The sequence below is a fragment of the Lonchura striata genome, chromosome 4, assembly GCF_046129695.1.
Source record: "Lonchura striata isolate bLonStr1 chromosome 4, bLonStr1.mat, whole genome shotgun sequence".
Lineage (NCBI taxonomy): Eukaryota > Metazoa > Chordata > Aves > Passeriformes > Estrildidae > Lonchura > Lonchura striata.
In genome coordinates, this window is record NC_134606.1 from 63,646,297 (window position 1) to 63,790,475 (window position 144,179).

At 38.2% G+C, this 144,179-nt stretch overlaps 2 protein-coding genes across 6 annotated transcripts in view; one reads left to right on the top strand and one right to left on the bottom strand.

Annotated features, from left to right (window-relative positions):
• The first annotated feature begins 23,614 nt into the window (after window positions 1–23,614).
• Window positions 23,615–103,130, top strand: DCLK2 (doublecortin like kinase 2). Of its 4 annotated transcripts, none has more exons than XR_002466417.2 (18): window positions 23,615–24,137; window positions 37,175–37,509; window positions 69,223–69,325; window positions 71,627–71,725; window positions 73,005–73,052; window positions 75,440–75,534; window positions 81,178–81,250; window positions 82,211–82,319; window positions 85,828–85,885; window positions 89,013–89,132; window positions 90,810–90,956; window positions 93,274–93,407; window positions 94,650–94,727; window positions 95,770–95,866; window positions 97,343–97,423; window positions 98,202–98,318; window positions 99,087–99,169; window positions 101,747–101,860. XR_002466417.2 is itself a non-coding variant. In XM_021541481.2 (18 exons), the coding sequence occupies exons 1-18, from the start codon at window positions 23,723–23,725 to the stop codon at window positions 101,761–101,763; spliced, it is 2,139 nt and encodes a 712-aa protein (XP_021397156.1). In that variant the 5' UTR covers window positions 23,615–23,722; the 3' UTR covers window positions 101,764–101,882. The 4 variants fall into 4 exon arrangements, 3 of the variants coding, with proteins under 3 accessions (XP_021397156.1, XP_021397155.1, XP_021397157.1); XM_021541481.2 differs by lacking the exon at window positions 99,087–99,169 and adding an exon at window positions 99,955–99,967 and having other exon boundaries at window positions 101,747–101,882; XM_021541480.3 differs by lacking the exon at window positions 99,087–99,169 and having other exon boundaries at window positions 101,747–103,130.
• Window positions 103,131–111,265: 8,135 nt separating this feature from the next.
• The window catches only part of LRBA (LPS responsive beige-like anchor protein), a 363,130-nt gene continuing 330,216 nt past the window's right edge, over window positions 111,266–144,179 (bottom strand). For both annotated transcript variants that reach the window (XM_021541470.3, XM_077783018.1), the window contains 6 exons: window positions 140,709–140,864; window positions 137,149–137,316; window positions 122,869–122,970; window positions 121,467–121,681; window positions 114,755–114,906; window positions 111,266–112,792 (listed from right to left, as the gene is read on the bottom strand). In XM_021541470.3, coding sequence (XP_021397145.2) covers window positions 112,702–112,792; window positions 114,755–114,906; window positions 121,467–121,681; window positions 122,869–122,970; window positions 137,149–137,316; window positions 140,709–140,864 — 884 coding nt within the window. In that variant the 3' untranslated portion in view covers window positions 111,266–112,701. The remainder of the gene's footprint in view (window positions 112,793–114,754; window positions 114,907–121,466; window positions 121,682–122,868; window positions 122,971–137,148; window positions 137,317–140,708; window positions 140,865–144,179) is intronic.

The window sequence follows — 144,179 nt, forward strand, 5'->3', positions numbered from 1 at the left end:
ATAACATATTTGTGATACAAAAATCAGGTTGGCCATTAGTGCAAAAATCCCCAGAGACACTCTCTTTGCAGATAGTTCTGCTGTTATATCTGCAAGCCTTTCAGACTGTTCAATGGGACCAAAATTCGCCCTTTTCCATATGTAACTTAGAATCATTAATTTGCCAAACCAACAAGTCTCCTAAATCAGCATTGTTAGGAGAGTTATAACAAGAGATATGTAGCTTAGCAGCAGGGGGAAAGCTCCCTTTGCAATTTAAAAGAAGTGGAGCTTCTCATTCTGCTTCTGCACTTTTTCTTGTATATGTATATTGCTGCCAGCTCACGGAGAAACTGGCTGTGAGATTTGAACCCCCCAGGAGATACAGATGGCTCCTTGATTTACTTATTGATGAAATAAAAAGGAATCTGCCTGTGGACAGAAAAGTGGGTTTTGGTTTTTGTTTTCCATTTACTGAGAATGAAATCTCTCGTATGAGAAGTACAGCAATCCCTGCTGCATTTCTTACTTGTGTAGCCACCAATGAGCTAGCATGAACACAATTGTGCAAACCTAGATTAAACATTGTAAATGACCACAGTATTTTCTTCCTGGAGCAAAAGCTATGATGTGATCTACAGCCATTTTCTCCTTATTTGGAAGCTGCAGGGTTCATACTGCAGGCACAGCAAAAACAACACAGAGCTATCAAGCAAAAGTAATCCTCTTTATTTCAAAACAGATGACTAGCTATTTGCATGGTTAAAAATACCAGAGTTTTCCCTGGGTAATCCGCTAGCCAGTCTGATCTACTTTTTCCCCCCATAATGCTAGGTCATTCTGGATTAAAAACAATAAGCTCCACCCATAGAGAAATTTTCTTTAATACCTTCACAACACAAAACAAATTAAGAAAAATAAAAACCAATCACCTAGGCCTTCACAACTCATTAGCTTTCTTCCAGTTGTATTTTTATATTGCAAACATTCTATCCTGTAAACCTCTTTTGCAGGTAGTTCAACTTTTGCAATTATTAGGTTTTTAGGCTTTCTATAAAAACAATTGAGATTTCTGCAAGCATAAAAATTGTTTAAAACTCCTGTCTACCAAAGCAAGCAATCTCCTGAGGAGGTGGTGGTAGGCACAGCTTGCCTCCTTTGTTGCATACAAAGTGAGCATTTTGCAAAGGAGTCCCAATTTCAGCGGTAATGAGTGAGATCTAGTGAATATAACTAAATATCTCAAAGTTCTGGGTGTAACAGTGTTAGATATTCATTGTAGGAATAGATGGATGGCAGGTGAAATAGCTCTCCCTGGCAATTTTACAAGTTTTGAAGTTGTATGCTACAGTTGCATGAAGCAGGAAGAAATTAAAGTGCTTGCTTAGAAGTCAGTATAATGACCCAAGCCATCAGATAGATGGTTTGAGATAAGAATTAATTCTTGGGTAAATGGCAAGTGTTGACAGCAATATTTTTTTTCCCCATCACTTATATGCATAAACACTGATTTAATTTTTTTAATAAAATGATGATATGAAAAAATAGTTGACCTAGAAAGAGAAAAAGTTGCCTGAATCGACATATATCTGAAGCAAAACTAAATAAAAAAAAAAATCAAGGGCTCACAGCTTAGATTTCTGAGAAATTTCATGCTTACTAGCAATATCATCTTTTTTTAAAGAAAATAAGTACATACAACCATCAAGCCCATTTAAAGACATATCCCACATGAGAAATTACTGGCAAGGTATCTTTTATAATACTGCACTAATATAGATCTCTGGTAACAGCCTTACACAGGCTGTCCCTGCTATTCTCTGATGTAGGAGGGAGACAAGTATGTGAGGCAGCACAGACTGGCAGAGCAGGCTCCACACATTACACTTGCCAAGACTCCTGAGGGATGGAGCAAAACCACCATTCAGCCAAACTCTGAATGCCTGTGGAGCCTCTGCAAGGGATAAACAGTGACATCTAAGGGAAGGAGTGAATATTTCCCAGGGGAAACAAACATTCATGCCGGGAAAGAGAAGACAGCTCTCCAAGTCCTCTCAAAGTTACGTTTATGATTCCCAGGGTATAAATAAAGTGGCAGGGGGAAAGGCACTTTCAATAGGGCGAGTTGTCTATTACATTACCTACCCAGAACAGGAAAACTGACAGAACAAAACACTTCACTCAAAGCAGCTGCTTCTATTACCATCCAGGACAGGTTCAGCCAGCTTTGTCCTATGTATAGAGTTTAAAAAAGCCCTGCTATCCAAGACAATTTTCACACTCAAGACATTAAGAGCACTATAGTGCAATGTTGTCAATAGTATGACTAATACCATATCAATTCCACAGCAAAACAATCTTTTCAAAAACTTCAAAAACTTCAAACTGCTATCCTCTCTGTAGAAGAATTTGTTTCCACATCTGGAAGAACATGTTTGCAGGTTTGTATCACACAGAAACATCAAAGCCTGTACATCCTCTAGATAATCTAGGTGTTTGCAGGGGATAGATGTAGTTTCTGTTCCATTGTGCTATGAGCTGCAATACAGGAGCAGGTTTCTTACTAATTTTCTGATCCCCAGCTCTGATTACCAGCAGGTCCCATGTGTCCCATTCAGAAAACCATAATGCTTAAAGATGCCATCACCTAGATTAGAAAAATGTACTGGCAACACAATTACGTAGCTTTACCAGAGGGCAGGAGACAAAAATTTCCCTTTCTCTCTGGTGTTAACACTTTTGAACTTAATTTTAGCTCAAGCAATTCCCTGATGATAGAAGTGAGATGCTTTAACTGAGAACAAGGTCTCATTGAACAGTAATGAATTCAAGACCCAGCCTCACCATTCTGACACATCTTCTGTACATTATTGTGTCATGTTCTTGTTTGTCCATGTCCCACAATATAGCATCTGTGTGTTTCTCCCTCTTAATGTCACCAAATGCTAGTTTACACAGAAGGGCTTGCTTAGGTTCTAGCTAGTTATATACTGTACAAATACAAATTAACAGCTTACAAAAATTATTCTGCAATGTTCAATATCTCAGAATGTAAAAATAGTCCATTTAGTCTCTCTAGAAACAGTAGCCCACTCGAGGCTTAGGGAAGAGTGCACAAGAGCAGCACAAACATGCTGTGATGTATCCCAGTACTCCCCCATCTTCCAACCGTCTGTGATTTGGGGAGCTAACTTCTTCTGCTAGAAGTCTAACAATTGTGTTTAACAAACTTAGACTAAATATTTCATAATTTTGAACCTGCACAAACCTTTTGTTATGGACAATATCCTTTGGCAGAAAACTCCATAGTTCAGAGGTATACTACGTGAACACTCTGGATTCTGTTTCTTTGTTTTAAACATCCTGAGAGTTCATTTTGGTGCTTTTCTTCTACAGTCCAGAAAAGACAATAATAGCCTTGGACCCTATCTCTTGTCTCACTGTTTCTCATCATTTAATAAATCCTATTTAAATCCCCATCAGCAGATTCCCAGAGACTTTAGAATCATTAGTTCTGTAGTCACTTCTCATATGGAAGTCATCTGGTGACTTCAATCTTCCTTGTTCCTCATTCTGCTATAAGCTCATGAGATCAGAAAAAGCATGATATTTGTTTTGTTCTCCATATTTATCATCCCCAACACCTAACGGCTTTTCTTTTTTTTCTTTTAATAATCATCACAGAGCACTGCACTTACATTACATTGTCATTAAAATACTCATAATTGCATTCGCTTTCCTGCCTGGTAACAGCCAATTCAAAACTCTTCATCACATATATAAAGCTAAGAATCATTTTCTTCATCTCTGTTGCTGTACTTTTCTCTGCAGCTAATTTATTCTGCCATTTTATCACTCTATGTCACAAGACCTTTCTTCCCTTAAGAAAGTTTTCTCTTTTACTGCTCTGCACAACTTAATGCCATCAGTATGCCACCTCCCTCTCTACTCTGTTTCCTAGACTGATTACACTGAATAGCATGGGTCTTCATGCATATCTCAATGGAATTTGCCAGGTGAAAATCCTACACTGAGAAAACTGAATATTTGCTCCTACTTTCTGTTTCCTGACTTTTCAACTGTTACTAATATATGTGAAGACCTTGCCTTTTATCCTATGGCAGTTTGGCTTCTCTAAGTATTTTGGAGGGATTTGGAAGACATTCTAAAGCCAACTACAATTAGATCACCTTTGTCAAACACACAATAGTGATTCCTTCAAGGAACTACAGCAGAATTAGGAGACATGGCTGCTTCCTGCAGAAGCTGTAGGAGCTCTTCCCAAGTACATTTTATTTATCTGTGGCTTCCTTCTCCCTCTAGAGACATCAGACTCACCAGTCAGAAATTTTCCACATCTTATCCAAAGTCCTTCTAAAAACTGGTAATGCATCTGCACTGTCTCTGATACAGAGGCATTTCTCAGTGATAGTTTATAGTACACAAGTTAGGTTCAACACTACCTAAAAATTATCAACTTTTTCAGACTTTCAAAGCCAACCTTTGTTTCAATCCCCTAAGAAATACTTAGAATCTGCATTAGCAACAATTTATTTTCAGGGACTTTTTATTTTGTTTGCCTCACTCTTTTAACTCTTATATGAAGGAGCCCTTCTCCTATACCAAGAGGGCACGATTAACAAAGTTTTTATCCTGTACACAGCAGGCACATTACAAACAAAAAAATAAACCTTTTAGATGTTCATTGGAATTTTGACCACAGCTAAATTGGTCTGGTTGAATTGAGTTAAATTTTGGTGAAATGGGCAGTTAAAGGCAATTTTAGAAGCACATCTAAGGTGATGTCTTCCACTCATGGAGCAAAACTACTAATGGAAGAACATTGATTTACATAATACATAAATTAGGAACTGGATTAAATTAAACTAGTTTGAGAATATAAAAACTGCATGAATGTACTTTAAATTACAGTATTGTTCACAGAAATTCAAATAGCAGTTGTATTAACCCAGTCTATTTATATAATATTACAGTTTAAAGAAATTTCCTTTAGGGATTTTAATGAGTAACTGTAAAAAGGATTATTGAAAATTATATCTTAGTTATTAACAGCCACATAAAGTCTGTTCCAATAAATGGTATAGGAAATAGAATTAATTGTGTTATGGCATTGCTTTCACCTTGATTCAAATCAATTGACATTTTTTATAGCACAGATATTCAATATTCAGTATTTTTTGTGATTAATGGATGATAATGAAGGTAAGTCACCACAGGGCACGACACAATCCAGACCAATCACACTTTGACGCCTAATTTAGGGGTTTAGCATTTGACAGGTAATTTCCTAATTAACCACACCTTCAAAATTCAAGACCCAATAAAAAAAGAGCAAACTGACTTTTCACAGGGCAGAGATGCTGGTCTACCTTCCTTTCAAATAGTAAATTGGTCCTGACAGTGTCCCATTTAACTGGGAGTTTTGTGAAATGGACCAAAAGAAAGCTTGGTTTTAAACACATTTATTTGGCTAGAGTCAAAAGATAAGTATTTTTTATCTACTGCTAATTTTTATACAATTCATTTCATTCCTTCAAACACGCAATTAATTCATTTCTTGGGGGAAAATAATTATCACACCTTTCATGCTGCCATTTGTTGTCAGTTTCCTAAACTCTCTATCCAAGAGTTTTTTTCCTTTTCCATTGAACGCAATCTTCTCAGGAAGCAAAAAGGAAGACAGATGTCAAAACAGATCTTGCAGAATGGTTCACAATGCTATCCAAGTGTAAAAATCAATGCTATGTAGGAGACCTCCACAATGATCTCAATGTTTTCTGTATTTTCACAAATTACTGCATTAGAGGTGCCCGTTCTGCTAGCCACTCCCCCAAGCATTACAGATTTCTAGGAGGGGATTTCCTGAGTTGCCAGTCCATGTCTTTTGGATAGCCCCTCGCTTTGCAGTTTTGCAATAATTTAACCCCTTCCACCACATTTCACATAATCCTAGCGCTGATGACGAATTTAAAATTTTAATATATAATATTTATTACACTTCCACTATCATCACCCAGTCCTGATTTGTCTTACCTTGACACTGGCTGATACAATGTTAATGTCTGATCTGCTCAGTTTGAAAACGAAATTGAACAGCATAAACAAACCAAGATCTTCCAGCCAGTGATTACACTTTGCCTACAGAAAAAGTAATACACAATCTTTGCTTCCTTGATCACAGCACTATGGATGAAAACCACTATAAACTAGCAGAGGCAAATGCAACAGGTTTCTGTTGATAGAGGCTGAGCAATGGGCACCTGATGATAAGTGGCTCCTCTGTAAATTCAGCAGGAATCAGCCCATGACTCCTGCTAATTTTGTTATGATCACCTAGGGACAAGTTGTTCCCAGCTCCAGTGGTCAGCACAGTATTGACAACCCATCCAAAAGAAAATTAATTCTCCCCACAGGCAGGAGGTCTTGGTCTGAAGAGCTTTTATTGAACTCCAGGTGGAGTTTAAACAGCTCTCCTAAGTTACAAAGCACATGGAAGGACTGCCGTAAATTCTTGACCTTTTGTTTTCAGCTGGAAGGAGCACTTGCAGGAGAGTAGCTGTCCATCTGCTCTGGTAACACCCTCCACATTCCAGAATTAAAATATTAAAGCTACTCAGTATCAGGCAGTGTAGAACTCACCTAATTTAACACCTGGTATAAAAAGAAGCATCAAGCTGTCATTAGAAATGGCAAATACACTGGAAAGCATTTCAAGGAAAAAAAGAATACAGAGCCATGACTAATAGACCAGCAACATCACAACTAGACAGTCAATTGCCATTATCTTTCTGTTGCATTGAAGTTTTAACACAAACCAGAGTCTGTAGTAACCCCCATTTAGACTGACCAGAGTAACCTATACTAGACTGCTAAATATTCAGACTTCCATTTACCTGTTTAAAAATTGTAATTTCTGTAATTTCTCATTCAAATTCAACAAAAATGGAATGAAACCTTTTGTGAAAACTGCTTTTGAAGCAGGGATGTAATCAGCTGTACAGAAAAAAAATCTGTAAAAGAATACAAGAAATAGGAAGTAAACAGGGAGTAACAGTGCATCTAAAACTAAAAGCAAAATGTGTAATGCAGGCAACAGAATACAAATACACTGAGTGTGCTATTGCAGCAAAGAGAAGGGCAGCCAAAATGCAGAATGAATTAGAGCAGTCAAATCAGTTAAGAGAAAATTGGATGGGTTATAACAAATCATGGAAAGAATAAAACTGGAGACAACGAAGGGCTTTTAATAAATGAGGAGGCTGCAGAAATTAATGAGGCACATCAAATGTTTGAGGTATTGCATTGCTTTATAAAAATGTGCCTTCAGTGAGGCAAGTAGAGCAGAGAACTGGCAAGTCATCAAGTGACAGAGGCATGTAATGCATTGCTCTGACTGAAGGTAAGAGAGGACTTTCAAACTAAAAACTTCTGGACTCAGAGAGAGGTATTACTTTTCCAAGGCATGCATGCTTTAAGAGATATGAAGTTATGGGTGAAAAGAAAGGGAAATCTGGTACCATTTTAACAAACTCAAAAGAATTCTTGTGATTATTGTCCACAAATTCAGCTCCAATTATAGGCCAAATAATGAAATCTTCTGCAGGAGATGTTTCGCCTTTTAAAAGTCAATAAATGAAAAAAAAAAAATATTTTAAAAGCTTGTGTTTATAGAGGTGAGGAGGTGTATCTGCAAATGCAAGCATTACATCTACACTTAAATATTTTCCTAGTTAAAGGAAACCTGACATTCCTAAAAAATGTGACATATTCTACATGTCTTGCCATTAATGACTTGGCAGAGAAGTAAAACAGCATCGCAATTAAAACTGCCAGAAAAAAATAAATTAGGAAACATTGCAAATACCAGAAAGAATAAAATAAAAATGCAGAAGACAAAGAGCTCAGAGGGAGGAGGAAAAAACTGAAAAATCCTAAAAGAAAATTTAATTATTTTTGAGAATTCGAATTTTTCATGGCCAAATTATGGTAAAAGTGTTGCTAAGGAAACTAAAGAAGCAAGTAGCAGATATTAAGATGTTTCTTCATCAATCCTTCTGTATCCCTTGCCCTAACTCTGCTATTCAAAATCCCACCCATCTGCCAGGATCCCTGTATTTCATACCTAGCCCCCATATTCTGTGCCACTTGATCTGCCTGCCCTGGCCTTGCTCTGGCACTCTCTACTACAAGGCTGAAATAAAAGCTAGAAGGCAGAGGGTATAACAATACTTCCCTCTTCTTTTCATTGACTGACATGACCTTAGTCAAATTACATCCTGCAGATTTCTTCACCTTTGCAACAGGCCTGAAGGCTAGTAAAACAAGAAGGCTTTCAGAGAGGGTTTTGAGAATTAATTGCTACGTGTAGAAGACGTAAACCTAGTGTTAGAAGTAAAAAAGCCAGAGAACTGTAACTTTTTGCCCACTCAGTACATGCAATCGTGCTGTCAGCATGGGGATTCTTGTTTGGACTTAGCTCAATCATTGTCACTAACACTCACAGTTCAAGTCTCCTGATTTATTCATCAGCATTCAGGGAGAAGACTAAAGCCAACACAGACAGAGTATGACTGTATTGTTTCAGCTCATATAAATAATGTTATAGGGTCGTATTTCTATCCTACCTGATGTGAATAGTTGCATGAACTGGTCAAAAATAGAAGCTTTCAGAACTTTTGCAGCCACAAATACAGCACCTCCCCTAAGTGGCTGAACAGCAAAATGGGCAATTCAAACACTAAATAGCAAGAAAATATGAATCTGACCTATTTACTCAATGGAAAGGATATTATTAGTACTTGTAATCCTCATTGATACTGACAGGAAATGCAACATTTCTTTTATACTTCCTCCACATCTTCAAGAAAAGGAGAAAAAAAATCACTTTACCCTAGTACTGAAGGGAACCGCTCCTGTCTCAAGCTCTTATTTTACCCAGACAGATCAAAATACTTTGGGGGTATTTATGCAAGAATTATCTCTGCTTCACAGATGGAGTATGTGAAACAGATTCTGGTGGCTTGTTTAACAGCTTTACATCAAAGAAATGTCGGAACTATAATTCTGTCTGTATAATTCTCTGCTGCATGATCTTGACAAAGTTGGATCTAACTTTGAAGCTGGTCCTACTTTGAATGGGAGGTTGGACCAAATGACCTCCAGACATTTCTTCCAATCTAGTGGTTTCTCTATGATTCTTGCTTCCTTTCTATCTTTCATCTTTGCAGCCTGAACATACAAATCACTATGTAGACTTCAAACTCCAGATACAACATATTGGTAGGCGCTGCACAGAGCCTGTGCTTAATCAGGAACTTAGCAGGACACAGAGTTTTAAATAGCAAAATCCACTTCTTGACATTCAAGCATCATAGTATCTGTAGAATGACAATTGAGTAGCATTACAAGTTTTAATTGAGTGCTAGCACATAGCCCATCATCTTTCTCTGCAGCACAGAACACCTAGCTGTTCTCAATTAGTATTAAGCCCCCAAATGTAAATAAGGGTATTTTATTTGTAAAGAACAAGGTATGTGCGGCAATAAAGATCACAAATCTAGTTTTAAAACACATTAAAGAACTCCAAGTTTCTCTACTAGCACTGAAAGGGTGAGATCTCTCTCATGCTGCAATTTTGTTTGGAGGTCTATCAGCATTCTGTCAAAACGTTTTGCTTTCTCTACTCTGGGAAAACTGTTTGAGAGCATAGAAAATATTAGCTAGAGAAGCAGGATAGAATGTCTATATTTTAAAGCAAAGAGGCAGATGACCTTGTAGTAGGGATCTGAACCAAAAGAGCTGAAAAAAGAGCTTAATGTCTTGTAAGATGACCAGAAGCATTATATAAATTCAAAAATGAAGTTACTTTTAATTCAACTAATATTTTGCAAATCAGTACACCAGGTGGCTGGTACCAGTAACTTTTCTGATATCACATTGCTCTGAGTAAGTGAGTTTTACTCCAGCTCTGCAGAATTATGACTTTTTTTTCTTTACAATTACTCTGAGCAGTTACTTTGCAAATCCTCTGGTTTTTGTTGATGTAGCTATGTTTTCATAATTATCTCATTTGCCTTTCAGCAAGGACAACATGTCTTCTGATTTGTCTGATGCCTGGGGTTTTGCTGACCATGTGCAAGCTTCAACATTCTTGTCTTGTTCCTGCTTTCACTGCAATGTTTGTAAGAGATTCTTAAAATTTTGCCGCTACAACCTTTTAAAATTTATTCCAGTTATTTTAACTTTCCTCCAAAATAATTTTAGAAAAATTAATGTAAATTGTCATTTTTGCATGTCAATTACAGTAGTTACCAAAGAAGTAGAGAGCAATTTCTTTAGCTCTTTTAGTTCTTTATTTTTAACCTTCTATTTGACTAATTCTTGTTTCTTCCAGTTTTGTTTTCTCTTAGAAGTCCAACAAAATATTTACCAACGGCAAACAACAAAACCCACTTTTGATGAGATTAATAAGTAGTCTGGGATCTGTGAAGTATTTCCCCATTTACAGCTAAAAATCAATTACAGGTCTTTTAATGTACAACCTTTTGAAGTTGGGTTCACTTGATTAAACAGGTATCATCACTTACAGTCTTCCCTTCTACAAAAAGCTTTTCCTCATAAAAATCAAGAAAAGAAAACCTATAAAACTACTCCAGTGATGCAGTTCAGAGTCTGCTGTAGTTGATTAATTCACCAGCAAATACAATACCACAGACAGTACCTCAGGTAGGGAACAGAGGGAGCTGAGGAGCTGACAGGAAAATTAACTTTTTTCAGAGACAAAGACACATGGGGAAGGGTCAGCTTGAGGCAGCAGAGATAAAACTGACAGAACCTATCAGAACCTCTGTATTTTCTAATAATAATAAGCTCTGTTTCCTTTGAGAAGAGGAACAAAGCACACAGGGATGCTTCTCCAGCAAATAGCTCTGGCTCCTTAGAAGAGGCAGCTATCTTGTGTCACAGCCTTTAGGGCCTCCTTCAAAAGAAACTATGAACATCCTTTGTGCAGCTTTTTTTTTTTTTTTTTTAATACTTATTCTCCCTCTGTTTTCCATCAGAGATAAAGCATCCTAAGGAGCAGTAGCCTGTAAGGGTGAGTCTGCTTGTTTGCTAGCTTCAGAGAAGGGTAGAAAGATTTGGGATTTTTTTCTTTAAACTAGACTTTAGAGCTGCTTTTTTACCCTTCACTTGTATTATTTTCCTGTTGATCTGCTGCCATTGTAAGTAATTCACAATATGTAAAAGTGTAAAGATGAAAGTGGTCTGGGGAAAAGGAAATACAAATTCAAGGTCTAGCAGTTTCACCACAATATTGCTGTACTAATTCCCTGTTTAAAAATTAAGATTAAATGTTCTTTGCTCTTCCTGACTTGTTTTAAAGGTAAATTCTTTGGGTACTAGAAATTTTTTCATATATGTATGTATGTATGTATATACATGCACACACATTCAGTCTAGTTGAAGATGTCCCTGCTTATTGCAGAGGGGGTTGGATTGGGTGACTGGATGACCTTTAAAAGCCCCTTCAAATCCAAACTGCTCTATGATTTTATGATATGTTTGGATATCACTTCTTACAATTCATTACTCTTAGCTAGGGCCTGCACACTTCTGCAATACCAATAAGGCAACAAGAATTCACCCAGTGCCTTCCAAATGTTATTTTTCTGAATTTCACAAAGAGCTGGGTCTAAATGCATGAAGTTTAATGTGCTATGTTGATGTCTGCAACATCAAGTAGCTTTTCCCCATACCTTTATTTTTTTTTACCATCAGAAATGTGCACAACAGAAATCACCTATTTATTTTCAGTAGATAACAGTACATAGATGTAGATACGGCCAGATAGACCCAATTTGTGAGCTACAAAATTCTATGGTTATGCATAAGCTCTTTTTGCAGCCCTTCCTAGCTCTCAGCAGAGAAATGTCCAATAAATTGCTGAGAAACAGCTCAGCACACCAGAGGACTGGAGAAGAGCAGGACAGCAATAGGTCACACAGTACTCACAACAGAGATACCAAGACACAGCAGCCAAGCACTCTGCTCTAAAAGGAGTATTGAAGACCAAAAAGCCAGAGTTTGTTTGTTTGTTTGTTTTATTTCCCTGAGGAGGTGTTTGTTGATTGTTTTCCTAATAGACAAAGAAATGTACTCCAGAAAATATGATTTATATTTGCCTTTTTATTGCTGTTAAATGTCATAGGTAGCAAATGCATTCCTTAATTTAAGAAAAGAGATAAAAAAGGGTGAAATAACTAAGCTGTATAATAGGATACAAACATGCAATTAGCTAAAAGAACCTGATACATTTGGAAATTATGTTCTTTTCACGTTTAATCCTCTCATAACAATACCAAAAAGGTTCTTCCTGCAAATATTAACCTACAGAGATATAAAACTTGTATTTCTAAAGTAAATAAGAAAAAGTTCTCCACATCCCCGAATCACCCACAAGATGGCAGAATAATCTGACCAAACCCGATACCGGTACAACCCTGACTGCAAACACGGCTCCCAGAAGATGTTTTTTTTCTCAGATCCTGACAAAACCACCACCATCCAGGAGCTGGCTGAGTAGTATGTAACCCATGTGTCATCTATAAAGACACATGTTGTAAAGTCGGTGCCACTTTTTCTCCCCACATTTAAAAATCTTCCAGTAGGGAGAAAGGATTAAAAAAAAAAAAAAAAAAAAAAAAAAACAACAACAACAAAAAAACCCACTATCAAACCAAGTAAGAAAAAAAATAACAAAATTATGATCTTCTATCTGCTAAGGTTTTCACGTAAGGAATATTTCACAGACTAAATATTAATCCTCTCTCTATTCTCCTTGTTTAATCCACATTTCTACAACATATAATAGATGTTCTCAGGTCAAAGAATACTGACCTACAATTTCAGAGGTCACTAAGTCTCTGAGAGTTACCTGCCCTAGAGTAAATGAGCAGAAGGGTAGCAGAAGTTCCACCCTGCTCACAGCAAAGTTGTTTTCTTGCCATTCAAAACAAAAGTGTTAGTGGGACACACAACTGCCCAATTAAAACAGAATTAAAATGTTTAAAAATCAAACTAGAAATATTTCCATAGTACAATAAAAGCAGACTCTCATGACTAATTTGCCAGTAGAGGATCAGACAAGAGAACAGATGGAATATCTGCTGGAAAATGTAGCTTTGCACATCAATCAAGTCTATATCATCCCAGCTGGTGTAAACTCAGCTCATATTGGACCACAAGCCTGTCTATTAATGGGTGAAATGCTGAAATAGGACAGTTACTGCACTTGCATTTGGACTTTGAATGAACTATAGTCTTATACTCTTTTTTACCGCTGCACATCTTGCTAAATTTTAATGCCTCTTATATATGAATAGAACTGCAAACTAGCACAATTTAAACTACTTTGGCATTTGTCCTCATTAAGCAGATTAATAGCCTAAGTCCCTGTTATCTGCTCTGGCTAACTACTCATTTCCAGGTGTTACAATTGCTGTTCTATAAAGCAGAACAGACACTGATACTACATGTGTGTGTGTAGAAATAAAAATATATGGAGATAAAATTTTCATTTTTTTATGAAGACCGGTAAGAGCTATCACGTTTCCTAAGAGATCTCTTCTAGAAAAGAGAAGTTCCTGAAAAGATGTTTTTCATAGATTTTTCTCACCATTAGAATTCACCACTGGCTCCTACACAATACCCTAGATCTAGTGACTTACATCACTGAGGTAAAAAGACATAGAACACCTCTGTGTTTGTAACTGAATAGCTGTGAATGATTTTTGTTTTCCCTGTGCTTCAGCCATTCAGGTTTTTTTCTGTATATGGCAGGAGAACAATAGAGTGACTAACAAACTTTCTAATTCTGGAAAAAAAAAAAAATTAATGGTAAGGGGAAAACCCTTCCCAGGACACTTTATTGCAACTCTTGGGTTTATCAGCAGTATTTATGTGTCTGTCCTGCAAACACATGGGTCAGGTTTATCAGCTGATGAATTAGTATTTGCAGGCATACCCCATCCAGACAAATTCTTGGGATTGTAACCTCTTTGGCTTTATCACTAAATCCTTTCAGTGTACTTATGACACTTAATCCATCATGGTTATGGAAAGAAACAAGAGCTAAAACCGAGTACTCTGGGAATGGTTTGCTTCTCCTTACTTCCAGAGAACCAAAGAGTTATATTGCATTTAAAATTTCCCATCTCTGAGGTTTGAGGAAGTTCATAATGAAAATACCTTAAGTTCTCCAAGAAGGCTTGAATTCCAATTAAACTCTAGCATCTGACTTTCATTCAAGGGAAAAGAATGTTTCAAAATTATTACTTTTGTTCCAAATTCAGGCTCAGCAAATGTACTGGGGACTCTGGAACGGCCCAAGGTTACTTTGTGCCTGTAGGCATAGTTGTTCTTATGTCAGCAATCAGCTTCTGTGCCCCTTCATCTGTTCCCCCCTCATCTCCTCTGCCTCTCAGCTAGAAGTCTAGATAAGAATTATTCCTAATTGAGTCACAACTGACCTTGAAATTATTTTGCTTAAAATTCTGCCTTCTCAAGAATAAGAGTTGGCTGTACTTGACAATCTCTATGCAAATGCTTTAATTCTATATTATTTACAGCTCTTTACAAAGCAACATACACTAATAACTCTGTCTGGAAGAAACATGCCTGTTTTTGCAGCAAATTGTTCACTTTCAAGACCATACATGGTACCAGGATGGGAGAAGCTCACCAAGATTTCTTCCACTTACCTCTCATGGTTTCCTTATTTATTGACAAAACAGATTATTTTCCTCTTTCCAGACCTGTCGGGATCAGCAGTCTTAAAGGAGACTTTAAAACAAGAAGTCATAAAGCAGCAATATTCTCAATCTAAGTCATCTGAAGAAAACAAATGCAATATTCACAATGTCACTGCCAAAAATTAAACCCCAGAGCAGAATTCTATTTTTTTATTAAGGCAAAACGTTCAATCTGGCAAAGTTCCCACATGACTTTGACCATACTTGCTGTTGTAGTTGAGAGACATCATTCTGCTCCTAATGCAAATGGCTTTGCTGGCAGCAAGAAGTAATGTATAGGTTTCTTGTCAGAGATAAAAGGAGTACAAAAACATGCCAACTAAAGTATGACTGATAGAGAAAGAACAGGAAAAGATTAAGGATTTCCACAACACTGCATCTGACTTCCTTTTAATAACTAAAGCAACACTCTAAGAACATGAAAGCCAAGTAGCTGTTTTCTCTTTCCTGTATGGAGCTGACCTTATTGACTCATCTTCATTTTGTGCTGTGCTGATGAACAGACAAACTAATTCTCCTGAAGTTAACTAAAACCTTTGCTGGTAATTAGGAACAAAACAGCAGCATGCCATTCTCCAATAAATCTGACAACACATCTGCAAATAATAGCACTATAATTACTAAAGAAGTCACATAAGCCTGGAAGGCCAAGACTGGGCTTGATATCTCATCTCTGGAACAACACCTTTCTTCAGATGCAAGAATTCTCTAAAACAAGTTACTAGAGCGCTAAACTGGAACCAGTCTCTGGTGATGTGCACAGAGCATATATTAGCACACAAAAAGTGAAAACACTGTAAGGGGATACAACTCAGTCCCTGTCAGTAGCTGGCTAGGTGACAGATCTTAAATTAATGTTATAAAACTCTTATCAGCAATTTCTGCAACCTATTCTCATCATCATCATCACTGTATTTGTACAGTACAAAACAAGTTGAGGCTCTGACATTTTATAAAGTCTATCACTGGGAATATCCTATGGCTGAGGACTTCCACAGCCAAGCAGCAACAAGGATAAGGTCCATATAGAGACTTTGAAAGCAAGATATGCGTCCATAGACAGTGACAGACCAGAAATAAAAGCTTGCTTACTTTTAAATAGATAAAATTTGATTATTCTTTAAAAGAATATAAGTTATATTCAGCAATTGATTATTCTGAAAGTCTCCCTGAACTATTTTTTAATTAACTACCGCATCTGATTGTCTTCAGACAAAGAAGAAAGTGAAAGGCTGAATTTGCTGTTCTTGCAGCTTAGCCAAAACTTCTGATCAACAGTTCATTACTCCCTTCTTTTCTGCTGTTCTGTTTCCCAGTGGTAAGTTTCTACTTCACCTTGGAGTGGAAACTAATCATTATATATATATATATATATATATATATATATATATATATATATATATATATGTATGTATGACTTTACACCTTTACTTCTACTAGTCATTCCACTTCTCCAATCTTCAAGGTATTTCTGTAAAGCATCACCATTCTATACTGCATAAATTATTCTTTTCAAAATCTTCAAGGGAGTTGCAGGGTTCAGCTAGAAAGTAAACCTAAGGAATAAAATTCCTATTTCTTTCAGGTATTAGAATTCACAGATCCAATGTAAAGTAAGGAGGTCATTTTACACCCAGTGTTCTTCTCCAAGGCAGTTCCTTGTTCTGCCTCTACCTCCCACAAATGACAATCACCTATTTTACTCTCTGCATCACAAGCCTTCGAAATCTGCTGCTTTTCTCTTGCAAATATGCCACTCTGATCTTGAAGTTGATTAACATAATTAGTTGCTCAAGTAATTTTTCTTAGAGCAATATTGGTTTTAAATGGTGCTAATATACTGGTGCTTTTTGGATATGAAAGAGGTTTGTGGGCTTGAAAATCTGTCCTTTTGCTGACAGCTGTACTTACTGCTCTGATGCAGTGTGATACCTCACCTTTTCTTGCATCTTTGCCATGTTATCAATAGAAGTCATTTGTACATTCCCCTCCGATTTTACAAAAAAATCAGTCCTTGGATGAAAAGGCCCCTGAAGCCAGTAAGTCAACTGTGGCACAGAAGTAAGCAAGGAGGAAAATTATTACTCATTTTAGTCTCTGAAGTTGTTCTATTGCCTGCTGATGCTCTTGGTATATAACTACACTATACAATAAATTTGTTCTCAAAGCAACCTAAATATGCAATATTAACATCTATTACATTTTTGGAAGTAAGGGCTATTACTCTACCAAGAACGTTGCCCAGATTCAAATTTGCAAATATCAGATTCATATTAGGGCAGCAGACCCAGGTGGGTGAGAAAAAAGCCATCAAGAAATAGGAGTGTAGATGAGAGAATTCTATGTAGTTGGCTTTGCTTCAGTAACCATCATATTATCAAATTATATATTTTTTTATTTCCTTTAGTAGTTCACTTGTTTCAGAATAGGTGCTGCTTCACTGTTGTTTTCATCTCAAGTTTCTGTCAGGTTTGGGGCATCAGATTATTTTAGACATCTTTGCTGAAGTAGCTGTCTCAGAAAACACATTAATTTTTCATTTTTAATTTTATTGGTAATTCACTAAAATAACTGTTGGCAGTGATCTTTGAAAGATTTATTGGAATATTGTTCTTATAAGTTATTTAACATCTGAAATAACATAGTTCTTAAGGGTTTTTTTTAAGATTCTACATTTCTCCTATTTTTAATACCATGTGAATAATCATACTTTAAAGTAAAACAACAGATTAAATGATCCATTTAATCCTGGATTATGGATTGTCCAACCAGAGTTATAGCAACTATCCAGACAGACATTTCTATTGAAAATACAGAATTTTGATATCTTGTAATGAAACAGAAACAAATGGAATTACAATTATTAATGATTATACAAAATGATGATGAGGTTAGAAGCAAAAAAGGTAATAGATATGTTTTCAAAACCTAATGACTGCTTGCTTTATATGCTAGGAAAAAAAAAGATGAGTAAAAGATTTATTTGTCTATAAAGCATGTCTTTATTCTCTTCAAATTATCTAAATTTTAAGCTACTTTTATTCAGTTACAGAGATACTGGATAGATGAAATTTGCTATGTGCAAAGCATAAATTAGTCATAGAAGTCAATATTATGGCCTTGAACTGTTGGGAAGAAAGGAAGTTCACAAATATCTTGCAATGCAGAATCATCAGCAAAGACATACAATTTGTAGGTGTTCTAATGCCTCCTCCTTTTTAGGCTTTCAGCTGCGTATCCTTTGAGGTTTGATTTAGAAAGCATTTCTTTTCAAAGAAATGCTGAATCACACCTGGATAATTTAATGACAAAGGAACCTAGAGACCTTTATGTAAAACACCAGTATGTGCATATCAAGTTAGGCATTTGCTTATGTCATAAAAAAACATGCTCAATTTATTTAATGTGTCCATCTCTGATCCAGCTTGAGTGGGTGAGGATCATTACCTCATGTCACTGAACGACAAGTTATAATCAGGAGCTGAGTTTTACTGGAATGCAAAAGGGCTGAGATCTCAGTTGACTTCTGAAGGAATTTGTTGAGAGGGTATCCCAGCTCTTCCATGATGTTTACTACTAGCATAAAAACTATGTTTGCTGATGAGAATATTTTACAACTTCATTCATGCTGCTCTGGGTGGAGGTAGCATCCCACTTCCTACATCAGGGACAGGAGAATGGGACAGAATGTTGATATTAGTAGAGTGCTGGAGATGTTCTGCAGAAAAATGCTAATCTGGAAGAAAAAAAATACTGGATATGAAAGCAAAAACACCAATCTGAGCAGCTACTGGCTGATATGAAATACTAACCATGAGGAGGCTTTATGGGTCCTTTCCCAGGACCTTGCTGGGAAGGGTTTTGATACATCTGAGTCTTCTTTGGTACAGCAAATTGAAATAGAACATAATGTGAGGATCTTTTCTTCTCTACAATTTTGTGTTTCAGGATCAACATTGCTTTTATATGGCTTTTATTCATATGGTTTTTTACTACTTTCAAAAATCTTAAATAGATGTTCAGAAATATTCTTAAAGACAAATTTAAAGACAAAGGTATCCTTTGGAAAGTGTACAAAGTCATTTTAAAAGTAACTGAACTTCTGTATGGCATTTTCACTGGTGAATAATTCTGAGGCCTTCTAAATGCATACACTGACTTACCACAGATTCCAGATTCAGACATCTATGATACATTAAGTTGTATAGAGATAACCCAGACTCACATTCTCATTCATCAAGAAGTGTTAATGTAAGAACAGCTTCATAATGAGATTATGAAACCATAGAATAGTTTTGATTGGAAATGACCCTTAAGATCATCCTATCCAACTGCTAACCCAGGACTGCCAAGTCCATCATGAAACCATGTCCCCAAGTGCCACATTTACACATCTTTTAAGTACCTACAGGGATGGTGATTCCACCATTTCCCTGGGCAGCCTCTTCCAAAGATAAACTACGCTTTCAGCGAAGAATTTTTTTCCTAATATCCAGTATAAACCTTTTCTTGTGCAACTTGAGGCCATTTCCTGTTGTCCTATCCCTGTTTACTTGGGAGAAGGGACTGACCCTCACTTGGCTATAACCCCCTTACAGGGGGAGAGACAGGTCTCCCCCGAGCCTCCTTTTCTCCAGGCTAAACACCCTCAGCTCCCTCATCTGCCACTCACAGGACTTGTGCTCCAGACCCTTTTCCAGCACCTCAATGTCCTTCTTGTAGTGAGGGATCCAGAACTGAGCACAGGATTTGGGGTGCAGGCTCAGCAGTGCTGAGTACAGCGGGATGATCACTGCCCTGGTCCTTCTGGCCACACTTGCTGATTCAGGCCAGGATGCCATTGGCCTTCTTGGCCACCTGGGCACAGCTGCCTCACTAAGGACTGAAGATCTTCCTTATTCCACATACATTGATATATTTCTCTGCTACTTGGTCAAGTTGCTTAAACTTTTGGTTTCCCATTTTATGCATCTATGAAGTAGGGCACAGACTCTCACAGGGATGCCGAGACATTTTATTGTATGAATATTTTAAAAGAATTTTAACATTCTTGGGTTGAAAACAAATAATTTAAAATTATCATCTAATTGCTTAAATAATCAAATTTGGTAATATGACAGCCTTGTAAACATTTCCTTATTGAATTATTCAAATGATATTTTCTGTAAATAAAATCTTCAGTCAACAGACCCCAAGTTTACGGTAGTTTTTTTTCTTCTTCAGTGACATTATGTATTATTATTTTCAAGGTGAAATCAATGGGCTAAATGTAAAGGCCAGATACATACCTTTTCTAAAACCACCCACTGTAAACTCTAATTCTGAACTGAATCTCACCTATCAATCCTATTAAATGTTCCGAGTAACTTGAATGTCACTGATTACAACCAGGATGGTAAAAACGTTCAGGTAACAGAAGGAAAAAAAGACATTGTATATGATGGTAAACTTTTCTTAGTTTCGTTTTAGAAATTTCTCACAGGGTTTGCTTGTTTTAAAACAACCAAACAAGCAACAAAACCACATAGGAGCTCTTCTCCATGCCAGAAGATATTTCAACCAAGAATTCATTATGCTTACCACAATGAAAAAGAAAGAAAAAAAACAAAGGTGAGAGAACTGATTAGTTAGCTGGACATGAAAACAGCAAGCTCTTTCCTATTTAAACTGGAAATGTATATTTACAGAAGAAGATCACATGAATTTATGATAATCACATTTTAACGGTGTCTGGAGATTTAGGTTAATAAGCAAGGTATCATTTATACATGTAACCTTGCTTGCTGTAAAATGAACTGCTAATTTGTCAACCCTATTGTGGAAAAAGACAATGGGAATTCATAGGTCAGTTCCATACAGGACTTCACATTAATCACATTAATTTTCTAAAGTGTGAAACAAATGTTCTTCAGATGCACATGGGGTTGTTTTGGGGTTATATTCCTCATGTTGGAAAGTCTTTTAAAACATTTGTTTGGCTACAGATAACTCTGTAGAGGAAACAAGATGGCAAGGAAAAGGCAAAGCATACACACCAATGGAAGCTCTGTGCAATAGGGGCTTACAGATCTTATTAAAAATAAACATAACATCTGAGGAGGACAAAAAAAAAAGAGCACAAGTTGTAGGACCATGTTTGAGGTGTCACCAGGAATTTCCTTGGTAGCTATACATATGGATCTAATCCCAACCTCTCTGTAAATAGCCTCTTAATATATAAATAGTTTAGTTTTATACATCAGAAGTCAATTTCATGTTTATATATGCTATAAAACACAGTTGGTCTACAGACTTTGGAAGTTCTCTGTAGCAGGAATTCCCTTTGAGGAGGAGAGAGAATTTTCCTGGAGAAATCTGGAGAATTCCCTTTCAGCTTTACTTTGCAGGAGGTTGTACAAAATTCCTTTTGCACCATCCCATCTCTAGATAGACGTTTCAGAAGTCAGAGCAAGTCCTGCACATGACATATCCTACGACTCAGCAAAACAACTTGAAACTGGCAAAATGGTAACCCTGGCACCAGATTCTCCAACCTATATTCAGACACAGACACAGCCAATACATTCAATTCATATATAGATATATATGTATTTACATATTAGTCTGCATGAGTCCTCTGCACACAGTTGAGCACCATCCTGCGGCTATTGTTAGCAGTTCAGAGAGACAAAAGGTGTGTAGGAGGAGGGATTAAACTTCCTTGGGCTTTTGTGACCTGCTTCTGAGTAAATGCAAAAAGGTTAGTCCAGATAACCTTCTGCTGAGGTTTGAGCTAAGAAATGTGGCTTGTTCTGCAAAGGCCAGACGTGTCCATGAAGCGTGATACCATTTGGAAAAAGTTATAACTTTGCAGCTGAGACTCATTCACTTTAGAGCAAAGTTACACACGTGAGTTTGAATTTTGTTGGTGTAAGTTTGTCTGTAATTAGGACTAGAAACTACATATCAAAGCCAGTCTAAAAAGTTGATCCATACTGTTTTGTGGCTTCTAGGTCCTGATTCCTAGGCAAGACCTGTGCGTCTAATCTCAGCAAGCGCATTCATGTCCTGGCTGTAACAAAATTTCCTCTCATTCAGTTCCTTTTGTTGATTTTACCACCAGAGGAGATAATCCACCTCCATGATTTATCTCTTCTTTTTGCTTGTGGAGGATTTCAGGCATCACAGAAGTTGGCAATTCAATAAAGAGTAAGTTTCACTGACATTTTCTCTGTATCATCTTTAGAATATTGCAGCTAGATGTCTAATCTACTTTGTAAGAAACCCAGTAATAATGGTAAGAAAGTGCTTGATTTCATTGGTATTTCAAAATATAAAAAGAGAAAAATAATAATAAATCCATCAAAACTGTGGCAAAGAATATTGGACAGAAGAGCACAACCTGTGGTCACCTGTAATGACATAACACAACTGCAACTTCCCAATGCAAGAGACCTAAAAAATATTGAAAATGTACATAGTTATAAAAGCTTTTACATTTTTTAAAATTCTCATTGTGCCAAGAAAAGAAAATATGTTCTGTAATGGTTGAAAATAAGTTGGAAAAAAGTTTAAATTGCATCCATCTCAGCGCATTTGTTGGCCATTTCTATGACAAGTGAACTTGATTTGGGCAACCTCAGGAGCACTGAGAAGATGTCTGAGGAAACAACAAAACGTCAGATGCAGCGCATTGAGGAGGTTTAGGCTGTGTGAATGGGTTTATTTCAGTCCTGAGGGAGAGGTGGTGGCAAATGCAAAAGGAAAATCATAGAATCACAGAATGGTTTTTGTTGGAAGGGACCTCAAAGATGATCTAGTTCTAACCCGTCTGCCATGGGAAAGGATGCCTTTCACTACACCAGCTTGCTCAAAGCTCCATTCCACCAGGCCTGGAACACTTCCAGGGATGGAGCAGCCACAGCTTCTCTGGGCAACCTGTGCCCATGCCTCACCATCCTCACAGGGAAGAATTTCATCCCAATATCCAATCTAAACCTATTCTCACTTTGAATCCATTACCCCATGTCCTATTGCTACATGCCCTTTAAAGCAATTCCGCCAACAAATGACAGGATGCATAGCTTTCTGTCCCGCGGCATGTAAGTTAGGCTGAGGGCCGTACAGAAGGAGCATTTTTAGCGTTTTAACGCGGTGACTGAGCCACGTAAAGCCAGGGGAGAGCTGGCGGGCAGCTCCGCGGGTGCGCCTGAGGGACGTACGGCACTTGGACGACCACCAAAAGGGCAGCACTACCCTATGGGAAAACTGCGCCTCCAAACCCTCCTTTCTTAGAAGAACCCCCTCCCTCCGCGCTCCCACCCTTCCCCCGGTCGCTCCCGCCCCCGCGCCGGACGCGATCCGAGCCGGCACCGCCCCCGCGCCCGCCCGGCCCGGCGGGAGCTCCGCCCGCTCCGCTCCGGCTCCGCGGCGCTTCACGGCCGGGCCGCCGGCGCCGCTCCGCCGCTGCGGCTCTTCCTCCGCCGGGGAGCCGGGAGCCGAGCGGCGGTGCTGCTGCCCCCGCTGCGGGAGCAAAGAGGCGCTCCGGCCCCGCCGCCGCTGCCCGGCGGAGCCGGCGGGGAAGGGGCTGAGCAGGGCACCCGCGCATTGTGCGAGCCCGCATGGACACGGCGCGGGGGCGCGGCCGCGGGGCTCCTGCCAGCCTCTCGCTCGGGCCCCGGCATCGCCCGTAGCCGGGGGGCGCCGCGCTCGGGCGTGAGGGATGCTTTTGTGCGCGGCCGCGGGCGCAGCAGCGGGTCGCGGCGGGGCCGGGGCTGTGCTGGTGGGGCAGGTCGGGCGCCGCGCTCAGCCGCAGCCCTCCCGGCGAGAGCGGCCGGGCGCGATGCTCCGTTAGGCGGCCCGAGCTCTTGCGAGCGCGGCGGGCAGGCGTAGCGGCAAGTAGCGGAGCTGGGAGGGCGGGCAGGCGGCTCCCCATGGCGAGCAGCCGGAGCATCGAGCTGGAGCACTTCGAGGAGCGGGACAAGCGGCAGCAGCGCTCCGGGCCGCGGCGAGGAGGCTCCGGGTCCGGCGGCGGCGCGGGGCCGCGGGGCAATGGGCTGGTGCCCAGCCCGGCGCACAGCGCGCACTGCAGCCTCTACCGCACCCGCACCCTGCAGGCGCTCAGCTCCGAGAAGAAGGCGCGCAAAGCCCGCTTCTACCGCAACGGGGACAGGTACTTCAAGGGCTTGGTGTACGCCATCTCCCCCGACCGCTTCCGCTCCTTCGACGCCCTCCTGGTGGAGCTCACTCGGTCCCTGTCGGACAACGTGAACCTGCCCCAGGGAGTCCGCACCATCTACACCATCGATGGCAGCAAGAAGCTCACCAGCCTGGACGAGCTGGTGGAAGGTGAGGAGGGTGTCGAAGTCCGGCTGGAGCTGGCCGTGGGACCTGGTGGTGGGCTGTGGGCACTCCTGGGGTGAGCTTCCCAGTCCCCACCCGGATCAAAGCGGAGAGGTCGCCTTGTGAAAACTGGCGGCCACGGAACTCCAGAGGGCGAGTAGCCGGCTGGGATTGCCCGCTCTTCTGAGAGGCGGTAGGGCCTCATTTTCCCCGTGTGGACCATCCACTTCTCCTGTCACCTTGAGTAGTGCCATCTGCATGTGCTGGGATTGACTCCAATGGTATTTAAGCAGCTCTCTTCATCTGAAAGAACTGTACATTTCTTGGTTACCTTCCATTTGTAATAGAGGGAAATGCTGTAATTTGGTTCTCTATTGACTCACAGTGGCTTCAGCCTTCAGAGAAGAAGCCCCAGTGCTGTGAAAAAAGGGTCTCTATATCCTACCACTTATTAAAACTAGCAGGTGTAACGCCCTAGTTTCAAATGTGATCAGAGTCCCTATTAACAGAGGGAATTATCTACCTTGCCTGACTTTCAAAAGCACGTTATGGAATCAGATATATTTCAGAGTTGTTCCTAAGTAGCTTTTCATAATGGGACTTAGCTGCTAAACTTATGTACACCTTGCAAATCTGATCAGAGCAGCACTTGACTGTCTCAAAATGGGACCAGAAATATTGGTTTGTGAATGACACATTGTTTGTGGGGAATGATAATTATCAGAATGAGGAGCAGAATTCCCCAGTCTTTTCACATGATGTCTTAACATACAGTGTGAGCTCAGCATTGCCTGCTTCCCAAATGCGCAGGTTATGTTGTGCATGCTGAGAGGTTCGTAATGAATTTGCACTCGATGGTTGTTCTCAGGTATATAATAGAACAGGCACCACCAGAGTCTTCCACCCTGTGACTCTGTGTGCCGGGTGTAGCTGGTGTGCATTAATGAAGAACTGAGATTTTTTTTGTAGGCCTTCCAATGCCTCCTGCTTCCTAGGCTTTCAGCTGCCTATCCTTTGCACTTTGGTTTGGAAGCTTTCCTTTTCAAAGCAGTGCTCAATCACACCTGGAGAGTTGGATGAGAAAGGGAACCTGAAGACCTTTATCTAATCCACCAGGAAGGACATTGGGAGTTAGGGACTAGCTGCTTCACAGCATCAAAGAGAAAGGGGGGGCTACGGAATTTGCTGTGCCAAATGGGTCTCCCTCAAAAAAGATATGCATGGAAGGACACTTCTTGGTAGTACCATAGTGCTGAGGACTTATGTGATATGGCTGTTTTACATTGACAGCTGAGGAAGTATGAAGTGGTTGTAGAGTTCAATGCTCACCCTGTAGTGTTAAAAGAAATGAAGTAAGTAAAAAAAAGTCCATTATTTGATGGTTAATTTAAAGACACCTTAAAATGATATGCTGGAGTGGTTGCAGAAGGGAAAGAAGATGAAACTACCAATAACATGGGATGACTTTTGAAATGTTGCAGCAGGAATGATATTAGGCTTTTATGACTTAAAACAAAGACAGAATTACTTTCTGGACAGCCATATATACTCTTACAACTATAAATTAATAATTGAAAGCAAAACTTACTCTTTGTCTCTTCAAATACTCATTGAAACCATAACCATTGTTGTGGCTCTTCACTGGAAGAATAAAGCAAAATAAATGTCACAGTCAAAATGCCACTTCCATGCTTTCTCAGTGAAATAAAAGGGGAAAAAAAGAATCCCAAGTACTTAGTCATCTATTCAATACAACTCTCAGGAATATTAAGAAAATCCTATAGCATCATAATTGGATTAGTATGTTCTCCAGTTAGCATGCTAAAAACTTTACCAGTGTAAGACTAATCACACAGAGAAAGAAAATAATATAGAGGAAGGAAAAGGCAGCAAACAAGTAGTGAATCTATCATTCCTTGAAATCATTTGAGGTTTTTGCAAGCTGTTTTGTTCTTGAGGTGCTGAAAGAGATTTGCTTTGGGTTCCTTTTCTTTATTTCTTGTGGTTACAGCACAGCAAACTTGAATTTCTGCTCTTAAGTGCTCCAACATTGGTGTTGACCTAAAGCTTGAACTGCAGAAGCACCAGAAGTAGTTTTGAATGGTATTTTGCTGTATTTCTTTTTAATATTTTCAGAAAGGAAAATAAAACTAAATTGCTGGAGTGTGTCCTAGCCACAGGCTGAGCACCAGGCAGGCCATGGCTGTGTGATGCAATACCAAGCTCACTGGTCTCTTGGCACCTTCCCAGTGCTCCTGAACTGGGACATGGAGTCACAGCAGTTCAGGTTCAGTAGTGGCAGATCTCTGCAGTGAGCAGAAGGTGAGTGCTCAGCAAACCTTGCCAAGCCAGCAAGATCTGCATTAAACCTCCCTCAGCTCTAGCTTGTGTGTGTAGCTCTTGGACAGTGATGTATCCTAGTACAGGGCAAGCTCTATAAGGTTTATTTGCTATGTATCTTTCTGGGATATAAAAGCTGGCAAAATCAAATTCTGTATCATAATGAGCTGAGTTGAGTCACTGATAAATGCTTTCTTGGAGTTTGGCTGTATTTGGCAATCTGTTTTACTGCTTTTCATTTTAAGAGAAAAAGAGCTAGTGCATGGACATACTGAGGATATGAAATATTGCTGTTATGGGTTGAGCCAGTTAAAAATTGCACCAGATAATGTTTACTAGTCAAAAATAGAAGCTCCATTTTATGAAGCATATTGCTTTTCTTAACTGGATATGACAATCAAAAAAGCATGCTCTGCTGGACCAGCCTAAGGCAAATATCATTTATATTCTCAGCCCCTGTAGATTAGGAAACATTATGAGTTTGACAGTTTTCACTGTTTTCTTAGAATGGGAGGAGGGAAGAATTTCATTGTCTGCTCCTGATCTGTTTGAGCAGGCAGATCCAGAGAGGAGGTGGGGGCTGGGACTATTATGGATCTCTTATACCTTTCTTTCTTCCAGCTTTACTCTCAGACATAACATTGCTTTTTACTTTAGAAAACAATATTCCATGTGTAATTTTATACTTGCCCTTCAATATCAAATATTAAAAAGTAGATTAATTTTTATTTTCTACCAGAGTTAGCTATTTAAGTGTTTGTCTATTTCCTTCAGTTTCCCTTGAAAACATAGGCTTCCTAAAGCATGACACCATGGTAATAGAACTGTGCAGCTCTTTAGTCCTGGGCTATGTGCTTTATGTGGATGCTGGTCATGCTCTCTTTGTTTTCATTGCCTTGTTAATGAAGGATGTGGAGAATCCTGATTGTATGGGTCTGCTGCAAAGTTGGGAGTTGTTGGATTTTGGGAGATGAAAGCAAGCGTAGACCTTATTCCTGGAAAGAGAAGTTCTGTTTGTTTTGCATCTAATGGGAATCCTTCTAGTTCCCTAGAAAAATGGCTGAGAGTCTTTGTTCATTCAACAACAGTGCTTCATTAATACAATCCTTTATAAAATGTCAGGAGTTTTGTCTGTGTGATTATGCACACAATCAACAGGCATTTGTAGGGAAGTCTTTGGGCAGGTGGTGGGAAGGTTTGGGGTAGGGCAGTCCTTATGCCTGGCCAGGACACATAGCACAGGGCAATATCTGATTTACAGAAATGAGCTCTGCCTCACTACCACAGACTAAGAGAATGTGTTTTGAAATGAGGTGTTGAGCAATCCGAGATTTTTCTGCCTTAGACCATAGCTGTTACTGCATATTACATTTTAATCCTGCATAAACTACCTGTGACTTTGGTTGATGTGCACTGTTGTATTAGGTCAGGGCATTTGTATTCTCTTGTCAGGGCAAGCAGATGGCAAGTAGGCAGTTTGTATTTTTGCTCATTGTAAAAGGTATGATTACCCTCCTGTGCTAGAGCCAGAAGCTGTAACGCTTTAATAAACAAGAGGCAAATGTAGTAAGTTGAACAAAGAAGGGTAAAAAAGGAGGATGAAAGAAGGATTAAAAACCACTGAAAGCATATTCTTCAAAATATGTGTTCAAATCACTGTAGTGACAGTTCTGGAGCAATAGGGTGTGGATGTGAAATGCAGAAGTAATTCTAAATTAACTTCCCATCCAAGTAAAATAAAATAGTTCCATCATCATCCATCTCCTACTTTCAGGGATGGGGAAATTCTAGTTTACCTGAAAAGAGTTATTTAGTTCCTTTGGAGAAGGCACGTGGTGTCAGGTGTGTTTGATACCAGGTGGCACTGACTGTCTTATGAGAGCCTTTACCCTGCCTGAGCAGAGGGTTGAACTTCCAGAGGTCTCTTCCAATCTCAGCTGTTCTGTGATTTTGTGAAAGCCTGTGGGAAGCTGTAATGTGCACCTCTTAATGTCTCAAATCAAAAGAGAGCTAATAGCAATTTGTCATCTGCTAAAATCCTGGTTGTCATCCCAGGTTTTAAAAAGTGCGTGGGGAATTCTGAGTGCTGTAGATGAGAAAGGATCGTGACTTCTATAGGGTTATTAAAGATATGAAAGTGAATTGTAAGAAGCTGATGAGGAGGGAAGTTGCACAAAACAAGGAAGGAAAGGGAAACTGAAATAACCCAATCCTTCATAAAAGGGGCTATTTTATTTTTAGATCAGTCATATATGCTGTAAATACGCTGTTCCGGAAATGTGCTTGGCTTTGTGTTACAGAACATGGGAAGGTTACTCTGCTCTGTTTCCTAAAGTTAAAAAGAAGGTCAGTAGCCTTAATAATTACCTTGCTGTACTAAAAAAGAAGCTTTTGGTAGCTTTGAAGCTTGTTATAAATGAAAATTTATTCAGCCAAATTAAAAATAAAAATAGTTTTATTAGCGGTCACAGAAAAAAAACCACAGAGCCGAGCCTGGGGATCGACCCTGGGTGTGCAACAAGGAGTCAGCCTCAGGAAAGGTTTTTCCCCTATGCCCACACCTCCATCCTGGCACAAGTGGTTTTTATAGGGAAAATTCTGCCTGAGGCCAAGATTTCAGCAATTAGTCTTTTCTTCCATTCAGAGTCCATAGGTTAATAAGATTTTCTTTTTTGGTGATGAGGAAGAACAAATCAGTGTCCAGAGTTGTTGAATCCCCTTGATGAAATTTTTGGGAATGCTGCATTCACATGTATCTCTCCGAGGTTTTCCATGATATCCCTCCCAGGTCATTCACACGATGATCAGCACCTGGGGTCCCTGGATCTCTCCAGGCATGGCCCATCTCCTGGCCAAGCCATACCTTCTTACTTGTAAATCAGTTTCCAATATACACCCAGTCTCACCTGTGAGGGTGGCAGGGGTGAGGTGGGGGCTAATACAAACGAGCATAATCTAACAAGTATCCAATATTACACATTTCATACAAGGAATGGCACAAATTATATTTACTACACATAACAAAGCTAAAGAGATGCACCCAAAGAAGCTGAGGAACATAAGGTGAATAGGTGACATCTATGTAGATACCTGCCCTGTCCTATGGGATTCACAGGGGAGCACATGCCTAAAAAATACGGAAACTGTTTTCCTTCCCTAGGGATGTTTTTACCTTTCAGCTGTATCATCCTCTGTTACACAGAGTGCCATTTAAAAAGTGATCCTTTATGTGACTGTGAGGATATAGTGCTTATTAACCTTGCAAAAAACAAGACAGAAAATCTTATTCAGGTACTTTTGTTTCAGATATCCCCACTGAGGATTTTTGAGTGTTGCATGCTTAATTCATTCCTTTTGTTGATCACAACATGTGACATATCCACAGTTGGTTTCTAAGCTAATCCTAGGGAAGATTAAATATCTGTAAGTATTTCTTCAGTAGTTTATATTTTTTTAAGGACAAAAAGTCTGAATATTTCTAGGCTATTTGTTAAATGCTTAGCAGTGAGGTTTGGCTCACAAAACTTGTGCTGTGAAGAACCTCAAATGGTCAGGCAGCTGTGTTCTCTCAAAACTGCACATATCACACTTGTGATGCAAAAAGGCAGGATGCATCCTACCTTTTTTATTAGTACCTAATATTGCATGGCTGAATTTAGAATAGTTCATGCAGAGATATAAAATAATCAGGGTTGGAAGAGACCTTTGAGATCGTCCAGTACAACCATCCACCCAGCACTGCCAGTGTAACCCCTAAACCATATCTCCAGATCCAAATGCCTCTTAAACACCTGCCTGAGGAACTTATTCCAGTGCCTGATCACCCTAACAGTGAAAAGATTTTTTTCTAATATCTCATCTGAATTTCCCCTGTCTCAGCTTAAGGCCATTTCCTTTATTCCTCTTACTGCAGGCATGGCAGAAGAGACTGACCCCACCTCCATCCAACCTTCTTTCAGGGAGCTGTAGACTGCCATGAGGTCCCCCCTAAGCCTACTCTTCTCCTGACTAAACAAACCCAGCTCCCTCAGCCATTCCTCATAAGAAGACATGTTTTGCAGACCCCTCATGAGCCTTGTTTCCCTTCCCTGGACACACTGCAGCTCCTCAATGTCGTTTTTAAATTGAGGGGCCCAGAACTGGACACAGCACTCGGGCTGTGGCCTCACCAGTGCCCAGTGCAGGGGAACAACCACTTCTCTGTCCTGCTGGCTGATCCAGGCCAGGGTGCCATCAGACCTCTTGGCCACATAGGCACACTGGCTCAGGTTCAGCTGCTGTCAGCCAGCACTCAGGTATCTCTTTCTGTCCCAAGCCATTCCTTGCCCAGCCTGTATCACTGCATAGCTTCGCCTCCTTGAGCCTTCTGCAGCTGTGTCCTCAGCCCACTGATGGAGTATGTCCAGGTGTCTTCCATCCCTTGAGCACATCAACTCAGTGTCTTCTGCACAATTACTGAGGTGCCCTTGATTCCTGTGTCCAGATCGTCCATAAAGACATTAAACAGGACCAGCCCAAGGTGGAGCCCTGGGAACACCACTAGTGACCAGCTTCCAAATGGTTTTATCTCCATTCACCACAGCACTCTGGGCCCAGCCATCCAGCCAGATTTTTACCCATTGAAGAGTCCACCCACCCAAGCTGGAAGCAGTTGGTTTTTCTAGGAGGATGCTGTGGCAGATGGTGTCAAACACTTTACTGAAGTCTAGATAGACCCTGGATAGGCACATCCACAGACTTCCCCTTATCTACCAAGTGTACACACTATTCTCCTTAATTCATGCATTTTTATCTTAAAAGGTGAGCTAGGTACATTTCTTGAGGATTGTTGTTGAAGAAATAGATGGCAAATAAAAAACTTTGTGGATGAATTTCTAAGAAAGCAAACCAGTATTTAGGCAGCTGATGACCTATGGCTATTTGTCAGTCAGATTGACCAGTGTAGTCTTGTTTTCTCTTTTTCCATTTTCTGTGTTTATAATCTGTATTTTCTTCTTCTGAGGGAATGGCGGGTGTTGTGTTTAGACTGTTGGCTGTCTGAAGCTGGAATCCTTTTACGTTGTTCTTAAATCACACAGCAGCTTGTTTCTTGGTTAGTGCATCTGGTTATTAATTCAGTGCAGCTAAATTATTGAGTGGCAGGTCATGTTTCCTTGTCAATAGGCAATGTTCCATGTCTTCTAGCTGATTTTCTACTGTTAATAAGACTTGGAAAATCAGAAGTAGACTTATGCCATTTGTTGATTATATTGTGACCCAAAATATCAGCAGATGTTTCTCTTTTTAAGCAAGCATATGCCCAATTTGAGGAGTTTTTGGTGGTAGCAGGATTTCTTCATGGAAGAGCTGGCACTTTTAGCTTGCTCTGGGTACTGTAATGAATCATGAGATGGATTGTACATATGCTCTGTTGAAATTATGCTGTGAACTTATAAGGAGGTTTCAGACTTCTGCCAAAACTGCTCTGTAGCCTGGTTGAGCTTTCTGCTGTGGAATAGTCTGGCTGGGCTCAAGAGTCCCAGATGTCACCTATGTCTGGAAGTCTTGCATTTTTTTCTGCATCTAAATGAAAAAAAGAAAGCATTGCTAAATAGATCTTCCTGCTTCATTACTCTATATTGCTTCTTTACCTGCAAATCTCAGTGTAATAATAGAGACTAAACTCATGTTCTGATCTGAAACTTGGGGAGCTGATTCACGTTAATACCAATGTTGTGAGCTGGAGACATGGTATTTACTTTCCATAATGTAATTGCTATGACTGTGCTAGTTGAAGCTAGCATGCATTAGCTTTAAAGTCTTTCAAGAATATGAATGGAAAGTGGGCTTTCAAAACAAAGAATTGACCATATTGAAGTCAGCAGTGTAAATATTTGAATTATTGTTTATGCCTGTTTTTGGAGATTTGTCAGCTTTCTTGGGCTGTAGATGTAATAATGTAAAAAGAAAAAAAGCTACAGCCTGATCACAATGCTGCTAAAGTCTCATAACATATTTCTTTTTTATTTGGGATGATATGCATTTAGGTTATTCACATAGAAAATCTCATTCAAGACAGTCACTGAAACAGTCAAATTTATTTATGTTTGTTATTGTTAGCTATAAATGTATCTGTTAGTTTCAACGATGTTTGAAAACAATTTGATTGGTTCAACCCTTCTAGCCTCCCTCAAAAATCAAGTATTGTGTGTTATATTTTACATATATTAGTTTTCTGAAAGATTGTGGAGATTATCAGAAATCTGTACTTATACATTAATTAATCCCAAACAGATTTAAAATCAGGTCATATATGAAAGCTGTGAGCAAATATGGTATATATATATATATAGTATATATATTTTCAGGTCCTTACCTACAAAAAATTAATGTAAAAAAGAGATAATACTTCTACAAATGACATGATATTTCTTCCAAACTGACATATATAATGGCATTTTCTACTTTGGAAGATGGCTACAGTAATTTAAACAATAGCACACCTTTATTAATGCTTGCTTATCAAAGGGATGGTGTTTTCTCAGGCATGCTTTTGAAACACACCATTATGTAGGAAAGTTTCCTGGAGTAAACTTTATAAGTTAAGTTACCCCTGCCATTTTTTTCCTTATGTATTTTCATCTGCTAAGTAGTGAATTGTATGCCCCTGTCAAACAAATAAATGTTTAACTTGTTCCTAGAAAACCATTCTTTATCCAGAGAGAAGCAATTGGCTTCCTAATGATATTGTTTCTTGGGGGTTTTTTTGTATCTTGCAAGTTTTTAAATAGAATGTAGAAACTATCAATGAAGTCCTGGCTAGTAAAATAATTAGAGATTTAAGTAATAATTTCAAAACTTTATCCTTTAAGTCATGAAACAAGAAAATCACTCAGTAAGTTTGTTTTCTCACTTACAGCCCGTGCTCTAGTCTTGCCATATGTGCCTGCCTTGCAGGTATAGCAGTAAAATCTGTTTTCCATGCAAAACTTGTGTTATTTAACTTTATTTACATGTCTGGTATATGAAAGCAGGCATGGACTTTAAAGCACTTACTAAGCAATTTGTAATATACTATATTCTCAAGCAATTAGACTTTCCTGTATCTACCAACTATAGGAAATTTTCAATTAATTTTGGCAGATTTTTTTTTTTAAGATAAAATAGTTTGTGCTTCAACTTCAGGCTTGGCTAAATGTAGCTGAAACAAATAATTTGAAATTCTTTCTTTTAAGTTATTACATTGTTTTAACTTGAAAGCAGTTCCTGATTTTCATTACTGTGGCCTCTGCTTAAAGGAAAAAAAGTAAAAAAAAGAAGAAATCGGTATTACAGCACTCTGAGATAACCAAGCAATTGTTTTATTCATGCATCAAGCATGGGAAGCAGTAGGAGACAAAGTTTTACACTGCTATTTTAAAGAAATGTAGATCCTTTTGGATTAATATTGACTGAAAATTTTATAGAAGTACAATTTCTGCTGTCCTATAGGGTGCTGTAGGACAGCTGTGACAGAGAATAGATCACATTCCATGATAGTACAAAGAAGTTCTATTTATGAGTCTGTAAAAAACAAAGCCAGAATGCCTGTTGAAACTTTGCTATTATAAATCCTTGAGCAAAGGGACCTTTTGTCGTCTACCTTTACTTTATGCAAAGCAATGAATTCAAGTTTCAGACTGTTTCTGAGTAGCTTTACTCTTTATTTTTTTTAAACTTTATTAATCTAAATTTCAGCCCTGAGATTTAACTTGGAATTACCTTGTGTGCATTTCTTTTTTTTTTTTTTTTTTTTTTTAAATGGTCTAGGAAGTGCATTGGTTTTGAGTCAGAAAGGATAATTCTGAACATTCTCAATGATGATTTTGAGATACTTTATAGAATTTATTTAAAGCTCTTTTGCACTCAACTGGACAGACTGTCCCAAGAGTTTGTGCTGATTTTGGCTGGGATAGAGTTAATTTTCTTCGTGGTAGCTAGTATGGGCTATGTTTTGTATTTGTTTTTGAAACAGTGTTGATAACAGGGAGATGTTTTTGTTCCTGCTGAGCAGGACTCAGGCAGAGCCAAGGCCTTTTTGGCTTCTCACATCATCCCACCACTGAGTGGGCTGGGGGAAGATGAAACTGGGAGGTGACACAGCTGGGACAATTGACCCCAACTGGCCCAAGTGATATTCCAGACCATATGACATCATCCTCAGCCTCTAAATCTGGGGCAAGAAGGAGGAGGAGGAGGAAAGTTCAGAGTTAAAGCATGTGTCTTCCCAAGCCACCATGACCATGATGGAGCCTGGCTTTCCTGGAGGAGGCTGAACACCTGCCTGTCCTTGAGAAGTGGTGAATGAATTCCTTGTTTATCTTTGCTTGCCCGTGTGATTTTTGCTTTCCCTATTAAACTGTCTCTATCTCAATCCATGAGTTTTATTTTACCCTTCTGATTTTGCCTCTTCTGTCGCACTGAGTCGGACTACTACCAGCTTCTTGAAGTGCCTCTCATTTGGCAGCACTGAGTTTGGAGACAGACTTACTGGCAATTGTTCAGACAACAAGCATAGTCCTTTGAATCTAGTGATAGAGGATGTACAGGGGGAAACCTTCACTTTCTATTGTAGCTGATTCAAGTTTTCACAAAACTTGAACCTCTCACGCTGTTTTGTGATAACAGGATAGATGATGAAAACATATGTTGGAAGAGAACTGTGCACATCTTTAAAATCATAGGATCTCAGTTTGAAAGGGACTTTCTGAAGTCATCCAATATCTTGCTCAGGTTTGATAAGACCAGATTGCTTGAAGATTTCTTATAATTTAGCATGTAGTTCTGGGGCAGCATGAGCTTCTAGACACCATGGTCCTTACAAAGCTGTGTGGAATTTGGGGTTCTTTTCCTCCTACCTTTAAGTTGGTGCTAGTGTGCAGCATGCAGCTCTTTGTCAAGGAGTTTGTGTGCTGAAAACACCTCCTTCCTCTTAGCTAATTTTTTGGGGGAAAGAGGAGGAGTCTAGTTTTGTCTGCATCAGTTTGTGTTTTGCACCACTTGATCTATGAATATGAGGAGGAATGGTGGGGAGAAGTGAAGAGGAAGAGTACAGACAAGGCAGTGGCATCCACAGAACTTGACCCCAGTTTCCTAGTACCTGAGTGGAATACAGTCCTGGTGATGTTTGTGGAGGCAGAATTGGCTGCCAGAATTTCCAAACAAAATCACTGTTAACTTGGCTTAATTATAATCTGTGTTCTTTCAAATACAGCAAGTAGACTTTCAAGAAGGTCTAAATACAAGACAAATTACAAAGCAGTGTAATTGGTATTGGAAAAGAAACAAGAAAGTCTTTCAGCTTGCAGTAATTCTTCAGGGCTTTGAAAGTAGTTTAGTATCTTGCATTTAGAATTAGGTCTGCAACTTCTAAGATAAATCAGCTCTCCAAACTAGAGTTCAGAAAGTAAAAGTGTTGTTTAAAAGTTTTCTAGTATGTATCCAAATGTAGGCATACATTTTGTAACTCTTATAATTCTGTCCCCTAGAAGTATGTTTACTCTTTACTCATCTTGCTGCACATGTTAGAAGTGAGTTTGATTTCTTCCAACAGTGACTTTGACTGCGTAGCTTTAATTTTAGAACAGGTTAAGCTTTATAAGATATAGGTAGATCTTCTGTCTGGAGCAATGTTGTATTCTGTCAGTTTTGAATGCTTTAGCATTCATCCTTCTGGCAATACTCTGCCCTTTCAAGAATGTCTTGGGATATCATTTTGTGACACCCCAAGGATATGGGTTACACAAATAACCCAGAGTTAAAGATGTCCTTGTCATGGTTTACACCTTATATATTGTTGTCAGGTGTCAAAGGTATTGTCATAAGCTGCAAGTAGTCTGCCTCTCTTTTTTTCTTTAAAAGCAAAAAAAAAAAAACAAAAAAAACCAAAAAAAACCCAAAAAAACCCAAAAAAAAACAAAACGGAGGGAAAAAAAGAGCCAAACAAAAAAAACCCCACCAAACCTGCAAACCAACTTTGAGTTAGGAAAGAATTTAAAAATGGGAAAGAATTTAAAAATGGGGAAGAATTTAAAAATGGGAAAGTGTGGATGTATTATTATCCTCCTATACTCTCAAAGACTTCCTTGTGGCCTCAGCAGATGTTCACTATTCTAAAAAATATCCAAATTGATGGGTTTCAAATATATGTCCTTGGTAGAAAGGCAGTAACTCCTGGTAAGTTAACATGCCTTTCAGGGTAAGGACCTTGAGGTGCTTAAATTTATTGTGTTAAAACTTGCTGTTGTAAAATAAACAAAGACATGGGTGTACATATCTTGGAGTACATGGTTGATGGATATATATATATATATATATATATATATATATATATATATATATATAGGGGAGGACCTGGAAATTTGCTGTAGGAGAATGCTCTTAATGTCATGTGTTGAGCTCAAGTAATTTAAGCACTTGCAAAATTACTCAACCCAAAAGATGTGAAATGTCTGGAACCTCCTCATTACCCCCTACTATTTTTTATACCAGAGGTCTTTTAAAATCTATTGAAAGCACTGTATGAGAGTGTTCTTAGGGTGGAAAGCCCTGATAATATATGGTCCTCCTTGTCAAAATACAGAAAAATCATTCCCAAAATATGTCTTTTTTGTTTTTTCTGTTTTTTAAGTTGACAAACTAACTGCAAACCCCCTTGAACTGTGAACATGTCCTCTTCTTTTCAGGTGAGAGCTATGTGTGTGCATCCAATGAACCCTACCGCAAAGTTGATTACACCAAGAATGTCAACCCGAACTGGTGTGTGAACATAAGGACTGGGTCCAGTCGGTCCTTGACGTCCTTGACATCCACAAGGAGCGAAGTGAAGGAGAGTAAAGATTTCATTAAGCCCAAATTGGTGACTGTTATTAGGAGTGGGGTAAAGCCACGGAAAGCTGTGAGAATTCTGCTGAACAAGAAGACTGCTCACTCCTTTGAACAGGTCTTGAATGACATCACAGAAGCCATTAAGTTAGACTCGGGTGTAGTCAAGAGACTTTGTACACTGGATGGGAAGCAGGTAGGAGAATAAACTGCTGTGGCCATCTAATAATCTGAGATGCTCAGTTTTCATAAGTTCAATTCTTATTACTGTGGATGCTTTTAATCTCTTTCTGAATGACAGTTAAAAAAATCAACTTTTAAAAGTTTTATTAAAATATTAATACACACAACAAAATTAGAATTGTATATAGTGTAAAATAAATGGATCTTTACATTCAAGTAAAGCAAGTTATTTTTTATGCTAGCCTTTTTGCATTGCTCAAAAAGTGACTATTGATTAAGTAATACAGTTTATTTGAAACATTGGAACTTGTTAAGATATCTGTGTTTTCAGACTACCATATAGTGGCTGAATGGTATAAGAAAAATATCAGTGTCTCCTTCCATTTCACTTCCATAGATTGCTGTTTCCAGAGGTAGTAACTGACATGAGCTGAGGTCAAGAATTGTATCTGAAATTAATGTCTGAGACGGTGGTCACACCTTTGCAACTTGCTTTTTTTCCTTTTAGTTTTATCTAAAACAAAGCTAGGGTTAATGATGTGGTAAGTGTGTGTTCTTGCACAGAAATACGAAGGAGTGGCCCACAGGATGCTCTGCTGCACCAGTTTAAAGTGTCAGGAACACACTTAGTGTTGATCAGTCACATTAATGACTCAGCTCTTCATAGAGCTGGACTTTGATACCTGATTCTTTTATTTGACACTGCTGTGGAACTCTGAAGAATTGTGACTTTAGTAATAGAGCAACACAGGGGCAGAGTAGATCAAATATCAGGCACCTGGACTCTTGTACTGTTGACTAAACATTGATACCCTTGCTCATTCAACAGGTATTTATATACACCTGTATACCTATACATCTGCATGAAGTACTTGTAAAAGTTCCAGTTGTGTTCTGAGATGTGGGAATTTTTATTTTCAATATTTTTATTATGTTTAATGCAAAAAAGGCACTTTTTTGGTGGTGCAAGCTTCTAACAAATGTATCACAGAACAAGTGCACTTAGATTGCCTCGTATGAGCTCTGTCTCTGCTTATGTTCTGTGTGCCTGGATTTTCTGTGTCCCTACACTTCTTGTAGGGAAATATATGAAAAAACAACTTCTGTGTTTTGATGAAAATGTAGCAAGGCAAAGGCATCACTGAAAATATTGATTTTCAGTGTTCGGTGGCACAATGATGTGCTCTTTAGTTCTCCTAATAGATTTGATTTTAAATGAGATTTGTTAATGCTACTTCTTAACAGAATCCTTTCTAGGCATCCAAACAGTGATTATGTTTAATTTAATTAATAATAAAATAGCTTTGAGGATATTTATTATGCAGTAATGAGTCTCTTCTGCCCATGAAGTGTTATGACACTGTCTCAAGACTTTTGTCTTCTCAAGTAAGTCAGGAGTCAGTAAGGGAAGTTGCAAAAGCTAGGATTGTCAGTTCACATTCATCTCTTCTTGCATTGTTAAAGCAGCAAGAAACCCACTGATCTGCACTGATATGGAAGATGCAGTAGTGCATCAGGGATCAATAAAAGTAGTTAACATTAAATATCACATTAATTGCTTTCATGTTGCCATCACCCATGGTGGATGATGACTGGGTTCAGTCCATGGTGAGGATGACCAAGCATTGGTAATGCTCCAAAATAGGATTTTTATTTGCTGCAGTGCTTCCTCCTCCCCTTCTGTGGTAAAGGCAGTGAGTGAACTTGGACTGCAGCTGTAGGAGTGTTCTCAGGCAGGATTGAGAAATCCCGAATTCCGACTGTGAGCAGTCTGCGGGGAGCTGCTGCATGCAGCTGCCTCTCTGTGTAAACTGTTCCAGCAGCAGCAGTGCATAAACGTGGAGATCTCCCTTCCATTGGGAGGACAGGCCTTGTGCTTTCCCACAGACTTTGGGAAGGAGCCTTTGTGGCACGACCACAGTGTAACTGTGTTTTAAGAGCTTGTGAGAAGGAGTGCCCCGAAACAGAGACCTATCACTTCAAACACCCTGACAAAAATAAAAGCCTTCTTTTACTTACCTAGGAGGATGGAGAGCTCTTGTTTTGTTTTATTTTTTCTTTATTTCTTTCCCCAAAGTAAAGGGCTGACTCAAGTTTGAGGCAGTAGGGTTTTTTTTAATTCATTTGTTCACTGCTGGTATACGTCGAGGTTGATGCTGGAGGGCTTTTTGGGGTTTGGGACATAAAGAGTTGCTTTCCTGCCAACTACCAATTGGTGGAAATTTCTGAGCCTATTTTCTCTAATGTAGTAATTGCTTATTCTTCTAAATCTGCTAGGGAGGCAGATCTTTTATGTTTGTTGTGGTGTTGGCACAGCTTGAAAGGCAACCATTTAAAAAAAGACATTTTGTAAATGGGTATGTTCCTATAAATGTAGCTCTTGTGTTTCTCATGGTTGTTTTTTTTTTTTTTTTTCCTTGCTCCTTCATATTTTTATCTCTGGGGAAATACTTTTTTTTTCCTGAGTGAATAGGCTTAGGTTGTATTTTCTGTTTAATATAAAAATGGGACTGAAATTCAGATGATTAAAACATGCATGTATAAAATTTGTATCCTCTGATTGGGGAATGCATTGTTCTGTTAACTTGTGGTATGATTTTTTTTTATTTTATTTTATTCCACTAGAACCATTTAATGTGTAGGAAGAAATGGTCATAAAACCAGTGGTCTTTCTGACCAGTAGAAGAGAAAGGATGTTTTCAAAAGAGTTTTTATTTGCTCTCCTGACTTCATTAATCCCAACTGTTGCAAAATCTCAATGATAATAGTAGAACAGAGATTAACACCTGAACTGGATATTTACCTTGATCATTCTGTGTGAAAACAGACAAGTATCTGGTTTTTAATTGTAAGATTTTATAATGTTTGCAAGTTTTTATTTTATCTTCAGTTTCAAAAAGGATGCTGTAACTTAACATATTAGTGCTTTGTGGCCTGAAGTGCAGATTTATTTTTTAACTATTTTGATGCTGGGCTTAATTCTAACTTTTAAGCTATTGAGCAACCAACTTTCTTTTACCTCCCAAGATTGTTGAGATGATTTTTAAGTGAGAAAAATATTTCTGTAAAAATAACTAGGCTTTAACTTTGCTGTGCAGGCTTCTGCTGTTCCAGTCTTTGTGCTTCTGACATTGAGGTTTGCCTAATATATTTGCTTGACCAAAGTGTTTTCCTTACTTGGCTGCATTTTCCTGGAATCTGTCACTATCCTACTGTGAAGCAAGGACAGTCAGACTTCTCCAGTTGGGAAGTTAACCCTTTGTCATCTCTGAAGAGAGTGGAGGGCTTCTTTCTTGCCAAACAAACTTCAAGCTTCAGTCATTGCAAAGTGTGGGGTAATGACTGCGTGCTAAGTTGGGGGGAGAGATTCTCTGTGAGAAGCTCACAAAAAACCATACACAACTCTGAAGTTTGTGTTATTTGACACACAAGAGGAAACTAAATCTTCATGCTTTTTAAACCTGCAGTGTGTTGCAGTTTCATGGATTAATGTCCATAACATGATTGAAAAGGTGGATGAGACACCTTTTCTATACTCTGCTATCAAAACAGTGAAAATGCACCAAAAATTAGCCTTATTTTGAAGGTCTTTTTTGATAGGCCACAAGTATATTGGGGACTATCTCTGGAACCAAAAGTTGTCCAATTTTCTATTAATGACCTTTTTTTTTTATAAAGTGCTCATTAAAAGTAAATTCATAACTGAAGAAAACAGTTACTACATGTGGATGTATTAATCACTCATTGTGCTCTCCTCTCAGGGATTTTTTTATTCTCTAGTGACAGATTCGAAAACTCTTAGTAGAGAAGATGGCTTTTGAAAATTGAATTTTGTATTTGCTTTGCTGTTAATATACACATCACAGAGGGCAGAAACCAAAATAAAAGATGAGCAGGGAGATTTTGTTTATTCATGTAACAAATTTTCCCAATATTCTTCCTAGGCTTTTGTCATTCAGATCTCAAAAATTTCCATTAATACAGTATTTTTGCTACAATATTAATCTCAGTGGAGACCTTACTGTTTAGTACTGAGATAAGTTTTAGAACATATGAATTTAATTTTCTTAGTTTTTTCATTTTGTTGGCAAAGTCCTACTTGTATGAGATGATTTTTTAAAAAATAATTTTATTGCAGTTAAGTACTTTTTGGCAAATATTTCCCTTTAGTTCAATTCTCTCGTACTAAAGGAGGATGATCGTCAAGCAACCAGGCTCTAGATGGGTACTTTTCATGTGTGTGTGTCATTTAATTGTGCTGTTACATCACTGATATCTCATTGCAGAATAAGAAATAACTGTAATAGAAACTTTCTTCAGTGTTAACAGGCATGATTTCTAGCTGAAAGCTGCCAAAGTAAATCAAATTTTTATCTTTCATCTCAGACTCTAACCTAATACAGGCACTGTACAAATGTATTGGAAATGGCATAGGTTTGAATTTTTGCTACAAGGAATTTTGCAAGAAAAGAAATCTCCATCTTTTTTTTTTTTTTTTTCCTAGTTCTGCTGAAATTTAAAATACCATTTTAAGCTGAAATGTTGCATTAGTTTGCAAGTATGAGGGGGAGAAATCCTTAAGCCTTCACATAGCTCACAACTCTTCAAAAGGCATATATATTATTACTATGGAATGTCAGTGGCAGCTGCAGAGAGTGATTCTCTGCATTGCAGATCCCACAGAAGGAATTTGTGGGCAAGGAATCTTTCCTCGGTGAATTTCAAGATTTTTAATAGTAATGATAGTCCCTGAATTCATTCTAAAGGCTGAGGGTCACAATTGGTAAAGTAAATTTATAAAAAGGGATTTACAATTTGCCAAGGTGCAGCAGAGTGATTGGGGATTTGGCACTGTGGATATGATTGCCAATAGAACTATGGAAACAGTGGATATGTTGGATAGAAAGGCTTTTCAGAATTCATGGTTCATATCTACATGAAAAAACATATGAATCTGCCTATTTTGTGGGAAATTGCACAAGTGGTAGTTACAAGTAGTGTGGGACATAGGGGGCATACAGTTTTCACATCATGAAAGTTCAGTAGGGTGTATGCAAACCATGTGAGAGAATGGCAACAGGACCTCTTGATGCAGGAGTGGGATAGCACTGCAATATAAAAGTGAAGTATCAGCTGGAAAGAGGCATTTAAATTGCTGTTTCGGACTTTCTTGGGACTTTTTGTAGCTGACACAAAAATTGTGACTTTTTGTAGCTGACACAAAATTTGCGTCCGCTAATTATTAATATGTGAGAAATAATAAAATGTTTTGTGGAGATGAACCCAGGAAGTATATTAAATTGTCTTTAAAGAAAAAGAATGGAACTTCTAAAAGAGACATCTTCCTAGAGAGTAGGAACTAAGTGGCCTTTGAAGTTAAATCAGAAACTATACACACAGTAGAGAAGAGGAAAACTCATACTAGATGTCAGGAGTCATTCCTCTCATTCACTGGATTGACTTGAGACAAAACCAACATGGAAGAGCCAAAGATTGCTTTCCAGGGCATAGGGAAATCCTGAAAAGTAGTATAGAGGAGTTCTGCATGAGTCTAACGATCCTACAGCTCATTAGATGAGATGCTGGTCCCTAAGGTTGAGTTAAATAAACTAAACTCTCAGGGCAAAAAAAATGATGGAGCAGTACTATGAATCACTTTTTCGTGGTTGGCTGGATTATTTCCCTTTTTTTGAGTACATATGTAGCAGTGGTATGCCTGTTCCAGCCGGAAGTTGAAAAATTGTAGTTTGGTAAAACATCACGTTTGGTACAGTCACTTTTATGTGTGTTACAGACCAGAAGGGCACTGACACAACACCTGTCTATTCAGGGAGCCTGCCAGTTTCAGTTGAGCTCTGAACACAGGATGCTTCAATTGAGAGCATGAGGTGGGATTTTGGGAAGGTTTGGGGGCTTTTTTGTTGTTTGTTGGGGTTTTTTTAATAATACATAGTTATGAATCAATGACTTGACTGGGGAGAGAGACAAGGGGAAGAAAACAATAGTGGCTACTTTTTTATATCTGAAACAAGTTTTTTTTCATGCTGTCTTTTCTCATCAATCATCTAGGGAAGCATGGTCCAGAAATAATGGAATTCTTACCTAATGCACAGTTGGAATATTGCTGTTCCAAGTGGTTGTTGATGACTCACTGCCAAACTGGAATTTCATACTGAGCAGGGGTCAATGAATGTGTGTCTCTATGAGTCTCTGGAAATGACCTGAAAGATGGATTGGAGGCTATGCTTAATAAATACAGATGAGCTACAGGAAACCTGGACAACACATTCTTAGAATCTTGGCAAACTGCAGAAAGATCTTAGGATGAAGCAGGCTGAGTAATCTTACACTCATTGGTTATTAACAAAGCAGATAGGAAATTACAAGTGTTCTGGCTGAAGTGGCAAAGGATCACAGCTGAAGATGTGAAGATGAATTCATGGTGTCACTTGTTGTGGGAGGGGAATACCAACATCCATGTGGAAATTACAGTCAATCATTTTGTTTCTGATGTATGTGTCAGGTGCCCACTTTGCTCTGTCCTATTCAATGCAGTGAGACCAGCTAGAGACAGCTTTATTATGGAAATCCAGAAAGGAGTAAAAAGATGTAAGGAAACATGTCCTATGTGGGAAGATTAAAGGAAATGGGATAGCTGAGATTATAAAAAGATAATCAACAAGTTTTTCGGGGGGGATGAACAAAAAAACCTAGCAGAAAAAGAAAATTACTTCTGTGTCTTCCCTATATATAGAAAAAGAAATAATAGTCTTACAGTCAAGATCAGATCTGTGGAACTTGGTGATAGATAGTCACTGCAAAAATAAGAATAATGAAGAGGTGATTTTTTTATTACTATTTTCAGCAGATAACTGGAGTCCAGCAATCTCTAAGGTTTCTGAAAACTGATTGGGTTGAGTGTTTTCAGTAACTAAAGGTGATCTACCACTTTGGAAGAGCTGTTAAGCTGGAGATAAAGTAAAAATTAGAATGTCTGTTAATACTAAAGTGTGCATGATTACAGCTAAAGTAAATTTTATCCTAATGCTAGGAAACCTCTTCTAATGTTTGATGTGAAATGTGATTTAAGGGAAGTTGGGCATGTGCTGGAGGCTGGAATTGTTTCACAGGGAATCTCTGGACAGATGTCTAGTCAGTGTGGGATACAAACCTTGCAAGTCTTACTGAAAACAAAAGAATTAAAGTGGCTGTAATCTTCAGGAAGTCTGTATGGCAGGAAATTAATTCATCCATGGACACCGCTAGACGTTATTTTTGGTCAGACTTCCAATCAGTGTGCTCAGAGCTGGGAGCCAGGGTTGTTTATTGCTAGAAGGAAGGAGGAAGTAGCATACTTGAGCAGAGGAGATCATTTTGGCCTCTGCTCATGGACATAGAAATATTCCCATCTCTAGTCATATGTGGAAGGAAGTGTTTTTCTGAATCCAACCTGAAATTAACCCTGCTCTGTCATAGTTGCAGCAATCTAAAAAATACTCTTAAGTATGAAAATACAGAAGTCGTCTGTACATGTTCATCATGGAACACTTTCCAAAGCATTTGTGGTGCTAAATACACAGGCAGATAATGCGGGGTTTATGATTTAGCCTGGAGAGTATTTACAATTTTATCACAGTTTCCAGAGGATCACATTACAAGTGCAAAGTGAAATTATAATTTTAAGGAGGAAAAAAAAAAAAAAAGGAAAATTGTAAGGATTTTGTTTCAAAGCAGCAAAATTGTGAAGCTGAAGGTGCTGCAGAAAAAGGATTAAAAAAGAAACAGACCCTTGAATGTCTAGGGAGTCATCTCAGAAGAGTGTGTTAAGCTTGAAGTGAACAATAATGCTGAGGAAGCTTTTCAGCTTTGTTGCATATGCAAAAAATAAAGGTCGTGCCATGTGAAACAGCTATAGTCTAGCACTGTAAAACTTGGCTCTCTGGGACAAAGGTCTTTAGAATTTGTCACAGCAGGGGACACAGCAGGGGAGCCCCTGTGTCCCATTCTTGCTTTCTGGAGATCAATAACCTGGAGTACAGTACAGATAGAATAGAGAACATATCTCTTTCCTTCCCACAGGGATGCCCAATTCTGGCTGTGGGGCTGTGGTGTAACATTACTGGGAATGTGATGGCTGGTGTCCACTGGGTGTGAATTTGATCTATTTCAGCGAGGTGCAGTTTAGAGATGTGATCGGTAATACCCATTGCCATCGGACTAGCAGCCTGGTGCAGTGTAATGTTAAAATAATAGATTATTTCTGAAAATGAACATAAAATCAGAACCTGGTGTGAAGTCAGCGCTTTTAAATTACAGCGTGGAAACCGAAAAATTTGCTGGTATTTTAGCTAACAGCAAGCATGTGTGTCCTGCTAAAAGTGACATCCAGCTTGCTGAAGTCTTTGTGGATCTATAGAGAAGATAAATCCTACTGGGATTTCAATTTTTGTCTGCACACACCAAGAGCTGACAGCACTTAATAAAAATGACATGCTGCACAGTGTGGGAAACAATCACTGCAGAAGTAGTGGTGTCACCAGTTGTATCTTTGTTGATGTATGATTACAATAATTTTGGTGATGGGTTACAGAAATGGTGTGTGGAGCCCTTGGAATAAAAGAGTGGTATGCAGTCATTGTCTGCCATCTGCCAGGCTAAAGATTGGGTCACATGACTTGGAAACTAAACCTTGGGAATTTGTTATGTCCCGCTGAGCCTGCCCATTAACAGATAATTAGTCTGGTAAAAAATATTTCTAATTTATTCTGCAGCTGTCATATGCCAGATTAGGATTTGTGTCACAGGTTCCTCATTACTTTGAGGTTCTGGATTTTTTTTTCCTGTAATTAAATTTCTCTGTGTTCCTTCAGCAAACAGTTCTTACATTATAACATTTTAACATGCAAATTTTCTTTAAGAATCTTGCTACATCTTACAGTGTAAAGCTATTTACCAACCATGGTAAAACCCCAAAGGGTTTTGAGGTTGAATTTTCTCCATTCCTGTTCATAATGGAGGCTGTAAGCAGAATTTCTAGTTTTAGGATTTGGCCTTCAGGTTGTCAGGTTGATGGATCTGTAGCTGCTTCTTGGTTGGCTGTAATCAGCTACTGTTTCTTAAGTTTACTGAAGCACAGCTGAAATCTTAAAATACGAACTTTTATATTTGTACCAGTTGCTAAGAAAAATGACATTCTGTTCCATACTAAATTAATGGCAGGAAACATCAGTTTGTTGGAGAGAGGAAAGGAATATTTGTCTTTAAAGTTTAAAATATTGCTAGATGATTAATTTGCAGTGAACCTTTAAACAGAGAAACTTGACGACTCAGATGGAAAAGCAATATTAACGTAATAGCAACAAAAGCCAGCTCCTAGAAGTAGAGAGCTTCCCAGCACTTAAAAGGAACACTGACCCTGTTTATGGCTTGGAGGTTGAAAGCTTCACATAGGAGGGAGTGATAACTCAGTGTTTGCAGTGTAGACTGTAAAAGTCAATGTTCTTGTAGCACTTGTTCACTGAACCAATGATCTTTTCTTTTTTTTTCTGTTGTGCAAATATGCAATCTATGCCACGTTCTTAAATATTTATTTTGTTCATATTTATTTGGTGTTTTATTTACTCAGACATGGTGCAGGATATCTCTGTATTTATTAAAGGCTTCTTGAAGAAACCAAACTATTTCAGAAGAAAGCAAGAAAGAATAGAATAGAATATAACTTGTAGCTAAATGGGGAGTTGGATTTTTGGCTAGTAGGTTTGGCTTTTCTTGGCTTTCTCCATCTTATCTCTTAAGAAAAAAAAAAAAAAAAAAAAAAACCCAAAAAAATATTATTATACCACAAAGAGTACCAGAAGAGCCAGAATCCCCTTTGTAAGTGGTTTATGAAGGTGCCATTTCCTTGCATGTAGAAATCTGCTGTTCCTCTTTTAAAGAAATCAAGGGTCTGGTTGATTTAACCAAGATAAAATTGATGAGGAGAAGAGCAACCATAAGCATTCTCCCTGTATTTTGCAAGGGACTCAACAATGCAGACACTTAGAATATGCCCATGTGGCTGTACAGGCAGACATCTGGAGAAGTCTTGGAAGTCGGAAAGTGTTCTGGTTTAATTTGCAAAGAGAACATGCTGGTGTCCTGAATATCTGACTCAAAAAAAGCCCCATCTCAGCAAACAACTGTTCTGGCCAGCTCTCTTTGTGGCTGATATTTTTGCCTTGAAGGGAAAAGTATTCTTTCCACTTCCCTGGACCTGGGGGGGGGTTAAGTAGGGAAATCTCTCTGCAGATACCCATGCAAGGTCTGTTCCATAATTTTTTTACACTAATCTGTTGTATTAGGGCATGTTTTTAATATTTATTATATACTTTCAAATTTTAGAATATATTAATTTATATTTTTACTTAAAGCAAAAATGCAGTAAAACGGATATTCTAAGCATGTGAAATCTAGGGGAACAATGAACAAATGATGAAATTGCATTTGCAAAGCTCTGTATTTTTTCCTCCTTCACTTTCATATGCAAACAATACAGTTTCCTGGAGTTTCAGTATCAGAGTGATGTTATTACCTGCAGTCCTTGAAGTCTGTCACCTCCTTAAGAGCACACTCCTAGTTCAAGCACTAATCTTCCTTTACCTGGCAGGGATTTGCTCCTGCTTTTGGACTGACGTAGGTAATCGTCTCATCATTGTCTTCTGTCACAAGTTATCAAGAAGCCCAGGAGAGAAGTTTCAGTCCAAGGTGCAAAGGTGTTTTCTGAAAAGTTTTAGGGACTGAGAGGCCTTTGAATACTCTTGGAACTAGTAATGTTACAGATTTTCTTGGGTTTGGCACATTAATACATTTTGATTTCTTACACATTATTTTTTCTGTTCTTTTACTTCTCAAACATTTGACTTTAAAAAAAATATTTGTGATATTTAATAGCTTCTTCTTTTTTCTATCTGTTTGTCACTGAATATTCAAATTTTAGAACAGTATAAATTTAGTGGGGAAATGAAGATGTCCGACATTACTTCTTATGGATAGTCATTTTTCTGTGATTTCCAAAGTAATTCTCACAGCTTGCTCACGTATTTTGGCAATAACTAGTTGAAGATGAAAGTTTATATTCCTTGAGCTTCTATTCTGGAACTTTTCTTTTTCATCTTCATTTAAGGCCTACATAACAAAGTATGAATGACACCACACCTCTGTAATGGAAATGGACTTGCCAGATATTTTGTTTCAGTACAAATTAAAAACACATGAACAGGAAATTTTCAGAAGTAGTGAGGGACTGTGTACCTCTGAAAATGACTGGTAGTTTAGCACCTTTTATTATTTTTGTCTGAGGCTTTCTGAAGCTTCTGTCACAGTCCTTTGTAAGAAGTAAGATTTACATGGGACTTTTGGATATAAACGGCTAGGAAAAATGATTTAGTAGGGAGAAGGGCATGCCTGAAAACTCAGCCTGATTGATGTTTAAGCAAAAAGCACATCTAGTTTTAAAGCTATTAAGATTAAAACATGATTAGTCACATGGAGTTTATAAGGCCAGGTCACAACACTTAAACGTCCTTTCTTCATCTCTTGGGAGGCGGATGCAAGCCCAGAAGTTTCTGAACACCTATCTGAAATTGAAAACTTCAGTTTATCCATATTGCTTGAATAAGGATTCTTAGCTAAGCAATAAAAGCAGCTTTCATTGCATTAGCTCTGTCAGCAGGGTCTTCATTGGTAGCTGGAAGTGGAGGGCATTGTTTCTTTACCAAGAGTGTCCCTGAGGAGAGGAAATAGAATAATTTTTGGTGCTATCGTATGGAGAATGCTGCTGTCATGAAGAAAATAGTCTGGTTACACAAGATAAGTTATAAAAAGTCAAATGGTAAACAAAGTAAAATGAGATGTATACTTGCTGTGGCTGTTTTCCAGTGGTTGAAAACAAATGCACCATGCATACTGAGGTATGTTCTTCTGGACAATGGAAAGGCTGTGAGAATAGGTCTCTGGGTATTTCTTCTGAATATGAATCCTCAGTGTCTCACCCTTCTCAAGTTTTCACTTGTATCTGAAAGTACATCCAAACATTTTCATGTGCTTTTTGTTTGGGTTTTTTTCTTCATCTGTAGCTGAGTTTCTTGGTGAAATTCTCTTGGACTCACACATGTGTTAGAGGCAAAATACTCCTGTCTTCTTGTTTGTTTGGCTGATAGTTGGAAATGGAGCTATATTTTACATGGAATATTCTTTTTTTCCAAAGTGTTTCCAAAATTGTAGTGTCTGTGTATATTCCTTCTTTTCAAAGCCAAAGAAAATTTATACAGATTCCTGGCAATGTATTGTGAAAATTACCATTGCTCTGAACAAAAATTATTTGCTGCTGTAAATGTTGGGGAAGGATTGAGGGAAAAAATGGGATTTCCCGTGTAGACCCCACTGTGAATCCATGTTAGTAGACTGATAAGAATTACAGCACTTTCTCATTTGTATGATAGAAAAAAGGATTAAATGAAGTTCAAAACTGACTGGTGAGTGAACTAAAGAAGCTTTTTCAGGTTTGACATGAGGAATGAATATTAATACCTCTTTTGTAAATTGACTTTGTTCGGGATGATTGTGAAGTTAGAGGCTCTTTCTGAACTTTATGTGTGCAAGGAACGCTGTGCTCCAGGACGGCTTGGATGGATGGAGACGAGAGATCTCTGAAGGCTGCTCTTAGGATATCAGGTTTATTAGGGATGGTGGAAGGTCTTGCTTGGAGCTCCCAGACCCAGCACATGGCAAGGCCTGAGGGGATGGGAGAGGGGAGAGACAAGGGGTAGAGAGGATGCTCTAGGAGAGGGTGGAAGTTCCAAGAGAGTGTCTGCCCCCTCAGGGACCCCTTATCAGGGGGCTTCAAGGTGGGCTGGAACAAGACTTGGGCCAATGGGGTTACAGACACCTGATGCTTCAGGGGAGGGTTACAGGTGCAGGGTGAACCGTACATTTTGGGGGTTGAGATGGAACAGTGCATTTGACTTTTGGACCTATCTGTAGGTAAGGGCATTGTTCAACCAGTAGGGGGGTTGGTTTTCATCCTGGCTGTACTATTGTAAATCTTTTGCCAGGCAATCATATTTATTCATCCTTCCCAACATATGTGTTTCTCAGTGCTTTATATATTCATATACAATTAGTCTCAAAATGTTTTAGAGGATTCATGTTCCTTCATATCATGAGTCATTTTCAGTCTGACTAGCAAACAAAAAAATTTATTTTTAGCTAAGGGTTAGATATTTTGTGTAACTGTAATTTTGTGTAGAATGTTTGTACAGAATGTTTTGTGTAGAATGTTTATAAACTGTCCCAAGATGACAGGGAACAAGTAATAACTTTGTCTTATTCTATAGAGTTACTTTTTTAAATTATAATTTGCTATAATAGAAAGTGCAGGCTTTCTGTGAAATGGAATATTAGCAAAGGAACTCTTATTCTAACAGTGTATCACCAGGTTTCAGTGAGAAAAATAGCACTTTACTATATATACATATATATACATACATATATATATATATATGCTTGAGGGTTTGTATTTTAATATGTAAATAAAATTGTTTTCAGAATTTGTATCCTCAAAACAACAGAATTTTTTAAAAATAAAAATTATATTTGAAACAGATTGTTCACTTCTAATATTCTGTTAGACTAGATTATTTGGTTAAATCTGGCTGACAGTTCTTAGAATTTTATGTATTAGGTTATTCTTCAGAACTTATGAACATTTACAATTATTTTAAAAATTAAATTCTTAGATCAGAATTAGGATTCTGAGTAATTAATTTTCAAAAAACACCTGCATGTTTTCACTAGCACATGGATATACATAGAGCACTTGACAAGCTCTTCATTTGCAAAACAGTGAGAATAAAATTGCTGGTTGCAAATTACTTATTGTGCATCACCTCTTTAGCAGAAACTTGATATCTGCTTTTCTCTAATTTAGTGACCCTTTTCCATCACCTCTCTGATGGGATTTGATTTGCATTTGTCTTGCTTGCTTTGCTTCTACTATTGCAGCATTATTATTTCATTATTATAGTACTAAGATAGCCTTGGAAATCCCCCATGTGATTTCAGTCTGAATATGACAGGCTTTTCTATACCTCCTTTCCCCTTTTTGCCCTGCTGTCTGTGCTGCTGGTGTGTGCTAGGCAAGGTATTTAAATGGACGTATCTCTGAGCAAGGTGTTAGTTGTGCATGAGTTGAGGGATAAACTTATCTGTTTCAACACTCTTTGCCATCTTTCCAATTTGAAAGGATTGAATGTCCACAGCTTTTTTTTTTTCTTTCTTTTTTTTTCCTTTTTTTAATTTGGTGTAGATGCTTTTTTGTTTTCCTGCTGATAATATACCTAGTTTCTACTGAAAGTTGTGTAAAATTTAACAAATTCTAAAACTGCATCAATGTACCCTTAACTGCATGTGCTCCATAGTATAAGTGTGGCATGACTTTATTCAGAGTGATACTATGAGCTTTTTATAAATAATTTTCACTTACTTTCCCCCCCTCCCTCTCTAGCAATCTTTTCTCCAATGAAGAATGAATTGTAGTAAAAAGTGGATTTTGTAAACTAGTGGTATCAATATATTGTTTTAGGTATCAATATATTGTTTCCTTTCTTGTTGCAGAGAAGTATAGAGTAATTTTAAAATCTTTTCATGGCAAATCTGTTGGAAAGCTACTGGGAAATTTTAGCTGTGGCTGTAGAAAAAGTTATTAAAAGCATTGTATTGGAAGAATAAGTAGTCTTGCAACTTGGTGAAAATATTTCTTGTGTTTCAGTAGATGGAATATTGATGCTTCAGACCACTCACATTAGGTAATTATAGTCTCACCACACAGAAAGGTAATTCCATACAATGAATGTTTTTTCTAACTTAACTCAGTTCAGTGGATTAAAAAAAAATGTATTATTTTCCTTTGGGTCAATTTGTTCCAAGGGGTGAGCAGTTGTGCTTCCCTGGAATGGTGGATATTGGAGGGACCATCAAGGAGTAAATGAAATGCACTTTTGCAGTGTTTCTTTAAAATAATGTCACCAGACAGTTTTAGAAAAAGCTGATGCAGCATCCGCCACTTCATGTGGCAGACAATAAATAAACCCCATGGAGGATTTATGCACTCATTTGGATATAAGGAGTTTACAATGGCATACAATAAATATGGCCTTTACTTCAGTCTACTTAACTGAAGCAAAAGTCTTAATTTTAAAATATTTTATTCTTAAAATATCAATACAATTTGACAGTTTTGAGAAAACTAGTCACTATTTACTGGGAAATCTGAGTTGGCAGAGGATGGCAATAACTTCTAAGGTGCATGAAAAAGAGGGTGGCCCAGTTACAGACTGAGGGTAGATACATTTGCGCATAGCCTATGAGGCATATAAATTTAATATTGTTTACTTTTTAACTTCTATACTTGTTAAAAGGCATAGAATACCTTCTCATTATAAAAATATTTTAAACTTGCACTCCTGCCATCTTTAATATGAACTTAGATGAAATGTGTATTGTGGAGTTGCAGTTTCTCTTCTTCCCCCCCCATTCCCCCTCCCCCTCTGTAGGGATGCTGGCGCTCCAGGATGGTGTAGATGAATGGAAACGAGAGATCTCTCAAGGCTGCTCTTGGGGTATAATGTTTATTAGGGATGGAGAAAGGTCCTGCCTCGAGCTGCCAGACGCAGCACGTGGCGAGGCTTGAGAGGGTGTGAGAGGGGAGAGGCAAAAGGATGCTCTAGGAGAGGGTGGAAGTTCCAAGAGGCCGTGTGGCCCCTCGGAGACCCCTTATCAGGGGGCTTCAAGGTGGGCTGGAACAAGACTTGGGCCAATGGGGTTACAAGCACTTGATGTTTTAGGGGAGGGATACAGGTGTGGGATGAATCATACATTTCAGGGGGTGAGATGGAACAGTCCACTTGACCCCTGGATCCATCTGTAGGCAAGGGCATTGTCCGGCTAGCAGAGAGGACTGTTCTCATCCTGACTGTATTGTTTATGAATAATTATATTTATCTAGCCTCTCCAACACCCCTCCCTGCACGTTCCCCTGTCCTGCGACGCCCTCCCCGTCGCCACACGGTTGGCTCCCACCCCCCCACCTTTACCATCGCCGCCCCTGTCCCCGGGGTCTCCTGCCTCCTGCCTCCCCAGGGTCTCCAGGGCTTTTCCCACCCCTGCCCTATCCTTATTGGCTGCGGCCCCATTTTCCCCCAGCTCCCCTGGTTTGGGGGTTATATCCGAGACCCCGCCAGTGTCCCCAGCATCTTGGGAGCACGCACCCTCAATAAACAAGTGTGTGCACCTGATTCCTGTGTCGCCTTCCGTCTGTTCCCACGCTGAAGCTGAGCCCTTGCAGAGCTTTAGGGGAAAGCGGCGTTCACCTCTCCCCCTCCTCTCCCTGCGCTCCACCGGCGCCCACCCAGAGCCGGTCTCGTACAACAACAGTGTATGTTTGAAATAGTGCTCTTTTCATAAGTGTTGTTAATACTCTTAAATTTTTCTGCTTTTCTATTCTGGTTGAGTCTTACTGTTTTTTGCTTCCCCGCCTAGACTTATCACAGTAGTAACTTGCTGAGGCACAGGGCAATACTTGAACATTCCTGGGGGCTGTGTGTAAACTTAAATTTGAGTTGACAGCACTTAATTAAGCACGAAGCATATGATGAGTAACAGTGTGTAGGGGGAGATTGCACTTCTGTTGTGGGTTATTTTGGAAGTGGTTTTTTCAATTTTTAAGCCTTCTCGTTTTAGAGTTGTCCTAAGTGCTACAAATAAGTCAACAAAATCAAAGAAAATAATCTTCCCAGGAAGACTAGGAATTTTAAATGAACTTGATTTTTGTACTACAGGCACTTCATTCTGTATCTTTTACAGCATTCTGCAGATGCTCTCAGGAATATCCATACAGATAAATACTGTGTTGAGAAAACTCAGTGTGAGTCCAGAGAATCTATTGCTCACTTTCAGCTTTGAGCTGTTGCATTTTGTTTGATCTAGTTCTTAGATGCAATAAAGGAGTTATAAAAATGAGTTTTAGACTTCAATGCAGCTCTGCAGAAACCTGCATTCAGTCCTTCCATGATGCTTGAGTTCCTCTGTGTTTATTAATAGGCCTTCCTCTTTTTTAAAGCACCATTATCTGTCATCTACTGAATGTAAACGTTTGTTTAAAAATTTCAAAGGGTTTGTTTTTTTTTTTGAGTAGCAAACAAAGAGTTTTGTAACAAAAAATACTGTTACAGCCTTCTTTTCACAAAAGACAAAAGAAAATCCTGTCAGGGAAACATCTATGGAATACTTAGAAATAGGATGAACTATAGATTCCTGGAGCTGCAGTTAACTTTCATATGGTGTTCTAAGCAGCAGTTTCAACATGGTGTTCACAGAAAACAGATGGTTTCCAAAAACTAATTAGGAATAGAAAATTCATTATTATTATTATATTATTATTATTTATAATTATTATAATTATTTATAATTCCCTTCTTGGGGGTCTGTATGTCCACTAGAAGTATTTTTTTAGGGAGACTGAGGACAGGGAGGAAAAATATTCCATTGATTCCATATATGCTTTCTAGAAAACCTTTTAGTGTTATGCCTGTATTTTGGGACTAAATGAGCCACTTTGCTTATTATGCCTCAGACGTTCTACTTACAATTGGACTGAAAAAGACTACTTTTAATATCAAATAGATGATTTGTAACAATAGAATATATTTCTCTAGTAATTTTTTTTAAGGCAGCTGCTAAGACAGGTTGTTGTTTGGAGGAGGCTTTGCGAGTCAGGCAGGTGTCTGCCAGCACACCTCAATACACTGCAGAGTGCTCTGTAATGCCAGTCCTTTTTAATAAACCACTGGAGAAAAGGTCACAGTAAAATGAATCAAATAACTATGGTTGGAAGTGCTGAACACAGACCAAAAATCAAGACTCTCCCACTGAGTGAATCTGCCAAAAGTAGCTGGGCTTGGGTTCTAATTTTGAACAGTGAATCAGTTGATCACTGACAGGGCCCCAAGGAGCTCTGCTTGGCACACATGCTGAAACTCTACCCAGAGCTAGTAAAAATAACATATGTTCCCAGAAGCTGCTTAGGAAGCTCTTTAGGCACTGGGGAATATCTGCAAAAGCCTTAGACCTTGAGAGTAGAAATAAGGACACCAATAACCTCCATAAGGAAGGACTAGTCACCACAACTATTACTCCTGCTTTAGCAATAGTGGCTAAATGGATTAAGGCTAATACTGCTGAATACTGCTGTAAACAAGTGTAAGAATGGTTAAATTCTAACTGGGATTCCCATGTGGACAGAAATTCTCCTGATTTTTAAGAAGAATTTGTAAGAGCAGGAAGTGCAAAAGGAATCCTTTAACAACCTACCTTAGACTTTTATGGTCTATATTATCTCAAGGCTGGGGATATTCCAGCATTTAAAGAGAATGTCAGAAATCACAGCTAAGGAAATATTTTCTGCTCTTAGAGCGTATGATTCTTGTGGTCTAAGGAGAAATAGAGTGACAGGAATTCAGGTGTTTCTGATGCAAGGTACCTACAAAATCTTAGTAAAATGGGTTTGTATTTTTTTTTTAATCAGCTTCTTCGGGATCAGACAACTAACTTTGTATTAATCCATATGTGTAATGGAAGTTAGCAGGAAGAAAAAAAATAAGAGAAAAATCCCTATATGTGCTTTAATTATGATGCTTCTCCATACATTGTGTACTTTATGCAGATGAAACCAATGAAATCTTGACCTGAGTGAAGAAAACAGGAGTTTAGTTTGGTGCCATGGTGCCGTGTTATTATATTTGTGGTCAGAAGTGTGTGACAAGGACAACCTGTGCAGTGTTTCCTTCAAAGCCTGTGTAGTGAGCAGATTCAGTACCTGCTGCTGATGTGCTACTGAACAGAAGCTGGTGCTGCTGCTGGCTGCATGAAGTTGTGTTCTTGAGCTATGAAGAGGCCGCCCATATTCCTTTTATTGTGTTGTTGCAAGCAGACTCTGGTGCACAGTGTGCCTTTCTCTGCCACTGCAAACCCAGGTGCAGGCTGTGGAAGGAGCTATGTTACAGGCCTCCCTTCTGCATGCACTATTCTTATTAGAGAATAAATTTTTAAAATATTTAAATACCCCTTTAGGCTCTTTATGTCATGAGCTTATGTGTGCTTAGTCTTGGTGAGGACACTGCCTTTTAGGCAGTGTGTTTTGCAGATTAATCCTGATGATGGTAATGAAAAAGCCTGTAATCCAAACATTCTGGAGTTACTTGCATGGGTATTTCCATCAGCTGCAACCATAGGTGTGTTTTGATCCAGACTGAACATCCTGATACCATTCTCTGTAAATTGTAGTATTCAGCAAAAACATCAGTGCTGGAGCTTGGATTTGGGCATACTGAGGTGGACCTTGATTAATTCCATTTGTAGAGCTGTGATGGAAACACAATTAAAGCTACCAGAGAACCTTGCATCTACAACTTCGAATTCTGTGCAAAATAACAATGCAGTTCACTTGCTGAGGCTGCATTTGCTGTTCTTAAGTACCACAGAGCAGTTTAGGATTGGGAACACAAGGAGCACCCTCTGTATCATTGAAGATGATCTCCAGTCACTAGCTGTGTAGCACTGCAGCCCTCATCTGTTCTCAGTTTTGCTGTAAACTGAAACGTAGTTTTCATTTTTATCTATATGTGTGTTTTAAGTAATGTTTCTGAAAATCCTCTTTCATCAAAATTGGAAACAGATTTGATAGATGCATAAAGATGTTAAAGCAAGCAAGTTAAACAGAAAAAAAAAAAAAAAAACAAACCTCCAAAGAATGGTGAAGCAGTGGCTATTTCATAACTACTTTTGCTGATATGGCAATATAACTTTTTTTCTCATTAATCTTGAATAACCGTTAATTAAATTGAATAATTTTTGCTTCCACTTCCATAGCCTGATCTTAGTTTTTAGCTTGAAGCAGATGAGGTTTTCCTTGTTGTTTGTATTTGTTTATTTAGGCAGAAATAGGTGATCACTGATTTCTAGACTAACTAGCTTTTTACATTATATGACTTGGAGTGTGAAGAGATCCTACTGCTGCATTTGCTGTTTTTCTGTCTGTGAAAAAAATGTAATCAATGCAGTGAAAATAATGAGGCCTGATACATGGTGTGTTTAGCACCCTGCAGACAAAGTATGATGAAATGCTTCATGAACTGGTTATTTAACAAGAAAAAAAAACAAACCTGAAATTAACAGAAGTACCCCAATTCACATTTATTACTGTATTTAAATGCATTTCAGTAATGTATTAATACTTCTAAAGTGCTTTTTAGATAGAGGAAAAAAGGGTTAATTGAAAGAGCAGTCCTCTAACAAAAAAATACATTTAGTGAACTTTGGCTTTATTATTGGAAAAGCAGAAACTTGGGAGACTGTCAGTTTAGTAGTAGTTATCTTGAACAGAATTTTGGAAAAAATAGCTTTTGCCAGACCACTGAAAAGGTTTGGTCAGCCAGAATCTCAATATCGTACAAATCCAAATTTTGCACTGGGCCTTCCATTATGTAAATTTGCTTTAAGAGTCAAAAGAGGTTTGTATTGCAAGGAATAAACATATAATTCTGTGTAAATACAGGGAATATTTGCTCTTCAATGAGTCCTAGGAGTGTGGAAGACCATATGGATTCAAGTACTGTCAGCTATGAGTGGAAGAAAGTGAAAAATTCTTTAAGGGTGCCAGCATTGCTTTCTGAGCAGAGCCTTCAGTGTTGAGTTTCACTGTTACTGATGTTATGGTTTTAAGATTGTGTTTGCTCCAATCTACACTTCATAGTTCAGTGTCTTACAGAAGGAGGAAGCCTGGAATATATTCTTAAAGTTTCTTATTTAAAAAAATTAAAACATAATAAAGGTTTTGAAATGGATCTTCAGTAACAATCTATGGAGTCTTGTTCCTGGTCTCTGAAAATTTATTTCCAGAAAGAATTAATGATTTCTGAGCTAATCATTTCTAAGCTAAACGGACTTCCTCATGCATTTCAAAAGCATCTCTGTGTGATTGATACAGAGGTCCATAAAACATTATGATGCTGCTCAGGTGCTTCCAGTGTTCAGCAGCATTTCTCATGTTCTGATTCAGCAGAAACAGTCATCCAGACTGCTTTAGAGGCTTTTAATATTTAGCAGCCTATTGCTGAATTATGGCCCTCTAAGCATCTTTACCTTCTGGTCTACTCACTCTTCAACTAAAGAAAAACCCACACTGAGTCAGCATTTAATTCAGAAAAGTACTGAGACACCTAAATCCTCTGCCTAACTCACCAAAGCTGAGTTCCAATCTGCTAATAGCAGTATAGCAATGAAAATATTGTGGTGTGATCTTAAAATGAGCCTCAGCAGATGCCACTGAAGTCAACTGATTGATAAATGGCATTTAGCACCTCTGTTCTATGCTCTTAAATGATCTAGAGAATTGGGCAGGGGTTTAGTTCTGTGTTCCATTTTGCTTTTCTTCCTGAAATTTTGGAAGTTTGTTAAAAGGAAGAACTGAGATTTCCAGATATTAAGAAGAAGTGTGTGTGACATTTTGTTGGGTTTTGCTTAAAAGACAAACTCATGGAGACACCTTTTATTCTGGTCTGTTCTTTTGTCAGTACTTAAGGTGTATTTTTAATTCATTTGCTGTCTGAATGTGAAATCAAACATGTTTCCATGTTTTCAAATGTGTTTTACATCTGTTTATCAGCTTATTAAAGCAATTCAGAAGCAGCAGCAGACTTAGAAGTAATATTGGTTGAAGTTGGGAGCTAATGAGATTCAACTGGATCTTTGAAAGCCAAACTGAAAAGTAGTTTCTATTTCCTTTGGTACATGAAATTTTTGTCACAGTTTTGAGCCTCTTATGCTTTTATTAATCAGATATATCCTCATTTTTCTTACTTGATGCTCCTAGCCCAGCATAGCTGTTCCAGTTTTTGTGTACAAGTTGCAAGTACAACAGACCTCAATAATTCATGACAGGCAAAGTGGAGTAAGCATGGAAGTTAATTTTTTGAGCACAAAATACCTCTGCACTTTATATAGATACATTTTTACACAGAGTTCCAGTCCTTTCATCTGTTAAATGTCATTGTTTGAAATGGTGCATAGAGAGATGATCTAGAAGCTGAATTTTCTTCCTGTGCAATTAACTGATGAGGATACTTCAAGAATCAAATATCATTAAAAGCTGTGTGTGCTGTTTAGCAAGCTATTAGTACTGCAAGGTAATATTACAAAAATATATTTGTAATATTACAAAAACCAACCTGTAAATTTAGTACAGTTGTTGTTATGCTGAAACAAATAGAACACTAAGTAAATAAAGTGTCATAAGGGCTAAAATAATGTTAAATGAACAAAACTTAAAATACATGTGAAAAGCACCTTCAATCTGTGAGGAACTCTATGGATTTTATCAAGGCTTGTTGTTATGTGAAGTAGTATCTATGAAGGGAACAGGATTGAGAGAGAGACCTGAATTTATAAGGTACCAAAAGTTTTTTCCTCTCCTACTGCAGTGCTATGAAAAACAGCTTTGAATGACTGCAAGATGAAACCCTTGACACAGGAACTCAGAGAACAATAGATTTTTTATATCTCTACATAACTATTAAATTTCAGTGAAGCATGCATTTCAACTAATATTTTGTGCCTTAGAATTACTTAATTTTATTTTTGATAGGATTTAAGTAGAAAACTGAATTTAGGAGCTCCTGCATGAATAATTCAAGCCATAGGAAAAACATAGAATCACAGAATTATCAATTGAATGGCCCTTTAAAGGTCATCTAATCCAACCCCTCTGTGAGAAGCAGGGATATCTTCAACTAGATCAGGTTGCTCAAAGCCATATCCAACTTGACCTTGAATTTTCTCGAGGGATAGAACACCCACAGTCTTGCTGGACAACCTGTTCCAGTGTAAAACTATAAATCTCTCATTTAAACCTTAATGATTCATGAAAAATTATTTGTACCTGTCATCAAAGGACATTTCCAGATTTATGCCTTTTCTTTTATTCTTTCTGCACTGGCCAAAAACTGAGTCTGAATTTCTATTTGTCTGTGGAAAAATAGTTCTCATCTAAAGAGCTGCAGCTTTTGTAATATCTCCAGGAAATTGTCTGCCCATAAACACTGGAAACTTAGGGTTGCAATAGGTTATTGATTAATGCTGCAGAAACTCTTCTGATCTAAAGAACCAAAAAAACCCCAAAGTACATAGAATATTTACCCATATAATTTTGGGGGGTTTTAAGTTTTCCATGGTATGTGGATACCTTGTTTTTCAAGTAGGATGATTAGCCAAAGGCATGATTTCTATAATAGTGAAGAAGATGGGGGCTTTATGGAAAAAAAAAATTGTAAAACTTAAATTTTAACTGCTTTATATTGTGGAGCAGGGTGTCATGAAGTCAGTAAGATTTGATTAAATTGGTTGAACCAGATATCTGTCCTTAAATGTGCCCTTTTCCTTTTAATGTTCTTTCATAATACAAGTAGCTTTTATTTTTAGCCTAGCTGCTTGGTGATGAGATGGAAGGTTGGCCGTGTGAAGTCAGGTGCTATTTTTGGCTCTGTATTAGGCTTCCCAGTTATGCCACTTCAGGAGGGAATCTGTTATGTTGACTAGTGAGCTGGTGTGATTAATGCACCTATGGGCAAAGATATCCTTGTGTTGTGACTGGAAATCCTCTTGTTTGTTTTTCTCTTCATACACACTGGATTATGTTCACAGTCACAAGCTGCACTTGCTAATTTTCTGGTTCCAATTTCCACTTACTGCATGTTTAGTAAGGCTGTTATTTCTTTGTGTAATTCATGCAACTGAGAAGCATAGCATTAAGTTTCACTGTTTAATATACAGAAACTATAGACTCTTTTTGAAATAGCGGATAAGGCTGAGGTAATGGTTGTTCAGGGGTGTTTTGTGTTATAGAGATAGATGAGTTGTACAGAGTGATTCAAAATTATTCAAGATTTCCAGAATTTTTGTCCTTTTCAGCTGTTATTTTCTGATATTTAAATAGCTGCACATTATCAGTGCAAAGGCCATTTTGCAGACAGATCGGTTTTGCCCTTTGGAAAAAGTGGTGAACAGATCTTGCCAGGAAGTCCTACTGCACTGGAAGTCCTTAAGAAATAGATACATGTAGGAACTCACTTTAACTTATGCATATTCCTACAGCTTATTTTTCTTCCTGTCATTTCCATTGCAGTGAGGATGATGTGTTTGAATCACACCCAAATGCAATCTTCCATTTCATTTTCAGAATTAAGTTTTTGAGATGTTAAAAAAAAATTCAAAAATATTTTTGAAATTGAGAGTAAAAACTAAAATGTGAGATGTGCTTTGTTCTGTCATCTGTTCCCAACAGCTGTGGGGCTGTGGGAGTTGTGGTGACCTGACTAGTCTGTTTATTCAGTATTTCTGCATTGTCATACTGTAATAGGCGTTTCCTGGGCTTTCTGCCAGACTTTTTCTGTTTACCAGGCAGCAAGCAAAGATTTAACATTTCTGTTTCCTTTCATACTCCTTAGATTCCCTGTGGGAAGGAAGGGCTTGTCTTCTTTTTTCACTGCTGTTCCTTGTCATGGAGTATCAGTGGAAAGAGGTTCATTTTCTAATGGTGGCTGTAATTATGTGACACAGCCACCGATTGAATAGTCATTTAAGAAGGTGACCTGGAAGAATTGCTCTCATTAAGGTCTTTGTTTCAATTTTTCCCTCTTTTTTCTGTTTTCCTAAATAGGTTAACAAGCTCCCTTTATCCAAGGCAGACAAATTCAACATTTATTATTAGGAACAGAAAACTTCATTTTTCTCTCATTGCTGAATTTGTTAAACTTGAAGGACAAAACAAAAGGATGCATGGTGCCAAACCTCAAATATCTTGTGGAAGCTCTGATCTAGAAATCAGATTAATTTCATAGTTTATTGCAGTGTCCAGCAGAGTTGAGGAAGCCCTCAGACCTTTCCCAAGCTGTGGTTGTGCATAGCTTCATGAACGTGAATAATTTCATTGACTGCAGTAAAGTTTAAAATTAACCAACAGCATGGGTTTAAAAGGGAATTTTAGAGTAAGAATAGACCAAAAAACACAAGTGAATTACTTAAATTAACTACAGAGATAAAGGACCTTTAATATTCTCTTTAATATATGAGGCAATTTTGCTGGTCAAGTAATGAATTCTAAATTTTGCAGCAGAATTGATAGTTTGTATTCTTTCAGCACGATCTGATCTGTTACTGTATTTCATGTTTTCTTTGCAGACAAATAGTTGTGCATTTGAGCCTCCGAAATTAAGAGGCATTTGACCTAATTCCAATTATTTCCAGAGAACAAAGGAGGGAGTTTTGTCCCTTCTTGTCTGCTAATGACCTCATGGAAGTTGACTGTTGGGGAAGTTACTGTGGTGCCCATAGTCCCCATAGCTACAGCCAGCAGGAAAGGTATGGGTGTCTAGAGTCTTACCAAGCTCACAGTTTTATGTCTTCAGACTTCAAGGCTCTCCAGCCTACCCTAAAGCTGTTTTGGTCAGATTTGCCCAGTCTCTGTAGCATGTGAGCTCTGCCAAGCCTTAAGTCAGGGGTTAGCAGTTTGCTTACCCTTCTCTTGGTGTTGTGTAGTTTTGTGCACATTGGAAATTCCCAGAGGGATTCTGTAGTAGAGCTGTCACAGAGGACACACATAAGCTGGTGAGGAACAGAAGATTTTGTGAGTGTCAAGTGCTTCTTCATTACACCAGCAGGAATCTTATCAGTCTGACCCGATTTTCTGGGTTTACTACAGATCTGATACAGCAGTGGGTTTTGTTGCTGTTCTTGTGAACAGTGTGGGCTTCTGGCCCTTGAACAGTTTCCTTTTTTTGCCTGCTCCCAAATTGCTTAGCATACTTGCCTTTGATACTTTTTTATGTCTGTGAAGTGAAGAGGTTGTTAATTTAAGAAAGAATACTGGCAATTACGGTATTTTTTTGAAAGGGCATGTTATGGTCTCATTGGTTTGACTTTTCTCAGTATTTCTTATTCCTGGGTGTATTCTAGCCACCCTCACTTAAAACATGTCACAAAACATGACTCAGGATAACCAGGCAAATAGCTGCCATAATTTAGTACTGAACTTCTTGTGTGCCTCTTGGTTAGTTATGGAGGTCATTGATGGCTTAGTAAGTAGTTGAGAATATTGGCCAAACATGCCCCCTTTCCCTCAGTCAAGTTATTCTGAGAAAGGGCAGAACCAAAGAGAATTTCCAATTTAAAAATTCTGTGTGAAAGTCACAGTACTCAGTTGGGAAGGGTGGGAATGCCCTTTTCACCTTCCTTTTTGAGGTCCTGAGGCTGCCCAGAGGAAACTTCATATTGAAAGTTAAGCCTGCTCCTGTTGGTGATGGAGCTGAAATGGCAGTCAGACTACTGACTTGTTTGTGCAGGAATGCTTTCCTTCCCTGCATTTTGCACCATTAACCCTGGAAATGTAAAGCTGGCAGCTTCAGAAAACACTGCAAGAATTACAATAAGTCTGTTTGGCAGTGAAGAGGAAGTGGCAGTGCTAAAAGTATTTCAAAAGAGGAAACAAAAATGGTGATTGCAAATATGACCTGACTGGTAAAATAGACAAATATTTTACTGTTGCTTACTCAGAAAAAAGTTGATGCAAGGAGCAAAGGACAGAACTGCCAGAACAGCAGAGTTATAATCAGTCCCAGTCAGAGGAACAGTATTTCGTACAAGAAATGGGGAGATCCCTCACACTTAAGGCAGTAGTAGGGAGATTGTATCTAGATTTGTCATGCTGATGTTTAAAAAATGATTCGCATTTTTTTTCAGCATTTTTTTCATGGAGAAAAAACCCCACTGTAGTCCTTGAGTAATTTCAGCCTCAAATGCCTGTCTCAGCTGCTGAACTGAAAATGCATTCACAAATCCAGCTGTTGCTGTGCATGCCTGTTTTCCTAGTTTTCCTTTTGCTTTATATGTTCTGTTCTTCCTTTTTAAAATATTTACACAATATCCTGTAGATACAGATATTTCTTCCATTGTTAAAACAAATACAAATATTTCTTGTATCTTTTACAGTTTTGATGTTTTAGATCCATTTTCAGCTGCTGCTGAGAATTTGTCGTCCAGAGAAGCTTTCCCCTGACAGGGTGTGGCTCTTCAGGCTTAAACTGTGCAGTCCTGTAGCTGATTACTTAAATGGAATCAGATGTACTAAATTAAGATGAACTATTTGTCTTTATAGCCTTTCCTTCTATGTTTAGAATTAAGCACATTTGTAGAGCTGGAATAAAGACAGTTTACCCAGCAAGCTGCTGGCTGGGGCTGTTGATATATAATCACAGAACTCTGTTTAGTGCTACAGATTTCAGGGAATTTGAATTTCCAGGAATTTTTCAAGTGTTTATAAAACCTTCTTGGCTCCAGTCTCTCTAAGTATTTTTCTTATGGAGATTGGAAGTAAAATATTTTCTTGATAAACGTTCATTTTTTGTCCATTGTATCTTCATAAAGGGCAATCAATAAATACATTATGAATTCTGTTTATAAACAGTTGATCATCATTCATGTTTCTTCTGGAGGGGAATGTATCTTCTTTTTGTGGCAGTAAGGATTGATGTAAATCACATTTCAAGGCATGTGTGGTAAGTGGAAAGGGATTTCCATATGGATGACAATTTGTATGTTCTAATTCAGTCGCTTGATCTGACTGAAGAAGTATTTATTTGAAAAGAGCAAACTTCTTTGGTTTTAAATATTTGTCAGAAACATAAGCCTATTTTAGAAGGTAAATATGATGGGTGTTTGTGACATGAAAGCACTGCACTAGTAGACAGCAGTGGATCAGGAATTTGACTTTTCAGAGATGTGTTTTACTCCCTTCTTTTTCAACACCTCATGTTTGTGGGGTTTTTTTCTGCATTTAAACCACATTTTTTGTGCTTTTAGCTGTGTGATTTTGCATTGCTTTGACCAGTAACTGTCTTACAAGCTGTTGTTAGTCATGACACTCCTGTAACCGTGCATATTTAGTCAGATGTACCTCTCTAAGAGATCTCTTTGTGTTTGTCAAAAGCTTCATCCAATGTCTCAAGATTTCATTCCTTCAGTTGGGGTCTTTTTTGAGCCCATCAGGAAGCAGGGATACCCTGAGTGGTTTGCATGTGGTCTCAGAAAGCTGTAGAGAGAGAGCAAGGGAAAGGATTCTGAGGAAAGGACTGAGTACGAAACCAGTCCAGGCTTATGCACATGTTCTCCACTCTGCTGTGTGTAGAGACATATTTTGAAGAAAAGCAGTGCAGCAAGACAACCTGAGCAGCCTTGAGTTGTCAGAGGAGCACCAATGAGTCATTTCTTGTTTTAATGGAAGGGATAGCAGTGGAGTTACCACGTCACAGGCAATATTTGTCTGGGAAAGTGTGATGTATTCAGAAATAATAGGGTTTAACCACATTATAAACGTGTTAATTTAAACATGCAAAGTTAACAGAAAAGTGCTTTTAGCACTAAGTGTGACAAAATAAAGAGTGGATAATACTATGGATGGATAGTGGAAAGAGAAGCATCGTTATCATACACTAGTTTGAAAAACTAAATCTTTGTCCCTAACTTTCTGGAATACCTGATATCCTATTCATGTATATAGATTCTACTGCTAATGAAACTTAGAAAAAAGAGTTTTCAGAATTTTTTGTTTATAAATTTCTAAACTGATTACATGCTGATTAAAGTAATAAAACCCCCTCTCCTATGACCTAAGTTCAGATATTCTATGGAGTGGAATTATGTGATTTGTGATTTAGACCATGGTGGATTTGCAGCATGTGAAATCACATGCAAACAAGTTAACAATATCAACTTAATAATTTCTTGAACACTGAGTAAAAAGCTTTCATCATTAATTGCTGTGTATACATTGATTTTAACTCTGTAGGAGATAAAGACTTCATTTTAACACAGGTTTGCACCTTGAGAAATCCTCCCTTGAGTTTATGACAATAAAAGCCTAGAAAAAAATACCTATTAGGTTGTACTTTTAGAAAAATGCATTTCCATTAATTTAATTTTGAAAATGCTTTCCTCACTTCATGTGGGGTGATTTGGGATTGGTGAATTCTAGCAGGTCTTTATTCTTCATTGCATACACTTGTTCAATACTTTTTTCATTCTTGTGTATTTTAGGTGTAGCCAGTCTGGATTATTTGTGGGGAGAAGGGGGACTTTGAGTATTCCCTGCTGGAATATAGCGAGCATCTGAGTAAAACTTTCTCATAGCTGTGTTTATCTGGCTTTCAGTTATATTGTACGTAACACTTTTTACAGTAAGGTGAATACTTTTTACAGTAATCTGTCTTGGTGTGTGACTGACAGGTGAGAGTCACTCGGGTGAGGCACACTGTGTGGGAGCAGGTAGAGGCTGGCCTCAACCTGAACTCCAAGATAAAAGTGCTGTGTCTCCACCTTCAGCAGCTCATCCCATCACTGGCACTCAGGATTACTCCTGTGTATTTTTTGCCTGGGGAAGCTCTGTGTATATGAATATGTGAGGAAGGATATGTGGGAATTCTGCATTTCTTAAACTTGTTTATTTGTTCCCATTCCTAGTAGCCATTTTCAGCAGATTTTCTGGAGCATTTTTAAGGGTGCTCCTGTCATCTTTTGTGCACAGATCCGAACCTTACTCTGTAGAATTGCTCTGCAGACAACAAAGGGATGCTCCTGCTTGCAGTTATACCCCTTTGTGTTTCCTAGACTCTGACATAAAACCTGTCATTATTTCCTCCCTTACTCTCAGTTCAGTTAGACTGGATGGGTTAAGGGGTGAGGTGAGGAGAGGCTTTCAATCAGAACAGAAAGATTAATTTTAAGCACTGCTAAACCACAGCATTTAACTCCAACCTGCTTGAAACAGCACTGCAAGGGCATCAGGAGGAGTGGTGGGCAGGCAGAGCTTGTGGAAATGACTCCCAGGTTTAGGGACTTAGAGTGTGAGCTTGCACCTCACAGAACATCTGTGCCCAGGTCCTGCCAGTGCTGCTGTGCTCTGGATGTGTGTGATGTGTTCTGGAAGCTTTCTTGCAGCTTTTCCTGTTGACTCGGTTGTCGGATTCTGGAAATCTGTGGAAATGATGATGAAGTCCTCTTGGTTATTAAGCAGAGAGGAATAAATCCCAAGTTAGCAAAAATTTGTGCAGCCTTTTGAATCCAGTTTTTGGTGCTACTTTGGTTAACTAAAAGCAGCAGTTTCAGGCAGAGCTGAAAATCTCTCTCATCAATGAGAGCAAACTGTCCTTGCATCAGGAAGGTGACAATAAGAGGATTTTGGTGCTGGCTGTGACCCTTTGGCTGTGTGACACAGTGGCACAAATGCTGGATGCTGTGAGTGGGGCTGCTGAGGTTTTGGCTGCTCTCCTGGGGGAGCTGCCATGACAACCCCACTGCTGGTGGGGAATGCCCTGCGCCGGAGTTCCTGCGGCGAGCCTGGAGTCACTGGCATTCCGAGTGGCTCTGGAATATTGCAGGCACCAGAGACCCCTGCCTGTACTTCTGCCAGCGTTTACTGTTATCACAGTGGGTGAAATATGCAAATGGTGCTAACAGGTAGCTGGGAAAGAAAAACCTGATTTCTCTAAAAGCAGTTTTTTTAATTCCTTCTTTGGTTTCCTTCTTTACCAAATGATTTGAACTTTTACTTCTAAATTTCACATGGGCATGCAATGCTAAATAAAAAGGAAACAACTATACATTAAAATTTTAATTTGTTTGCATCTAAAAAAAATAGCTTCTTACCTGCAAATACTTGTTTCCTTCACAAGGGAATTAAAATGAGCGGAATTGCTTGTTATGCCTTTTTGGTTTTAATTGTTTTGAAAGCAGACACTTGTTCCTTCACAAGGTGATTTTTATTGACATTTGAGGACAAGATTTTTTCATGATATTTGGTTTTGTGTTTTTAGATTATGTCTAAACCATCTTTTCTTTCTGGTATTCTGATCCTTCTTGACAAACAGTGCTTGGATAATATCATTATCCAAGTAGCATTGTTTCCCAGATAATTAAGAATAGACAACTGCAAAGAGCATGGCAGGGACTCTATTTCTCTATTTTCTTGAATATGAAATACCTTTTAATAAAAAGGGGAATTATTTAATGATTTTTTTTTTAGTAGGACATTAGAACATGTAAATTAAATGCCTCAGAACATAAAAAAAAAACCAATTTGCAGATGCAATCACTTTAATTCAACAGATCTTCCCACAAGCAATAATGCAGTCTTAATACATGAAGCTTTGATATTTGAATAGTGTTTTCAGATGTTCCTGTCAAAGCAATGTGTGTGTAGTTATAGGCAAAAGTCATCAGCATGCTTATGTAACTATAAGCAAAAATGCTTATAAATGTAATGCTTAATTTAGAACCTATAAGCAAAAATGCTTATAGTTTCTAAATGTAAGAGTTTTTGAAGGTAAGAGACAGTCATATTTTACATTCTTGGCCTCGATATTAACTGCACTGCTAGAGAGCCGATGTACTGGGGAACTGGAGTGCTTGTATTATTGCAAATGAACATTATGATATCTCTGTGAGAAGGTAAAGACAAACTTGTTATTTGTTGCTGTCTAAATCAAGATTTAGTTTTGAAAGTAGTGCATGTGTTTATTTTGCTGTGCAGGTAACGTGCTTGCAGGACTTCTTTGGAGATGACGATGTCTTCATTGCGTGCGGGCCGGAGAAGTACCGCTATGCTCAGGATGACTTCGTGTTGGATCACAGTGGTAAGACTGCACATCCTGAACCCACTCAAATAGAAAATTCTCCATCCCATTCCCCTGTTCAACCCTCAAGAATGGTGTGATTCAGGAAGATATACATGGGAGGATGTTTTCCTATGGATAAAAAAGTTTTTTCAAGCCATCATCTGGATTCTGTAAACCTGTTAAAATGCACCAACAAACTTGATCCAAATTCCTGCAGAATAGACACTGTCCCTAAAGTTACATGGAAAGCAGAATTGAATTATAAAACTTTCAGTCATGGATCGAATGAATCTAAAACCTGTTAACGATGTTCACTTTTGGCATCTGTAAGATAATTTCCATATTGCCTTCTACATTACATTTTTGAAAAATCTTGTATGTAGCCATGCTCATTTCAGTCTTGAATTACCCTGCCAGAAAATTTACACACTCCAGTCTTATCTGCTAATAGACCAAGTGTTGGCCTTGTATTTATTTTGAGGTTATGGGGGATGTTGGGTAGGGAAGGAGGTGAGACAAACTGGGACCTTGTGCCCTCTTGTCTGCCTTGGGCAGTTCATGAATTGAATTTGTTTATGAAAGTTGTTTTTCTGTAAAGAAAAACTTTGTAAATTCAAGGAAAAGGCAGTCTTCTACCAGAGAATTTTGGACTTGTCTTGAAATATCAGATCATAAAGATGTTGGGGCTTTTTCCTCCATGTTCAAGGAACTATAGAATGGGTTGAGCTGGAAAGTACCTTTAAAGGGTCTATTTAGTCCAATCCCTGGCAATACCAGGGAAACCTTCCAAAAAAAGTGCAGGTTGTTCAGAGCTCCATTGAACCTGACCTTGAATGTTTCCTGGGGTGAGACATCTATCACCTCTCTGGGTACCCTATTCTGTAAGTGTTTCACCTCTTGCCCAATAAAAAATGGCTTCCTTATATTTAGCCTGAATCTACAGGTTTTTTACTTTAAAACCATTCTTCTTGTTCTATCATTACAGGTCCTACTAAAACATGTTTTTTTTTCTGTCTTTATTGTTCAAGCTGTAGAAACACCCTGATTGTCTTTTATAAAAAAAATTAATTTCTTGTAAAGAAAACTTGCCCTGGCAAGAGTAATCAGATTATTCCACAGGAGCTTCAGGTTGTGAATGAAGGATTTTAGGTTTTTTTCAAATAAAAACAACAGCACCTTCTGTTCCTGTAATTTTTATTGACATCATTATTTCATTACAAAATGCTCAGTTGCAGTGGGAAGTATAGATGTATATCTACCCACTGGTCTGTACATTTGGATGGATGGAGGATTCAGCTACCTCCCCTTCTGCTGTTCTTGCTAGGGTGCTGCTTTTCCAGAACTGCTTGATTATGTTGAGTCAATTAGTGTGGAGGTGACCAAAAGGGTATTTTTTGACATAGTTAACAGCTAAAAAATTACTTTATTCTTATGAAGGAATGGAAGAGCATGGTTGTATTGACTCACAATGAAAATCCCAGTCTGGGCATAATCCCAATTTCCCTAGCAGGTTTTAAGGCTGTAAATTTGCTTTTCCCATTACACAAGCCACAGACTAGTTGAACTCATTTCCTTGCCTTTTTCTCTTTCTTTCCTTTATCTCTTCAGCTTTGGTGCTCCCTGCTTCCTCTAGTAGCACTGGGGGTCTTTATGGATAAAAGCATGTTATATACATGACTAGCAGGGCATGCATCTCAACTTATTTTTTTTTATGATGACATGGCATCCTAGTGATGACATTGTTCATCAGGGACAAAATGAGGAGAGAAATTTATGATCCCATTTGCTATCGATGCTAACCATAGGAATAAAATGTTACCAAAATGGCAATGCATGTGTACTCATTGATTCCTTTCCCACTGAGGTTGTTATTTAATGATATGAGCTGATGGTAAATGACAGTAGTCTGTTGTTTCAGCCTTCTGGAAACAATTGGCATTTTTCACCTGTTCAAAAATTGGTCACAGCATCAGTTTATTGAAAAAGAAGGGAAGCACAGCTGCCCAGTATGGAAGTGCCATTACAGCAGGAACCTTGGCATCAGCATATGTACAAACTTGAATTGTAGTAGCAATCCAGCCTCAAGACATGAAGAAATATTATCTGCAGAATGTCACATACAGTACTGTGTAGCTCAAATGGGTTTTTATGGTGAGTAGGTGAGAGCTGGGAGATGGTCTCACAGCTGTGTTTGACTCAGCTGGGCAAAGATGTTTAGAAAGTGCTGGTCATTTCCTGGATGACAAAGTGCCACAGTGCTGTGTGGAGGGAGCACTGAACAGTTGTCAAGACCCCTGACAGAGTTTGCTTGCTTTGTAGAATGTCGGGTTATGAAGTCTTACTCCCGCTCCTCTGCCATGAGGCACGCTGCATCCAAAAGTCCAGGACCTTCACGTCGGAGCAAATCCCCTGCCTCAGGTACTGCTGCTAGGAAAGAGCTGAGCATGTCAAATACACAAAAATTAATTTTTTTTTCTAAAGGGGTGAAGAAACCTGTTGGCTCTGTCTATAATACAAGTGTTTCCAGAGGGGTAAAAACCCCTTTTTTCATTTTGTCTCAGAGATTTAATACTAATCTAAAATAAATTTGCAATTTTTAAATTTTAAATCCTAGGAAGAAACATGGTTCCTGTTTTATAATTCCAGGCACATGTAGTTTCAATTTATGAACATTGGAGTAACTTCTGCTAATTGTGCACTTGGGATATGTTTTCAGCATGGCACTTGATTTTCCTGAAAACTATTAACTGCAGGGTTATATATGTGGTTAAATTCATGTTATTGAACTAGAGTATACCTGTAAATTTTGAATTAGAAAAGTTTCCCCTATATTAGCCAAATACTATCAGATATACAGGCCTTTGCTGGTTTAAGTAATTTTAGGAGCTGTACTATACTGTGATTGATGATTAAAAGATAATTTTTCTTCCTATGCTTCTCGTCATTTCAAAGAGAAGTGTTCACATCCTGTGGTGATTTTGCTACTAGTTTGGCTGAACACCATATGTTCCAACCATTTTATGTAAATAAAGGGAGAAACTTGTTTTTAAAAAAAAAAAAATTAACCACCGTATTTAATTTCTAAATACTTCCTTTTCCCCTGAAATCAATCTATTGAATATGTAAATATATGATATGTAAATATATGATATCATCTTTCATATGTAAATATAATATATGCTCTTTTCTGAATGTGTGTGTATTCAAAACTGTGACATGTTCCACATTCTCATCTCCACATTTGTTTTGCTTAATTGGTGCTGGTTAAAGTCATTTTATCTTTGGGTTTTTTCAAAGTGGAATATTAATAATCTGTTTATAAAGGTTGAATGTTTAACTGGAAAGCTTCAAAGAAGGATTGCAGAAAAATGTATCATGAAGGGCAAATTTGGAACTGATCTACATTTCATTCAATTCTTTTACCTCCAGTGAGATGATGTAGAATATCTATCAGCAGTGAATTTTATGCAAAGTATTTAGATATCAGTGCTGTCATTCCTGTACTTATTTTTGCTTAGGCCCTCTTTGGTTTGGTAAATTTGAAAAATGTATGCAAAGGGTGTGGTATTTATCCTTCTATTTAGTTGGCTTTTTTTTTATCTTTTATTTACCTTTCTTCCTTCCGTGCATGTTCAGAGCTGTTTAATAACTTCTTTCCTTAATGTCTTTTTCCTTTGTGTCAAATATATGAGTACAGTAAAGAGGGGTGGCCACTCCAGTGCTCATTCTTCAGCAAAATCCCCAGGTGAGCCATTACTATTATGGCAATATGTCACTAGTGTGTCTCCTCCCTCTCCTTTTACCTGTATTTTTGGTGCTGTATTTGTGAATGTGTTCAAGTTTGAAAAACATTTTGCACTGGATGAAACACAGATGTAATGGTTGTTGGGTTTGGTTTTTTTTGGTGTTTTTCTTTGTTTGTTTTTTTTTGTTTGTTTGTTTGTTTGGTGTTTTTTGGGTTTTTTTTTGTTTTTTTTTTTTTGTTGTTGAGGTAGATAATTTCAGTGAAATAATGCTTTTCAGTTGTTGGATATCCTCTAATGGTGTCAAAGTTAAATTTTAAAGGTGTAATTTCACTACAAGTAGAGAGCGTTCTAAGGAGCAATACATTTGCATGTTTATTATAAAGCATATTAAAATAGAAAATTTCAGCCAGCAAAAAGACATTTCAGCCAGCAAAATGGTATGAGAATTAATGAAAAAAGCAGTGCAAAACCATCTCATATGTTTCAATTTTATGTGCAATTTCTTAGTTTTCTTATTTTTCTTGTATTACTTCAGTCTGAATTCTACAAAATCTGAATTTTGCTGAATTGCTGAACCTTCAGTTCCAAGTCAAAGCATTTGTGAAGCAAGTAACATACAAATTGATTAGCAAATAAATTGAGCCTTTGGGTCATATTCAGAGTAAACAATTTAGAAGTTATTAATGGATTTTTAAGTTTTAAACATTCCAGTGTGCCAAACATGTAGCCTAACATGTACTACTTCAGAATGACAGAAAATTTGGGTTTTTCTTTTCTGTGTATTCACTGATATACATGTGGAAAGCAACCACAAAATAATTTATGCTTAGAAAATAGATTAAAAAAGGTAAGTTTGGCATACATAGGGAATAACCAGCAAATCAATGGCAGCAGACAGATTTGTGCCAATACAGATTGCTGGGTTATTGAGTGAGGGAAGAAAAAAAAAAAATCTGCTGTCTGAAATAGTGTCATGGTTCAACCTCAGCCAGCAACTACAGGCACTTCCTGACTTCTCTGCTGCAGCAAGATGAAGGAAGTGAATTGGAAGGGTGAAAGTGAGAAAATTCATGGGTTGAGATATGAGTGGTTTAATAACTGAAGTAACAATAGTAATAGCAACAACAATGCTGCAATGAAAATCACAAAGAGAGAGAAATAAATCCCAAGAATGACAGGAGATTTGAATGAGCAGCTGACTGATGCCATCCTGTCCCCTCTGCCCAGCATTCCCTCTCATTTTAGTGAGCAGGACACTGTATGGTCTGCAATATTCCTTGGATCAGCTGGGGTCAGCTGTTCCACTGTGTGTCCTCTCATCTCACGAGGAGCTGAAAAGACCTCGCTGCAGTGCAGCAGCCACAGGAACATCCCTGTATTAGCAGCACTTCCCAACACAAATCCAAAACACAGCCCTGTGCTATCTGCTGCGAAGAAAATTAATTGCACCCCAGCCAGAGGCAGCACAAGCAGTTGACAGACTCCCTGTAGGTGCAAAGCCTTTCCATGCAGAGGGGCCCAGTGCCAGCTTTCCCTGTTGTAGCAGCTCATGTGCAGTGGCTCTCTGAAGGCTCTTTCCAGCTCTTTCCAGCAGGATCCTCGTCAGAACGAGCTGTGTGCTCTGTAGATGCACAAAAGTTGGAAGGCACCTCTGGCTGTCATCTGGTCACACTCCTGGCTCAGAACACCACCAAGAATAGCTGAGATATTAGCAAAGAGCTGCAGTACTGTCAGTGTAATCTGGGCTCCTCTTGGACAGTTTTGGGAGGGAAGAACGTTATGTTGACCAGTCAGTTTTACTGGAAAAACTTAGTGCTTCTGCCAATGCTTAAAGAGGATGGTAGTGACTCAGACAAGGATGCCTTACAGTGGTCATGTTTTTCCCCCTAAATCAACATTTCTGAGCTACTGCTAAAGTTTTCGGTCATGTAAACAGTTAATTCTTGTTAGAACTCCTGTTCTGTCAAACATTCCACTTAGAAAGTAAGGCCTTGATCCAAACTGAAGAGGAGGAGGGTCAAATATCCTCAGAAACATTTTCATTCTATAAATGTTATTGTGTGATATCACAATTTATTGTGCAATTTTTAAAAGCTGTGGCTTTTTTTTTTTTTTTTCCTTTGTTTCTGTGCCCAAAACTCTTGCCCTGGCAAAGGACAGAAAGGGCCTTTTTAATCTCTGGAATGACAATGCAATATTTGCTTGTCTCCTTGATTCCATATCCAGCCACACGAATTTTCATGGTGCAATTTTTTGACATGCAAATATACATGTTATTCCTAAATACTGAGGACTCTGTTTTGGTCTATGTTGGCAAACTTCAGTGATAACTTCTGATTTTTATTCATCTTTTCTTTCATTTGTTCACTTTCATTGCTTTGGCCAGTTAATGGAACCCCAAGCAGTCAGTTATCCACCCCAAAATCTACAAAGTCATCCAGTTCTTCACCAACAAGCCCAGGTAGCTTTCGTGGACTCAAGGTAAGTGCAAGAGCCATTAAACCCCCTGAATTTCATTATTCATTGACTGTATAACACTGGTGCTGAAGGAAAAAATAAAAAGTTATAATTTTGGAGGGTAGACTTGCAAGTATGATTTTTGTTAATATGGAGAATAGATCTGAAGTACGATTTTTGTGTTTTGTCTGGGTTGAACACTCTGCTTAGGAAAGGCAGAATGTGATGCTGGCTCAAATATGCTACTTTGTCCTCCAAATTTTCCATTGCTTTGTGGACTGCAGAAATCCTCCAAGCAATTTGTATCCCTTCAGCCTACAGAAATGTAGCATTGTCTTATAGTCTGTGGCATTGCCCAAGTTTCAGCTAAAGCAGACTTATTTCTCCCTGGCACCAATTTCACCCCTCAATCCAGTCTCCTGCCAGAGAGTGTTTGAGGGCTTCCTTTGGGAGCAGCCTGATGTCTGGCAGATTTTTCTGTATTGCACCAAGAGATTTCTCTTCCTCTCCCACTTCAGAATTGGCTCCATTTGTAGTTCTTGGAGGCTGCTCTGTGCCTTTGGCTCAGTGAAATAAAAGGAACATTCTGGATTATAGCGGAGCATCTCATTGCTGCATTGGTGCAGCTGTCCTTTCAAGGGGAATTTTCTTATGGAATCATCAATTGCAGCCTTTCTGGAAGCAGACTGGATGATTTGCACTGATTATTCTGATCAAGTAATAGCTCCTATTGGTGAACACAGCATTTGTGAAGAGGCTGCATAATTCTGTGGAAAAATGTTTTCTGTGTTAAGAGACTGGCTAAAGGACGTGATTTGAATAGTGCTCAGATTTGGGTTTTGACATGCTAATTGTTATCAAGTCTTGTTTTGCAAGGAGTATTGGCACTAGTTTTTGCCAGACTACTTGTGATGATTCTGACAAAGGAATTTGATAGTTTTAATTTAAGTTTAGAAATGAGACAATTTGCCTTGGCTTTTTCACTGCTGCTCTGTCTGCTTTTAACTGATTAAAGCTCCATTAAGGCAGAGATAATTCTGATAGCAGCAAGCAATTCTCACCAAACTGGACATGTCCCCTTTCCCATTCACTTTCACTCAAGTAGGCTCCTGTACTTTTTCAATTTGGAATTTAACTGGTGCTGTGCACTAATGGGTTTTTGTGTCAAATTATTCACCCCCATATGACCAAAGAAAATAGCAAAACCGAATTAAGCACCTCAGGTCTGATGCGTTACTGAGGTAGTGAGTACATCTTTTTTTATCCTTTAGGATGCAACTGTTTAGCAGGAGTGTCCCAGCTGGGCTCCTGAGACTAAAGATAGGGAGTTATCTGGTGAATCCAAGGGGAATTCCAAAAGGATCAAGTGTGATGTTCAGTCACACTTGTTTCTCAATTATGTTGTAGTAGAAAGGACTGTTTTGGGGAAGCATAAAACCAGTAACAGGGGGGTACAGTTTTACACAAAATCAAATTCTTTTAAGAAATTCATACACCCTTTTGTGAAATTGGGTTTTTTCTGGTTACGCTGATGAGAGAAAAGGGGGAAACAATTTAATTATTTGGATATTATTGCTTTTCCATTTTGTTTAATAGTTTCTTGTTGCTAAGACTGCATTGCTGCACAGACAAACAGTATGGCTTCCTGCACTTGTATAAAGAAGGTGCCATGACTACAGCTGAATGAAAATTTAGATCTAAATACCTGTCAGTGACAGAATAAGGTGTATTTTAGATCTTTTTGTCTTTGGGAGTTCAACATTTTGAGTTTTTTATTGTGCACAAATCATATATATTTGTTTTTGTCAGGGGCGAAACAGCAGGACTGAATAATGGTTTTGTATAAGCTTGAGGCAGCATAAAAAAAGGAAAAAAAAAAACAGAGCTGATGTTTCTGTTTCCTGTAATGAGCAGAGCATGAGAGCAGCTGCACTTGAACTGCACTTTAAAAACTGTTTTATTTGAAAAGCCAGAGCAAAGTAAAATATTTTGCTATAGATTAGAACCTTGCTGAGCTTTTTGTAGTTTGACAATCAATGTAGAGCATAAGTGATAGTGCCAGTCATCAAGGCAGCCAACTTGCAAAAATACTGACTGCAGCAGCAATTTCTTCTCAGTCTCAGACACTGAATCTTATATCATATTCTCTAAATGCCACTATTCTTTTAAAGAGAAGCCTCTTCAGTCCCCAAGGATTCCTTCTGCTTCACAACTCTTTTGTTAGGAGTGGTAAGTTCAGGCACAGAAAATTCCTCACAGGAGTCTCCTTGTGAACAGTATATCTTTAAAGGGAAAGTCTGTCTTTCTGTCTTTTCTAGCTCTTCCAAGCAGAGTGCCCTTGTGCTATTAATTGTTCAGTATATACAGTAAGTCCAGCATCCCAGGCTTGCAGAAGTGTTTTAAATAGTGGACTCTGAGATTATATTGAAGTCAGGAATTAAAGCTATGTCTTAATAATAGTAAACATGATGGAATTTCCCCAAAAACACAGATAAAAGCCATTATTCCAGTACATGACAAATGTGGATGCTATGTATCCAATACTCTGTGTAGTCTTATTCAGGCTGTTTATTTTTAACAGCCCAGAATTACTCTGTATCTCAACATTTCACTTAGCAGCGGCTTTGTTTCAAGGTGAAAATTTAGATATAAAAGTTAACAAGTCTGGGCATGAAATAAATGAATATTCTGTGCAGTGTTCTCTTTTGATCAAATGTACAGAGTTTCTTATTTTACTTTTGAATTCCAATGGAGATAAAATCTGGTGCATGGTTTAATAATAATGGTAATGGGTGCATTTGCTGACCAAGAGAAGTCCTTTTGCTGTTCTGTAGGCAGTGGAAATGTTTAAAAATTGGCTTTGGTTCTAAGTGTACATTTCCATGCAAAGCTGTTACAGGTGATTTGACTCTTAGCTCTTCCAGTATATCTGTTATTCTGCACACATTGTGCAGAATAAAAATCATCCAGAGGCTAAATTAAATTTGGAAACTGGTGTAACTTTGGAAAGTGGTGTCATAACTTCCTTATGCTTACTTGGATTACTTTATTGTCTCCTCTTGAAATTAAGGACCACCAAGTCTTGCAATCTTTTTAAAAAGAAAATAAAATCATCCAAATAAAGAGGCTTTGCAGTTGAAGCCTTTCATAGACTCAGAATTATGCTAAATAGCTTTGTGTTTGAATTTGTTTGGGCATCACTTTTGCAATTGATGGACCACATGACCAAAGTGAAAGGGCATTAGAACCTGATCCAACAAATAACTTAAGTACTTATTTAACTTTCAGCAATTGAGTAGTCTCTTTTACTTCAGTGAGGATGTTAATTTACTTAAAGTTAAACATGTGCTTAAGTGATTTGAAGGATTAGTGCCTAAGTTCATCAAAGTTTTTTATCTCTTCAGTGCTGTACACATGTGCTTTGTGTGTAGCTTTATGTAAAGATTATTTACATGTGTGAGTAGTGACACAGGGGCCACAGCAGTTCATAGAGGGATTCTTTAAGTGATGCATTTTGTGAATTTACAATTTATGTTTAAGAATCACTTTAAAAATACTGTCTTACACATTATATTACTATTAAGCATTATAATAATAAATACAATATCTCTATGAAACACGGATTATATAAATAGCATTTTATTTATGTTCAGAATACCTTTTGGTCCCTTCTTACTACAATTGTTCAGGATGAATTACAATGGCATAACCAAAGTGTCCCCAGATTTCAGGGAATACTTCTGCAAATTTAATCCACGGTTCCACTAAAATACTCATACGCCGCAGTTAGACTCACCACCATCCCATGTAGCTGCCAAGGAGTTAGGTATTTATTTAAATATGAAAATAATCCCCAAATGTTTCCACAAACATTTGTGTCATGGACACTCTTAATCCTGAGTGCAGAGGTTTGCCAACCAAGGTGCCATTCTACTGCCAGAAAATATGAGTTTGTATCTGTGGATCCTTAAAAAATAAAATCCCATCAGCTGTGGAGTTGGGGCAGAGCTAGGGTTAAACCTGCCATTTCAGATTCTGATCTAACACCTCAGCCATAATGGCAGCATTGTTTTTATTTTATTTTTGTATTCATTTTAGCTTTTCTTTCCTGTTAATATTTGCTTCCTTCTTGTGGTAAGAAGAAATGTGCCCAGTCATGCTCTGCCCTGATTACAAGACTGAAGGAAGTTGGAAATGTGGACTAGATGTTCCCATGTATTGTCACTCACTGAAAACCCAAAATAGATTACTAGTATTTTAGGATGATGACTAATACTTGGCCATGGTCTGTTCTGCTATCTCTGCTTCATGCTTGAAGAAAATGTGGCTGACTGGTTAAGAGACTGACTCGTGATTTTGTACAAACATTATTTAACCCAAATGTCCTTGTTCCTAATCCTTGTTAAATAGACAGATAACTCAGAAAGACAGCAGCCTTAACATAGCCTGGGTTTAAGTCATTAGTAAGAAGCAGAGTAGTAGCTGCCTGCTTGCTGCTTGATGCTACTTCTGTCCCAAATGCTGGTAAACGTTGTTTCAGGGGGTCTGCAAAATTAAGTTGTACAGCTTCTAGTTACTGTACCTTGAGCTGATTTGGCAGCTCAGCTGCCACTAGAAACTTAAGCATTCATTAGCATTTCATGAACCTTTAGACAATATCCCTATCTGTCAGTTCAGTTCTTTCCCTGACAATAGTGTTAATGATTTAAAATATTCAGCAGTGTAACCAGACAATGTCAGCTAAAAGGCAAAATGCTGCATTTGCATTCCCGGTGTCTCCAAAAGCCATTTCAACAGACACTGAGCTTAAGGCAGAGAAACATTTTAATCCTTCCTGTGGTGAGTGCTGAAAACCACCATAATGGCCCATGAAGAAAACAAGATCTGGAACTTCACAGAACAGCATTACATAGAGGAGGGGGAATGATCTAAACTTTGTTTTTTCATTTCATGCAACATCCCTATACATAACTGTAATAGGAGAGCTTATAAAAATGGTGCACAGAACACATCCAGTATATTTTACTATTTATGGCATTCATTCCTATGCCTCCACCCCTGTTCAAAATAAAAACTTAGCATCATTTACATCCTGGGCAGTATGACAGGATGACTTGACGTAGAATCATGAAGATTCAGATCCAATACTAATTAAGCTGTTAGTGCAGGAAAATCAGTTTTCTTCAGCTGCTTGAAAATTTAGATATTTGTTTATTTACAGTGTCACAGTTACTAAAACTGGATCTATGTCGGGATACATATCTGACATCTAACTTGAAATGTTTGTAGGTGGCAAAATCTTCACAAAAATCTTCACATCTGTAATAACCTAAAACAGAGCCCAATAGATGGCTAAATAAATCTGATTATCATAGATGTACCTGGCCACCTAGGCCAAAATCGTAGATGTAGCTGAAAGGAATTTTCTCTGCTGTTTACTGAAATCTGTTCAACTGCTTATCTAAATAGAAATATTGTGGCTGAATCTTAAAGTGGTACAAGTGACAGTGATGATGAACTTTGAGAAAGCAAGAATGAAAATAAGATGGGAGTAGAAAAGTAAACTGACTGTAAGTGATTTTAGTAGGGTTTCTCTTTGCTGGTTCTTTGTATGGCTCTCTCTTGTGATTACCATCAGAAATTGGAAGTTCTTGTGCATTTCCACAGATCTCCCCACATGGTGGATCTTCTTCCAATGTGAATGGTGTACCTGAATCACTCCGTTGCCAGAGTCCTGAAGGTAGGACACCAATAACTTGCCAGAATTTTGCTGTGGATGACACTTGCATTAGCACTATTGAATGGTTTCTGGTGGCTCCAAATATTTTTTTGTTTGGAGATGTAATAAACAAGTGGATGTTGTTGATTCACCTTGGAAAAAATTATAGCCAATTCATACATCAAGGCAGTGAAGTTAGGAAATAAATTTTGTTAATTTTCTTTGTCCATTGGTAGCATATTATTGGAGCTTGCTCTTCAATAGTCACTGTCAGGAATTTGACTGATTTGAAAATGACCTGCATTATCACTAGAAATGTTTTTGTGACTGTTTTGAAAGAGGAACCCTCCTCAAAAGAGCTCTTTATGCTTCAGGTAGAACCACTGGCCAATCAACTACACCATAGCTAAATTAAACCTTTCATTCCTGATCTCTTTACAGCAAAGTCAGTTATTTTAAAATATTTTTAAATTTCATGTTGGAGAAATGTTTTTTATCTTAAAAACACTGAAATAAGCATCTATCAAAATTACTTGCATTTTGGATGTTTTAGGAGCACCTATAAAAACTTGAAGGAATTCAGCAGATGAAATTTTTGGGTCTTTCATATGCATTGTAGCTGAATCTTATTTGCATTTTTGCTTTGAGTTTGCAAAAATATAAGTCAAAAACGTAATTTGAAGTCAGAAAATTTTAGATTAAGAACTTCTAACTGCATTCATTACTTTTAGAATATGCCAGTACAAAAATGTAGCAAGAGGCTTATTTTTGTGTTCAAAGGTCAAATATCTTTGGGTTCATCTTGTTCTTCTTTACACTTGAGATAAAACCAAGGGAATTGCAGTGGAGAAAACAGCTTACTTTTAAGTTTTGTTTTGCATTTGTGACTGTTTCTTATCTGTGGAGCCCATTGGGGATATATTGCATCCTGCTGACACTTCTCTTCAGCTTTTATTATTGACTTCTTTACTTTTTTTACAGGCTTGAATGGAAACAAGTTCTCAGGGTCATCTACCATTCTTGAGAAGTATAAAGTGGGGAAGGTGATTGGTGATGGCAATTTCGCTGTTGTAAAGGAGTGTGTGGAACGGTGAGAGAGGAAACTGTTCAGTCCTGCTCTTCATTGTACTGGATAAAGCCCTGTGCATTAACATAAATTTCCTAGACAAATGTAATGAGATGAAAGCGAAGAGCACTTGCAAAAACATGCACATACTTCAGGAAAAAACAGGCATAGCAAAACAGGCAGAGCTTTCTGTGTTTTCTTCTAGCTAAGGGATACAAGAACAGCAGAGAACCATGGCTTTTTATCCCACAAACTAAAGGAGGCATCACCCTTCTCAAGGTGCCTCCTCAGGAAACCCCACAGCTCTTCAAGAAGTCTCACACACTACAGATGGCTGTGGATGACAGGAAATTCTATGTGGCATCTAAACAGAGTTTGAGAGACCTCCCCCCTCCTTCTGCCTCACCAATTCTGCTGCTGTGGTGCCCCCACTACCTGCTGCTGATGTGATTTTTCACAGCTTTCAGCATTCTGTGGGTACAGTACTTTTAAAGACAAGCAGTTGTTGGCTATCAGCCTGTGCTGGTGGCTCCCTTGGGCTTGCTGCTTGTGTTTGGTGGTGTGGAGGAGCCAGACAGTTCAAGTGAGCCCTCCAATATGCCTGAAATGTCCTTGTGCCTGATTCCCTGCGTATTGGTGTTACCAGTATTGAGAACAGGAAGTGCCTTGGCTTGTCCAGCCCCTGCTGTTGGACCAAATAGTGGCAAATGTTTCATCTGACTGTCACTTTCTCAGTGAATTTTTTTTAGAACCACATTCTGCTATTTTCATCAACCTGAGAGTTATCTCAGTTTCTTAAATATTATGAGGAATCTCCAATTTGTACATATATACTGGGAAAACTCAGCAAATGACTGTGAAAAACATAAATGTTAGAGAAACATTCTATTATTTGATCCTCACCTGCTGGCTTTAGTTAAATTGAAAGAAAAATAATTCAGAATGGAAACATCTCATTCCAGAACTGAGGTTAGACTAACAGGTCTGTAGTTCCCTGGGTCTTCCATCATGCTCTTGAAAATTCAGTGTCAGCAAATGGAAAGTCACTGCTCCCACCCTTGTGGTCCTCTGGCTTAGGAGACTGGGCAGCCCAACTTCTATCAGTGGCACTAAGGACTGAGGCAAACAAAAAAAGCATCCCATGCCTTTGCTTTATCTTACTGTATGTTAGTCCAGTGACAGTCTTCAGCAAGTTCCAGTATTTTCTTTTGAGCTCCCTTTGCTATTGACACACTTAAGAAAGACTTGTCTGACTCAACACTGGCCAGCTTCAGCCCTAATGGGCTTTTGGCCTTTCCTGTCCCCTCCCTGCATGCACCAACCACAGCTCTGTAATCTTGCTGCAAAGACCCACCTCGCTTCCAAAGATCCTCTTGAGCACCACAAACATATCCATGCTCAGCCAAGTTGGTTCTCTGCCACTTAATGTTTGGGAAAATTGAAATCTCCCACAAGAGCAAGGGCTACTGATCCAGTAATTTTTCATCATTACCCACAGAGTAACTCATCAGTGCTCACATCCCAACCAGGTGATCCCAGACCCCCCCTGCACCATATCCTTTGTTTTCCACTGCCCTTGTCCTCATCCAGAGGCTTTAATGAAAGATAGCAAGTTAAAGCACAAGATAACATATTTATTGTCTGAAATATAAGCTGTGCATTTTGGAAATCACTTAAATCTCACTGGAAATGGCACAAGGGCTGCTAAGTCACTGAACGTCATTTGTGCTTTTTAGAATGAGGAAAGTGGACTAGAAAAACAACCCGTCAATTATAAATATTTCAAAAAGGCACAATTCCACTTCAATGTCTAGTTATGTATGTGACCAAATCTTTAGTGCAACATTATTAAATTAATTTTATGTGAAATAAGTATGCAACAACTGTTGCTAATAATAATAATGAAAGAAGAAATACCAGCCTTCTCTTTTAATTCCTAATAATTATACTTAATTTCTGATAGTGTTGTGGAGCCAGGATCCTATTACACAGCTACCAGCTGGGATGTTCTACAAAAAGAACAAGAAAATAATAAGGTGGTCTCTTTTTTGCCTGTGTGTGTGTATATAAAGACATGAGTCAACAGATGGGCACTGACAGCTCGAGAAGAGTTCCAGAAACCTGTCAGACAATGCTGGTGTATGATGTGCAGGGATGTCAGCACACAAATTGTGTGGGTTATATCCACCTTTATTCCATGGGTGCTGCAGTAGAGGACATTTGCAAGAGGGATTTGAAGTTGTTGGATGAATTGGCTTTGTGAATGTTAACTCCTCCTGCTCACAGCATGGGTGCAGAAGGTTCCCCAAGTGGATGTTGCTGATCATTTGTTCCCAGGCTTTCTGATATAATGGTGTAAAGTACAAATTGGGATTGTGATTTCCAGGCTGCAGATTTTGCATCAAGTCTGTAACATCAGAGGGTGGCATTTCACAGATACCATTTAGACAAGGGCTTCTATCTAAAGACCAGATCAGGTTGTAACTATGACAACCTCGCAGATACAGCTGCACTTCCAGGGCAGGGATTCTCGCCTGCACTTTTTCAATAATGCATAATTGGGATGTTAGATGTTAATTCAGTTCCTTTTTCTGTAAGGTGCTGATTTTGACCTGTTGTATCTAATGCCAAATGCAGTGAAAATCCCCTTGGAAGTTTGAAAATATGCCTTTTGCTTTTATATCTACCTCCTGTTTTCTAGTGGTGTTCTGATGCACACTGGAGTCTGTAGGCAGTGGTACAGTACAAAACAGCAGCAACGTGGTATTACAGCAGTTTCACATGATTTTTAATTCATCAATAATATAAGTAATAATTTCATCTTTAAAAAAAATTAAATTGTGTTGCTTTTTTTTCTACTCATTTTCCCCCATCCAGAGAAATGGAGATTTTTATTGCTTAAAGGGATGAAAGATGAACAAGAGCTCCTTTCTGTGAGAGTATTTGCTGAAAACAGTAATCCTTTTTTACTTTGTATATGAACCACCCTGCTAAATGTCATGGGACTTTGGATGAGTGCTGCAGAATTCTACAAAATACTTTAAAAAAAAAAAAAATTGAAATACAACAGCTCAAAATCAGCACCCAATAAATTCTACAGGATTTTAGACTGTCCATAATGGACTATGGCATTTTAGCTCTGTTGAATCCTACTGAATTTTTTCACTAGGGTATCAATCTTCATACTTATACGTGCATGGTTTTATCTTCAAAACCTACCAGTTGAACAAAGCTAAGCGGAAGGCTGAAGGCAAATTTTGCATGTTGCCTTAAAGGAGTGACAGTGCTGTGCCAGGTCACAAAGAAGAAATTGCAGCTGGATCCTGGGATTAATACACCAAGGGAGCTGGGTTGTGGTAGTCAGGGAAACAGCAGGCACAAATGCTGCTGAGGAAACAAAAACCAAATCCAGGTCTGCTCTGTGAATTTTCTGTCAGCAACCTCTATGGGCCACACCATGTTGTTATGATGGTGTATTTACAGAAAATGGCACAATTTTTCTAATCAGTGGTGCTTGTGTTTTCTTGCTTAGATCCACAGGAAAGGAGTTTGCCCTGAAGATCATAGACAAGGCCAGGTGCTGTGGCAAGGTAGTGTACAACCATTTGCATGTGTACAGAGGCAGCACTAGCAGCTGCTCATTAGTCATAAATGGTTGGTGTGTTTGGGTTTTCTGACTATTTTCAGGGTATCTTTTTAACAAGAAGATAACATATCCAAGAAACAAATAGTAAAAACAGTGAGTGTTAGTCAAATAATAGAGAAAAATCAGACTAATTGTTGCCTATCTTATTGGGCTGACAAAAAATGCTAATATGCACACAAAATTTATTGGACAATTTTGATGTGTAAAATATGAGAGAGGAAATTTGCAGCTATATGTTTATTTATGTAATTCCCATTCCACCCTGCCTCTTATTTTTCTTTCTGTATGGCTCAACATGCTCCTCTTATAAGCAGAACATGGATTTGAAAAGAAATTTTCACAACCATTTGTTTCTGTTTATGTAGTGTCACCTTCCTGTATTAACAAAGATCTCTTGTGTTCTGAAAAATTCCTTTTAATTTAAACTTTAAACAGAAAAATCCAAAATTGTCTCTTCACGAGAACAGTATCTCATATAGTCCAAGCAAATATCTGAGAGTGTCAGACTGCTTCTTTCCCTTCATACTTCTTAAGTATAGATATTTTTTAAAAGGAATAAAGACTGCCTCCCCTCTTTGTGTGATAAGGAGCTGTGTGATACTGTGATGACTTCCTATTAGGACAGGTCCTCAAACAGAAACATTTTATCTGTGCAGATTTTAAACCATGTATTAAGTGCTAGGAGATGAGGGTTTCATTTTAGCTCATATTTTCTGGGTTTATTTAGAAAATTCAGAAAGGAATCATAAAAATGTGCAGCCACAAGAAAAAGTGCTAGATTGCCTTTCTGAGATTAAAATATTGCAATTTCTTCAGCTGGTGGCCCACTGCCTTCCACTGCAAACAAAATTTTTGGATGATGTGTACAGCTTGCAACTTTAGATGATTTTTATTACTTGTCTGAGTCAGCTCTTTAGGTATCATAAATTGGAATGGTCTGAAGATACATAATCTACTTTACACAGTAGAGTTTAGAGGAATTTTCTACTTATCAATCTCCTTGCTTTAAAACATACATATATATATAAAAATCAACCCCATAGGTGCATAGTTGCCTGTTTTGAAATAACCTATATCTCTATAGCTAGAGACTGTTGGAAGGTGTTTATACCTCTTAGGGCAGAATCATTCTGGAAGAATTCCAACAAAGAAAATAACTAAATTTTGCTATTACTTATTCCTTCCTCACTCAGTTCCACAGCCCTGCCTTAAAAACACCCATCCAGCCCAAATTTGGATGAGTTATGTGTTGCTTACTGCTCCTTGATCTTGGATGTTCAGAAATTTGAATCCAATTTTCTGTTTTCCACAAGTGGCTTAAATGCCCATTAAACAATAATGTCTCTGTAAATAAATCATATTAATGTAGATGGAAACATATATTGCACTATCCAGGAGAACACCATTGCAAGTTTTGGAATTATTATTTTTTTACATGGCAAAACATAGTAAAGCAGTGGGGTGGTTGAAAATAACTAGCTACATATTAGTCAGCAGTTTTTGAAGACAGATTTTTAAACAGTAGTTCAACAACATTCTGGAGTTTTTCTTTTTAAAGAAATACTGTTTATTTTAAGTGTTAATTATGCCTGAGCAGTTTAGTCAAAAAAGCACAGATGAAGCCATTGTGCCTTAGTTGTAATTAATGGGTGTAATAAATTAATATGTTCCCTGTTCTTTAGGTTGAGAAAGATGTAATAACATTCTAGTTTCTGCTTGATCTCTTAGTTTGGAATTTCCAGGCTTCCATCCCTAAGGCTTAGTATGCTGTGGCTGTTCACGTCTGTCTGGTGATGAGATCCAGCATTGTGTTTAACAGAATTGCTTCCTGTTTGTCTGTTTTTCTCTCCAGAGCACTTTGCTTGGAGCAGGCATATGTTTGCTCAGAGTGACAATTGCTGCTCTTTCAAAGTGAAATTCAAAGGTGTGGTGTTTAACCTGTGTGTGCCTCACTGTTCTCTCACAAAACGAGATGCACACGTGGCACGTGGTTTCTGAGCTATGCAGCCACAGAAAGCTTTGGCAAAAGCACAGTGCATCTGTAAATAACCCCGAGGAAGAAGGTGAAGTGGTGTAAGATCTCCAGGCACTGCTATGCACAGTGGATCACATCTTCTCCTGATGCTCTGCTCACAAATGCATGAAGTGCATGCTCCTTATCAGTGCATTCAACATGGATAAGTTCCCAGTCCAGTGACATTATTTGTTCCCTGCCAGGGTAGAAGGATACTTATGTCTGATGCAAGCATTTTTTATTATTTTGCAGAGAACTCAAATACAATATCCATATTCTAACATTTATAAAGGAAAACTAAAATCACACTTCATGTGGAAGGGACATGTAATTTTTTTTTTTTTGCTCTCCAGTGTTAAAATGTTCTAGAAAACAAGGCATTGAAACTAATTTGTTCTCAAAATTAGTTCTTCAGAAGAAACTTCCTCAGAAGCACAGGGAAGGGGAAATTGAACTCAGTCTGTCTGTTATTAAGCTGTTGGAGTCACAACAATTTAACTGAGCTATTGCACATTTTGCAGATTGTAAATCTGAGCAGACATATAAAATGAACCAAAATCCATAGCCAAAGCACTCAGAGTATTCTTTTCTTTAATATACTCCATTACTTTTTTAAAAAATAAAGTCCTTGGATACAAATCCTAGGTAATCTGTCCTTGAGTAACCTACACAAAATGAGAGGTGAAGGCTGGAGAGGATCAAGAACATGTTAACTGCTGATGAAGGGTGACAGGTTCCAATGATCCAGCTGGGGGGCAGAAAGGTTCTGAACTTAATTTCACCTCATAATACCCACATAAGAATATAACCTGCACTTCCTGAATTGCTGTCATATTCTGGGGTCTTTTTCAGAGATGCCCCATTCGTTATGTGAAATATATTTCAAATTAAATGTGGTCAGTGATGAAATACAAGCTAAGATCCAGCAACTGAAAATAACCTGCAATATAAGTTAATCAGCAAAAAGGGTGCTCACTGATTAAGTGATTGGCTGATCAAAGGAAAAGTGAATTGGCAAATTCATGCTTCAGATGAACTTCCATCCTTTTCTGAACAGGAACACCTGATTGAAAATGAAGTGTCTATTCTGCGCCGAGTGAAGCACCCAAACATCATCATGCTCATAGAGGAGATGGACACCCCCACAGAGCTCTACCTCGTGATGGAGCTGGTCAAGGTAAGGCTCAGGGGGCTTTATTTGTCTTTGAATTCTCTGTGTTGATGTGAAATCTGAGCAGTATCTAGGAATGCTAAGATCTTGGGAGACATAATCAATAAGGTTTCAGTGGCAGCCTGCGTTTTTAAACCATAAAAATACACCTGTCAAGCAAGTATATTAATGGGATTTCTCTCTCTTCAGTTGTAATTTTATTATTAACACAGATTTGAGGTAATTTTGCAATGTGCACAGTCTAGAGAGAAATAGATAGGAGGTTTTATATCATGCCTACAATATGCAGGCATTTCATAGAAATTAAATCTCTGTAATAAATTTATCTTAATACATAAAACAAATAGATTGAACTAAAGTGATTTTCATCCTGGAAAACCAAAACTCAAAAGATCTAACTCATTTTGCTTATATCAAGCAGTTCACCAGAGAACAGATGCTGCCTTCATACATATACAGAGAAAACACAAATATTCTTTTTGCTGTCACCTTGTGAGCCAAGTACACGAATAGCATCAGGCTCTAGTCATGATTCTCTTGTCTGAGTCCTGTGCATGCACTGCAACACTGCACATCAGCTCCACTGGCATGTCAGACACAACATACAGCAAGAGCAGGATGTAGTAGGAGCACTGCTCATTTTTTGAGGAGCACATTTTATTTCTAACTGAGGCACTGTTACATTCAGGAGTCCCATCTAGAATGGTTGCCAGACTGGGAGACCTCTAAAGGAAGTGTGTAGTTACTGAATACATAATTTCTGTAGCCCACGCATCTTTCTTCCTTTCTAGAAGTTATTTTTATACCCTATAGGCTTTTTGGGATTTCAAGACAGTATTTTTTTTATGTTTTAATTCACCACCATCTTGGTCTGTATTTCCTGAATTGCTGCTTCTCTTTGGTGTGCATTGAAATGCTTGGAATGCCACCCACAGCTCAGACAGATCACTCCTACAGATGTATCCAGGGAAACCATCACGGAGACACCCACATGACATTTGTTGTAAGGACTGAAAATGCTGCATCAGTTACTCACTCGCACATTGCTGTGTATTCCCAGAGGAACAGGGCATCCATAAACAGAGCCTGACACATTCAGAAATCACCTGGAGGTTCTGCACTTTGATGTATCTCAGTCAGTGGATTCATTTATGTCGGAATGTGCTTATCTTTTTTTTCCTCTTCAGCTATATTTATTTGGTATTTCTTGCAATATCGACAGAAATTTGAATTTGCTGAGTATTTGCTAGTTAGGATTTTTTTTTTTTAAATTATTGGGCTAATTTATTTTAGGCTTTACTCAAAATCAGGGCTATTTTTCAAGATGTTGAAGGTATTCTACTGATAAGATGAAGGAAAAGGATGCTGTATTCCTGTACCTGTTGGTAAGATAAATGAGTGATCAAGAGTAGGAAGATCAATAGAAAAAAATCTGTGATTGGCCCAAGCTCAGACACCAGAACTGTACTGGAATACAGTTTAGAACTTAATGTAGAAGGCCGAAGTCCTAGTCTAGTATCTTGGTGACAAGATCATCTTTCTGCAATTTTTTTTTTTTCTGTTTAATGGGAATTTGAGCATGTTTTTTGGAAGATTTTTCATGTTGAGTGTTTTGGTTTTTTTTTAACCAGATACCATCTTAATTTTTTAAACAATGATATCTTTTTCCTTTCCATCACACAGGGAGGAGACCTATTTGATGCCATCACTTCATCTACAAAATACACAGAAAGAGATGGGAGTGCCATGGTCTACAATTTAGCCAGTGCTCTCAAATACCTTCATGGTCTCAATATTGTGCACAGAGACATCAAACCAGAAAATCTTCTGGTATGTCCCATTTATTTTCCAGTATTTTTTTCTTACTTTGTTCTCATTAATGCAACTGCTTGTGTAGAAATGTCAAGGAGCACAGCAGAGAACAGCAGGCATATTAATTTAGAATAGTTATGTATGAAGTAAATCTTTTGCCGTGAGATAGCAATCACTGTAATGCAGGAGAGCTGCGCTCAAACCTGTCCTTAGATCTATCCTTATTTACAATTTGATTGGCTGCCTTTTGGATAAGCAGGAGTACTGTCTCACAAAACAATACATTTTAAAGCTATGCCTATGAATTATTTATCAGTTTGCAAGTGGGAGAAAGGTGGACTGAGAGCCATTTCTTCATTTCTTCAACAATCCTATGGTTACCATCTGAAGCCAGTGGTTTTTTCCTTTCACTGTCATTGCAGGATCATCTTTCTGATGGTTTAGCAGAATTCTGGCTGGGAATTAACCCTTTACATACATTTTTTTCTTTTCCTAGGCAACTGGCTACTTTTGTTTTCAGCAGAGACATAAAATAACTGTGTTAACAAGAATTACCATGAAGTCTGCTTTGGGAACTACTTATTCCCCAGTCCACAGAGGGCATCATTCCCTTTCTGTCCACAGAATGGGATCAGAGTGTGCCGTCCTGCTTATCCACAGAGGTTACACTTGTGCATTACATATTGGATATTAAGTGTCACACATTGCACCAGGACCATAATCTCCCCTTCTTGAGGCATTTCTTAAAAGTCTTTTGTGGTGTTTGTCAGTCCTGTTTAACGAGTTTAAACCAATAGTAGGAGACACAGCTTATCCCACACTGGATTTTGAACTATAACAAGGACAGGGCTACAAGCTGAAAATATTTCCTAATTAATAGTCATTTTTTCCCCAGTAATTCCACTGACAGTGTTTAGCAATTTAAATAAACCCTCAGATAAATTAGATTGTTTAGCAAAAAGAGGCATGGGGGGAGGCTTCTCCTGGAAAATGTAGTCACAGCAACATGGCACTTGAGAGAAAAAATGAAGGTGGGAAGTCTCACGTACTATTAGTGTATCTCCAAACACAGACAGTCCAAAGAAATTTTAAGCTCTCATTAGAGAATGAATCAGTTATAAATAGGTACAAATGCCCTTTCTGTCTAGAAAGCCTAAAGAGATTACTCAACAGATGCAAATCTTACTCACTGTGATTGACAGCAGCAGAATGTTGAGATAGCATCCTGGTATTGAATATAAATGCAAATAATTCCCATCAACTGCTACCTGTAATTGCACATAGGTTTGGTTTTTTTTTGGTATTTTTTTGTTGGTTTTTTGTTTGGTTGGTTGGTTGGTTTTGTGGGGTTTTTTTTGTTTTGTTTTTTTTTTTTTTTTTTGCACAGGGTCATCTAGCCTCTCTGGATGGGAATTACATTCCCTTTGCTAGTCATGCATTTAAAAAATGCAAACCCTAAGAGTAATAGCTGGTATAAAGGTGTTACATAAAGGAGAACAAGTGTTTCCATTACTGATATGAATTACACAGAATGAAGAAATGTATTGCAGTGCCCAGTTGTTTGAGGAAGGCAAATAAATTCAGCCATTCCAGAGATCATGGGGTCCTCGGTTTTAGAAACTTTGAATTCACGTCAATATGAATATTTTACTTTAAGAATGAAACTGAGATGAATTTATTAGGGGGATGTTTCCTTTGTGTTGGTCTGGTTTGATGTATTCCTGCCATCACTGTTGTATAACACTTTTCTTTCTATTGAAATTCAGCTTCTTTCAACAATAAAGTGACTCAGTGCTAGATTGTTTATAGGCCTTTAGGTAAGGTGTGGTTGGGTCTGCACCAAAACCTAAACTGAATTTGCCCAGACCAAGCACAGAGAAGACATTTGCTGATGAAACTGCCCAATATGATGACTAGATTTATGCTAAGGTAACAAGATGTTAAACTTGATTCTGAAACTGATACAAATCTGATTGTAGCTGCCAGTCCCATTTTAAATTCTAGGTTCCAGTCAAATGAAAGTAGAGTATTATATTTTACTGAATATATTTAAAACTTCTTAACATTCAAGGACTGGATTTTCTTTTCCACCTCTAGTCACTCAAGGCTGTGTCATGGTCTGACCTACATAGCTGGCAGACAGCTCCATTGAACATTTGCTCCAGCTGCAATCAATGGCAATATCATTTTTTTTTTCTTCTTGCCCTACAGGACTGTGTAAATTACTTCTTTTTTCCCATCTTTTTTGGTGTGGTGATGATGACTTCCCAAAGAAATTAGAGGATATAAAAATGCAGATGTTCTCCTCATTCTGTGATAATTCCTCTGATTCTAGGTGTGTGAATATTCAGATGGAACCAAGTCTTTGAAGCTTGGAGACTTTGGACTGGCGACAGTGGTCGAAGGCCCTTTGTACACTGTCTGTGGGACACCCACCTATGTGGCTCCAGAAATCATTGCAGAGACAGGGTGAGCACAACTGCCTACAACACAGGCCTGGTAACCACTCCTTTTTGGCAGGTTGTAAGATCTTGTAAGATCTAAATGCTCCATGGCTTTGTAACCAAACCACCCAAGGGCACCACTCCCAGTTCCTCCAAGAGGCACTTGGCTCTGCCTGCTCCCAGAATTTGCCTTTGCCTCCTTTCCCACCTTCCCAGGACCAGCTCTGGTGCAGTGGAGTCCATTGGTTTGTGCTCCCCGACTCCCCTCAGCATCCAGAGCCCACTGTACCATCCATGGCAGCTGTTTAGGGAAGAACAGACAGGTGAAACACAGTGGTTACATTAGAAATGGAATCACTTATATTGGAAGAGGCTGCAGAGGTCACCTAGTCTCAGGACAGTTCTAACTAGATTATGTTGATTCAAGTGACCCTTTTGGGTGACACATCCTGTTTGATAACAATTGAACAACCCCATTATTCTGTATTTAACAGGTCATTGCATAAATACAGAAAAAAAAATCTAAAAATATGAACTTTCACCAATGGTAGATTTTCACAAGTCCCCTCTCCTTTTAGACCTACACAATCTCCATTCCATGCTCTGGCTGATTTTTGCCATAGCTGTAACCACTCTGAATTTCCTGATGGAGGGAGGTTTTGTGTGTTGTTTCACTCCTTGTTCAGTGCATTTGTTGCATTGAGAAACATTTCACAGCTGCAGTCAGCTCTGGTGTCAGAGGGCACCACTTGAGATTTTAACAAACCAAATCTACTGAATAGGAGAAAACCTATTCCTCCAGTGTTTTAATTTCCGTGCTTTAAAAGAAAAGTGCAGCTCTTCTTCCCCATATTACTCCTGGAGAGGATGGAGAATTGTGTCTTGTTGCTTAGCAACACATGATCTAACCTTTGAGAGAGTTACTTCACTGCAGGGACTGAGAAGGCACATCCTTGTCTTTAACTGTTAGTGGCTCTGGACTGGGAAACCTGGATACTGACTTTGATTTGAGTATATTCAGAAGACCCTGGAAAGCCTTGAGGCTTATGGTACAGGAAAAACAAAAATCATAGCATCATGGTTTCTTAAAGATTATAAAATTGTGAAGAAAAAGATGCTCAGGCACAAAATACATCACCCCATTGGCAGCAAGTAACTTAGCACAGATTCTCATGCAATCCTGTCAGCATCATTTATTTTTGATTGGAATGACTCTTTTTTGTCGTGTTATTAATTCAGCACAAGTAACACAGACTTGTTTTCTCAGGTATGGCTTAAAGGTGGATATTTGGGCTGCAGGTGTGATCACTTACATCCTGTTATGTGGATTTCCACCTTTTCGCAGGTGAGTGTCAAAGGGAAAACCAGTGCAAGCAATCAAGTTCATTCGGAGCAAGTCTGACCTTTCTCCCAAGGAGGCATCCTTGTGGGAATAAAAATGATGGGATCACAACCGTGGTTTCCTCGCGGTTTTGTTGATTTCTTTAAGTGGTTTTCACTTGTCCCCCATTTTAGGTTTTGGGAGCACTTTTTAAAATGTATTTTCTTACGGGGGCAGATGTTTTGGCGCTGTGCGGGGGCAGAGGCGCTTTTCCTTTTGTCTCCATGCGATCCCAGCTCCGGGATCCGCGGGCAGGCGCTGCCCTCTGCCGCTGGAGCGGGGATGCGGCAGCTCCCGGCCAGCGGCCGCGGGAAACCAGGAGAGGTGGAAATGCGCTTACCCCGCCTTAAACTTGTTTGTCCTTTTTGGTACTCAGAGCCGCACTGAGTTAAAAACGGGCGGGTTGTTTTTGGTTTTGGTTTTTTTTTTCGCCAGAGAATGAGAAAGAATTCGCACATTTTAATAGGGAATGATGCTCTTAACAGATAAATTACTACTAATGCAGGGCCTGTTTGTTTGTATTTTTACAGCAAAATACTGAATAAAATAGGTTTTAACTAAAACACCTCACCGAACAAAAATATCTTGCAAACAATACAATTATTGTTGATGGAAAAAATATTAGTTCGGGTATTTGGCTTTCTCATGTTGTTACTTCACATTTAAAGCTGAAAATGGGTTTTGAAAGATAGATTGTATCTTTCAACTAGCAAATGTATTGTTTGATTAGAGTTTTCAGGGAGGGCGCAGAGAATGTCCATATCATGCTAGTAGAACCAGGCTTTATGAGTGAGATTAATAAATGTGTGTTAACTATGCAGCCCCGACTCCATTGGAAAAGTTACCTCAATGTATTGGCTCAGAAGAGCTATTGCTGTATAAACTTGCAAATTATGCATTTCTAGTAGTTATTAACATAATTTCTGTTCCATCCCAAATCAAGTTAAAATTCCCATGACAAATTGCTTTTTCTCTCATAATGTTTTTTGTTACTGCTGTTTTACAGTGAAAACAACCTTCAGGAAGACCTCTTTGATCAGATACTTGTGGGGAAGCTGGAATTCCCCTCTCCCTACTGGGATAACATCACTGATTCAGCAAAGGTACTGATATTTTTTCCCACCTGAAACAACATTTCTGACAAGCTCCTGTGCAGCCTGTGCTCAGCTGGGAGGGCAGCCTGGAAGATGTAGAGCAGCCCAGTGCCCCAGCTGCAGTGCCTTTTCCTGAATAGTGGCTTTCCTGAGCTGGTTTACCTGAATACTGCTGGATGAATGCTCAGGTATTTCAGGCTGCCATGGTTCTGCCTGAGCAAGAGTAGCAAAATGCCAGCTGCATTCAGGGAACGTCACACGATTCCCAGATCACTTCATGGTGCACTTTACAGCAGGTTCAGTGCTTCAGCTGTAAAATAAATGTCCTTGAATTTTTCCCTCTTGTCACTCTTTAAAAACAAAAATTATTGCTCTGTGGATTGGTTGCAATAGGCATTTCTTCCTGTTTTTACTTGAGGCATTTATTGAAGCTTTTCAAGAGGTGCAGCCATGGCTAATTGCCACTGCCAGCAGTTCTGTGATCATTGCAGTTTTGTTGAAATTAAGTGTATTTGTAGGACAAAGATTCAAGTTGTAAGCCCCACTTCTCAGGTTAATTTGCTAAAGTGCTCTGAATAGTATCTGAGGACTCGCTAGCAAGTGGAGGTGGTTTTTTATCTAGTCAATGAGAAGCTGAATTTTTTCTGCATTTTTCTGCACTTACCAATGGGTGTTTATCCATTTACCAACATTTCCCAAGTCCTAGTCATCTGGCACATTTCCAGACAAGCATTCTGAACAAACAAGGTCCTCAATCTTGGTATTCAAGGTGACGTCTCACTTCAAACTTCACAGACTAAAGAACTTAGCTGGTTGGTAAAGCTCTCAGGTGTGTTGTTGTCATCTGCTTGAAGAAACCATTTCCCAAAATTGAAGCAATGGACAGTGCCCTTGAAGTAATCTTAATAACAATATGGAGACTGATAATTTGGAGGTTATAAAAGGTTTTTTGAGGGAGAGACTTGGCTCAATGTCTTGTATTCTCCTGCAGCAACACAGAAAAGAATGTTTTTAAGTAATTCAATCAGTTTCTTGACTTTCAGGTGGAGATTCTTGTCTCTGATTTGTGTTTTTTTATGTAATGTTACTGAGTGCATGTACACCGCCCAGAGAGGATCTCATCTCTCCCACGTTTTGTTTTGTTCTGGTCATGTGCATGGATATAGAGAGAACAAAGTGGAATATTAGAGCTGATTTTTTAAACATATCTTTTTAATTTGTTTTCAATAGACTCAGTGAAGCATGAGTACAGTGAAGAAGCTGATCTCAAACACACTGCCTTACACACCCTTAATCCTAAAGGGCAAATTTAAGTTCCACTTAAGTCACACTGGTATCACTGCTTCTGGTATCAGCTGGAGTTGGTTTTTTTCCATCCAGGTATCAAGAATATTGCACTGAGAAGAACTTGGTGCGACATTATTCTCAGTTTTAATATCCTTTCCCACTCCCTTCAAACTCCTCCTTTTTATTTTTTCAATGAAGGAGTTAATCAGTCTGATGCTACATGTGAATGCTGAAGCCCGGTACACAGCAGCACAGATCCTAAGCCATCCCTGGGTGTCAGTGAGTAAATCACATTTCACTTGTCTCTAATTTGACATTAAACCTGTAAATCTAATCATTAACATGTAGTATTCAGAAGAAGCAGTACATATATTAGCTATTAGCAAATATAACACCTAATTTACCATAGACACTAAGCTGATGCCTGCCAGGTACTTAATCTTCTCAGGTAGCAGCAAAAGGGAACACCAAAGTGCATTGCTTATTGATTTAAAATCAATTAATTATTAATAAGTACTAGGTTTACATGGAGACAGTCAATGCTTATTTTCAGACATGTTCTAAAAGAGGGACTGAATATGATCTATGGAGTTCCCCGACACAAGAGAAGACAACTATTAACAAGCGTATCAATGGATAAAAGCTCCTCTCAAACATATTTATGATACTTTATAACACCCTTGGACTTAGAACATGATGGGCCATTTAAAATGGTGATTTGAAAGAAATCCAAGTGAAAAATATGCTTTTAATTTTTAAGATTATTTCAAGCATGTTATTTTTAACTTGCTTGAATCAAACCTGTAGCTTATAATTGTGGGAGAAATCAATGCACTGGAAGTGTCGCATGCAATTTTAAGAAATAGAAGTTCATTCATGAAACAGCGAGTGATTGCTCTGTTCCTTTCCTCTGGAACTGTCTCTCATATAGCAGAGCATGTTCACTTTTGGACTGCCTGTCTGTGTATTTACTATACATTAAAAAGCAGAAAGTACTTGATGATAAAAAACTTTTTGTATTTTTCCTAACTTGAATATTGTGTTCTTTCTTATGCAGGATGATGCTTCCCAGGAGAATAATATGCAAGCTGAAGTAACAGGTAAACTGAAGCAGCACTTTAATAACACCCTACCCAAGCAAAATAACACATCTGCTGGGGTTTCTGTCATCATGGTAAGAAAAATGAACATTTTTATACATTGATAGTACACCCTGCATATTTTCCTGACAGTGCTCTATGAGCACATGTGGTGCAAGAATAGCAAACCCAAAACTAGAACAGTGTCTAATTCTAGTCTTTATTGATGTATAATGTGGATTGTCTCATTGCTTGAGAGCAACCAAGTCTATCACAGTGTGCTGCCCAAGAGAGCTTTCAAACAGAAACATATGAACACTAAGTAGGGGCATGTTAAAATGAAGTTTATTAACAAGTTTTTTTTTATCATACTGCTCATCTAGTCAAGTAGGGTCTTCCTCTGTGCCTGACCAAGTATTACTTCATCTTGAGCAGTGTTGTTCAACACTACCTGTGCCAGGAAACCAGGATCCATTCCAGAAACTTCCTTTCTTCCTGATCTTACTGGGGCCCATCCTTGTCTGATGCAAGGATGGACACTGCACACAAAATTTATCTTCAGTAACTTAAAGGAAGTAAAGCCATCCATGCTAACGTAACAGGGAGTTCCACCCTCACCCTCCTATCACTATTAATTAATTACTTTCAAAGCCCAGACCACTTATGTTAACAAGTAGAATTGTTTTAAGCCTCTGAGAACCAGCAAATTTAAATAAAATGTTTCTGCCTGCATCTCTGTCTTTGCAAATACATTTATGTGAGTTAAACAGGCAAACAATTTAAATGTAGGAAAAGTGATAACATAAAAATAAGTCAGGAAATGGATTTCAGGTTCATGCTCTTGTCTACATTTCATTTGACAGTTTGACTTGACAGTTTGAGAGGGACTTCAGAGCTTCATTCTTTATTCTGTTGAGACTATGGATAAGCCTGAAGCTGAAAACTGGTATAAAATGCACTATATGTAATAAGAGCAATTTAAATTCTAACTCTCAGCCCCTCTCCAACTTGCATGCCACTTAAGCCTGTCTCAGATCTCTGGCACAGCGTAGCTTCTGGCTTCCTATTGCTGTGAGTTTTTTCTGTTAGCTACTGACACTACTTCAGCCAGGAAAGTTCACCTCATTTTACCTTTTCCTGCTTTATTTCCTTCTAACAGGTATGGAAGGATGTAAATGCATAATTATTAATTGCTGAATGCAGCTCCCAATTAATGCTGAAAGCAAAAGTAAAATCTTGTACAAAACACTGTGATCTAATAAGGGTTAAGCCCCCAATTTGTTATTCTTGCCCTGGTTTACCTTGAGCATTGAAATTGATTTACCTTTGTGTTCAGAAGTTCTTCACTTGCTCCAGCACTCATTGCTTACCAACATTCAGCAGTGCATTGCTCTCTCAGTCCACCTGCACATTCACTGGAGCCCCTTTAGCATTCCCTCATTCCAGCACTGTCACCTGGCCCATGCAGACAATACCATCCTGTGGCAGATAAGTAAAACTGCACATCCCCAGTTCAATGTCCTTGCACAGGAGCCTCCCGCTGCCCCCAAAAGCACGTTGCTCTTAATTCATTACTGATTTTTTTTTTTTTTTGGTCAATTAAGAAATGTTCTGTAAATCTAAATTTGTTGCAATTGTGTTAGTTCTGCTTAAAGTAAGTCTAGTTTCTGTCCCTTGCTTCCTTCCTTTTTTCCTCCTTTCCCAATGCCTGCATTGCTTTCCTCTGAGTAGGTCCAAGGCAATGGTACGTACTAACGGCAATGCTTTGTTCTGCTGCACAAAAAGTACATGGTCTCCATTTGTAACAAGAAAGGAGAAATAACTAAGCCAGTCTGAAGTGGAAAAAGCTGTACAGCCACACCAAACCAGCAAAGGAATCCCTTTTAAACACTTAGGAAAGAATAGTTCTGTCTTGAGTGATGCCTATCTGAAATAGGCTAAAGCAAATACCAATACAACAATTTTTTACTTCCTCAGACATGTCTTGGTTTATTCTCCCGGCAGTAATTTTGTGAATGTCTATATCTCACTGTATGTAAAAACAGCTAGAAAAACATGAGAACACTTCGAAGACAGAAGCAAAGAACTAAACCACTGAACTGAACATTGTTTCCATTTAAAATTGGCACTTCCTTTAGAGTCAGACATGAGATAATCAATCCTAGATAAATAAAAAACATTCTGGCTTAGCAACAGTAAAATTAAAATATAAATGCTCCTATGTAACTGCATTACATAGGAATGTGCTGCTGCTATGAGGACAGCACAGGAGAAAATCACTATGAGCATGAACTGAAAGCATATCCTTCCCCTAACTTTACTTGCCACTGAAATAGCAGAAAACCCTATTTACAACTTTTTCCAGCAAGAAAAAAGGCAGTGCAATGGTGTGTTGATAATGATAAAACTCCTTTAGAAGCTGCTCCTTTCCTTGCATGCTCCCTTTTCAGTGTTGATTGTCAGTAGCAGAAACTCAGTTGTGGACTGTGGAATTTTCTCCTTGTACCTCTCTATGCAGGGAGGCTAGTGATGTAACTTGAGTTAAAAAAAAAAACCAACAAAACAACAACAAAAAAAGATAGCAAATACATTGTATCTGCTGTCTTTGATGACTTTGATACAATAAACACATCTGGAAAAAAATGAACTATGCTAAATTAGACTTGTGTCAGAAAATTATTTCAGTGAATTACTTCAGTGAATAGTGTATTAGTCAAACCCAACTAAAAACACATAAATTTTTGCATTAGTAAAGCAAGTCCAATCAAAAGAATAAATTTTTGAGGAAAAGGCAGAACAGCTGACCTTACAATTAGCACATTTCCTTTAGAGGGCATGGAAATTGTTGTCTTCAGCAGATGTACCACATACTCCAGATAATCGACCTATTCACTACAGAATTCTCCGTTTTCATTCCAACCTTTTGCTCCCTTCTCCTGTAAACTCATTTTTAAGTACAGAATTCAGAAATTATGCCTTTTTGCATCCATGAGAGGTCATTTGCCTACTCTCACCACTAAGCAGAAAAGCAGGCCCTTTTCTTGAAAAAAGAAAAAAATGTTTAGGTTTGCACCTGTCATCTTCCCCAGCGGCTCCCCTTCTGTACTGTGTGGTTTGTTACAGGAATTGTAGCACTGAGTTCTCAGTAAGCATCACCTGATTCCTTGTGTCTCCAAAAACACAGGTACATAAATTTTGCTAATAGTTACTATCATAAGTTCCTTCTCTATCACAACTACTCATGCCATCTTTTTTTTCCACATCAGACTTGCAAGACAAAAATTTTTAACTTGCAACATCATGGCAAGCATACATCTGGAAGAGAAGTTTTCCTTACATTTCATGAAGTCAGCATCACAAAAATTATACAATTCATTATAAAAAAGAATTCTAATGCTATTTCTCCTTTTTTATCCTGGCTGTATTGCATGCAGTTTATGTCTTGTAGATCGTTTTAACCCTTAAGACCGGGCTGTATTTAAGTGTTGTTTCATGTTTTGCCTTGGGTTTGTTTTGTTTGTAGAACACAGCTCTAGATAAAGAGAGTCAGATTTTCTGCAGCAAGCGCTGTCAGGACTCTGGTAGAGCTGGAATGGAGAAAATTTCTGCAATTGCTGCTGCAGCTGCTGATCTTCGTGTGGCTGGCTCCGAGCCCCTCCTCCCTGCTGCTCCTGAGCCACTCCGGTCCCCCAAGCTGCCTTCTCCTGAGCTTGCTGGGGATCAGCCTGGTGCTTAGGACTGGGGAAAACAAATCCAGCTGAAGCTCCCCACACTCTGGCCACAGTTTTCTTCATTTCCCATGACTGTTTTCACTTCGTGTGAGTCTCTCATGGCAAGCCCCAGCCAGATCTGATCCTCTCTCTCACAGGGGGTGAACGAACCACATCTTGGAAACAGGAGTAGGGGAAAGACTCTGGCAACATTAGGTGGTTTTTTAAGTTCTCTATGTCAGTAATTAACTCCATTTCACACAGCCTTAGGCTCTAAATAGACTAACTTATGGTGTAGCTAACCATATTTTTATATGAGCAGTGAGGTGGGGAACAGTTACCTGGCCTCACATCCACCAGCAGGCCCTGTTCTGTTCTTCTGATGGGAATTTTCAGAAAAGTGGGAGAGGCAGACAAGGAAATAAAACTTTTATTTGCCTTCTATTCCAATGCCTCTATTTTTAGCCAAGTTTCTACTAAACTTGAAGATGCAAATTTTCATGAAGAATTTTTTAGTGGACTAACTGTAAAGTATCATGAGACGAACATTTGGAGATAGTGAGGGAAGGATGGATGTTTTCCATCAAGTTTGTTATCTGACTTGCAGGCAGGGTAGTGTTTAGATAATATGAATTTAAATAAAGTAACTTGGGATGTAAACATGAGCAGTGGACGTTTATTTGTTATGAAGACTGGAGTGAAGGAAGCCTTTTTGCTTTAGCCACTTTCTATCCTAACCACAAGTGTCCCATCCACACCTTTCTCCAGGGTCAGACTACCTGTTAGATAAAAAAATAAAATTACTTTGGGCCTGTGAAGGGAAAACCTGCTGCATGTTATCCAAGCCATGATGAGCTGAGCAGCTCCTAAGTCTAGGACAAGCTGATAGAGGAGCTGCCATCAATACCTATCAGAGGTTTGTCAGTGCTATCCCCCTATTCACCTGGTGCAGGCACTGGAAACTGGATTGGGAAGCAGCTCTCCTTAATCTGCAGTCACAAAATAGACAAAGTTTTCTCTCTACCATAATGCTTAGTTCAATAGAGTATGTATTCAGCTTAATCCTTTTCCTTTGCTCGTTCTTATGAATTGCTCATAGTTCATTTTTTTTCTCTTAGTTATACTTTCTACTAGAATTGTAAAAGAAAGACCTGCAATAAACTTTCTTCATTAAAAAAAACAGAACACAAAAAGTCATTCGTTTCTTTGAGAGCTCAATTATTTTGTCAGCAACACTTGTCTTACTCCCCCTGGAGAGACTGAACAATTAGATGCCTACCAAAACAATTTAATGGAATTAATTTGAGGGATTCCCATAAACTTCATTGTTTTAAAGTTCATTGCTTCCTATGAAAGCCATGATTAAACATGGTTGTTTTACCTTTTGAAGAGCATTTAAAGAATCAGAAAATGCCAAGTGATAACTTAAGGCCATGGCAGCTGAAAGATGTGCAACATCTTGGCAAGAAGATGGTATTAAAGGTAAGAAAACATGGAATGTCTTAAATTATGATAAAAAGGTTGGGCTACAACCAATCCTTGCTGATTAACTTCATTGTGGGTTCCCTGGAGTAAGTTCAATATACTTGAAGAGTATGGGAATAGCCTTTCTGTAAAATAATTTGGGTTTTGGTACAGTGCAAAAAGATGAAGCTATCACTCCAACCTTAATCAGAAGAAAAACTTCTCATTCTGATTCTGGTAAGAGTCTGTAGCTGGCTGGCTGTATGGTTGGTGATTTCTGCAACAAGTCTCAGACTCCAAGTAAATAGAGATGGGTTGCTGGGAGATTTGGTGGTTGAGGTTGCTTGGGGCATAACAATCATGAAAATATAGAATTCTCAATATTTGGTGAAGTCAGGAGGAACATTAAAAAGACTTTTGTACTGAACTTTCTGAGGGCAGACTTTGGCCTGTTTAGGAGGCTTATTCAAAGAGTTTCTTGGGAAGCAACCCTTAAAAGCAAAGGAGTTCAGGAAAAATGGATGTGTTTCAAAACAAGAGATCTTGAGGCCACAGGAACAGACTGTCCTTGTGTGCTGAAAGATGAGGTGACGAGGCAAACACCCAGCCTAGATGGGCAAGGAGGTTTTGGAGGAACTTAAGAATAAAAAGAGGATGTATCATCTTTGGAAGGAGGGTCAGGTCTCTCAGGAAATATTTAAGGGGGCTACTAAAGCATGCAGAAGAAAAATTATGGAAGCCAAAGCTCAGTTGACTTTGGTAAAGGAAAAAAAAAATGTTTTTACAAATATATTAACAATAAAAGGAAGGGTAAGATCAGTCTTTGTTCTGTAGGAGGGAACTTGGTAACAGCAGATAAAGAGAAGGCAGAAGTGCTTAATGCCTTTTTTGCCTCAGTTTTTAGTGGGAAGATGACTTGCCTTCAGGAAAACTGTCCTCTTGGGTTGGTCAATGGTATCAGGGAGCAGAATGGTCACCCCGTTATTCAGGAGGAGGCAGTCAGAGAACTGCTGAGCAGCTTGGATGTTCATAAATCTATGGGATCCACCCCAGGGTGATGAGAGAGCTGGCAGATGAGCTCTCCATCATTTACCAACAGTCCTGGCTCAGTGGTGAGGTTCCAGATGAAGCTGGCCAAGGTGACACCCATTCACAAAAAGGGTGGGAAGGAGGATCCTGGTAATTATAGACCATTCAGCCTGACCTCAGTACCTGGTAGGGTTATGGATCAGTTTATATAGTGAGTGTCATCACACAGAACTTATGGGATGGCCAGGGTATCAGACCCAGCCAGCATGGGCTTAGGAGGGGTAGGTTGTGTTTGACCAACCTGGTCTCCTTTTATGACCAAGCAACCCACCTGGTGGATGCAGGAAAGGCTGTGGATGTTGTTGATTCCATGTTCAGCAAGGCTTATCACACTGTCTCCCACAGCACACTCCTGGAGAAGCTGCAGCCCACGGCTGGGACAGGAGCACTCCGTGCTGGGTTAGGAACTGGCTGGATGGCCGGGTCAGAGAGTGCTGGTGAGCAGTGCTGCATCCAGCTGGGGCCAGGCACCAGTGGTGTCCCTCAGGGGTCTCTGCTGGGGCCAGCTCTGTTCAGTGTCTTCATTGATGACATAGATGAGGGGATTTGTTGTACTGTGGGCTGCTCCTCTTGCTGTGATACCCCGAGCGGTGCCGTGCTGGGCAGCGAGAGGGAAGAGAACGGGCGGCCACTCCCTCTGTGAGCTCTGCAGTCCCAGTTGTCAGCGTGGGGACAAACCGAGGCAACATGGGACTTGGGAATGAACAGGATGGTTTTATTCAGTGAGTCCCAACACCCTCCGGAGAGGGCGAACAAAGGTTTTATACCATAACTCAAGAGGCGGGGTATAGGAACAGCAACCAATGAGGGTAGGGCTGGGGAGGAGTCTAAGGAGGGACTAACATAGCACAAACCTATCAGGGGAAACAGGGGAGTGGAGTAACACAAAATAAGCAATAGGGTGTTGAGCCTCACCAAATAGACAGGGAAGGCTCTGGAAGCAGGGGAGGGGACTAGGAGGAATGACAGGGAATGTTCTGGGGAAAGAAGCAGGGAAAGGGAGGATTGACAACTTGGAGAGGAGGGAGTTAGGGAAGAGCTTGGGAAGATTGACAACTGGGGAAGGGAGGAGATTGCAGGGGGGTGAACAGACACAAAACAAATATTCATTAAAAGAAAAAACACACCACCACAGGGATTGAGTCCTTCATTAGTGAATTTGCAGATGACACCAAGCTGGGGGCATGTGTTGATCTGTTGGAAGGGAGAAGGGCTCTGCAGAGAGACCTAGAACAATTGGATGGATGGGCAGAGTCCAATGGGTTGGAGTTTAATAAGTCCAGGTGCCAAGTCCTGCATTTTGGCCACAATAGCCCCTGCAGCGTTATAGACTGGGGACGGTGTGGCTGCACAGTGCCCAGGCAGAAAGGGACCTGGGGGTGCAGTGACAGCCGGCTGAACATGAGCCAGCAGTGTGCCCTGGTGGCCAAGGAGGCCAAAGGCTCCTGGCCTGTGCCAGGAATGGTGTGGCCAGCAGGAGCAGGGAGGTCACCCTTCCCCTGCACTTGGCACTGGTGAGGGCACACCTCGAGTGCTGTGTCCAGTTCTGGGCCCTCAGTTTGGGAAGGATGTTGAGACACTTGAGCAAATCCAGAGGAGGCAACGGGGCTGGTGAGGGGCTTGGAACACAAACCCTGTGAGGAACGGCTGAGGGAGCTGGGGGTGTTTAGCCTGGAGAAAAGGAGACTCAGGGGTGACCTTTTCACTCTCTACACCTTCCTGAGAGGTGGCTGTAGTCAGGTGGGGTTTGGTTTCTTTCACCAGGCAGCAAATGACAGAACCAGAGGACACAGTCTCAAGCTGCATCCAGGGAAATATAGGATGGATATGAGGAAGAAGTTTTTCACAGAAAGCGTAATAAAGTTCTGGAATGGCCTGCTCAGGGAGGCGGTGGAGTCAGCATCCTTGGATGTGTTCAAAAAAAGACTGGATATGGCAATTGGTGCCATGGTTTAGTTAAGGTGTTTAGGGCATGGGTTGGACTGGATGATCTTGAAGGTCTCTTCCAACCTAGTCATTCTATGGTTCTGTGGGTCTCAGCCAAAGAAAGGATGTGGAATCTCAGGTGGAGCAGGCTAACCAGCCACTACAGCAAAGACAGGGAGCCTCCGAAAGAGTGGAACAGACAGATCAGCAGAGAGGGAGCAACAATCAAATAATGAATGCTGGGTTAAGTTCTGTTTTTTCTAAGAGGATGGATGCAGCTATGAAGAAAAAAAACTGCCATGGATTGGTAAGGATTTCCAACAAGTTGTGTTGCACAAATAATTACACATCTATAACAGAAGGGATCATCACTCACCTGGTTCTGCCAGTTCTAAACTACTACCTTGTCTCATGGAAGAAGAGAGTAAAGAGAAATACTCTGAATTCATGTCCCTAAGTTCATCATCCAAGATCAACATCTAAACAATCTTAGACAAGTATTTTGATTCACAGAGCAGATGCAGGTTCCAAAATGCCAATTTAAATATAGTGATGACGGCTGGAAAAGATAATAATATGGCAAACAATCAGTTAAAAACAGGATAGCTGGGAATGTCCTCAACTCTTTGCATAACCTTAACAAAATTATAGCAATATTCCATGCCTTAAAATACTCACACATAAGTTCAGTCTGTGCACAGGTGCAGGAGATATCACACTTTAATGTAAAAATAAAATAAAGATGTGTTGGTTAACTAAAACACTTAATGAAGGTCCCTAAGTATCACATTTGATTTCTTACTTGCTGCACTTTCATTCAGCTCTTCTCTTGTAGTAGAGCTACCAGTTGCTGCTGGAAGAAGGCAAAAACAGTTCTGGTTCACTATTTTTTTTCCTGTTATAAAGGGAAAGAAACTATTATAGAAATGGAAAACAAGTTATATATTTTTAGAAAGAACTGTACAAACACTCAATAGTGACAACTCTACTACTACCATGCCTACATTAAGAAAAAAAAAATTAAATATCCTAATTTTCTAGGTCCTTTGAAAGTGAGTAGGTGTTCACAAAAGTCCAATGAGCCATTCCTGCAGTTCTAGATTTAAAGTCCCAGGACTGAATCCTCTCCTCCTGCCATAAATCAGCATGACACTACATCCACTGATTGATTCCCTTACAGACAAATACCCCCATTCTGGAACAAAAAAAAATTATTTAAAATAATTCTCAAAATACATTAATGAATATGCTGTTTTATGGCATTGGTTTCATGAAGTATTGACTCATTCTTAGTAGCTAATTGTCAAGAATATTTACACAGGTCAGTAAATCCCATTTAATCCTGGTTTTCATATCTTTCTTCCTCCCTGTAGTCACTGGTCTAATTATTATAGCTTGATAGCTATCCTGATTCCTTCACTTTTACATAAATACATGTATTTATCAATAATCTTTGGTTTTATCAGTTTCTAAATGGGAAAATATATTTTGCATTTACTCATTCTTTGTTTCAAGCTATATCCAAACAGTAACTGGAAAGCAGCAGAAATGCACAAAACTAGCAACCAACCCAAAATGCTCATTAAGTAAAACTGATGGTTTTAAGATGACAAAAAAAGACAAGCAAGTCAACTTCAATGTCTAAAGCTACTTCAATGTCAACTCCTACTTGGAAGTCAATTTCAATGTCTAAAGCACAGAAGTAGGTATTTACTTGAGCTTTTCTGTCAGGGGAATTCACTCCAGCAGGATTTTTGTTTACTTTTTAAACTAAATTAGCATTATGAAAAAAAGTACCAGGCAGGGAGTGGTACCTGCAAGCAGCCATGCAACCATCAACTAGGAAGCAATTGCTTCTGGTTTCTATTTTTTTTTTCCCAAAGAGAATTTGAATTTTAAGTGCCTTTGTTTCCTTTGGAAACAGGAAGCCAAGAGTGTGAATTGTGCAAAGTGCAGGTTTCAAAGAAGTACCAAAAACTGTTCCCTCCTCCCCAAAATAACAGGTGAGGTGCTGAATGATTAAACACTGCTTGAATTACACTTTTTGTTCTGTTTTAAATGGTAAGAGTTTGTTTTTTGCAGCTACAGAGGCTTGAAAAAAGCATCCCATCCACACAGGATAAGCAAGGCAAAAAGCAAAAGGGAGAGCAAGGTACAAAGTAATTTCTGTTACTGGACATTCCTATTGCTGATAGCACCAAAGTCTCACCACACAACCAGCCTGAGCTGTGCCTACAACATTTTGCATCTCAGAGCTCACACAGCAGCAAGAAAAATATTAGAATGACTTGAAGAAAAAAAAGAATAAATTATAATTTCTTAAATGTTGTCTATTTAGCAAACAGCAAGTACCACATTTTGGGAACCCCTTTTTGTCTATTCCCACACAATGCAGCATCATTTCCTAAGCACACACCACAATGTCTGATCTAGGGGCAAAGTTTTGTGCAATTTCAGATTTTACTAAATACACACATCTCTTTGGTTTAAAGAATACACTTTCCACTATTATCTCAATTAATTTACAAAAAAAAAAAAAAAGTAGTTGTATTTCCTACAATATATAAATAGTTGTGAAATTTTTTACATTCCTTTTCTAACAATATGCTTCTCAATAATGTCTCAACTGAAAGTACACTATTTACATGTACAAGTTAGGATATATTCTTTCACACTTGTATGTTTTAATCTTTTTTTACCTCATGACAATGGTTGTTTTTGAATTGAGGAGCTTTAGGTTAAACAGTTGAATTTCCGTACATATAAGCAAAATCTAAAACCATTTCTTACTTTTTATTTTTGTACAGAGCTTTTAAAGATCAGCTTTAAATTGTGATGCATCATTAACTGCATTAATTTACTGAAGATCTCAGGTTGGTTCTGCACAAAAGTAAACTATTTTGGATTTCATGTAATGATATATCAGATGGGAAATCCATGCAACTGACTTGTTCCAAGTGTTACACAAACATCCTGTGGGAGAGGTCTCACTGATTTAGAGCAGCATTCTCAGAATGGCTCATCTCTGGTTCTATTTAATGAGGATAAATCCAGTTTCTCAAGAACAATATAGTGATCTGTTACCCCCCTTGAATTATTTCTAGGAAAAAGAAAAAATATGTCATACCGTAAGCACACTGAAATTTCTGTGAATATGAAATTTAGGACATAAAGTGGAAAAACAACAATCTAGATAGTCACCTTAACAAGCCCATTCTTATTCAATACAACTAACAACAATCGCGTCCTGAGTAAAGCTACAATAAAATTCACTTCCCATTACCTTGGGATCAGATCAGCTCTGGGATGTTTACCAGGAACAAAGTGCTGCAGAGAGGTGAAGGACTGCCAAGAGGATGTCAGAGCAAGAAACAATAATAGATACATGCACAGCTTGCCTTCAGGTGTAGGGACAGACAGCACAACACAGCCAAGAACTGCAGAAATATTCTCAAGTCTGAGTATTCATTTACCTGTGCCTGCAGTAGCACCAAAACACAAACTTCCTTCAGAGAAACCTCCATTCTGACTACTCCATCTTCTTTTGCCAGATCCTACAGCATGTCTATCAGCAATTTGCTGATAGAAAATACAAGGAATTTCAAGTTACATTTGCCAAGTACTGCACAACCCAACCAAGCAATACTGCTGCACAGCACTTCCCATAACCACAGCTGGCAGCAGCTCTATTTGAACTCACCAGGGCAGAATAAAGGCCAGCCTAGCACATAAAAAGTGTTCTTCATAAATGCTCCCTGTGCATAAACACATTGGAGGAGAGAGGTCTGTCCCTCTCTTGCGGAATATTCTGTCAATACCAGCCAAATGAGGCCCAGCTGCAGGTTAATGCCTGGCACCTGCTGAGAGCTTTCAGGTGATCCATGCGACCCTGAAGAGAGTAACAAGTAACTGAGGCTCTGGCAATTTAACCCTGTTTTCCATCTCATCACAAACAGCATGAGGTGGGCTACTTCAGCCAAAGCTGAGATCCCAAGTGCACGCCTGGGCCCCGGAGTGGTGTCCAAGGCATTTGGGTTCACCTGTGGAAGGAGGGGATGTCCTACTCACCAGAGCAGTGTCGTCTTCACAGGTCTGCTCACGGAGAAGGTGAAGATGTCCTTTCCCACAGAAGGGCTGCAGCCCTCCAAAAGCAAAACACCACATTGCAGCAGCTGCTGCTTCCCAAGGAGGGTTAGGTGCAACTCAGGACAACACACATAGGGTACAGCTGTGCTTCCAGTTTGGAAAATAATTTTCTGATCCAATAGAGCTCTTTCTAAAACAAACAACCTACCAAATCAACTCCCTGTGAAATATTTTGGCTCCAAGATCAGGAATATTATTTCTATCAAAAATTAAGTGTTTCTTCATAAAGAGAAGATTTTTAGGATTTCCATTTGGCAAAACATACCTCTTTCTTATTTGTTTTCCCTCCATCCAGTCTAGGAAAAATCACCCCTGGCTTGAGACAAACTCAGATTTAAATTCTTCAAGACCATTCCAATTTCCCCTCAAACTCTGCTGATACAAGGCTGTGAATGTTGTTGAACTTCAGGAAATAGGAGAGACAAGTTTTGCATAACAAATGTTCAGTACACAGAGGTCAGTACACCAGGCACTTCCCACAGACATGACCCACTACAGCCTTTGCTTAATTCCATCATCCTTGTACTACACAAAACATGAAAATGTAAGTACTGATACACCACAACCACCTTGGTATGAAAATGCATAAAGCACAGAAAATACCATTTCATACACACCAAAAGTACATTAAATACATCAGCCACAGCACTCCTTTCCTCTGTTAGGAACATATCCTGAATTACAAGAACCCAATACTCCACGAAAGGTCTCAATTACAAATGTAATTTTATTTAATTTATTCACTCAAACTGAATTTTCTCATTCCAAATCTTTACTGAAAGAAAGAGTAGTTAAATGCTTAGAAAAACCAGGAACTGCTCTAGTAGACAGCTAGAGAAATGTATGTATAAATACAAATATGGAATGTAAATTTCAACTCAGAGATCACAACATACAATGGAGATTTTTATGCAATACAGACTTACAAAACAATAACGGTTCTTTTCACAAATATTTTCACAGAGTTCTGCACAGCAATCTTGTAGAAAATAGATTTGTGCAACACCAAAATAACTTATTGTTCCTTAGTATAAATTATTTTTCATTTCCTAAAAGAAGGAGGTAATTTAATATGACTAGGCAGGATCTGACTGGATTTGGTGGTAGCAAAATACAAAAGACATTGTTGCTATAGGCAGGAAAGGAATATGACATGTGCTACAGTATTGCAGGGGCACATTCTGATAAAAAAGAAAAGTGGCCAGCAAATCTTGTGCTTCTGCTGCTGTACAGGGGCTGGGCACCAGCAATCACTGCTGCCTTCCTGCTTTCAGAGTCAACCAGCAGAAATGTACTTTGGAACTTAACCCTGCTAAAGAACACCTGCCTCTGTGGGCTTCTGGCTTGAAGCCTTCAAAATGAGCCTTTCTGATTCAGAGGAACAATCCACATTTTGGTGTGCTTTGAAGGAGATGCCAGGTAGAAACTAAAAAGGATTCACACTTGATGCAACACAAACTCCGTTCCCGATTTCTCTTGTAACTGCACTAAAGATACAACTAAAAAAGAACTAATTGTCTAGAAACATGCTTGAAGAGTAACATTGATGGAAATGATTTGCAAAGTTTAAAATTACATTAACCATAATTTAAATATTACCCCTTGATTCCCAGAAACTTCAGTGCTGATGTAGTACAATCATTTGGAAAAGTACGAGACAAAGTGTGATACGGATAGCACAGATTAAAATTCCCCCAATACCATAATTATTTTCATTATGTTAAAATCATATTTTCCTCAAGATTATAGATAAAGCTTCAGATGGGACATCTGTTTCTTTATAATATAGCTAGAATGTGAGTTTTATCCATGTTTACTTTAGGTTTTGTTTACATACAGGGATCAAAATAGACTTCTCATTGTGACTAAAAATAGAGATTTTTTTTTTTTAACTACAGAACCCAGCAGCTGGTTTTCTGCTTCTTTGCCCTTCCCCCAAAAAAGTCAAGCAAGGTCTACAAAAATAGCAATTAACTTTAAAAAATAGGTTGCTTCTTCCAGCAAATTTAAGTTACATTCAGATGTAATAGAAGTATGTATAAGGAGCTGTGCGGCGGCTCGACCCTGAGGCAGGCAGTGCTGTGTGCAGCTCCCTCCTGGCCACAGCAGCTCCTGTCAGTGCTCGTCCCGGCCTCTGGGAAGGTCAGTACCTGGTTTGGTACTCATGGTGCCAGCGATTGAAATCATTGTAAAAAACCACGATGCTCCCAGATGCCATTCCAGTCATGATACACCTGAGGGAAGTAGATTTACCAGTCAAGAAAAGCACACAAAGCACCCTGAACAGTTTGTGTGGTCAGCCTAAAGCTACACCTGAGAGCTGGACAACAGAACTGCTCACCAGCATTGCTGTCCTGCAAGGCCACTTGGGATTCCCCAGGATTATTTCTTGGCTAGTTTTTGTGGGGGGTATTGGAGAGGGCATGAAGCCCTGATGTAGCAGCAAAGGGAAGGAAGGCCAGGAGAAGCATTCATTTGTTTCAACTTCCCCAATTAAGCACATCTACATGCAGGAATTGGTCATGGGCACAAGCTTTAAGTTGGAAATACTAAAACTGAAGGCTTTGTTTTGGAAACTCTGAAAGCAATCCCTGGGATTTCCCACAGAAACACTCTTTATTTCTGAATTCCTTACCTTTGGCCTGCTACTGGAAATAATTTAGATGTGTTTGAAAAGCCATGACCCTAGCACAATACACAGTCAGCCTCTGGATCATTTTCTCTACCGTCTCATTAAAGTATTAGAAAAGTCAGAACTATAAGGATGTATAAAATCCTGGTATCTGGGGGGAATAAAGCCTTAGAATTAAAAAATTCAGAGTAAAAGGCTGCAAATCTTTCCTTCAAAACAAAGACTAAGTATGAGATCATCAAAACATTGCATTTTGATAGGATCACCTATTTCTTGTCAACAGTAAAATTTTCATTGTTTTTCTAGGCGTTAAAACGCCTTTTAAATATCTCTGAGTGATTACCTGCAATTAATCAGTTATTACTCAGTAAAATACTCTGAGGAAATCTCTTCCTTGTCTTCCAACCCACAGTGCATAGGTTCTTAACTTGAGGCCATGGATAAATTTCTCTATGTCCATATTAAATTTCAATTTGTTAACATGTCATTAATTACAGTTTAAAGATTCTCTAAATGCAAAATTTCCAAGGACTAAAACTCAACAGTTTTTGAAATACATTTAACAGTAAGGGCTTTTTTTTTTTTAAATGGGAAACCACCTCATCCAAAATGCCAATATTCTCTAATTATGCTTATCAAGAAGCTGGTCAGTGTTTCATTGAGGTTCACAGGTTTTACTGGTTTAGATTTTTTTAAAGTTAATTTTGTGTAAGTTTTAGAAACACAGATAAAATTTTTAAAAATATCCAGTATGGATTTTAATTAAGTGGAAGGCTAAGAGTCTCAGCAACATGCTTTACTGTATACTGTAGACATCCATAAGGGATTTAGGAGACAAATCTGCTTGAAAAGTACACAGAAACACCATTTAGTAAATACACCACAGCAAATAAAATCCTAGCCTGAAAGCTAAAGGTGTACAGATGAAATGGGAAACATCCATCTTATAAACAAACAGTATTTCTGTGATAAAAGCACTGAAGTATTGTCAAGTACAGCTGCATTGGAAAGAGCAATGTGAAACGGCAGTAAAAATTTTAAATGGTCATCTTCAGCAGGAGGATTGTTCAAAAAGGGTCATGTATGTGGATAAAATGCTTTTTCTAGAACTGAGAATGACTGATGCTTTAGCAAATATATGGATGTGTGGAGAGAATCTTCTTGTGCAACTATTCCAACTGTTCTATTTTTAACACCAAAGTCTGGAATTAGGAAGGTGATTCGTCTTGTAAGTGAAAAAGATGAAAGCACACACATAATCTTCCACCTCCATGTGACCCACACTGTACATTGATGCAGACCAATAACTCAGCCTATCTTGAAAGTCTGCCAAAGTAAGATTTCTTGGATCTCTCTTCATTCCCCAAAGAGCTGAAATTCTGAAAAAGATTATCTGTCCTAAATATAACATGTTAAGAAAACCACTTTTGCCAGCACAGAATTCTCAAGATAATCCCCAGGATCTGTGACCCACAGAAAATCACAATCAGAACAAAAACAAAAGTTCAATTTAATTTTAAATATGTATTCTCCAATACTCTTTCCAGACCAGACTTGGTCTCACCTTTGGTCATAGGACAGGGCCATGGATCGGATTCCAGCATCACACCCTGGGTAAGCAAAGAGCCGTTTGAGGTCCCACACCTGCCAGACCATGACAACCCCATTGTCTCCACCTGTGAGCAGATACTGTCCATCCCGACTCAGCTGAATGGCCTGGGGGCAAAACACAGGGAGATTGTCAGATAAATGTGTGTGCTGCTCTCATTTCCTCAATTTTCCTTTCAATAAAGGGTTTCATAATGATAGCTGAATGTCCAGGGAGACTTTGATATCAACAAAAACTTTTGGGAAGCAACATTATTGTTATGTTATTTTACCCAGCAAGAGAATTAATGCTACTATGCACAAATCTCCAATACATTAGATGTTACTAGTTAAGTCTCACCTTACCTATGATTTATTCCATGTTCCAAAGATGCAATATGAGGTCAGCCAAAGAAATTTACTCTTCTAATTAGCTAGATTTACAAGATGCAGCAGCATTGGCATTAAAATATATAGCACCTGACATTCCCCCAAGGGTCTTTAATACCAGCCTAACAGAAGCTGAATGTTGACAGGAACGGAACTCTTATATCAATCACTAAAATTAATTTAGACCAGCACTTTTAGATTCCTGCACTGGGTTAATAAAAGAATGATCCACCTGTCTTAACAGAGACTGTGTTTCCTTTTATCATCCATCCTGAAACTGCCTGTGAAAAATTCAATGGAATATACCCTCTTTTGTATGCATCATGGGGACTGATAGCAAATCTGTATTTGAAATCTGTATTTGGGAACCAGATCATAAGAAAGATGGGATATCATTGATTTTCAGAGTCAAGATTTCTTCAAACAGGAATCTTTAATCTATTTCAGTACTTCTTCTGTGCTATTGGGAAAAAATCAAGATACACACTGAATACCCAGAAGAATGATTTTCCTTCTTTGCCTGAAGACTATACCAGATGATACTATCAGATATTAAATGGACAGGATTCAGGAGAAATCTTTCTTAAAGGAAAGATTTTCCCAATGTAAATAAGAGAAAATGGGTCTTAAGAGAACAGAACTTGAAACTTTATTAGAGCAAGTGCTAATTTATGGGTGAGAAAGACCATGACCCATCTAGCCCAGAGGTCTATCTCCAACAAAGGCAGCAAGAGATGCTGCCAGCCTGGTCAGCATACAGCCCTCCCCCCCTGTGCACCACAGCACCCAAAATCACTGAACTAGGAAGATCAGAAAGTTCCTGTTCCCTTTAGTATCTATTTATGGAAATGCTGCCCATGAATTTTCTTAATCTTTTTTTGAGCCTGCTGATGCCTTCTGAGGGGGGAAAGAAATTGGCAGTTTACCACAGACTTTTTCCCTGTTTTGAGGTATCCTATCAATTTCAGCAAGTACACCACAGGTCTCATATTGTGGAGTTTCCTGAATAAGAATTCTCTATTCATCTCAGGCATTGCCTTCATCACTCGGTAAACTTTTAGCATCCCCCACCTCAAAAAGCATGGAATGAAGCTGGTTCCCAACACTAACCCTTGGATGACTCTATGACTGACTTTTCTCACAGCATGTGAGCATTTTTAGCATGTGCATCTCAGTAATTATTACTACAGAAACCCTGAGGAGGATAAAAACTTCATCTGAAAGGAGGCTCTGCCCTGCTGCTGTGCAGAAAAGAAATATAAGCAGTAAAGGATGCCAGGCCCTGATTTTATAGCCTCACCCTCTAACTGTCCAGGAAAAATAAAATGTCTGCAGCATTTTCCAAAGAAACAAAACCAAAAAGTTGAGTGGATTCTCTCATGTCCTTCTGGAATGACATCAGCATGAGCCAACAGCAAGATCAAGACCCTGAAACTACATTTCAGACCATCATTAATAATTCCAGTAAGCCCAAACCTTTTCCTATGCTCTCGTCCTGTTTTCAGGGGCCTCTTCTTCACTCTCTTTCTGACTTTTGCTCCCCAGCTTGACTTCTGTTTTTCCTTCTCTGCTCTCTGCTTTTAGATTTGTCCACAATACTCAGCACAGGAACAGCCTGTCCTTGGTTCTGCTCTTCTTTCTCTTTTGCTTCCTTATTAGTTCTTCCCTTTCCTTGTCCAGGGTCACAACCATCACATTGCTTGCCGTGTATCTTTTGTGCACCTCTTTGTGAGGGATGATTGCAGATGTTCAGTACAGAATGAGGATACTAAGCATTATCTACAAATGTATTTAATTTAAGGTTTGTGAATTAGCTAAATTTGGGCAGGTTTTCAATGAAAGACACACCCTTCACATCAGGATTAATTTGTGATAAATTTCATCTGGCCCAATTTATCAATAGAATGATGTAAGAGTGGAGGATGTTCAGAGCAATGGCTTTTAAATTCCATAAACACACTCTCTACAAACAAACAAACTGATTATTTTTGACTACAACATTGTCAAGGCAAGGATGAGATGATAGTCTGCAAGTAAAATTCCAGCTCAGAGATTTAAATTTAGGAAACAGTAGAAAGAACCAAAGACAGGATTTTGCAAACATCTCTCTATGGAATCTGTAATTATTTTGGCACTTGCAGTCTCTGCTTATACAGGTTTGCAAATATGCAAAACTTTTTACATACTTCAGGGAAAGGAAGTTTGGGGCTTTTTTTAACATAGAGAATTTGCAGCACACACAACACAAAAAATCAGAGAAACTGAAACACAAAGATGCTAAGTTCATGCAACACTGAAGTGTTTATACAGACTGCTGACAAGCCTAGAAACCAAAATATACAGTGTGTGTAAGATACTGCTTTGTGAGCAGCAGTAACTGAAGTCAGACATATTGCACATCTGTATTTTTCTATTGCTGCACTCTATTACTGTGATGCCAAATACATCCTGTAAGAATTATACGATGTGCGACACTTAGATTAAGCTAGAGCTTCTATATTATGTTATAAATTTTAAGTGTTTACTGCAACAATTCCCAAGGAGTCAGAATGGATCACATTTCTGGACTTTTATTTCATACAATAACTTTAAAAGGAGTGTAATTGAAACATAAACATATGGTCTAAACAAAATGTAACACTGAGCAAAAAAGAAAAGATGATAAACCTATTTCAGCTGTGTTTTGAACTAAGATGACGAAACATATATGCAAATTTACACACAATAAAGCAGAACTTGTAGAGTTTTTCCGACCACAGCTAAGTATGGAAAACAGAATACTAACAAAGATTAGAATTGTGTATTCTGAGTTGAAGCTTCTTCCTCTCCCCACAAAAAATAAATGTTGCTTCTATGATTGTTGCTATCAGAAACGTGCTAAGCACCTCGAAAGCACAGGCCTAAGGAGCTTGAAAACTTTAATTTAAAGACTGTCTTAGAAGAGTAGAGTAAGAAAGGGGCAGAAAACAAACTGGTAAGACTGAAAATTATCTAGAACTAGCATGCACTGAGTGGATTATCACAAGATCTAACTAACCACAAAAGTATTAAAGAGATTATTCATTAAAAACAAAACTCAATATGGGGTAGTTTTCTTCTCTATAACAATAGCAGCCTCCTAAGGGTATTTCCAAATTGCAGTGAAGACCGTGACAAATAATTATTTGCTACACATATAAAATTCAGCTGATGAAAATCCATTAACCTTATGGTTATGGTTCACTTGAATTTTATACTTGAGGCTTTTACTGAAGAAATGCTATATTAAAAGGCAAATTAAAGCCATTAATCTTTAACTCTTCCACTACCTGCAATATGCAGTAGGTTTTGTGATCTTTTGATTAAATAAAGTACAGGCTTTGAACCCTTACTAATACTGATGCAATTTTACTAAGTCATTGACTTGTCCTGAAGAAAAAGATGTTGATTTATTTAATTTTTATTGTTTATAAATAAATTTCTCAGTCACTTGCCTATGTATATATATATGTATATATATATATATGTATGTATATATATATGTATACATATATATATATGTATATATATATATGTATATATGAAGGGATGAAGGAATGAATGGAAGAAAAAGATAACCTGTCAACATTTCAGTTTCGTCATATGCCCTTCAAGATTTAACAAACGAAAGAATGCTTTTACTCCCAAGTACTCCAGCTGGTGTAGAGGGTGACATGAATCAATTTTACTGTTCTGCTTTTCCCCAGCGTAGTTTATCTGCAATTCTGCTAGGTATGAAACTGAAACAACCCTGCAACTAATCTTTCTCACAACATGAGCTTCAGACTCTCAAATAATCCCCAAAGCACAGAATTTCAGCAATGTTCTAAAAGCTGCATTTCTGACTTGTATTTCCCTGGAAAGTCTCAAAACTTTGCGCAAATCCCTTTTAACATTTCAGGTTTTTGAAAGGCAGTGCTTTGTAAAAAGGCAGAGCTGACACTGTGACAGCCCTGGCTTACAGCAGCAGGAGTCTTGTGGGTACTTACACATTTCAAAACAGATTCAGGAAAGGAAAATAAATTGGTTCCTCTGGGTGAAACAGCTTACAGTCTTTGTTTAGGATAAAATAACTTTACCTCTCAGAACAAGCAGACTATTTAGAGTTAAAGGTATTCATTAAGATATCTAAACACTACATGGTAGATGTACTGTGATACTGTATTGCTAAGCTTCACTGAGCAATACAGTATTTAAAACAAAAACAGGTGGAAGGCATTGATTAGACCCTGAATTTCCCCAGAGGTTCTGAATTTTTTCTGGCAGTTTTCTAGCACAAGAATACAAGAAAGAAAATGAGAATGTTGATTCCAACGTCACTATTGAAAACTGCTAGTTTTACCAATAACATCCTGAAATACCGGCCCATAATGACACAGGAAAACCAAAGCTGTTATATTACAAATTCCACACTTATGACCTTTTTCCTTCCCTTTCTATGCTCCCCAAGCAAAATCCAATGAGGAGAGTTTGTCAGCACAGCCCATGGGTAGGTACTATTCATTTTAAATGCCCCACTTTAATCATGCACTTGCCACTCTCCTTCAGCGATGATGTAGTGCAGAAGCACTGGCAGAGACGCTGTAGGTTGTTTAAGCATAAAGCTCAGCTCTGACCACTGGGACAGAAAGAAAACAAAACAAAACAAAATAAACCCCAAACCCCTCTACAAACATAATTCTGGCCCACAGAGAGCAGAACTTCAATTGCCTCCAGCAACATTCCTAAAGTTGTGGGTACTGACTGAAACACTACAGAAATTGTTTTAGCCGGCAAGGGATTTCTAGATATTTTACAGATTTGCTGGCCTAGCTGACAACATAATCACAACTGAAAGTGACAGATTATCAACATTATTAATGTAAAAAGAGAAAACACTCTGATATAGCCTTGATTTATGGAAAGAACTCTGGGATGAAGGGTAGGCTGAAAATCTCAGAAGTATTTGTACAAGGACAGCCAAAGGTAAAATTTCAGGGAATTGATGCAAAAATCAACATTAATTTGGAAAAAATGTCTGGGGACAGAAATATATACATTCTTACTTCATATCCCCAGCCTCAAACCAGCACCTGTGTCTGCCACAAAACACAGAAGTCAAATGCCCCCTAATCCCACTAGACTGCAGTCTCACTATGGAAAAGGGACCTACACAGAGAGTTATTTCTTCATATTCCACCACCAGCACAGCTGACATTCACCATGGATGACATAGGGATAATGGATTAGGAGAGCATAGTAGATGATGGGACTTTTAGAAGGTTTTAAGTGGAATGAAGTGAACTGTACCAGATACTTCAGAGCTAATGAAGCAATTCCATACAAATCGTAAAGTGCAAATAATGAAGATCAAAATTCTTTAAAATATATAGACACATTCTTCCATCTTTAGCATGGAAAGAAGTGCTCCAAATAGCACAACAGTTGAAAGAACGGTAATAATTCTGTAAAACAAACATGATGGCAGAGAGGGATTTTCTTCCTGACATGTGTAATCCAAACAAAGGAAAAACTTTTGAGAACTTTCACCTCAAGGGAACATTGGAAATCCCAGCAGCTGAGTTCCTGGTATCTTCCATCAGATTATGAAAATCAGCTTGGAGGTGTGGTACTGCAGTACAGCTGGCAGCTTCTGTTCTGTTTCATAGGTACTATTACCCAGAAACTGTCAGGAGACCTTCATTTTGTATTATAAAATAATTTTTATAAAGCCATAGGCTTAAAATGCCTCCTGCATAGTTTTAGACTTGCTCCAGGGTCTCTTGCAGCTAAAGACGTGGAACTCTGCTGCCTGCTGCACAAACGCCAAAGAGCTAAAAGAGCTGAAGTACAGACATATCCCTATAAACTTCCTGGAGCTCAGTGCAACACATGCTATCTAAATCAGGATGCAGGAGTGCAATCAGAGATGCCAAAAGAAAGGGAAAACTAACATCCAAAATAACATGTCCACTGACCTCCTGCCTTCAGACTCAAAAGCAAAGATGCAGCACAGCCTCTCCTGGTCAGCACTTAGTAATATTTGTATTCTTCAGCTCAAGGAAATGCCTACACAGTATTCCTTACTTTATGAACAGAGTTATATTACAGTTAAAACTGTAAAAAACACTTCCTGGTGTTATTAAGAGTACATGGTCCCCTTAATTTTTTTCAGAATGTGAAACTATGCTATGGTTTGGTACCACATATTCATGGTCTGGCTATAGAAAGAGTCTCCACACAACTCCAGCATTGACAGCTTTTCCCCATGCAGCTGACAGCAAACACTTGAGGACACTCACCCTTATCTTGTCATCTGTTTCCATGGTGGCCTGCAGTCTCCCATTCACACTGAACACACAGAAGAGGCCATTTTCATAATATATGACACAGTGGCCTTCTCTGGAAGCTTGAATAAGTTTTGGTCTCAGGCAGCTTTCCGGACCTTGTAGTCTTTCAGGACCTTCTAACGTCCTCAGTAGATCTCCATTCATAGAATGTATGAGACATGGTCCTTCTAGTGAGACAGAATAGGATCTCAGGTTATTGATTTATATGCTTAATTAAAGACATCATTTTTCAAATAGTAAGTCATGACTTCTATGTAAATAATCACTATTATACTACTTTATAATGGTTGTTACCATGTTTAGGTGAATTGCCTATGACTTCAAGGGTGCCAGACACTAAGATAAACAGCTTATCCCTTGAAAGCTTTGCATTAAGGTATAAGCACCTAGATTGCCTTCTGTGGATTTTCTTTTAAAGCAGGTAGTAGTTAAATTCAAGAGTTAATTTTGAGATTATTTAATTTTGAATAATTAAACATACTGAACCTTGAAAGGAGATTATCAAAACACAGACACAGAGTAAGAGTAATGAATTTGCATATGTAGGTATTCTACAAATGTATGTTCTCATATTAAGATTGTAAGCCATACACAACCCACTAAATATTTGCTTTTTTAACATATTCTGACAAATATCTGCTTTGCACATAAGCCACACATGCGTAACAGAGAAATGTACACAGGTACAGACCACGAGTACACCCAACTCTGAAGTGTCTCTGAGTAGCTATTTTAGAAACACTAAAATAGAAAGATACTAATTTCAATAAATTTACAGTTTAAAAATAATGGTGGACAATTAAGCAAATAAGAAAATTATATAGAATATCCCCAGAAACAACATCCCTCTTTATAATTTGCCTGCTAAAAGCAGGTCTTTGAGAATACAAGTGGAGCATATTAGAGGCTCTGCAGCCAAGCTGAAAGAGCCTGAATGGAATTACCAGTAGTTTATACACACCCTCCATCAAACAAACAGTCCAGCACATTCTCTTTCTCTCAATACTAATTTTTGCTTCCCCTTTTTGAGAAGTTATCCATAACAGCCACTCTTCAACATCCTGGCCCTCAAAGGCTGTAACCAACTATTCTATATGCAATTACACACTGGATAAACAAACAGAAGTAACAATCAGGAGGGAAACTGATGTGGTTGCCTTTTTTTATAAACATCTGAACAATCCTCAGTTTCAATGTGTTTAAAAAGAGGTTTCAGATTCCACAGCAACTAAAAAAAAAAGGTTAGAAATAAAACCACCATAAAGTTTATAAATTCAACCACCTGAGACTATATTCCTCTTGGCATTAGGATGATAGCTGCACAAACAGAAAGATATGACAAGAGCTACCTTACCTTTTGAACCACTTATTACCAGGCCAAGCTCAGCACAAATGGCAGCACAGGTGATCTCATAGTCATGTCCTGTCAGAACAGCTCGAGGAGTTGCAAAATCACCTTCAGTGAAAAAACAATAGAAGTAATTTTGGTTACAATTTATTCCCAAAATCACTGCTTTCCATCACTGAAGCACCTTCTGTTTCCTTGCTCTTTAAGTTGATGTTGCTTACAAATCACTTCAATGCTCCTGTTTGCATACAGGAGTGTTGCACTCCTACCTGTGTAGTGCAGCAGCAGCACTCTGCCTGCATATTTACTAACACGCAGTAATATGGAAGTCAGGTATGCAGTAAAACCAACGAAAGTTGGTTTCCCATCTCTCTTTCTCCCTCTCTAATTTATATTTTCTGGAAGGAGAGATTTAAGTAAATTACTATCCTACAACAGGCATTAGTAAATGCAAGCATCACTAGAGTAGCTATCAAGAGGAGACACCTAAAGTGCCCAAAGATGAAAGAAAACTTTCAGTGAATGATCTTATTTTAAACTAATAACAATGCTGAAACCTCAACTTGAAGTCTAGTTCTTTGCAAGATCTGGAGTTGGTCCACAGTCAGTATGAATTTCTGATGAATTTGTAAAGAAGTCCCACTCAAACCCAACATTAATGCTCCTATTAGACATTTCCCTGCTACAGGAACTGTATTTTTTGGTACTTCTCTTTACAATCAAACATATATGAATACAATAAAGAAAAGAAGAATTGTACAACTGGCACATTTTAAGGAAAAAAACATTATTCTCCAGGTCAAGGCAGAGAAAGGGTAAGCAAATGCTATAAAGCTCTTTAAATAGTTTTATATCTTTGCTCATAGGTTATTAATTGCCCTCTTCAAGAGTGCTGGCATTTCAAAAAAATCACAAAGTTATTTTTGTATTGTTATTTTGTATTACCATATAATTAGCTCGTTCATAGCATTCTCCAAAGCATTTAAACTCCAAAGGATGTTTCTTGGGCAATGCTAGCATGCAGTTTTCAAAAGGTTTAGATGAGTTTTTAAGCAGCAGGGAGTAATTTCACTTCACAATGAATGATGATATGTGAGACACCAACAAAGTAGTAAAGTAGTGGTAAAATCAACCTCTTTTTTTACTTGAAAAAGAGGAGATGGTTTTACAAAGACACAGAGTAATAGCAGTACCAATTGACTCCATTAGTTACTAAATTAGCATCAATCAAGTTACATTTGGGGTTGAATGAATTATTAGGACTTGCACATACACAAAATCATGAGAGTAAACTTATTGCTTACAGCAACTACATTATTATGGGCTTTATCTGCATAAGACTGTCAGCAACTACATCCATTAAAAAAAAAAAAAAAACAAAATAACAAAATGACCCAACCCAAATGAAAAAAAAAGAAAAAAAACCCAGACTAAGTAGTATCTTTAATTAACTTAGGATTTGAATAGATACTGTAAAAGAAGAGTCCTGTGAAACATCAGGCTGACTCCTTTGATAAGAATGTCAAGTATTTAGGGGTTTCCAAGCCTGATTTCCCAAATAATGGGGTCAACTTAAAAGCTGGTCATAGAGCAGAACAGATTTCTTTAAAAGCTTTTAAACTGTTATTGGTTCAAAAGATTGTCATGGTTTTCAATAATGCAAAGAGAAAATTTTATTTTGTTGCTGGTTTAAGGGGCACCACTTCAAACTTTTCTAAATTGTTTTAGGAGAACAGACTCCCAGACCCTTTTGAAAAGCTGGGGAAGTGACTTCAAAGGGAAGAGAGTCTTTGTCCGCTAAGCAGGTTTATGACCACTGATGCAAACCCTAAGTAAGGGCTGAAAAGAACACTCAGAGAATCTTTATGGAGATTCTTAAGGAAGATGAACAAGTCAAATGAAATTAAAGATAGTTCAAATCCTAGCACTAATAACCAGGCCACAATAGTTTTACAGATGTGCTTTTCTCAGTGTAAAATATAGTGATATCCTCAGACTATCCCATCACAGGATCGCTCCTCGGAGCTGAATTCTGTAACATTCTTAATGCCACAATAAAGTTACTTTCCAGTAATGGACAGAATACTTTACCTTTGCAGCAACTATTCAAATTATTTCAAAAGAACCCACCTACATTCAAAAAAATTTCCCATAGAAAATAACATACAATATCACTCTTACTTAAGTGACTAAAGTACATTTTAAATCATAAAATTCAAGCTTCAGAAGATAAAAGAAGAGCATGTGATATCATGTCAGCCTGTGGTGATATATCAGTGAAAAAATGTTAGGCTTTTAAAAAGGAACAGTGGGATTACAGCAAAGTCAAAACTTTCTTCCAGTTTAATGACATCCAGAAGAAAAGCCTTACTGTAGAGAACAAGAAATTGGTTTATATTACTGGGTCTCTCTTTGCTATTTTTTTCAGCTTTGGTGATGTTACAATAAAAAGCAGGATCATGACATTCTAAATCTATCAGCAAATTCCTGAAATGGCCTCTTTCTTTATTTTCAGCACTAAACTGTAGAAGATGAGCGAAACACAAGAAGTCATTTGAAGAAAAATATCTTCCTAAAAATAAACTAAACAAGAGATTAGCTAAAAATCTTACTTCACAATTAAATATGAGATACTCTTTCTACTATTTATGGGTAAGATAATATTAGGCAACACATTAAAATATAAAATATTTGACTGTGCTCCTTTTTATGTTTTATACTGAGAAGAGAGTTAATTATTATGTCACAGAGACCTAAACCGCCATTTCTAAATTATTCTCTGATTGCAGAGGCTGTGGGGCACTTTTAAAGGGCAAATTAATTATGCAATTTTATGTCAATACAAAATCCTAATCAAATGAAGCATCAGTTAATCTGACTTTTTACCTATTTCTTGCAAAAGTGATTGAGTGCCTTCTTAGAATGATACAGCAACAAAACCAAACTATATATGTAAGAAAGGCCTTCTAAAATTAATTTTTAAATTTTCCCAATATGGAAGTTGCTTTTTATGATTAAAAAATAAGGAAAACAATAAAAGGTTTGAAATAAACATGGGAAGTACAAATGTATGTACAGAATATAAGACATCTGGAAAAAAATGCTCTCAGCAAAATGTAGGTAAATCAAGAAAACTAACTTGCTGCTAAGGTCCTATGTTGACTATATAAGAGGTTTTAGACTTTAATTGCATCAAAATTATAACTGTCAAATATTATATAAAGTCTGTGCATTAACATAATTTATAGATCACATAATTGGCCAAATGATTAGAACCCCATTTCACTGGCACAGAAAATTACCTGATGGATGAGAGATCTTACTCAAGTGATACCACATAAAATCCTTGAAGTATTCCTAAAGCTTCCATTTGAATAATCTTTTCTTTGTAAATAAGAATTCTTATATAAAAATATAATATTTTTATGTTGTATAGCAACTCCATTGTTGTCTGGCTCTTCATGTGACACTCCATCAGCATTTCCTCTTAATTCCTTCAAACTACTTCCCATCTGGTCAGACTTATTTTACCACAAAAAATACAACCTTATGCCAAGATGTAAGTTTTGGTTTTGTAAAAAAAAAACTTCAACCCTGTATTTTCTGAAAAAGGAACACCATCTTTGAACAATGTATCATTCTATCCTGAAGCAAGGTCTAAATGTGCAAAGCACAGGAGATCCTATAGTTCAGTATGGAAACAATACATTAGATTTATCTTGTAGTATTAATTTCAGTAAATATAAGCCAGGAGGGCTTATTATACTTAGCTCAGTGTCACTCAGTGCAACAAATGACCAACATTTAATCAGTATTAATGAGAGATTTTTCATAAATGTTGTGTCACAGAATAAGGACGAAGATCTACCAGGCCTTCATAAACTGGATATTACAATTCAGAATTCAAAGGTCAATAATTCCCACTCTCTTAATTCCTACACCATGTGCAACACAAAACTTTCTGGAACAGGTTCTCCCTAAGTGGGGATTCATTTGCTGCAAGTCCTGGAAGTCATTCAGCAGGACTCCTCCCACTGAACCCAGGCCTTTTTGAAGCCCCTGGAAAGTATCTGCAGGTGAATATTCAGGGTCAGAGTACACTGATATTTTAATATTTGCACCATCCTGACTTCATAAACTGTTACTTAAATGGCAGCTTTGAAGTTTTAGAACACCGTCGTTTTGTCTGATAATGTTCTAAAACAGGTTTACAAAGGGGCTTTTTTTTGTTGTTTTTTTAATACTAAAAAAAAAATTTATTTTCTTCCTATTTCTCTCTTTTGGTTTATAATACCATTACTAGTGAGTTCAAGAAATACAGACAAAAAACCTGAACAGAAAAAACAGAAAAAGAGAAAAAAAAACCCCACAACAATCAAGCAATTATTTCCATCAGAAATAGCAGCTATTGAGAAATTGTTGTAAGATAAATTAAGATAACTACATCTAGTTAAAACCTATATGGTATTTCATAACTTGGGCAAAATATAATCTGGGATGAGAGGTTTCCTATGAGAATTCCACTTAGTTTGGCATATTTTAATGATTGTTTTATTCCCCCCTATTAAAATACATCAAAGTAATATTCTAAAGTCTTTGCTTGAGCTATTTGATTACTTTTATAAAGGTAATTTCAAACCAATACTACTGCCAGTAGTATATTGTACTACAGAGATGCTTACACTTTTACTTACCAATGTAAGTGGGAGTGCTGGTGGCATACACCAAGTTCAGAGAATACACAGGTTAGCTGTCTTTTTACAGGTAACTCTTTAAACCAGATACTTTTTCAATGAGGCAGGCCATAACTCCATTATCTCCATGGTGCTAGCACTACTACTAGACTTTCAATCCAGAAACACTTAAAAAATAATTTCTCACCCAAGTCAGGATTCTTGTATTGATCAAATAATTTTTATAACATTTATGCTGTGATATCTTCTGCACTACTCTGTTCTGTCTTACATGGTATAGACTTTAAACTGAATGGTGATTTTTCTCAGCAACCAACCAAGGTAAATAAATGTGATGCATTAGTCCATCATCCCACAACTCTGTATACGATGCACATTAAGGTTGCATTCATTTACCATCCGAATGTAATTCTTTTTACCACATCAACTATGTTGGTCTGTGTTGCAACAAGCAGTACTAAATATCTTTATCCTGTTGGAAATTCCATGCATCCCACTTTAGTAACACCTGAGGCTGGATACTGCCAAAAGAGCAGCATCCAAACTCCTTCTGTGTTTCCAATCTCAAAATACATACATCCTTGGTTGCCTCAAAACTTGCTCTACAATGATTATTTGAATTACTGATGACAAGTCCTGAAGCACAATCTCTTAGCTAGCTGAAAACAAGTATGATAGAAATAGTACATTTAATACTGTAGGACATACTTTTAGCTAAAACAAATATTTATGGCACACAAACTTACATGCTTATCACTGCCAAGACACTGTGGCTATTTAGCTGCTTTTCAATCTGTGAATGCTACTGCAAGCTCTTTTCAATGAAGACCTTGTACCCATAGGTATCTATAGCACAACTTTTGGTATTATATAAATACAAAAATTATCTGGCTTGTATGGAGATATCACTGCAGATTTCCAGATATACCAGAATTCATCCACCTGCTATTCCTCATCTTTTTTCCAGTTTAAATATGTGGAAGGTAGAACCATCATTTCTATGTGATTTACAGAGTACTTGGAGGCCTCCATACAATGAGGTTCAATGAGGCCTCAAACTCTTTGAGGTATCAATGTGTTACAGCTGAAAGAAGAAAGGACAGAGACCTTTTGTGGCTGCAGAATTTAAGACGCTGCTCAGATTCATGCAGATTGCCCCAGTCGTTTTTACCTGTGAAGCTACAGGGAACTGTGGGACCATTCACAGCATCAGGGGCTTTCATGGGGCTTTCAAGGCTAACACTGACTAATGGGATAAATGTTAGGTAAAAGAATATTTAGTGGTTGCTGTGACTTTCAAAAACATGTTACAGATACTTTTTCCAAGCTTTGTGTATCCTCTCTATGATACACTTTGTATTGAATTGGACTTCCAACACACATAGAAAAATGTAACCCTGTGCTTGTTAAAGCCCTTTAAGATAAAAAGAGAAAAATACTCAATTTCTTTTTATAGTCCCACTTAACAAAACACTCCTGGAACTATTTCTGTTTAAGTTTATATGTTGAACTTAAATTCACATTGTATTTTATCATTATAATTTCAACAAAAATATACAAATTGTACTACTACTCTTTTTTTTTTTTTTTTTTTTTTTTTTTTTTTTTCCTCCAAAATGTGAATAGGTATTTTTAATTTTTTACTGTATAGTGCTTAGGATCCATTCTGGAGATCAGCTTCAACTGGATGCCAGCAGATGGTGCTGAAGGACTCTAGCTTTACATGCAACATTGTCCTGTCCTGCCATTTTTGAGAAACAAAGAATATTTGTTCCATCTGTAGTAAAACAATGTTACACTAATACTGAATTATTTACTGGATTTTTTTTAAGAAGCGTTCACACAATAATGTATAAAATGTGTGTGCAGGAGTAAAAAAATAAAAGTGCTCTTGAGCACCTAAAGGAGCATGTGCAGACTGTCCTAAAATTCAGTGCTGGGGCAACACTTTTTGCCTACCAGGCTCAATTCAGTGGACTATCTCATTTATAGCAGGAATTTCAAACATATTTTATTATTTTGAGGCTCTGAAAATTTTTAGCTATTCTGGTAGACAGAAAGTAACAGTAATAGGAGAATTTCCATTACTAACTATCCTGATTAGTGATTTATGGACATTTTGATACTCCTGCTACCTAGAATGATAAATGAAAAAGGGAACACTAACAGGTAAGCTTTTTGCAGATACTTCCCAATTCATTATTTTAAGAGAAGCTGCTGGTAAGGAAATTACTTTTTAAAATAATGACTAGAATTCTAAATAAATATTTATACTATGAACATTTAGAAATGTGGACCATCATCTTCTCTAGTACCATTGGTTTTCAAACAAATTTTGAAAATAGAAGCCCAGATCATGCAGATCTGGCAACCAAGACATAGGTTAATTCAAGACGAGGATGAGGGAAGAAGGCAAAGATGGGTTTTTTGGCTACTGAGTTAACAGTAGACAAATTACCTGCTTGCAATCAGTGCGACTGTTCAATGTGTGCAGAGAGAAGCATCTACACAAATCCTCACAGAATTCAACTTTACAGGATTAGTGTGTCTTAGTACAAAGAAATGATAACAACATTATTCTTAACCAACACAAAGATGCTCCTCAGGTATAATTTCAAAATTTAAATTGCTTGCATTATCCACTTTAATTATGAAGCACTCACAAGAAGTTTTAATTTTCCAACTGAAAAATGTCTGCAGCAGTTGATGAAATACAGATGTTTTATCTTTTACCATAATTACCAATACAATTAAAAATAATTATTTCTCTAGTCTCAAGATCATAACTTTAATGTTAATAATTATTTATAATTATTTTATAATACCTACACTATACATATAATGTATATGTATATATGTATAGTATATATATTATGTACTATACATATAATATATATATATTTAATAATAATAATGTAAAGTGATAAAAGTCTTCAAATATTTATTTAGGAATTATAGCTAAATAAAAACCAAAGAAAAATGCAGTTTCTTTTAAAAGTAGCTTGGATAGGAGCAAGACTTTTTCAGCAAGACAATAAATGTGATTAATTTTGAATCCTTTGGGAGATGTTGTATTCTATAAATTGAAAAGATTATGCATTTTAAAAATTTGCATCTGAGGGAGATATTCTACACATTTTCAATAGCAAAACTGTTCAGTGAATCTTCCAAATTCAATCTTAGTTAAATACAGTAATTGTATTTTTAAATATGAAATCAGACACATTCGTGTGAGTCCTACTACACAGCTACACCATTAAACCCTTTTATTTCCCACACTTCAGAATACCAGAATATAGTACCCTCTAAAAAATATAAAGCTATGTAATGAAAGCACCCCCATAGTCCTCGTGATGCAAATGTGATACATACAGAGAGTAACATTTTCTAGTTTTATGGGCTAACATAAAAGAGGTAATATAATTTGTTTTATTCACATATGTGTGGAAGATCAGTGCAATAACTCAGAAGAGAGCCCATTAGTATTAGCAGTAGTGATACAGTTACACATGGACTACATTTCATAGCACTGAAGATTTTTATCAGACAAGCCTTAATTTCCTTAGCAAATAAAATTTCTAATGAAAAGTATTTTGGTTTTTTCAAAATATGAAAACTAAAATCTAATTGTAGATATTTGAAACCAACAAAACCATTTTTTCATATTCCATTAATAAAGTCAAGAATAGCAGAAAAACACTTTAACTGGACTATAGAAATGCCTACCATTTTTTAACCACAAACCATTTTAGAAGCATTAACAATACTAAGACAAATTCACCACCATAAACCTCCCCTTCAAGAAAGTACACCCAAACAAAATAGCTACAGTGAAAATTCCAAAACCTTTAAGACGCAGATTTACATCCACTAACATTCATGATTGTCTTCTACCTAGTCCAGGTAGGTGAGGGATTATTAAAGAAAAGTGGAGAAAATAGGACATTCCAACTACAAAATCATGTGTTGGTAAAGGAATACTACAAGTATGTGTGTAGAAAGAGATTTGGTGCCTGCTAATTTTTAATATATAGGCGCTAGAGATGACTTTTTGGATGTAATATAACCAATACCACAAAACAAATAAAAAACCACTTTGCTGAAAGGAATTTACATGGAAGTGGCAAAGATATGAGAATGTTAAATACACTTTATAAGGGAGAGGTCAATGACAAGATAATTCCTGAAGTATTTTGTGGAAACAGGTTTCAATAGATACAGATCCTTCTGTACAAAGGATACAAAGAAAAAGGTAATAAGGACACTAGTGAATGCTCTACAGGGATAAGACAGACAAGATCCCAGCTGGCACAACTGAGAGTTCTGTGACTTTGACACAGGAAAGTCAGGCAGAAAGATCAAAATTAATGAGATATTTCTGAAACAGTGTAAGCAACAAGGTATGAACGAAGAGACGAATCTCCAAGAGCCACGCATAGATAAGATGTAACTAACAAGGACATCAGAAATAACATTCTAAAACCATGAAAACATGCCAAGTTTTCTCAAGAAGTTGGTTTATTATTAAGAGCAAGCAATACCGCACAAATTACTTCAAGAAAAGGTCAGTTGCAGTCAGACAGCAAACCCAAGTAAAATCAGCACTGAAAACTTCTGTCTGAACTAGAGAATGCCTGAATTAGGTAAATGTTTGGTACTCAATTGGCTGATAATAGTGAGCTGAGGATACTGTGACAATGAAGCTACATAATCCCAGAGTTATAATAATTGTTTCATGGATATTGGGTGGGGTTCTGCAAGACTAAAAAAATTTTGTGTTGTTTAAGAAGCAGAAAAAAAGAAAAATTAGAGAATAGTCTGCTTAATCCCAACAAACAAAAAAAATACTGGCAGAACACTTACATTTTTATATATACACACACACAATTTCCTACAAGAAAACAAGGAGATGAGTAACAGCTGATTTGGATTTGTTCTGAACAAATCATGTCAAAGCTATTTTTTTCTTGCAATAGCAAAGTAACAGGACATGTTCAGGGAGACATCACATATTTTTACTTTAGTAAGAACTCCAGCACTGTTCCACATGAGCTATTTCTTAAGGAAAACAGGGAAGCAGACATTCAGAAGATACTATTATATATTGGAAAGCTATATTCGTTAAGCTATTCATTGTCAAAATGGTAAATGTATTGATGGGCATTCCTGAACTACGTATTAGATAACATTTCTTTCAATTACCAATTTAATAGAATAAGACTGCAAAGTATATTTTCAGATGAGTTGCTGCAAGGCTGCTGGAGGACAGGATAAAAATTCAAAGTAAATTTGACAAATTGGAGAAACAGTCTAAAAAAGAACTCACTTCAGGAAATTTGGAGATGAGATTTCATAGCCAAACTACACAGAGGAGACACAAGTGAATAGGTTCTTCAGAAAACACTGACATTCATACTAGCTTGTGCTTGCAAAAGAATTGACAGTGTCATGTTTTGAAAGAAACAGATATTCCCTGGGGATGTGAAAAGTACTGGTCTGTAAAACGGGTTGTTTTCTACTTATTACTGGAAAGGCTTCAGCTGCATTCCTGGGTCTACTTTGAGGAAGACAGTCAACTGAAGAGAGGAACACACAAAAAAAATCAGAGGTCTGGAAAAACATGACTTATGGCAAAAAACAAAGAATTGAGTTATTAAAGTTGGAGGCAAAGAATTCCAGGTCATGGCAATCCAAATAACTGGAAGTAGCTGCAAGAAGGAAATAATCTGTTCTCTACACAAAGGAAAAATAGGTAAAAGACAATAGAGTGCAACTGCTGCAAAAAAAGCTGGGTACTAGGCTGAACACAGGGAAAAGACTGATAAGGACTGGGCTTCTAAGGCCCAAAAAGGTATTTGCTGTAGTTTTTAAGGGAAGATTGGACAAACATCAGTGGAAATTGGTTTTGGCATAGTTAAGCCCTCATTAGGAAAAGAGAATAAATCAGGTGACCAAAGCTCCTGCCCGCCCTGTTTCCTATGGTTCTGTGATTACAATTTGATCCCCCAACCTAAGAAATGTCTAAACAGGAGTTGCTACTTGAGCTTCAAAGAGAAAGTGGGATCTGAAAGTGATGCTCACCATTTGTATGGAAATGAATTTTCTCATCTCTTCTACAGCCATCACACAATCCCTCCTCCCTCCCCCCACTTCTTGCCTGCCCCCCACATCCACCTCCTTAGGCTGGGCAAGGACAAAACACAGCGTCTTTCCAAATCCCTCCCCCAGAAATCTACACACATTCTACCAAACAAGTCCTGGTGCATAATGTCACATCCCCAAGTGGTGCCTCTAAATATGCAGAAGCCAACTTTGTGTGCCACAGATCACAAGGAATACTGAGGGGAGGGTCACATCCTCTCCCTCCTACCTCCCCCAAGCCAGCCACATGCCAAGGAGAGAAAAGGAAAAGCCCTTTGCACTATGCAAAGTGACTTTACATCTCCACACTAAATTTTGCTAATTAATGTGAAAGCAAAACAGCTCAAGGCTATTCCAAAGGATACAACTACTTCAGGTCCTCAACTCTGCTCTGAATTATTCCAAGGCTTGGTCAAAAATTGTCCCCAGAAACATTTCTGCATCAGAAAAAGGCCTGTGCTCCAAAGTGAAGTAGTGCCATACGTTTACATTTTCAAAACAAATTAATTTAGAAAGAGGAAAACTCTACATTTGATCAAAGAGCATAATGAATTTTTTTTTTGCATTTCAGGTTTTAATTTGAGAAGGAAAAAAATTATTTAACCTAAATGTAATCAAGCTGTTTCGTGAAGAATAAAATCGTTTCCAGCAGACATGTCCCATGTAGAAATTTCATATCTCTGAGACCTCAATTTGTCAGATTTGGTTTACATTGATCAGTGCATTTGAGAGGTATTGGGGAGAAACTAAATAAGAGAGTGAGACTCCATAGCTATAATTTCTTTTAAAAGTCAGCCTCAAAAGTAGAATATAAATAATGTAAATAATTAGCATTCCCGTAACATTTTTCCTCTGTTAACCCAAAACCAGAAAATTATTTCAATACAGTCAAGTCAGCTTGAGAATTGTCCTTGATAATATCAAGCCACTTATTTATCATGTGTGCCATAGCCCACCTGGCTTTTCAACTCAAGTATCATTCTAAAACATGTATGCACAGAGCCAAAGATCCAGAGCTTAGCTCTCTGAAAGTAATCAGACAAGTAAACCTAAATAAAATGTAACTGGTGGAATAATGGGTGCCTAATAGGATATTATTTAGAGTAGATAGATCATACCAGCCTGCAGGCTGATGTACATCTGAGGCAATAGGTGCCTCCTCTGAGAGGAGGAAAACAACACTACCTGGTTGAAATCACTTTTCCTTGAAATTACTCTGGCACCATGATTTGGTAAAGTACCATTAGATGCAAATTGCTGTGAAGTCATCTTAAGATGAACATTAGAGATAAGTAAATAGAGAAAAAAAAGAGAAGAAATATCAACTTTGAGAATATATAACATTCCAGTGAATAGTGCTCATTGAAAGCATGAATTAACTATATTTTGAAGTAAAAGAACTATTAGCTTCAAATACAGAAAGACATTAGACTAGTTAAATATCAACATCCAGCAAATGGATGGAAGTTACAGCTGCAGTAACAGGGCTCAGAACCCAACAAATCTCCTCGTGCTTTCCATTTCTGACAAAATCAGAACTAAACAGAAACAGCTCCTTTCATTTGTCTTTTCAACAAAAATTTTTGACTGAACAGAGAAGCCTACAGACAGCTATTTCTGGGAAAAATTAAACACCCCAGATTACCATCTCTTTGAAGCAGGAACTGTCTATACCCATGTCTAGGACTATGTATAGTGCCACGAGATTCCAATTGATAACAGAGGTTTCCAGGCATGCAGTATCACAAAAATCCTTACATAAAGGCAGTTGATAAACACAGGAGCCATTGCAAATTCCTAGAAGTCCAAGTCTAATAGAACTACAAGCACAGAGATTTACCAGGTAGCTACTGTGTGATTTTAAAGAGCAGCTAGAATTGCCTGGCATTGCCTCTGAAAACTGCAAAATTCTAGTAACTTAGAAATCTGCATTAGAGAAGATAGCCAATAGATTGCAACAAAATGTACATATTTGAGTCCAATAGTAGGTACAGAACCTCAGCAAATAATCTGTTAGGGTGATCAAGGAGTCTGTAGCCTCAAGGTCTCATTCACAGAGCAGGCAAGCCTGGAAAGTGTGGGACAAGTACAACTTCTCAAGGCACACTTAGGAATCTACTAACTCTTTGGTGTTTTCAAGGTCTGCAAAAATAACAGAGTTTGCATTTTCTTTAAATTGATAGATTGCAAAATATGTATGAAGTCTTCACAGAGATTTTTTTCCCTCAAGCAAAGCCATATTTATTTAAAGATGCTCTTAATACTCTGCTAGCCACTTCCCAGAAAAATCCCCATCTCTTGAACAGGGCTGCTTGGAAGGATAATAGGGATAGTTTTCACACATCATCTGCCTTAAGATTCTGTAACTGTGTGAACTGAGCTGCATCTTGTTCAACTTTTGAATAGCTTTCACAATCAACATCAAATAATTTGCAAGTTAAATTCAGATATTTGTTCTGATATTGATTAGTTGTGCTTCTTCAAAGTCACTCACAGGATGCAATTTTCAGTCAATTCACCTCTGTGTTTCAAATTCAAATAACTCCAGATGAGTAACAGACTGAATATGGAACACAAAGCTCTACCAAACTGATTAATTTGGAAGATGTCAGGTATTGTTTTAATTATATAAAACTGTGTGCCAGCTATAACTGCAATACATGACAGATCTAATACCACTTCTTGCTTTCCAGATGTCCATTTTACCCTCTTCAGAGCAATTTTTACTACTATTTAAACAGGATCAGAGATTGAATGAAAGAAAATGAATGGAAGAAAACCTAAGAAATACTCTTAATAGGATAGAATATCCTTTTCTTACCCCTTTCCTTCAGGGCATTTTATTTTTTGCTGAACAGGACTGCTGCTTGGATACAATGTGCCCCTAAATTTATATATATATATAAGCTCTCACAAGATCTCTTGAAAGCCTCTCATTCCTGTAAATTGGTTTACTATAGGCTTTTTCTCAGTTCTATGTCTGCCTTTTTCTTTGCTTTGGGGATCAAAAGTTTTGGTTTTTTTTTGGTGTGGAGTGAAATTGGCATAACTTTCTACCTTTCCTTATTCGTAATACAGAGTTGAACAGTCATGGTGGTTCACTGTTTCTTGTAGAGTTAAAAGAGCATATCTTCTTTAATAAAAGCCAGGATTCAGGAATTCCTGGGAAATGGTGCAAGATGGAAGAGAATAAATACTTTGGCAAGTGCAAGGTGAGTTGAGTGGGGAGGGGTTAACACTGAATGAGGCTGGAGCAGGGTTACTCTGCCTCATTAGTTTGGTTATATGCTGTGAGCCTTGCTGCTTGCACTGCAACAATCAGAATGCCTTGTATGCGATTGTGATGATTGGGCACATAGCACCCTTCCTAAAATTCTGTTCTATAAAGTGTTTGCTCAAGGCATTTTGAGACAACCTCCTCATAAACCAGGTGGTTTGGGTTTTTTCTTACCTCTTGGGTTATCACCGATGACGTTGGTTTTGCCATTCCAGTACCAGAGCAGCAAGGTTGCATCCCGGGATCCCGAGAGGATGTAACAATTCCCTCCAATGTAGGACTCGGAACGAGCCAGACAGGTCACAACATCCCAGTGGCCAAACACTATTTGCATCAATTTACCTGGAACACAGCAAATTGATTCTTTAAAAACTACTCTCTTATTCTAAGACAAATTAAATATGTTATAAAGTATTTTAGGAATATTTTCTTTATCCAAAAAATAAAGTTCAAAATAGAACTATAGTGGGGAGTACTAATTTTTCTTCATTTACTTGGTGGGAACTTAATTAAAAGTGCATACAACCCATACAAAAAATATTTTCAATCCCTTAATATTATACTTTATTCAAAAGTCTAATTGGATTTGCTGAAGCACAGCAATTGCAGATCTTGAAGAAGCAGGATAAAGAACACACACATGCTTTTCTCTTGCACCTACTCAGTCCCTTCAGGTAGCAGGGGTCAGGACAAATCCTGCACCCAATCACACTTTTGTGAAGTGTGATGCCTCCAACATGTGACCCTGGCTTTCTCAACCCAAATGACCATTTGTGCTTTGGGCTGAATAAAGAACAAAGAAGAACAGAAGGGAAAAAGACATGGCTTTGGAAGGATTGACAAAACAGGCCAAAAAAAAAAAAGAAACAGGAAATACAGACTACTGCATTTCTGAATATAAATGAATAAAAATAAAATTACATTAAATGTTCTGAAAAGCATTAAAAAATAATAAGTAACACAGATCAGTGTTGGGACTCAAGCACATTTTTATAAAATATTTTGGGGCATGAATTAAAAACTATTGGTCCCTTAATATGGGTAATAGGGAACATTTCACAGCCTCTTTTTGAACAGTACAAAAGCACTGTATTTGTATCCAGCCACTAAATAGCAATTAGTGTGAACAAAAGACTTCAGGGAGTGGTTCTGAGGAAAGAATAAAAATAGAGTTTACAGCCCAATTTATAACAGAATCAAAAAGGTAATTTCATTAAAGTGAAGAAAACCAGCAAAAAACCAAGACATATATGAATTTACACAAAAAAGAGGGGAAACTGCTTTAGTACATGAAGGAAAAATAACAAGATGCAATTTAAAGGAAACCTGTACATGAGATTCAAAATCAAACACTGGAAAAGCTTATAAGCCTGCTCTAAACCTTCCAATTGTGAGATGAAGTGCAACCACATAAGCCATTTCTGAGTGGACAGAGCAAAACCCTGGCTGTGCTCTTACTGTGCATACCTGTCTTGTAGTGCAAGAGTGAGTAACTCAGGGGTCAAATAATTATGTAATATATTTTTCAGTTGTATTGATATTACCTGGGTTAATTTATACTTCTAGAATGCAAGTTTATGCTGAGTTATAGAGACCTCCTTCTCAATAATTTTTAATTTTATATAGGTTCTGTTCTAGAAAACAAGCATTTGACAAGGTTATTTCTGCCTGGTTATTTTTTATTTTGTTACTGTACAGCCTAAGATTCAATGAATTTCATCAAAACAAGAAATACGATTTTGCTATTTTATATTGCTAAAAAAATAAATTACTAATTTCATAAGAATTCCTCAAACTTTCCTGCTTTCTTTAACATGAGTTGTCCCCTCTATACAATAATATCAAACTTTTTCATTTGCACTGATATCCCTTTTTGACAGAACAAATTTTCTAGTTAATGTTTTATTTGACAGCTGCACTACAAATAATTAAAAGAAAAATAAGACTCAAGTCTGCAGTACTGAAACTAAAACATTGTCTAGAAGTCATTCCCACTTCTGGAGGAAGGTTTTATTGTGCTTCTGCTATATTGGCTATGCTGATAACCCATGATTTAAGTTGAAAGTATTTCCTATTAAAAACAAACAAACCAAAGATCTGATAGGAAAATGGTTCTCTTCGTTTGTGCAAGTGCTAAAATGTAATTGAATTCAACACTTCTGATCATGTGCCTTCATGCATTACTGATCACATCATCTCTTCCCCTTGATGTTCTGTTGATTTCAAAATATTTCCCTACTTTATTCTCATTTCAATTTGAAGCAAAGTAAACTACATCTGAATTCACTTCATTTAAGCTACACTTGCTGTATTGACAAATATAAGAAACAAATCTAAAACTTTTCTGACAATGGTATTTTGGCTTATACCCTGATTAGTTATGGTAGTAAAAAGGTGCCTGGTGAATCTGCCATACACAGAGGAAATAGCTTAAAGTTATTCAGATTGATACAGGGCAAGGCTACCAAAACCATACTAGTTGCTTTCATAGGTGTAAAGTAAAATACATCCTTTGATATAATAGAATTATTTCTCTATTCATATAAATCAAGCATACACTGAATATTTATTACTGCTAGCTATCCTTTCTGAAGTTCCACTTTAAATTCACAGCTCTATGTAAATTTATTTTCATCAATGAGAAAATGAACCTAAGAAGGGTCTAACAAGATGTCTGTATAATGAATTATGGGCAGTAAATATTACATAAATGGAACTTCTTCTTTATACTTGAGGCTTTAAAATTGTAAAAATCACAAAATACTGAATACGCCACGAGATCTAAAGTCTTAAAATATTTTCATTAAAGACCATTCTGTTTTGTCAGACATTTTGGTTTGCCAAGCGTGAAAAACACTGTTAACTAATATATTTAATAAACTATGAGAAATATGTAAAATATTCCCTAGGGATTAAAAGCTACTGGAAAGCTTGATGGCACACACCCATTAACCACATTGGGTCATTAATCCCAAAGAAGTACCTTGCAGTGAGGTCACTATTTCCATTATAAGATAATGAAAGGAAAAAAAATATCATACTTAGTTTTTCCTGGGGTTCCATAGCTTTTAAATTCCTGTAGCTCCTACATGGAAAGATTCTTTTCTATTTAGCATGGCACATTCATGACTTCAATACTTTGGACACCCTCCAGCTGACAGATTAATTTAACTGCTGCCCATTACATTGATCAGTTTATGCTATGTAAAAGAATTCAGTGGCTCCAAATCAATTCTTATAGTATGGCATAGTTTTAAAAGGCTTTCATAGTATTCTTTCACCAGATTTCAAAACTTCTCTTCTTATTCTACGGTACTTGTCTGAATTTTCTGAAAAAACCCAGTTCTCTGATGCTGAAAACCAACCAGAGTTAATTCACGTAAATACTTTACGAATAATTAACTCTTCTGATATGCCAGGCTTCACACAAACTGTGAAAACTACAGTGAAACTCACCTGTAAAAACTACAGTGCAAGAGCAGGTATCCCTGTCCTGTAAGTTTGAAGTGTGAAGCTCAGTCTAAACCAGAGCTCCTTCTCTCACATTTGCTATCATTCCACAAAAATGATAGTACACAATTCTTGGCAGCAGAAGGCAAGGAAAGATTTTACAAACATTATCAATAGGGGAATAAATACATATTCCACCCCTCCTCCTTTATTTGAAACAGTAGGCTGATTATGAACAGAAAAAAAATCTTTTAGGCAGTTTGCGTATTTTAAAAATACCTTACCTGAGTCAGTAGAGTAAACACGGAAACTCTTGTCCCAGAAGCCACAGACCAAGATGTAACGATTATCAGAGGTGATGACAAAACACTGGGAATGCACCTGAATGCTTTGGTCTAAAAGGTCGGTGATTTGCCTCCTGTGCATACCTGTATTGCTGGCTGAACAGAAAAACATACAGACCAAGACATTTTAGCATCCACCCTACATTCACACCAAATATATTCCTCACTTCTGTTACTTTTTTTTTTTTTTTTGGTAGCAGGGACATTTTCTTTCCAATTCTACTTCAAAATCTCATTACACTTCTAGGAACAATGCTAATTCTTTGTTGTATATATTTTAAAATAGAAGAAATTCCCTTTTTAAGTGACATGCAGCTAAGAAATAAATGAAAGATTGAACATTGGCAGAGTCGAAGGGGAAAAGCGGCGCTGCCTCTCCCCCATTTGAATGGAGACCAGAGGCTGACAGTGGCCGAACCCAGGGTTTCAGGGATGAACCCTGGTTAATGGGAACACCCAGGCCTCTGGGAGAGCCAAACCGCGAAAGAATACGTCCTCAGTTCAGTGGGATTTTTCATCACCGATGAGAGAGATAGAGATTTCACCACCCGAGCCCGGAAGGTAAGTTGGGTCAGAGCAGGGTGGGATCCTGGTGGGTGGCTGAGCTACCTTATTTTCTTTTGAGTTTTAACCACCGTCCACGTCCAGACAGGGGCTGTAGCCTTGCATGTCCCTGGCAGCCGGGAGGCTTTTTCTTTTCCGAGGAGGACGCAACCTCGCTCGGTCTTTTTTGGGTAACTCATACTGGAAAGCTCCTTCTCTTTCTCAGAAAGCTGCCTTTTCTACCCTCTCCTCCCTATTCTGGGCTATGGGGGCAGGGGGGGTCGAAAGGACACCAATGGGACAGAATTGCAAATGGCGACACATCAGCTATGGGAGAATTGTTAACATCCTAAGAGAGGCCCTTCACATACATGCATTTCATCGGCTTCCAGCCACGTTGGGTCCTTCTCCTGTAGTTTTCCCCTTCAGCTTCTGCGAAGTCCCCTCTTCCCTTTTCCCCACGGACTTCCCCAAACCTCCTCCCTTGGGGATGGCAGCGGCCGAGCCACCCCAAGCGCCCTGCCGGACACTGTTATCCTCCCTTAGGGGTGGCATTGGCCGTGCCTGCCTGGGCGAGATGCAGTGCACCTGGCACCCCCTCCCAAGATGGTGCTGGCCACGCTACAGGGACCCCATTTTCCTGCTGTAACCTTTCTCTTCTGCCCAAGTTTTCCCGCCGGCCCCACCCTCCCCCAATGGCCCTGAACCATCCTTTAGCGAGGACAGCCCCTACTGGGGGGGAGGTGAGGTTGGATGAATCCCCCAGTCCTTCTTCTGGCTCCCCCTCTGATGGGAGAGGTCGATGGAGGAGCCCCCCCCGTTAGAGGACTTCCCTTTGTAAGAGAGCTTTCCCCTTTGCTGTGGGGGGGGGCCCCTTCAAAGGAAGTGGAGCTGGAAACCCGGACCAGGCTCCACTGTTTTCTTTCCCCTGAAACAGTGGCACCCAGGTTTACCCCTCTATCCCATCCCCTAAATGTACCTTGTCCAAAGTTCCCATATTATTTCAATACAAGTTTTCCCCATTGCTTGTGATAATTTGGAAATAACTTCTTGGACTGAGTTATATCTTATAGAAGGAAAGATCATCCCCTATAATTGCTGCCCACAATGCTATGCCAACTTCGCAATCAAATAATCAAATGAGAGAAACCACGTCGCTGATTCTGCTCTGCTAGAATTCAAAAAAACCACAAGCATCGCATCATGAATCCTGCTTTCATCCTCGATACAGAATGTGTTTATGATAATTTTGTACCCTTTATCTTAAACTGTAATGTGGAAAAGATTTTTGCCCCAATCATTGTAACTATGAATGGTGTATCACTTTCTGATGTCTCTTGATTTATGTTTTCTCAGTAATTTGTAACGTTGCTAATTTGTTTTTACCTGAGAACTCCCTTTCCTTCAAGTAAATTAAAAAGATTGAGTTGTGGGATTTATAATTTTCTCTTCTTCCCCCCCTATTCCCCCTCCCTCCTTCCCACACGTTCCCACTTTGTCCTGCAACTCAGCCCACACCTCCCAACTCCCCGTGCAGTCCCTTGTCCCGATCCTGTGCTCCCTTGTCCTTCCCCCTCGCCACACGGTCTGTCCCTGCCCCCCCGCCTTTCTCATCGCTGTCCCCGTGGTTTCCCTGCCCCTATCCCCTGCCTCCCATCCCATTGTCCGTGGCTCAGGTTCCCCCCCACCCCCAGCACGGGTATAACCAGCCCCTGGTCGGTGTCCCGGTGGTCTCGGGAATGCGCTCCCACAATAAACACGTGTTTGCACCCGAGCCCCGTGTCGCCCTCTCGTTGTTCCCATGCTAGAACTGTGCCTCGCAGAGCCGAAGGGAAAAGCGGCGCTGCCTCTCCCCTCCTCCCGCCATGTCCCGCAGGTGACCACCCGGAGCCGGTCTCGCACGGCAACAACATAGTGGGTCAAATGCAGCACACATGGGGTCATGATTTTAAATTGTACATCAGATGTATTTCATTGCAAGCAGTGCCATTTGAAAGAAGAAAAACTTCAGTAAACATCACTACTGTTCACTTTTGTTTAAACATGGCACAAAAATTAACCAGCTTATCTCCACAATTAACTTTAGGACTGGGAGAAATTACTTGCCCTATTTTGATCACTTAATGTTTTATTTCCTGAGATACTCTTGCATTGGGTACCCATAAAATGGACAGGAATCAATTAATGAACACATTTGTCAGATTATATCTTGTCCTTAGATTAATAAGGTGTGCATATATATATATATATATATATATATATATATATATATATACATATATACACATACACACAATATACGGTGAAAATCCTACACTGCAGGAAGAACTTACAGTGTGCTTTGTTCCTGAGGGAACCTGATTTCCATCCCAGGTAAGTAATTTCTCCTGGGTTTGTCTGCCAACTGCTTGGAGCACCATTATTTCCATCCAGGCAGTCTTCCAGACCTACCTCTGTCCTGGTCCTGTGCTCTTCTTTACTCTTTGTACTTTGACTCCTTTCCATTCTCATAGGCCAGCTACCTCCCAAGCCTTGGGCTTATTCCATTTACTCACTATCAAATCTTTCATTTATTTACGCTTTTGCTATATTTAAAATGTTGATACTGTCTTGCCCATATGGCTAGCAAATAATCTAGCAAGGTGTTGCCACTTGCTCTCTGCACGTAACACAAATGTGGCCTTCACTGATCTTGAGGCCACTGAAAGGGTAACAGCACCATGTTATAAATGCACAGTGAACTGCTTTGTATGACAAAATAGCAGCAAAGGAACCTCAAAAGATATGCAGATCAACTAATTCAGTGAGGATAATGCCTTCAAAAAACTTCACCTCAAAAAGAGGTCAGGGGTCTGTGTCATATCAGAC

What these genes read in the sequence shown, in the direction of transcription:
- DCLK2 (XM_021541480.3), top strand. Translation starts at nt 23,723, where the DNA reads ATGGCGAGCAGCCGGAGCATCGAGCTGGAGCACTTCGAGGAGCGGGAC. An exon ending in TTCTTCAGCAAAATCCCCAG is followed by an intron (nt 73,053 to 75,439) that starts GTGAGCCATTAC and finishes TGCTTTGGCCAG; the next exon opens with TTAATGGAACCCCAAGCAGT. An exon ending in CTGGGGTTTCTGTCATCATG is followed by an intron (nt 98,319 to 101,746) that starts GTAAGAAAAATG and finishes TTTTGTTTGTAG; the next exon opens with AACACAGCTCTAGATAAAGA.